This window comes from Cydia fagiglandana, chromosome 16, assembly GCF_963556715.1.
Source record: "Cydia fagiglandana chromosome 16, ilCydFagi1.1, whole genome shotgun sequence".
NCBI lineage: Eukaryota > Metazoa > Arthropoda > Insecta > Lepidoptera > Tortricidae > Cydia > Cydia fagiglandana.
Window position 1 is genome coordinate 6,747,086 of NC_085947.1, and position 144,179 is coordinate 6,891,264.

The window sequence follows — 144,179 nt, forward strand, 5'->3', positions numbered from 1 at the left end:
TTAGATAGATAGATAGATAGATAAATCATTTATTTGACAGCTGCAATGACACACAATATAATTTTAAACACATCATAACAGAAAGAAAAAACAATAATTATTACACTAACAAAGAAAATTGAGTTACAAAGAAAATAGCATAGAAATGAGTAGGTACAAAAGTAAAATTTTATAAAAGTAGGTAGGTACAAACTGTGTGCGTTGCAGCAGGACAAAAGGGTCACGGCTCAGTGGTACGCTTCGCTCTTTCGAGCAAAGCACTGATTTTCTGCCGGAACCCAGGTCACAACAAATATTATATTTATGGAGAAATATTTACGTACGTCGGAAACAATCGTACAGTGTAAGTGTGATATGTGCATGTCGTGTGATAATTTTTTGATAAAATACTTAGTTAGTAGGTAAAATCGACCCGTGTGTACTGTGTAAGTCTCCCAGTTGTGTGACACCAGCCTCACCATGTTATATCCTAAAATCTGCAACCAAATAGCCGAATGGAATCCCAGCGGTTTGTTTTTCAAGGAGAAGTTTTTTAAAGTGGTTTTTAAATGTTTTTTTGGATTTAAGTTGTCTTAAAGGCGGAGGGATATCATTCCAGCATTTGGTCGCGAGATAACGGAAACAACCGGTAAAGGCAATCGTCCTATGAGGGTGTACTTCTAAAATGCAACGTCGAGTAGATCTCGTGGCATGTCGGTTGTGAAAAGAAGAAATATTTATTTTAGAGAATAGATATTCGGGTGACTTGCAATTTATAACGCCAAAGAGAAGACAAGCAAGATGTAAATGTCTACGTGATGCCATATTCAGAGTCGAAGATTTGTTCAAAAACGGTGTGATATGGCTCCTTGGAGGAACTTTGTAGCAATATCGATAACACGCGTTTTGAACTCGTTGTATTAATCGACGAGTCTTTTGTTGCAGACGAGGCCCGTACACCAGATCGCCGTAGTTCAACTTAGACAATACGAGCGATTCGCATAATGTCAAGCGAACTTTTTCATCTAGAAGGTTTCTTACTTGATACAATACTTTCAATCTAAAGAAACATGATTTGGCTAGCTCCGCTATGTGCTTTTCAAACCTTAACTGGTTGTCTATTATTATACCCAGGTTTCTGGCCTCCTCTACTCGCTCTATTAATGAGCCTCTAATATTTAGTTGAGGGCTACCATCTAAGATTCGAGAAATTTGAGTTTTACTACCCAAAATCATAAACTTTGACTTAATAGGGTTTAGCAACAGACTGTTTTGTTCAGCCCAAGCGGAGATACTTTCGAGGTCTTCATTAATTTTATTAATTGAGTCAGGAAAGTCACAAGGACGGGCCGAGTAGTACATCTGAACATCATCCGCATACAAGTGATATTGACAATGCTCAATATTGTTAACGATGTCAGCGCTATATATAATAAACAGTAAGGGCCCGAGAATGGAGCCTTGTGGGACTCCGCGATTTAGGGGTCTAGAGTCAGACACCAACATAGTGCCATCGCTTTTAGCAATTTTAACTGACTGCATACGCCCAGCAAGGTAACTTCTAAACCACGAGAGTGACCCTAAATCTACACCGTAATAGATTAACTTAGATAGAAGCAAGTCAATATTTATGCAGTCGAACGCACGAGAAAAATCCAACAACACTAAGCAAGTACCCTTGCCTGAGTCTAGGCCATAAATAATATTGTCAAGAACGTCAATAAGTGCAGTTACAGTACCCATACCCCTACGAAATCCTGACTGTAATTGAGGTAGGATATTATTGGTTTCTACATACTTATATAACTGCTCATAAACAGCCTTTTCTAATATTTTCGAAAGAAAAGGTAAAATACTTATAGGCCGAAGATCTTTGAGCTCAGTAGGGTTATCCACCTTTGGCAGAGGTGTAACTATGGCAGATTTCCACAATGATGGCACTTCACCAGTCAAAATAGAGTGATTAATTATGGCTGTTAATACTGACAAAGTACGAGGAAGAGTAAGAAGCACCATATCTCTACTGATTCCGTCCACGCCAATTGCATTGGTGGTAACAGACATTATATATTTTCCCACTTGACCCTCTTCGACAGGTTTTAAGCTAAAAACAGAATTACTGAAGCGATTTTGTTCAAATGTCAACATGGTGGACAAAGAAACCCCATCACTACCAGGCACATTCAAAAAACTATCATTAATTACATTTGGATTATTGAAGTGATCAGGAAGCCGGTCACGAGTATTATCTGTCAAAACATTATTTTTAATATTTTTCCAGAGTGTTTTCGGATCTTTGTATTTTGAATTGATATGGTGATTGTAGTAACTTTTTTTTTCATTAAATATACTTTGTTTTACCAATTTCTTTAATTCATTGTAATATCGTTTATGACTTTCCGTTTTAGACTTCCTGTATGCTGAATAAGCCTCGTTACGCTTTCTTATCATAATTTTAATGGTGTCTGTGATCCAGGGCAACGAATGGCTATGCCTAACTGTGACAGATTTAAATGGAGCATGTGAGTCATATAACTGTAACGGTGCGTGTAACGAAGCGTTACACTATCGACCTTCATACTATTTCTGGCACCATACAAATTCTAAATTCCTTTTTGAAATTCAAATCCTATTCCAAATTCCATTCAATGATTTTTATTTTCAGTTCGATCACATACTTTGATCGATAAACATCATTTTATCTAACGGACTGTACTTCCCAAGTTTCTAAACACGACCGTTTAAGTGTGATTTTTATTAGTAAACGTAATAATTCATAAGTGCGTGCAGTTCAGTATAGTGCTCGTTTTGTGGCCCTGCACACCTTCCAGATATATATCTACATCATCACCAAGGCACATATTGTAAGTTATTTGATTTCTAACCTTCTGAATTACGAAAGTATTTTTATACATACCTATCTGTTAACACGTAACCTGTATTGTTACAGGTGCCTTTTTATTTAAATAATAAATACCCCTCATCGCTCTGGATCCTGCCTTTTCATTCCCATCATCCCTGTGAGGCTCCTCTACCTGCCCCCTCACACTGGCGCCATCAACGTGCTCAAACCCGGACCTGACAAGACTTGCACCCAAGTTTATTAAATGTTCTATCCTAAAAAAAATATCACCCTTAGTATATGTCCTACAAGACATGTCCGGCAAAATGCTCGGACGATGGCATATTAGAGACCTTAAACCTCTCCCCAAAATTCTAAAATAAATAATATACTGTTTTTCCTTAATTAGATTCTTATTTGGCTCAAACTTAGCTACTTTTCTCCTAAGCTCCTAACTTGTAAAATATTGTATATAATGTTATACATTTATAATTATATCTCATCCCCATTATACATTTCGAACTCATTACATTTCGTACATACCTACTTAGTACGAATTTATACGTTCATTTATACTATTTAATTTATATAACGTTATATTACGTTCATATAACGTTATTCAAAGCTAACTCTACCAGAGTTAGAACAATACTTATTTATATATTTCTTCCCTTGACATAACGTTCATATTTACGTACTTAGGTACATACGTACCGTACAGTACATTTATTAATTCCATTAAGGAATTATCTTATGATATTTTGTAGTAATCCTACATTCCATACGGCATTACTTTGTTGAATAAATTTCAACAATCGTACTCTTTGTAGGTACACATTATTGTAGATATTATATTTAGATTCATTAATATTCAGCGGGTGGTTACTGATTAATAAGCCTTAATACTAATGGGGAGCGATTTAATGAGTACGTCCTCTACTTAAAGGAGTACTCTATTGAAACTTATTTTGGTTAAACCATTAACCAAAATTTTATAAGATGATGTATGAATGACCTTTGGCATGCATGTTTAAATCGCCTCTCTTGTATGATAAACATTGTATATAACATCCCCACCTTCTAAATTTATCACTCATACCCATATTCATTACATTATATTTACATTACGGAAAAATCCTTTGGCCATAAGCCCCAGGATTTTCCCTTCCAGGGCGACCCCGGTAGTGTAACGGTGCGTGTAACGAAGCGTTACACTATCGACCTTCATACTATTTCTGGCACCATACAAATTCTAAATTCCTTTTTGAAATTCAAATCCTATTCCAAATTCCATTCAATGATTTTTATTTTCAGTTCGATCACATACTTTGATCGATAAACATCATTTTATCTAACGGACTGTACTTCCCAAGTTTCTAAACACGACCGTTTAAGTGTGATTTTTATTAGTAAACGTAATAATTCATAAGTGCGTGCAGTTCAGTATAGTGCTCGTTTTGTGGCCCTGCACACCTTCCAGATATATATCTACATCATCACCAAGGCACATATTGTAAGTTATTTGATTTCTAACCTTCTGAATTACGAAAGTATTTTTATACATACCTATCTGTTAACACGTAACCTGTATTGTTACAGGTGCCTTTTTATTTAAATAATAAATACCCCTCATCGCTCTGGATCCTGCCTTTTCATTCCCATCATCCCTGTGAGGCTCCTCTACCTGCCCCCTCACAATAACGACAACAATAGGATATTAAAAGCCTCAACCATATGTTCAACAGATTCAAATGCCAACACTGACTCCCAATTAATAGCATGCAGATCCCTATTAAATTCCGCCATGTTAATATCCTTAATGGGCCTATAGGTAAACGTCTTAGGCATTATTTTGGGTCGTTTTGTTGGCAAAGTAATTGTTACCATGGCATGACCAAGAGAACCTGTTATATTAGAAACGCATACATCGGTAACAGGTGCGTTGGTACACACAACATCAAGGAGTGTCTCATTGCCTACAGAAAAGTGAGTTGGTACCTTCACCACTTGTTGTAAGCTCAAGTAGTTAAGAAAACAAGTAAATTTTGTGGCATTACTGCTTGTAGTCTCAAGCATGTTGATATTAAAGTCTCCAAGCAAAACAACATAATCGTGTTTAGAGAAAAATGTTATGGATTCTGTTAGGGCATCTAAAAACGTATCTACATTAATCCAGTTAGGACGATACGCCGTACCTATTATATAACTCCTACCGTTAATTGAGACCGATAACCACAATTGTTCAATATTAGCAACAGGGTGGGTAGATCGGCGCGCGCGCACGCTAGTTCTAATGTAGAAACCTACCCCGCCACCGCGGCCTCGGCGCATTCCAGTCGGTCGCGGGGCGTTAATGAATTTATATCCGGGGACGAGCGGTGCGCGTTTTTCCTGGCCCTGTCTGATCCATGATTCATTGATCGCGACAATATCAGCGTCAAATCTATCCATCGCAATTAAAAAATCATCCTGTCCAGTTGCCAGTGAACCCGCGTTAAAAAGACCTAATTTGAGGTATTTAGTTTTAGTGGGCACTATGACTCGTATTATCTAATATTGTTTTGTAAGTTAATTCATGTGGTAATTGACAACGCGGCCGTATAACCTCAAACACTGATGCAAGTTTACTCGTATTACTGAGGAAAGTATTTAAAAGAGTGATGATATATGTGTGTTCAAAAGAAAGAGTGTTATAAAGTGAATTGTATGTGTTGACGTAATAAAAACAAAAGTGTATAGTGTACGGTTTCTGATGTCCCACGATCGTAGCTGCTACAACGCACTCCAGTGTTTTCAAATTCAATAGCAGTCTGTTCTTATAATCAAAACAATAACAGTTATAAATTGAAAAAAATATGTAGAAAACCGACAAAAATAAAAAATAGCAAACGAAATAGCGACGTAGATTGTGTACTTTAAAAGCATTACTTAATGTGAAACAAAGTTTTTTATAGTCTAAAAGGATTAGCACCAAGATAAGTTCATATATACCATCAAATATCAAGTGTACCAAAAACACGGCTCAAATCCAGTTCCGTTCGAATTCGGTGTCGCGGTGATTCCGTACCAGGACGTTGGCGCACGTAAATCCTACCATCGCGGGTCCATACATATCGCCAGCCGTAGTGTTCCTTGAGCTGCCGCGCCTTCTGGAACAGCCGTCGGTTTTGATGACTTTATATGAGGGTTTTTTTATGTATGTCTATATGGGTATCTTGTGAGAAAGTAAAATATTTATTGAATTCCTCATTTCTAAATAAGTGATAAAATTCTTTTAGATCTTGTCATATTTATGAATGTATTGACTTTTTTATGAAGTTAATAATTGGTGTTCTCAGTACCTATATCTGAAGGGGAAGTTATTACTTATTTTATTTGTTTTGAATATTTTAGCTTTTATATTGCATTCAAGTTTTTAATGTATTTTTTTCTTTTTAATGATTTTGAATGTGTAATGCTAAATATATTCCCCTTCCAACTAGCATGTATTAAAAATTTTGAGACGGAGAGTAATAACTTGGTTATCTATGTAAAATTTGTTTTTAAAATTTTTAATATGCTTCTAATTGTTCTAACCACTCAGTTATTTAGTCAGTTATGTTTTCTGTTTATCTCTACAATAATAAACAATTTTGTTTCTAGTGGTATAACAGTTGTTTGTTAATATTGAATAACAATGTAAATTGTTTTCTTAAAATTTTTATTAGGTACTACTAATTAATGTTCACTGTTTGGATGTCAGTCTGGTGTACTTACTTACCATTCCTTCTGTAATTGTGTAATTTTATTTTATTTTATTTTATTTATTAGGAAAACTTACAGCTTGAGTAACAAGTTAGGTAATAACATAGAGACAGTAAGCCAATTACAAGTTTCCACAGGTAATGTGTTAATGTAATTTATGCCTACACCAGCAGGTTTTGAAACATTTAAAACTTTTCTTGTTTTTGCTTTTTACATTTAACTTTTTCTTTTGTTTTAATGTATCATTGGCCAACTGAAAAGTTTGCATTATCTGGTTGCGACAATTGATTATTGTCTTTAAATGTTAAAAATGTATTTTTAACATTCAGTTCATTGCAAGTATGTGCTTAGCCAATGATTTGAATGATAGCAATAGTTTTTGATAGATATAGCTTTTGGTTATGAAAGTTGTCAAGTCTTGTTTTATCTTGAATTTCATTAGCGAAATTTTTATGATAAACATGTTTGTTGTACACTATAATTAGGTAACCAAGGCATTTGAGACTCTTGTATCTACATGTACTCCTATATTTCTTTGTAAAGTGTGAGGGGAAGTGTTGGAAAGTTGGACTGTATGTACACCCTTTAAAGAAAATACACTTATCTATTTAGTCTGTAACATAAACTGACATCTGTCAATGACAAAAATTATACTGTCCTCTGTGTGACCTCTCTCTGTCTCAAGCCGTCCTCATGTAAGCACGTAGGTGTCTTGTAGTTAAAATATTATTAAAAAGTGAGTTCTCCAAATCCGTCTATAATTTAATATCCCATCAACCACTCCGCCGCGCTCTGCGAGGCACAATTTCCAATAGCTACTGACAAAAATAACATGTTTCATACAATTTCCACTTCGGGATAAAACGTTTCAACTAACTAGGTACCTAAATCTTAACATATTACATTGATTTTGATGTCGATCGCTTCAGCATAATATACTCGTATTCTAGGTTTATAGGTTTTGCTTTTAATGAAAAAACAAACAAACTTTTTTGAATTACAATTGATAAAAGGAAAACCTAGTTTTTCATTGTGTCAATAACATACAAAAAAATCATGGCGAATGGAAAATATTTAGAAGTGAAAACGTTTTCTCTTTTTGTATGGACGATCACGTGCTATATTTCCCTCAAGTAGTATGTATCTACTGCCTAGATATACATTAACCCCCTTATTCATAAACGTTTACTAAAGTTGACAAGCCGATAATAATCGTTTGTCCCTTTCCATCATACCAATACGTCGGAAAGGGACAAACGATTATTATCGGCTTGTCAACTTTAGTAAACGTTTATGAATAGGGGGGTAAGTAAATAGCGTTCTGGATCTTTTTATGACTTCTTCGGTTTGCGGTTTTCAATACCTACAATAGTGGGTAGAATCTGAAACAAGCTCAATATGGAAACTAAGACTATACCCGGCATCCGAGTAGACAGCTATAAAGTGTGTATTTAGTTTGAGATCCATTGACATATCGCTCACAGAAAAAAAGTAAACATTTAATTTAACACTGTTACACTAATTGTTACTATCAATTCGATTTCTGAGTCATGTAAAGCGGCAGATGATGAATATTGATCGTCGCCTTAAAATAATCTTATTTATTACCGACCTGCCGGCCTAGCCAAGGTTACAATTGCTATCGCTTCGACAAAGAAAAGCTTTATGTCTCTCTGTCACTCTTCCATATTAGCGCGACAGTGACAGTTGCGTTTCGATCGCTACGAAGCGTAAGCATCTTGGCTACGCGGCCAGCATGTCAAGTTTTCTAAATTTCCTTCGACTTCGAAATTTTTTACAAGATGATTTTTTTATTATTATGAATGGGCTTACTCATGGCCACAGACTAGCCGAGGCGTAGACGTGGCCTACGATGGAGCGAGCTCGCCCAGAAGGTGCCTGTTCACTCTTGATTTGAAGGTTGCCGGGTTATAAGAACACGGAAATATAGACGCCGATAGATGATACATTAAGCTAACCTTAAAGTATGGAATCGCCGTCATAAACCTGTGAAAATAATTATGAGGTCTGTGGTGGTATTTTCATACTTTATTACACATCGGAATCTAAAATTTCCGAGTAACCTAATTACTACAACATCTCGGCGCACACTAGAAATTTGTAGCCTTTGCCGTCGAGACACTAGATCCGTGGGGTAGGGGGCTCGGGGGCTCCACAAGGCGCTCAGCAAACGCCTAAGGGAGGCCACAGGTGACACTCGCACAGGCAGCTTTCTCGCGCAAAGATTGGCCATAGCAATCCAGCGCGGGAACGCTGCCTGCGCGATGGGCACGCTACCAAAGGTGCAAAATTTTGATAGGTATTTATAATTTTTTAGCTTTATTTATCTTAATTACTACATTCGTAGTTGTCAAGCGGACTCCAGGCTCTCATGAGCCGTGGCGAAATGCCGGGAAAACGCGAGGAAGAACTACATTCGTATTATTGTCCATTTTAAGTACAAGTTTACGATTGCGAGACATCTAGTTATTAATTTGTAAACATAGTTTGTAAACCTCTGTTGATATAATAACATGCATGCAATGGTTTCCAATCAAATCATCATCCTTACTGCTTGGAAAACAAGATTCTTTTAGCGTCTGTGCGGAAAGAGAAGAGTCGTGGAATGTAAGGGAGCCCATACATTATACGACTCTTCTCTTTCCTCACAGTTTTTAGTTATAAATAGTGCTGCTCATATGTAAGTATTTTATCCTAGGCTGTTTTGCATACTTACATGACAAATTTTTGTCTTTGAAAAAATATAACCCATCTCACAGGGATCTAAAAACATCAGCATACGTGCTCTTAGGAGGCATAAATAAAACTCTTTAATGCAAGTAATTTTATTAAGCACTACAAAAAAGACTTTACGAGTGAACATTATAGTTAATAACCCGTAAAAGGTTTGTCCTTATTATCTTTCCGAACTGCCAATTGAAAATTTTGCGGATACGGTCCATAGTACACTGTCGGAGCATAGTACGGATCTCTAAACGCGTAGTACGGGAACGTGTATAACCCACCCGAAGGCGAAGGAGCATACGGCCTTCCGACGTAGCCTTGTAAGGAGTAGAACTTGCCGTCATCGTATTTTGGCTGCTTAACATTGACAGGTCTTGAACGATCGCCATACGGGCCAATCACAGGACGCCATGGATATTCCGGGGAACCATCATCTGTTTCACTATCTGTTTTATATCCTTCAATAACAGCCAATAGACAACAAAAGACTAAGAACTGCATTTTTCAACTGCGATTGCAAGACTGAGCTAAAATTTTCTATATTCTGAAATAAGTTTGCGTAAATATAACTCCTAATTAGTGTTATCGGTAGGACAGGTTAGTTGAAGTGTTTTCTTATCGCTCACCTTAATTTTTGTAAAAACCCAGCCTTGGTGTAACGTAAACGTTCTGTTATTGTATTTTTTCCAAGTAAGTATGAACATCCATCCGTGACAAATATTGGTTCAGATAATTATAAATGCCTTGGTAAGCATGCCACTAAAAATGAAAAAAAAAAATTATGTCACTCTGTTCACACATATTAATGTGTGGTACCTAAATAGGTATAAATATGTATACATAGGTGAGTACCTAGCTTTCTTATTAAAACGCATATTTTTTCAACCGAAGGTCGTGGTTTTGATACCTCTTACAAACCAAGTAGGATTATTTCGTTATTTATGCTAGGCTACAGGCCTGTAGGTATTTTACCTATTATTGCATAGTGGGACATATAATTTTAGGGTGATGATTATGAGTGTCGTGGATTGATAGAGTACCACCTTACACACTCTTCTTTTAATAACCGCCTACCTAAGCCTTGTGAGCACAAAATTACGGAGAGCACGAATTGCCTTGACTTCATCCATCTCATTGGTTAACTGGTTAATCCATAGGTACTCTGCCCTGCAAGACACATTCTATCAATCTATCTGCACCTATGTCGCATATATATACATATGCATAATTTTTATCTGATTGCGTCAAGACGCAAGAAGGAACGGATGAATATAGGTATTCGCTCAAAATAGAAGCCAAATCAAGACTACTTAGTTGTAATGCCTGCTATTATGAACGCGCAATATACCTGTTCGTCAGATTGCCAGCATGAGAAATAAGTAGGCAATAAAACATGATAGAAACTATTTGAGAGTATAAAAAGTAAATGTAACGTGGCTTTAACTATCGTACTATCCAACAGACTTAAACAGACCTGTAGAACACCGTAATGTCGTCACACTCGCACTACTAAAGTATCCATACTAGAAAATGTGATATCCACGTCTCACACTATCAGTCTGTCATATTCTCGATTCAAATACAGAACACAGTTCTAACAAGTTCTGTAGCGTACCTAATGATTGGGAGATCTTGGGATGGGATAGGTCATTAATAAGAAACTAAGAATCTCAGCATATGACTCGCTTGCGTTTACTTTAGTCATAATGGCTCTCAATTATTGCCTGGAGTAATTTTATTAATGGTGTCTTTTATTTTATTAGGAATGTTACTGAATGGTTTAGGTTTCTGAGTGGAGATATTTGAGTCTGTTGTACTCGTAGTTCCTGGTTTAGCACTTGACGTAGGTTTTGTAGTCACTTGATCAGTAGTAGTAATAACATCAGCTGTAGTAGTAGTATCTCGTGCAGATTCAGTCTTGACGTCGGCATTATGAGTAGTGGCATGGGATCGCCCGGAATAGTCAGGGCACATATGATGCTTGTGGTGTGATTTGGCGAAAACATGAACTCCGCAAGTTACATATAAAACCATTAGTGGTATCACCTGTAAATAAAGAAAATGTAAAGGAGATACTTCAGAAAAATACACTCCAATGATTCACGGTGAAAATTTTACAGCGCCTAGTAGAAATTTTGAAATTATTATTATCATTTCCAGCACTTAGGGTAAAATAAGGTACCTATCGCAACAATAATTAAAGAGATAAGGCATAAAATAATTTATTTCAATAACACTTTTCATATCATTAACCCTGAATCCTATGACCGTACGGGAATCATGTGTAATATCAAGATCCTGTTCTCATTTTCCTTTATTCTTTCTTTTCCGGTTCTTTGTCTTTTTCTTTCTTTCCGGGAATCCAATTGGAGATGACATTCAAGAAGCCCTGGAAGTCAGCGATGTTAAAGGGGACGCTGGGAGTAGCCGGTTTATCATCTGCGCGACGGGTGCGGTTGTGGTCGGGGGCTTGGAGGGTCAGGGATACACAGCAAATCACCAAGAGGCATATTGTCAACTGGAATACAAAGTACATAAGGTAGAATAGAAGTGCTAGTGCTCGACGCTGCACTAGTATTCGATATTGGCACTTTATGTCAAAGTGACAAGGATTCAATTTGAATACAGAAAAATCTTCGCCGTTCAAATTTAACCTATATTACTTTGACATAAAGTGCCCTAGTACTTCTACCTTACTATTTATACCCTTTTTTAAACAAATTATAAGTAACTACTTGGAGAATATTATAGTTATTGATTTGAGTTATTCGAATACATAGTTATTAGATCCACTTTATAATGTATTATTCTTTATTTTTAATTATTAATTTTCTGATACTTATAAACTAAGTCTAATTTTGTAAATTAGCTGCTCGGCATTTATTCATCAAATGGCTAAGAAGTTATTAAGTACAAACTATAACGTAACCATAAACTTGGTGTGTACCTACTTATCTTTTTTAATGCATTCAATTAAAATATTAATAATACGATCTTCAATATTAAAAGGCTAATGCACATGCTGAGTAGGTACCCATTTACTAAGTTTTCCAATAGGGTAGGAAGCAATTTTCCCTTCAATGAGGAAGTCATCTAGATTCTAGGTACAGGTGCATCGTGAATTGTTAATATGCATGGAGGCTACATGGGGTCGAAAAGTGCTCGAGTGGAGACCACGGACTAGCAAGCGCAGCGTAGGACGTCCACCGTCAAGATGAACAGACGACCTTGTTAAGGTCGCCGGAAGACGCTGGATGCGGGTCGCTTCCAACCGGCACGTATGGAGATCCAAGGGGGAGGCCTATGTTCAGCAGTGGACGTCTTATGGCTGAGATGATGATGGAGGCTAAGCCAATACAAATTAAGGGGCTCGAGGTTTTCATCGATTTTTGACATGTTTTGAATCGTATCTCCTTTTTTTGCACTACAGATATAATTATAAGACAAACGGTCATCGGTTTTTTAATCTTTTGTCTCCGGGTTTGTCCACCGGATTTGAAAGAAATGTATACTTATTTTTATGAATTCTTGTCTAAAAAAACACTTTTTTCGTATCTAGTTTGCAGTGAAGTGCAGTGATTGTACGAAATCTACATATTTGGGTTCGTCTTTGACGTCTCGAAAAACGTGTCCAGGGTTTTAATTTTAAATTAATTCACATAAAAGTTAGGGCCAGTAAACCAGTTTGTTAGCCTAAAATTGTTCAATTTGATGCCAAATGTCTCGAAGACAATTAACTTTGAAGTAAATATGGTAAATAAAATATAATATGCTAAATATAGTATCGAGTAACAGCAACGGCTATAAGCTATTGCTTATATGATAAGCTACAAAAAACATTAGAAAACTAAGGGATTCAGATCAGGTCATTGGCGTGGGGTAGCCCCTTAAGAGTCGGAAACGACGGAAAATGAGAGCAGTATCTAAGAATATAAATATTTAACGTTTTACGTAAGGCGCGCCCAATTCCGTCATAGGGACCATTCCGTACACGAGCGTATACATATTTCTTTATATTTGTACTGTAAGAAAAAAGGCCATCTGTTTTTAATTGCTGAAACTAAAAGCAATCGCTGGTTTGTCGTTGAAATTACCAATAGGAGCATTACTGAGGGGCTACCGCGAAAACCGAAATTCGCAAATTGCGGGGATCTTTCTCTTTTCCTCCAATGAAGGCTTAATTGGAGTGACAGAGAAAAATGCCCGCAATTTGCGAACATCGATTTTCGTGGTTATAGCCCTGAAATGTTCCGCCGCCAGAGTGCAGCACTAATCTAGCTAGTAAACTATAGAGTAACTTATATATTCTGTGCCTTAAACTGTTTTTTTACCAAGTTTTCACAGACAATGAAATATGACATTGATGCATCAAGGTGGTTTGTTAACAAGGGCCTACCGTTAAACGCGAAAACCGAAATTTAGTTATGGGTGTGCCTCTATATCGCTCGAATTGCAAGAGTAATATGTATAAAATTTTCTTGTTTCGCGGTAGACCCCCTAGATAGTAGTGGTAGCAGCGCCCAATACGCAGAGTTTCGCGTAATATTCCATATTGTGTACTATTGTTTGAAAAAATAAGGTTTGTGTACGATTATTTTACGGATGATTGGATCATGTCATGATTATTATGTTTCGTATGGATTTCAAGTAGATATGACGGTAACCGACAAGTTGCCGACAATAAAGATCAAATGTCTTTAAAACATTCGTCATGCAAATGTAATTTAAGTATCCTGTATGTCGCATTTCTTTGTAAAAACAATGAACGTGTGTGTGTGTTATTTTTGTATCGTGGTGCAGTAGCACGGTCGCATTTTTATCGCTCGTCACCATGCCTGTCACGTTCTAACAAGTATGGAAGTGCGAAAGTGACGGACATAGTGCCAGGCGATAAAAATGGAACCATGCTGCACCCGCTGTATTTAGTAATAATCTAAATTGAAATATCATTTTTGGGTCAAGCACCACAGGCAAAAAGAAGCCCTTATAGCTTCGCCAAGTCATCCGTCGGTAGCCTGACCTGTCTCATGTACAATAAAGTACCGGGTGTGGCTTGTAATATGAGCAAAAAATTTAACTGTAGGCTGTACTCCTCATACTGACCAACATTTGTTCAGCGACTTTTAAAAATAACTTGTGGTTTGATTTTTAATACACTTTAAAGTTCCAAGACGCAATGTATTGCGAATTTTGTTATGTTTAAGGCGTGACAAGCAACGTCACTCAAAATGATATGGCGTGGCAATGGCGTCCATTGAAAATAATGTTTATTTTGTATGAAAAATAGGGAGTCTAAATACTTCATATTTTTTTTAAAGTTGTTGAACAAAAGTGTCACCGTTTGAGGAGTCCAATCTATGTTTTCATTATTTGCTAATGTTACAGGCCACACCCGGTATATCTTAGGGTCCCTCTGTACTAAGATAAAAATGCAGTTAAAAGGAAAATGATTTTTCTTGAGTAATTAGACGTTTTCGAATTGCCATCGATTGAACTCTAGAAACTAGGTATACTTAGATTAATTTCACATTGAATATTAGAGTTAATTATCATGTACTTAGGTATACCGGGTGTGGCCTATAATATGAGCAAAAAATTTTACTGTAGGCTGTACTCCTCGGACTGACCAACATTTGTTCAGCGACTTTTAAAAATAACTTGTGGTTTGATTTTTAATACAGTTTAAAGTTTATTCTAAGATGCAATGTATTGCGAATTTCAAGCAACGTCAATCACAATGATATGGCGTTGCGATGGCGTCCATTGAAGATAATATTTATTTTGTATGAAAAATAGGGAGTCTAAATACTTCATAATTTTTAAAACTTGTTGAACAAAAGTGTCACCGTTTGAGGAGTACAATCTATGTTTTAATTATTTGCTCGTGTTACAGGCCACACCCGGTATATATTTCACTACGTGAGAAATCTAGTGTTTATGTCTCCTCTACACGATGGGCCAGCGCCGGCCACTCCAAGGGGCGCAGCCATGCGGTAGAATGATATAGCAATACAGTGGAACCTCGATAATTGCAATCTCAAGGGACTGGCCAGTTTTTGTCAATTAACCAGGTTTTTCATTTAAGCAGGTCGTGTCAATTAACGAGGTTCAAGAAATCGTTGTGTCAATTATAGAGGTTTTCGTTAATAGAGGTTGCGTTCTGACAAATTTCTTTTAATGGAGGTGCAAATAACCATTTAAAGTAGATTTACACGCTTACGTCCTGGGTTTCTGGTCTATATATTGCTTCTGTCTATACTTGCACTTTTACACTACATTAATTATCACTTTATTTTCTTATTTGAGTTTAAAAAATTTCCTTGAATTGTAGAGGAAAGTTTTATTAGAATGTAAAAAGCATACTTTGTTTTTTATTGATCAAAACTATTTCACCTACTACAGGCTGTGATAGATACCCAATAAATAAATTGAATTCTGGATGGAGATATAAATAAAATGATCATTGCTATTAAAATATTGTTTCTGCTGTCTACAACTACATTATTTCAATTACAGAGGTAATAAGTAAGACTCGTTTCAATAATAGAGGTAAAAACAAGAGCAAAAATAACGGATTTTTTAGCACAGTGTCAATTATAGAGGTCTTCAGTTGCGATGTGGTCAATTACAGAGGCAAAATTACGAAAAGCACTAAAATCTAAATTGCAATTATAGAGGTTCCAAAATTTCAATTATAGAGGCCTTTTGGTCTCAAGGGACCGGGACCGGACTTTTGGTTGCAATTATAGAGGTTTTCCATTTATCCAGGTGCCAATTAACCAGGTTTCACTGTATCATTTGCTCCCTCTAACGCATAAATGCGTCCCTTGGAGTGGCCGGCGTTGGCCCATCGTGTAGAGGAGCCATTACTCGAGAGCAAAGTTTCTCCTCGTTGATTCCTAGTGCCTAGCAACGCTGAAGTTTCCACTTTTCGACGCACTCGCTACGTATTTGAGTATCAATTTTATCTATAGATGTTTAATAACAACTTTGTTCCCTAGTAAAACAAATAATAACTATTATACATTTTTGAACGTACCTTGGAAACCATTTTCTTGTTGAGTCGTTGACAGTTCTGCCGCAGTGAAAAGTGATTCCGTTTTTATATGGACGCCATGGTTTTGCGACGCCAATTAGTGAAAATGATTACGAATAATGTATCCGTTCGTGAAACTGATAAACTGACGAAAATAGTATCAGTTTCCTTTACCTTTTATTAGACCTTCAAGTATTATTTAGATTTCGTAAAGTAATATTAAGGTGCTAATAAAATTATTGGTGGTTCAGCTTTTAAGTAGGTACCTAAGGTGGTGGTACTTACTGGTGCTCGACGCGGCCCCAGTACATGTTACCTTGAAACCATTTGAAACTTATGTCATTGTCAATCTCTATTGACAATGACTTAGGTTTCAAGATGACATGCTGAGATGCTGTCACCTCTGACATGGGCATTAGCATGTCGAGCACTAGTACCACCACCTTACCTAATGATACTATAAGATCGCAGTCCAAAATCGATGGTGAACAAATATTGCAGCCTTTGACAAAATTAAACCTTTCTACGAAAATATTGTTTGTTTATTACTTTATTGAAATATGGCATGTTCAATTGTTTACATTGCGTTGTTTACTGTTATTAAGCGCAATGCAATAAAGTCATTCTCGTTACGGTCATTACCACCGATTACCGTGCTCAGATGCGTTTATACACGTTAAAGTAAAAAACTCGAAAGTTAATAAGAAATGCGTAAATAAGTACTTCATAGGTCAAACTTTAAACACTTAGGCCCACTTGCACCATTCCACTAACCCGGGGTTAACCGGTTAAACCGTTAACTAAGTGTCAAATTGTACTGGTAACCATGGTAACTCCTGGTTTAACCGGTTAACCCCGAGCTAGTGAATGGTGCAAGTGGGCCTTAAAGATTACATTTACATTTTCAGAAAGCTTTGATGATGTTTTAAAGATTAACCTTAAGTGACCTAACATGGTGCGCGGAGTGACCATTTTATTAATTCTGGTAAGAAAGTCAATTTATTCGTCTTCTAACACTTCCACACGATAATTTAGTTCATTGTATAAACAGTAGAGATGCACCGGATATCCGGTTACTATCCGGTATCCGGCCTGTCCGGCCAATATTTTACTATCCGGCCGGATACCGGATAGTAACATTGCTTGATTTCGGAGTAAACAAATTGGATTTAAGAAACAGACACGGTCATAATCGTACTTGTTTATTATTTTAAAACAATTTAATTATTCCATTGACTTGCACGCGCACTCATTTCGAACCTAGAAATGAGTCCGCGCGAACGTTCACTAGGAAACAGGTCAAACTTGCAGAATGCGCACCTGAAAAACCGAAATCTAGGTTTAGTTCCGTTGGCCGAATATCCGGCGGCTGGACTCCGGATATTCGGCTGATGGTCAGGCCGAATATCCGGTATCCGGTATCCGGCCAAACAACTATCCGTTGCATCTCTAATAAACAGGGTTAGGTATGTTCTCGTATCAATATCGCCGTATATTAAGTAGGTTAGTATTAAGTAAATTAATGGAGGTAAATACCTAAATTGATAGTATACTTAATCCGAATTTTTCTACTTTTCTCTTGGTAGGTTTCAGTTTGCTGGTTTATAAAAACTGAAATAATTGTTTATTGGCCAAAATGTGTTCCAAACTATACCCGTGGCCCGTGGCTGCAATATTCGCCTAGGTCCTAGTCCTGTCTCGTGGAGTTAGTTCCAACGTTGAAGTATTGGTTTTGTAATAAATAAGTTCTTAATAAAATATACTTTACCGAACAACTTTTTTCAGAATCTATTCAGTAAAACATTATCTAAATCAGTCTTCGATAAGTTCTCTACACCAGATAGAGGTATAAATAAAATACTGATGTACTTGAGGGGAAAATTGAAGCCTGAAAGAACCACCACCGTCAAAGTGACCACTGAACAATATGGTTATACTCCATCTCCTGATGCCCTTAAGATTAAGGTTAGTGGTAATAGCCAGTAAAAAAAATTGGGTCAATCCACTTTTTACTTTTGCTGGCTCAACAGAAAACCAGCGCCAATTACAACGCTAAGTGGCCGACTGCGCCACATTGCTAAGTGTAGACCCATGGTATAATAATATACTCCGCCTGGTACTCTCTTCCGAGCACGTGCCTGACACAAGCCTACGTCATCATGCGACAGCGCTATATAATAATATGCAATAGCGCTATATAAAGAGGCAATGTTATTGTGACGTAGGCTTGTGTCACTCTGGGAAGAGAAGACCATGTTTTATTATTTAGACTATATGGTGGAGACCATTTCAGCCTCTTCCTTTCTTTTCTTTTCTTTTTCTTTTCTTTTTTCTTTTCTTTTTCTTTGTTGTTGTTGTTTGTTTATATACTGTTTGTTGTGAATTCTTCTTCTTACAATTTTTTGTTAATATGTTTTTGTAACATATAAAAAAAGCGTTTGTGGTCCAGCGGTAAGAGCGTGCGTACTTTCAATTCGCGGGTTCAAACCCCGGCTCGTACAGTCAGCCAAGAAAGTGGTTTACCACTTTTCGACTCTATAATCTGATTGATAGAGTCGAAAAGTGGTAGACCATTTTCTTGGCTGACCGTACCAATGAGTTTTTCGGAATTTATGTACGAAACTGACGAAATATCATTTGATATTTACCAGTTGCTTTTCGGTGAAGGAAAACATCGTGAGGAAACCGGACTAATCCCAATAAGGCCTAGTTTCCCCTCTGGGTTGGAAGGTCAGATGGCAGTCGCTTTCGTAAAAACAAGTGCCTACGTCAATATTGGGATTAGTTGTCAAGCGGACCCCAGGCTCCCATGAGCCGTGGCAAAATGCCAGGATAACGCGAGGAAGAAGATGTTTTTGTTATATAGATAAATATTATACCATTATAGGTATTCTTTTTTGGTAGGAAAAGGACAATAGATTTTAAAACAAGTGCCTATTTTGTTTATGTCTTTCAAAACGGTCCACTGTTTATCAGTATTCATTTATTTCTTCTTTCCATGGTACATTTTTAAGTAAATAGTGCTTACACATTTCTTATGGTATCACATGGTATCACATGGATGGTATCAAATACAAATAAGTTAACTATTCAAAGTTATGTACGTAACATAGTACAGTGGCTTTTCTAACTTTACTAACTCTAAATGTATTTATATAACAATTTATGATAATGGTTATAATTTCTTTCCTTCCATAAAATACAAAATGTATTTAATTTAAGAATAGTTAATTTGAGTTCAAAATCGAGTGTGTACCTTAGAATATGTATATAAAATTAAAAAATACTTATTTAGCAAACACATACAACTTTTTCACTGAGATTGAAGGAGCGATTTTCCTACTGGTTATAATTTTCCAGCAATTATGGGATGGCACGGCCGTTTCGTGGAGAAAGGCGGCTGCTGATACTCAGCCTACAATTCAGCAACCTCAGGTAAGTGATAGCAAGAGTTTCAAACTTAAGCCAGACCGCGAGGTGTTACTCATACTCATACTCATATATTTTATTGCGTTTCATGTGTACAGAGGATCTTATAATATAAATACAGTCTCAACATGAACCCTGCAAGGGTATAGCAACATAAACTAACTTTACTCATACCTACTCAGGTAGCTCATGCAGAATAAATGTATTTTATGATGGATTGTCTTAAACATCTATTTTGCAGAAAGAGAGTGACAGTGACACTAGTTTTTGGCGCAGTCAGCATCCACCGAAGAATTCACACCACTCACAATTAGTTCAAGAGGATCATGGACTAGTTCAACTTAAATATAATGCAACTAAGGGGTTCGGAGTAAGTACCTAAAACCTTTTTTGGGTGTTCTGTCTTTTCACCGAAGTTTTATTGTCCGAATGTCACTTGCCAACCAACATTTCGCAGATAATTTACTTTAGCAACCAACATTCGGCAAATTTTTACGTTACGTTACGTTTTACTTGGTAGAAATATTGTTAAGCAGATTATTATTAGGTACGATTAGGAATACATTTGACTCGCCAAATAATTTAATTAGCCAAATCGTTATTAATACAATAACGCCTAGTCATTTGACGGAGTGAAAATAGGTGCGACGACGAGCGAAGTGAGGAGGAGCGTGTTAGCATAACTTGGTCATTTGGTCACCAAACATTTATTTGCATCGTGCTATTTCATAGACTTACGAAGTCCTTTTGCTACCTATAACGTTGCGTTTTAAAAAGTGTCCTTTTAAAGTTATTGGCCAAGCTTACAGTTGCTAACTGTTAGGTTGGGAAATTAAAAGAATTAAGTTTTTTCATCGCGTGCCTATTTATTTGGATTTTAGGAATTTTAATACGAGATTCTGTTTTTTTTCTTACAGGAGTGGGAGGATATTCCTGACAATGTCATAAAATTTTGGGAGTGCGTGAAATACAAATTGTTTAAATCCTTTGATAAGGTAAAAGGTGACATCTGCGGGAAGTTGGGTTTAACCATCTGAAGAAACTCCAAAATCAATTTATTGACCCAAAAAAAACAACATAAGTAATAATAACAGCAATGTACCTTCAGATCCACAGCGCAGGCTTCGTCATCATACAGATAGCTCATCCACCTCAGGTTTCGTCAAAATAAAATGTATATTTTCACATATATCATCCGCAACACGCATCGTCAAATTTAAAAGGAAATTGGTCATCACAAAACACATAATAATCTATCTATATATATAAATGCAAGTGTCCTGACTGACTGACTGACTGACTGACTGACTGACTGACTGATTCATCAACGCAGAGCCGAAACTACAAAAGCCAGAAAGTTGAAATTTGCACACCAGATTGCATTTATAAAGTGTACAAGAGATAAGAAGCGATTTTGAGAAATTCAACCCCTAAGGGGGTTAAAAAGGGGATGAAAGTTAGTATGGGGTTAAAGTTTTTTTTAAGCTAGGAATTTGAAACGTCGTAAAAAGATATATTATTAAAATACAAGAAAACTAATTTCAGCGTTTTTGAAAATTCATCCCCTGAGGTGGTGAAAAAGGGGTTGAAAGTTTGTATGGATATCAAAATTTTTTCCGAGTGGTGGACTTGAATCTTTGTATTTAGGGATTTTATTAGAAAACAGGAAAAGTAATTTCAGCGTTTTGTAAAATTCATACCCTAACAGGGTTAAAAAGGGGTTGAAATTTTAATCCATTACAAATGCTTTGAAACTTCGTAGAAAGGCATAATAGCCGATAAGAAAAAAAAGTGATTGCAACGTTTTTGGAAATTCAACCCCTAAGGGGGTTAAAAAGGGGATGAAAGTTCGTCTTCGGGTGCAAATTTTATTTTAAGCTAGGAACTTGAAACTTTGTAAAAACGTATAAAATTCAAAAACAAGAAAACTAATTTCAGCGTTTTAGAAAATTCATCCCCCAAGGTGGTGAAAAAGGGGTTGAAAGTTTGTATGGATATCAAAATTTTTTTCGAACGCGGGACTTGAATCTTTGTATTTGGGGATATTATTAAAAGACAATAAAAGTAATTTCAGCGTTTTGTAAAATTCATCCCCTAACAGGGTTAAAAAGGGGATGAAAGTTTGTATGGGGTTAAAGTTTTCTTTTGAGCTAGGAATTTGAAACTTCGTTAAAAGATATATTATTAAAATACAAGAAAACTAATTTCAGCGTTTTTGAAAATTCATCCCCTAAGGTGGTGAAAAAGGGGTTGAAAGTTTGTATGGATATTAAACATTTTTTCGAGTGTGGGACTTGAATCTTTGTATTTAGGGATATTATTAGAAGACAGGAAAAGTAATTATAGCGTTTTGTAAATTTCATCCCCTAACATGGTTAAAAAGGGGTTAAAAGTTTGAATCCATTACAAATGGTTTTCAAACTTCTTAGAAAGGCATAATAGCCGATTACAAAAAAAAGTAATTGCAACGTTTTTGGAATTTCAACCCCTGAGGGGGCTTAGCAAAGGGGATGAAAGTTCGTCTGCGGGTGCAAATTTTATTTTAAGCAAGGAACTTGAAACTTTGTAAAAACGTTTTAAATTAAAATGCAAGAAAACTAATAGCGTTTTTGAAAATTCATCCCCTATGGTGGTGAAAACGGGGTTGAAAGTTTGTATGGAGATCAGATATTTTGTGAGTGCCGAATTTGAATCTTTGTATAAGGGCATAGGTACCTATTATGAGAATACAAAAAAAGTAATGTCAGCAACCAACATCAAAAACCACTTGACTTAAAACTTCATACACCTTGCTAAAAAAGAAAAGTACTTAATTTCAACATTGCTTGGATATGAAAATTATAGGTACTAAAGATGTAAAATGTTGAAGATAAGATTCCACGCGGACGAAGTCGCGGGCAACAGCTAGTAAGCCATAAACCTGAAGTGAAGTTAGATCCTATCATATGACTGTATACTCGTAATGTCTGAAGATAATTATGTATATTGTATTATACAACTTATAGTACCTACCTGCCCAATGTACATCTACAGTGACTATCCTCGTAAAACCCACCATACCTATACAGTTTTCGAATTTTTAATTTGAACCTTATTCAATAAGTAAATTACAACGAATTTCGTTTGTTTTAAAAAGCAATGAAACAAATGAAATGCAACTTATGTACATTGTAATGTACATGTAGTCCCAGGAGGCTATCAGATGTGTCAGTCCGAGCAAGCTGCTTTGGCGATATTTTAATATCATACATGTAGATCTTACTAGGAATGGGGACACCCGAATCACCATACAAATTTTCCTCTCTGGATATTGATTTACATAATTGGATGTGTATTAATCATAGCTATGCGTTTGACTTGCGCGAAAAACAGATTTCAAAAAAAAAATTAAATGGCCCTAAGTCTTATATTACATATAATAATTATAAATTCGAACGCACTGGCATAGCTATGGTTGATATACAACTAAATTGTTTGAAAATATTTTCAATAATGTTTTCTATAATCTAAGGATATTCCAGAGAAGAAAATGAGGACTAACGTACGTTTGAATAAAAAAAAGAATAAAAATTAAAAAAATAAAAGGCTATTTCGCGCGGGTTTTCCACTTTAGTCTTAACAAAAGAGACGTTTTGGATATTTGCGTTTAGAAATTAAAGTTTTAATTGCCCAGTCAGCTGATTGAAATGTTCAAGTACTGGTATGGTCATCAATATAATGTTGTCAAGTGGGCAGATTCATTGTCTGATGCTTACAGGTTGGAGTGCGGGGTGAGGCAGGGGGGGCTCACGTCACCTAAGCTCTTCAGCTTGTATATAGATCGCCTGATTGGTGAGCTCAGCAATGCCATGGTCGGATGCTCAGTGGGCGGTAAATTTATAAATAACATAAGCTACGCAGACGACATGGTGTTGCTGAGTCCATCAATCAGTGGCATACAAGACCTGTTGACGATATGTGAGCGGTATGCGGATTCTCATGGCCTCAGGTACAATGCCTCGAAGAGTGAGTTGTTAGTTTTTAAAGCGGGTACTAAGAGCTACCCGCGTACCCCTCAGGTTAAACTTGGCAACACTCCTCTCAAGATAGTCGAAGAATTTAAATACCTGGGGCACTGGGTTACGTCATCCCTCACAGACAACATGGACATCGAAAGGGAACGCAGGGCGCTGGCGGTGAGGAGTAACATGTTGATCCGTAGATTTGCTAGGTGTAACAGAAACGTTAAAATTACCCTATTTAGGGCATACTGTCAGTCATTTTACACTTGCAGTCTATGGATCAACTATACTCAAAAAACCTACAACGCCCTGCGCGTCCAATATAACAACGCTTTCAGGATGCTGTTGGGGCTCCCGCGGCATTGCAGTGCGTCAGGCATGTTCGCGGAGGCGCGCACGGATGGCTTTCACGCGATAATGCGAAAACGTGTCGCGTCCCTGCTGAGACGTATCGCCGGTAGCCCCAACAGTCTCCTGGAAACAGTGGCAGGACGGGAAGATAGTCCCTTCCATTACTCCTGGAACAAGATGCACTACATGTGGTCCACCTAGTTTTTAAGTGTAGTTTGTAAATGTATTGATGTATATAGAGTTTAAGTTTTATTTAAGTGTACTTATATGGAATAATTTAATTCTGAAATAAATGATATATTATTATTATTTGTATGTCTTTCCATATCTCGGGACCATGGGGTCCCGGACCTTTGGGAGGCATGCGTGGGGCCGAAGCCAACAGCACAGAGGCCCTTTAAGACAAGTTTGATGTTATGTAATACACCAGCTAGAACCCATCCACGGGTACAAATAGATACCCGTAAATCGGTCCCAGCTGGCATAGGAGCTATTGTAAATACAGTGGAGAAGAGTGCCGGTTATGGTGTTGAAGTTTGGCTGGTCAAAAGATTGGGCTATTGCAGAGAGGTCCGGACACCTGCCATAACAATGCTTCTACACGTTATCGAGGCAGGCGGTGACTTGCCACTAACTAGGTGGGCCCCTGAAACTGTCGTCGTAAAGACGACCAGGAGCAACACTGGTGTAGGCGGCTCAGGGGTGTCGAGAGGTGTGCGCCGCTTTCTACCCAGTGGCTGTTACCAGCCACTGTGCCAACTCGCGTCTTATGCATCTTTCACTTCCACCCCTGGAGCATATAGCTCTAGCGACTCCTCTCTGGACGGCCAATGAAGGCAAGCCAGAGCTGAGAGTCCTGCGGGTCTCCTTGGGGTCCACTCCGACCGACGAAGACACGCCGGAGACGGAGACCCTGACCGACTCTCGGGAGCACTCGGGTCCGTGGGGTCGTTACTCCCCAACAGCTCGCCACTTATTATTATTTGTATCTCCTTGGATATCACGGGCCTATAATCCCGGTTTTTTGATAGGCTTGCGTGGGGACACAGATCCAACACGTAGAGGCCCCTTGGAAAGCTTTTATGTCATGTAGAACGCCTGCTGGAACCCGTTCACAGGTGCAACAATAGACACCCGTGAACCGGTCTCAGCAGGCATTGGGACTATTGTAGAAAAAGAGAACAGTATACCGGTCTATGGATTGAAGTTTGGGTGGACAATGAGACTGGGCTATTGTAAAAGAGGTCCGGACACCTGCCATAACAATGTTAACACCGTCATCGAGGCAGGCGGTGACTCGCCGCTGACTAGATGGGCCCCTGAAACTGCCGTCGTAAAGACGACCAGGAGCAACATCGGTGTGAGCGGCTCAGGGGTGTCGAGAGGTGTGCGCCGCTTTCTACCCAGTGGCTGTTAATTAATAGCCACTGTGCCAACTCGCGTCTTATGCATCTTTCACTTCCACCCCTGGAGCATATAGCTCTAACGACTCCTCTCTGGACGGCCAATTAAGGCAAGCCAGAGCTGAGAGTCCTGCGGGTCCCCTTGGGGTCCACTCCGGCCGACGAAGACACGCCGGAGACGGAGACCCTGACCGACTCTCGGGAGCACTCGGGTCCGTGGGGTCGTTACTCCCCAACAGCTCGCCACAAGCTGCCCTGCATTATTATTATTATTATTAATTTGTTTTTAAATACATTTGTATAAGTATAATGTGGAAGATTATTATTTAACTTGCACTTGAGCACAGTGGAGATTATTGAGTAGGGAAGCGGACCTTAGCGCTAGGCCGGGAAAACACTAGGTTGAAGAAAAATCTGGAAAAAAATATTTGACTTTGTACACTTTTTAAAATATACAGCTGTATTCGAACAATGAGATACGTCAAATACTAGATATTGAAACGATATGGATTAGAATTGACATTTCTTCAAACAACAACGTCACCTTTGACACTTGTTTGACACTGACATATCTAATCCATATCGTTTCAATATCTAGTCTTTGACGTATCTCATTGTTCGAATACGGCTGATAACCTAATGTCGTTATTTCTTTAATTCTACTTTAGGAGGATTCAAAGGGGTGTATGATTTCCAGGGCATACGTTCGTGTGATGAGCACGGATGTTTATTTCTGAGTCATGGGCATTTTCTATTTATTAAAGTATTTTTATATTATATATATCGTTGTCTATAGTTCTTTTTTAGCATTAGAAATAAGGTAAACAATCTTGATGTGTCTTTTAATTGAAAAACACATTTTAAAAATAAGTTACGGCGAATATGTAACAATTATGAATCTAATACGATCATTTATATTCTTCTGCTTTCATAAGTAATAGTTACTGATTTTTAAAAAGCGTTTTTCAATTAAAAGTCATGTCAAGATCGCTTACCTTCTTGCAAGTTCTTTCTAATGCTAAAAAAAACGAACTATAAGTACCCCGCAACGCAAGGCTTATTGAGCTTACTGCGGGACTTAGACAATTTGTGTAAGAATGTCCTATAATATTTACCTATTTGTTTATGTCACTCCTGTCCTGTTTTCTTTTACTGCGTTGTAAAAAAGGAAGTAAATGTGTAATGTTATTCACTTATTCATTCAAGCATTCTTGGCTAGGTCATAACAACGTTCAGTCATAACTGTCATAAGTCATTGAGTCTCGTCGGCTGGGGGACGAGCCAGTGCAAGTCAATTACCTTGATTGAATTAGGTATTTGGTCGACTAGAGCTATTCTCTTTTCTTATCGAGTTCATCGTCAGTGATAACCAATATACGTGTGTTCTCAGGATCCGTAACATCTGTGGATAATTTTAGGTCACGCGGAAACTGGTCCGAGTAAGTCGTTTTACAGAATAAAAAGTGAAGGTCTGTTCAACTCCAGACAACATTATCCAGGGGCCCCTTTACCTTTTTCTTATACACCTACTTAAAAATAATGTTGTGTTCTATTTTAATGACAATCGTAAATATTTGATAGACGAAATACATGGCATTTGTTTTCTGCACGATTAAAAAAAAACAGCGCGATCCGTTTATAGGGGAAGAGTGGCATGAATGAGCCAGGAAGGAAGAAAGAGCCAGTTGCGTTATTTTGGTAGTTTTGGAACGAATTTTGTACTAACTTTTATTATTTTAATGAGAATATTACGCTATACTCGTTGTATTCCGACAACAACAAACATTTAACAAAATTCGCCCGAATACTACCAAAATAATGCCAATGGCTCTTTCAAAACCTGGCTCCTTCATGCCACTTCTCCTCTACATATTATTAATTAAGCGCTAAACTTTAACGTCAAACTTTTAACCAATTCTCATTAGACGGTTCCTGTATCTGTTTAAATAGACTTATTCCTCCTGTCTTATTACCTTATTACTCTTATTAATGTTGTGCAAGAAATAGTGATTCTAAAACAGTTATTTTTATATCTACGCGATGTGCCATCCGTCTTTATCGTCAGCTAGTTTCCGAAACAAACATTAGGTGCAGGACAAATAATGTGTATTGCGAAGTCACCGTAACGATCGACTTCCTCTGATTTCCCCCATGATGGCCACAAGTCAATCTGCCTCGCCCACACCACGATAATCAGGTGTGTCGTGTGGCAAACTGTTTCGTGCGTAGCCAATGTTGCGTAGTGATGGATGAACATGACCGGTTTATGCCACACTGTCCATTTAAACTAACTCAAACTTTAGACTTGAATCGATATAGTTGCACCAATAAAAGCCTGCAGCGGATTTGATAGCCCACCCAGCGTAAGTGTTGTTTATCCGTCATAATTTCATAGAAGTTTGACGTTTAAAATGACACTTGCACTGCGTGGGCTATCAAAATCGCTGAAGACTTTTTACGGTCTAACACTAAATCTATTCGTATTTATTTGATCTGTTACATATACAATTATACATGAGTACCTATCTGAAGGATTACATTTACATTTGCAGCTTCCAATACATATTAAAGATAGACATGGTGCGCGGAATGACCGTTTTATTAATTCTGGTAAGCAAGTCAATTTGTTTGTCTTCTAAATCCACACGACCGTTTACTTCATTGTATAAACCGGGTTATGTTCTTCTATCAATGTCGCCGTATATTAAATAGGTTAGTATTAAGTAAATTAAGTACTTTTTAATTATACTTAAATTGATTGTATATTTAATCCGAAATAATTGTTTATTTGCCAAAATATGTTCCAGACTGTAACTGTGGCTGCAACACTAGCCTAGGTCCTAGTCTTGTGTCTGGAGTTAGTTGCAACGTTTGGATTGGTTTTGTAATAAATAGGTTCTTAATAAAATATACTTTACCAACCTACCTTTTTTCAGAATGTATTCAGTCAATCATTATCAGAATCAGTCTTCGATAAGTTCTCTATACCAGACAAAATGGATAAAAATAAAATGCTTATGTATTTGAGGGGAAAATTGAAGTCTGAAAGTACCATCGACGCCAAAGTGACCACTGACCAATACGGTTATACTCCATCTCCTGATTCCATTAAGATTAAGGTTAGCGCTGTTAAAAGCCAGTAGAGTCGGACCAAGAAAAGTCTGCAGCGGATTTGATAATCCACGCAGTGCCAGTGTTATTTATACGTAATAATTTCATAGAAGTTTGGCGTTTAAAATAACAGTTGCACTGCGTGGGCTCTCAAATCCGCCGCAAACTTTTATTGGTCTGACTTTATAAAAGAATGGGTCACTCCACTTTTTACTCTTTGTTTTTAACAAAAATAATTTATTTATACTGGAGTCAGTTATGTAACGCTGCCATACATGACCCAAAAAAATTTTATTAAGCTATGAGCTTCATCACATCTGATATTTGAGTAATTCTAAGCATTTCTAGCGTGAAGTGGGGGGGAGGGTGGGGTACAAAGACGGCCGCCATCCGTCATCTTTAAAAAAAAACTACTCTGATCCTGGTGGGTACTAGGGCAAGTTTGGTATCATTTTCGTATAAACCAAAGACGTAGAATTCATTGCTGATATTTGTTTTTTCAATTTCATAGTAATTTTACAAGAAAAACGTAAAAAGGTGAAAAATTTGGTTGGAGATTTTTGCTACGCGGAGCCGAAACTACAAAAGATAGAAAGTTGAAATTTGCACACTAGATTACATTTATAAAGTGTACAAGAGATAAGAAGCGATTTTGAGAAATTCAACCCCTAAGGGGGTTAAAAAGGGGATGAAAGTTTGTATGGGGTTCAAGTTTTATTTTAAGCTAGGAATTTGAAACTTCGTAAAACGATATATTATTAAAATACAAGAAAACTAATTTCAGCGTTTTTGAAAATTCATCCCCTAAGGTGGTGAAAAAGGAGTTGAAAGTTTGTATGGATATCAAAAAAATTTTCGAACGCGGGACTTGAATCTTTGTATTTGGGGATATTATTAAAAGACAGGAAAAGTAATTTCAGCGTTTTGTAAAATTCATCCCCTAACAGGGTTAAAAAGGGGTTGAAAGTTTGAATCCATTACAAATCCGAGTAGACACACATTTCTTATTGGCTCCCAGGCTTGAAATGCTTAGAATTACTCAAGGAACATATGTGATGAAGCTCATAGCTTAATAAAAAATTTTTGGGTCAACTTTATAACTGCTTCCGCTATTATACAAAAGGTTAATGATATACACCAGACCCAGAAAAGTCTGCAGCGATTTTGATAGCCCACGCAGTGCAAATGTTATTTATACGTCATAATTTGATGGGTGGAAAGGCACGACGATCCTTCCCGGAAGTTTTAGGTCGTTTAAGTGATACAGAGCAGATTGGTAATGGTAAGAATCGTTCATTGATTAAAAAATAAAAATACCAAATTTTCTACTTTTTAACTGTGGTGATAACCCTGTAGCATGTGCACATGACGGCTAGGTTAAGGATCTCCGTCGGGAAAGCTCGGGACTTTACGCTTTTTTCCGATCGTTGACAGAATCGCAATGATGTATGAATGACGCATAAATGACAAATAAATCAAATGAATGCAAAAATATTACAAACAATTTTATTACTTTCTTAGATAATTACATTAATTACTTTTTGCCAATATTTAACACTATCTTCTCTCACATACGGTTTTCAAATGCACCTCCGTGTCTTATAATGTACGCCGCAGCCCGCACCCGAGCCCGCGCACATTGCCCATGCGATAGTGTATGCTCTTCGTCATTTTTCCTCCGCAGATTGTCAAAAGCAGCAATTAGCCTTTAATGTCTCATTTCGTCCACAGTTTCACATTCAGTTTGGTACACCATATATTTTACACAGCCTGACAAATTTAAATAACGACGAGCATCTAACAACGGCATTATTATTTGAAGAATATGACATTACATAATTAAAATTAAATGACAATTTAATTTCAAACATCAGACGTCTTGTCTTTTTCCTACCACGTAAGAAGGTTTGTTAGTTAGGTACCTATTTAAAAAAGTATTTATCCTTGATTTATTCTTAGTATTTCATTTTTGCAAGTTCATTTGGTGCATTAAACAGAACATACTTGTATTTTTTTATTATTTTAGATAGTTTCCAATTATTCGAAAATAATTTTGTGAAACGTGTTAAGAAACTAAAACCTTTTTTATGTCAAGGAAACCAGAGATATTTATAAGAGGATTGCGTACTTTTGAGTGGTTGTCAATGTCACAATTTGATCTGTCGTTGTAAACAATGTTGTGGTTAGTATAATTAATATTAAGGAATAACATAACTACTTCATTCAAGTATTGAACAAGTGGAACCACTAAGAAAGCGAAAATCCTGCAACGATTCTTACCGTGTTGTAAGCAGACCTAAGAATAGTTGGATGGCAACAACTTAGTACAATTTCCTGTCGTATACTGATTGTTTACAAGTAAGTTAATTGACCCGGTCATCTGTTAGGGTTAGAACAAAGTAGTTTTTTGCATGGATGTTTAAAAGGCCATAATTTCGAAACGGTTGCCCATATTAACATAGTTTCTATGGAGAAAATATAGAGCTTAGGCTAAACAATCCGCCTTTTGCAGAAAGGATCGTCGTGCCTTTCCACCCTGTATAAAATCATACAAAAATAACTTAAATATATCTAAATATTATAATCTAAAAGATCTCCGCTAGTTGTAACGGGTGCAACGGTGCCCATCATACCTGCCGCCTTACTTTAATTTGCTGGCTCAACAGAAAACCTGCGCCGTTGACAACGCTATAGTCTATATCTTTAGGTATCTAAAAAAAAAAACTACCCTCAAATGGCTCCTCAGATCGTTCAGTGACAGATCCAGGAACTTTTGTATTTGGTTGGTTGGTATCGTCTTGGGTCGTCCCATTCGTTTTTCGTCAAGTTCTTAAATTAGTCCTATTCTGCTTTCGTCACTCATTCTACATTGAAAGCCACCGACGATTGTGACGAATGTAGCTTGAGTGACGAAAGCAGAATAGGACTAATTTAAGAACTTGACGAAAAACGAATGGGACGACCCAAGACGATACCGGTTGGTTAACCAATAAATGTTATAACTACTCGAAAATGTACAAATTGTTTGTTTACTTTTATTTAAGTAAGACCAATCCAGCCTCACATCTTTATTATATTGTTTGTTGTGAATTCTTCTTCTTTCAAATTGTTAATATGTTTTTGTAATACCTATAGGTACTTAGCGATATGCCTATCAGTTTGTTTTTATTTCTTACTTCCATCCATGGTAGGTTTATTTTAAAGTAGTAGTTACACACTTCTTATGGTATTACATGGACCCTGGGTGGGGTACAGCAAATACAAATAAGTTAACTAGGTAGGTATTCAAAGTTACTTAACATACCTACGATGGCTTTTCAAACTTTACTAACTTGAAATGTACCTATTTATAACAATTTATGATAATATTTATAACAATTTATGATAATATTTATAATTTCTTTCCTTCCATATAATACTAAATGTATTTAATTAGAATTGATAAAATAAAAAAGCTAAAAAAATAAGCTTTCTCACTAAGTGTGAAGGAGCGATTTTCCTATTTGTTATTATTTTCCAGCAATTATGGGAAGGCAAGGCTTTGCCAGACCGGAGTGATAAGTCCAAAATGTTGGCGTACCTTAGAGGGATGCCCGCTCCTTACAGCATTAATGTCTACGAGGATCCTCAGCACCAAGGCGGGGTAGTTGAGACCCAAAATACAGAGAATAAACAAAACACTGCCGATACTAAGAACCCCGAGATCGATTCGAACTTGAAGACCCAGGTCCCGCAAGTTTCGTGGGGAAATGCGGCTGCTGTTACTCAGCCTACAATTCTGCATCCTCAGGTAAGTGACAGCTATAGAGTTTCAAACTTAAGCCAGACCGCGAGGTGATGAGTAGGTAGTTCATGCAGAATAAGTGTGTAATATACACGGTGTAACATGAGGAAACCGAATAATTTTAACCACGCATTTCTGAGGTCAAAAGAAGGAAAAAAAATAATATAAGTTTAGGTCAATTTTGACAAAAAAAAATTTTTTGGTTTGTTTTTTCAATTTTTTGAACGTATTTGTACATAAGAAATAAATGTCATTGGTAAAATTATTGCTTAAAATTGATCTTTACATTTTTTTTCGTAAAACCTACATTTTGCAAAGTGTTACTTGTAACTTTTTGACATCTATCAATAAGGATATTTAGACTATGCAGCAACAAAACTATCAGAAAAGCCTTTTACACTATGTAACAATAAAAACTGTTTTTTTTTTAATTAAGTAGGCGAAGTTCAAAAAAGTTTATAGGACATTTTTGTCTCTAAATATGATCAGGAATACGCTGTTAAAATTATTCGATTTCCTCATGTTAGACCGTGTATATAGTCACCTAGTACGCATAGTACAAGCTTTGTGTAGGGGAGACCGAGGTGAGTTGTGACAGAGGAGAGTTGTGACATTGTCGATTTTTGGGAATCTAATGACTGTTAGCGAGCTCGCAACAGTGTGCGCTTGTTAGCTCGTAACTTGAACTAACAAACGCGCGCTATGCGACCTTGTTTTTAGTTAACAGATTCCAAAAAATCAACGATGTCACAACTCTCCTCCGTCACAACTCACGTCGGTCTCCCCTACACAAAGCTTGTACTTTGGAGCTAAGCTGATCCGCGTAAGGTTACCCTCAAATATTTATAAATCATATCTATGGGCAAACACAGATTATATCGATTTTGAGGTTTTTTAATCCCATGGTGAAAGCACTTCGCAGAGTGACGATCATATCAGATCAAAGGCTGTAAAAACCACCTGCGGCCTCGCCCACAAATCTTACCAGCACAATTTACAAGTGGCAAGTTACACATAATATATTTTGTATAATTTACATTTGGGCATATCATAAAATTTACAAGTGGCTAAATTGTAATGACAAATTTATACAAATATCTGAATTGTCACAAAACAATTACGCGTGTTACAAAATATAATAAAATAAAAGTGTATTTCTGGAAAAAAATTACTACTTTGTGCTTGGTTTTGATTTTTGTAACGCTTTACAGTTGTAAAATACGTTTCACTCGGTAGCAAAGTTTGACTAACCCCCGTGATTCTAACCCTCAAGATTTCGTTTTTCGAACCACTCCTCGCTAAGGTCGTGTATTAGGACGACTATGATTCCTTATAAAATAAATAATATTTCCGTGTCGACGGCATAACGATTTATGGCGCCGCGATGTTCTGTTTGATCGTCTGGTTTTGACTTAGAGTATATTTAGTAACTGGAGACGCCATGTCTGTTATTTTCTGTACAAAACTTTCTGTTGATTTTTGCAGGGGAAGGGCACGTCAAATATATGGCTATTTGTACAAATAGCCATGTCAGATAAACGTCAGTCCATACAAAAGTTTGCACAATTTTATTGTGCAAGTTTTTTGGCAGAGGGGTAAGCTCTTAAAGGCGACTCCGGTTAATAAATGCTCAAAGTCAAAACCGAAAGAGTTTTGAGATCGGCAATAACATGATGGGCTGTATTTTAAGATGGATTGTCCCAAAATTTTAATACCTCTTTTGCAGAAAGAGAGTGACAGCGACACTTGTTTTTGGCGAGGTCAGCAGGCACCGGAGAATGCATACAGTGCACAAATGGTTCAAGGAGATCCTGGGCAAGTTCAACTTAGAGATAATACGGCGGATATTAAGACTAACGTAAGTATCTAAAACTATTTTTGGGTGTTCCGCCTTTTCGCCGAAGTTTTGTTGTCCGAATTTCACTTGCCAACCAATTTCGCAGATGACTTACTTATAGCAACCGATAGTAAGCAATTTTTTACGTTACGTTACGTTTTATTTGGTAGAAAAATTGTTAAGAGTTATTCTTTTGTCGGTGGAGTATCTCCCAGCTTTCCTTCTCTTGCTCCAGCTCTTTGACTTTTTGATACGACACGACCCCCACTCTTTCTTTCACTTACTCCAAAACGCTGCGTCTGGGTTTTCCTCTTCCCCACTTGTGTCCTATCCGCCCCTCCAGGATTATTACGTACGATTAGGAAGACATTTGATTCGCCAAATAATTCAATTAGCTAAATCTGTATTAATATAATAACGCCTAGTCATGTGACGGAGTGAAAATAGGTGCGACAACGAGCGAAGCGAGGAGGAGTTTGCTAGGATAACAACTTGGTCATTTGGTCACCAAACATTTATTTGCATCGTGCTACTTCGTAGACTTACGACTTACGAAGTCCTTCTGCTACCTAAAACGTTGCGTTTTAAAAAGTGTCCTTTTAAATTTGTTGGCCAAACGCACAGTTGCTAATTGTTAGGTTGGGAAATTAAACGAATTAAGTTTTTCCATCGCGTGCCTATTTATTTGCATTTTAGGAACGTAATTCTGTATTTTTTTTCTTACAGGAATTCGAGAATGTAGGAGAAAATGTCATAAAATTTTGGGAGTGCGTGAAATACAAATTATTAAAATCATTTGATAAGTTAAAAGCGAAAGTCTGCGGGATGTTTAGTTAAACCACCTGAAGTGAAGTTAGATCGTATCATATGTTTTATGTCTCAAGCTCAAGACATATTGTAATATACAACTTGTAGTACCCGCATATGTATCTACAGTGACTATCAGATGTGTCAGGGCAAGCAACCTGCTTTGGCAATATTTTAACATCATAACATATACATCTTACTAGGAAAGGGGACAGCCGAATAAACATACTAATACATATTCCTCTCTGGGTATTGATGTAAAGGAAAATATTTTTGTATTAATCATAGCCATGCGTTTGACTTGCGCGAAAAACAGATTTCGTAAAAAAAAATACAATGGTACTAAGTCTTATATTATAATAATTATAAATTCTACAAATTCAACGCAGGGGCATAGCTGTGGTTGATATACAACAAATTGTTTTAAATTATTCTCAATAATGTTTTCAATAATCTCAGGATATTCCAGAGAGGAAAAGTTGTTTGAGTACTGCTACGGGTGTGGATTTGGCAAGACTCCGGTCGGTGTCAAAGGTAGAAGCGGGAGCGTGGTTACAGGCTTTGCCTTCCCCTCATCTGGGAACACTCCTCGACAGTGACTCAATGCGTGTGGCTGTAGCTCTCCGCCTGGGCTGCGATGTTTGTATACCTCACAAATGCATCTGCGGCTCCACGGTGGAAGCTAATGGCCATCACGCTTTGAGTTGCTGTCGCTGTTCAGGGAGATTACCCAGACACCACGCGCTTAACGTCATCGTCCGGAGGGCCCTAATATCCGCGAACATACCGTGTGTTCTTGAACCACCTGGCCTCTGTCGCACCGATGGCAAACGGCCGGACGGGTTAACTTTGGTACCGTGGCAGAAAGGAATGTGCCTACTGTGGGACACTTTCGCCGCCTCACACCTTAACCGGACGGTGCAGACAGCAGGCGCTGCGGCAGAGCTGGCAGCGTTAAGAAAGCACATAATATACTCCGACCTTGAGGAGAATTATTATTTTGTGCCACTCGCCTTCGAGGTAACGGGGTGTTGGGGGTCTGATGCCATAGCTTTTATAAGGGAGGTGGGAGGTAGAATCAGGGAGAGAACCTCTGATGCTCGCGCGCTCGTACCCGGTGCAAAGGCTGGCCATCGCTATTCAACGTGGTAACGCGGCAAGTATCATGGGCACCTTTGCACCCGGTACAGCCCGCGGAGGTCTTTTAGATTAAAATATTTTAATATTTAGATATATTTAAGTTACTTTTGTATGATTACCATTAACCTTTTGTATAATAAATAAATATATTTTTTGTCTTTAGAAGCATTCAAAGGGGTGTATAATTTCCAGGTAAGGGCATTTTGTTAGTGTGGTGAGCACGGAAGTTTGTTCCTGAGTCATGGGTATTTTTTATTTATTTAAGTATTTTTATATTATATATATATCGTTGGAAGCCCTATATGGAAGTGAATCGTGGACAATGACCCTAAGAGATAGAAAGAGAATGGAAGCATTTAAAATGTGGTGCTGGAGGCGTATGGAAGGCATTAGTTGGAGAGACAAGATAACGAATGAGGAGGTGCTAAGAAGAGTGAATGAAAGGAGAGCTATCCTGAACACCATCGAAAATAGACGCGGAAAAATGATTGGACACTTAATACGACACGACCACTTCTTTAAAACTATCCTGGAGGGGCGGATAGGACACAAGCGGGGACGAGGAAAACCCAGACGCAGCTTTTTGGAGCAAGTGAAAGAAAAAGTGGGGGTCGTGTCGTACCAAAAAGTCAAAGACCTGGCGCAGGATAGGGAAAGCTGGAAGATACTCCACCGACAAGAGAATACCTCTTAAGTTAATGATGATGATGATGATATATATCGTTGTCTAAGTACCCCGCAACGCAAGGCTTAATTGAGCTTACTGTGGGGCTTAGTCAATTTGTGTAAGTATGACATTTACCTACGGCATGGCATGTACAGGTTAAGACACTTACGGCTCGATTTGGAAAATGAATCAGATTTCTACTAGACTTTAACAAGTTACGATATGGATAATTTAAAGATATTTGTAAGATAGATATGTCAAATTTGACGTTTCCGCGATTCTGGAGGTCCTCTTGAACGATTTTGACAAGTTATGACTTTGATATCCAAGTCAAATCTAGTCGATATCTAATGTAGATCTAGTTGATCTCTAAATCGTCTCTAGATGTTGTGATTATCTCGAAATCCGAATAGGCCTGTTATGGAAGATATTTGAAAAAAAAAAATTGGCTGGGGATACTTAGAATCGATAACAGAACACGTTCCAAAAGTTTTTTGAATTTTTGTCTGTTTATTTGAACGCGCATCACGTGAAAACGGCTGAACGGATTTTGATGAAAACTTTACTAATCTATCGAGATAATCCCCGGCCAGGGGATTATAAAAATTCAACCTTTAAAAGGGGGGGTAGCCACAACACTCGATAAGTGTTCTTAAACCCACTTAAGTTTGCCCCTGAATCTTATGGCGCTACTTAGGAAGGAGGGGCAAACTTTTTTCAAATATGTGCTACCACAATTGAGTACCCTGGTAAACTAACAGATGGCGCTGAATTTAATACGTTGTGACATGAATAAGCCACTGAGGAAAGATTTTGCCAAATTAACTCTAAGTTTAGAAGATAGTCCCTGGTGTTCACTTAATTATACGGCAAATGATGATGATGGAATTTCCTTTTGCAGAGTTGCTCCTTTTGACTCACAGATTGATTTACGAAGGGGAGCCAATCGAATTTTTGATGCAAAATGTTGGCTTAAGGGAGGGGTGCCCCCCTGAAAATTGTAAAAAATAAAGTTTTGCTATGTGGTCAAGTTTGGTATCATTTTCGTGTAACTTAAGGATGCTAAATTCGTTCATGATATTTAATTTATACGGTTTCATATCAGTAATTTGAAAAAAACAAAAAAAAAATATTTTATTCCGAATAAAAGCCTATATTTTGTTTATTTTAATATACACACAAAAAATAAAAATTTCATGAAAAAGCCCTAGGGTCATTCCAGCGAAACCGACAGCATAGTCATAAAAAATAAATAACTTAATTTATATCATTTTTTTTGCATTTTATCGCGTCTGAACGTACCCCTAGCGCCAGTTGTATATGGTAGCCTATTTTTACTCTAAGTTGGCAGCACTGTTTCGCGCCTTTTCTGAACATTACGGAGAAAGTGACACGTGTGAAAGAAAATATATTTAACGCAGTTTAAACCAGTGGTAAGTAATTATAAATAAAGTTTCATGGTTAGGATTTATTGGACTTCTACAAAATGCTTAACTCATGTCCCGCCCGTCACAGTAAAACAATGTTTTTTCTTGTTTAACCTGAAAATATCTAACCTCTTGTTGTCTTACTTTGTGAAAGTAACAATTAGGTTGAGGGCGATTATTTTAGCTAAAAAATGTGTTGCATTTTTAAATAAAAATCGATTTTAACACTTTTCAAAGTATGTCCCACCCGTCACAGTGACGGGTGAGCAAAATGGGTTATCTGATAAAACTGACTTAGTGAGTATAAAATCGTTGTTTTAACTTTATTTAAACGTAGCTGGGTTATACTAAAGCAAATAATATGTGTTATATTGCTTAATTTGGTGGTAATATTCCTTTTTAGAACACAATTAATGCTACGGAAAGGAAACTGAGGAAGATGTCTCTTTCATTAAAACTAGTCAAATTTTAGACATTTTACCTGAACCGCTGATAAAAGTATGTGGTAATAGACTGTATTATCAATTTTCCCAACCTGTAAACATTGAAAAGAAAAAATTTTTTTTTTGGCTTATTGCTCTAAGAAAACTACTGAATTGATTACTTGTAACATTAAATAATTAATTAAAGACCTGATTTAAAGTAAATACAAAAGAACTGTGTTTATATTTTTCATACATTTGTATGCCCAAATGTTCCTCGTCCCACCCGTCACAAAGTACTGTCCCACCCGTCACAAGCATTGAGAAGCAAAATTATTTTTGTTTTTCGAGTTATTTGCGTAAATTATACTAATACCTAATCTATACAATATCAGGATCTATATAAAAATAGGTTGTTGAACAAAAGTTTCATAGTTTCTTACCAATTGCGAATGGTGTAAGCCAACTCGAAGAGGAGAGGCACTTTGAAGTCCCACCCGTCACACTTCTTATACCATCAATTTCTCACAATAATAATGACATTTTCATACTTTTTTCGATGGTACAGTATGCAATGACTATTCAAGTATGTGATAATGTCATATTCAATACGTAAATCGTTGCCGTTTGGCAGAAATAAAGCAAAGTGTAGGCAAAAAAGAGTATAAATGTCCCACCACCATGTGTCACCCGTCACAATGGAATGACCCCCTACTATTTCTCATTATAAAAAGTATACATATGTCATATTTATTTTCAATTAATGTGAACAAAAAAATTAAATATATACTTTCGACTAATCATTAAACAAGATACAACGATGTAGGCTACAGCTAAGCAGTTTACGGCGCTTGATGATGAGATCCCTTTTTATTATACATAGTGAGTCCTTAGAACCCTTAGATCATTTTAGGAAGGAGATAAACCTTGATTTTTGATACGGTCGGGATGAAAGGTGGGGTGATTTGTCCCATACAATCATAAGTTAATGCAAGCACCTATTTAGGTTCCTGCAATAAGTTTGGTGGCATTTTCGAATAAATCAAAAGACAGACAATCAGAGTACAAAATAATAATGTAAATATTGACTAGTATTTAAATTATTTTCCTCCGTATAGCTACGTCCCTTAAATCAGATTACGTTGTGCGCCGAGCATAAGCAATGTTAAAGAGTGTTTACAAATATATGTGAAATGAAATGAAAAGAAAAGAAAAAAAAATGAAAATGATTTATTTCGTTCTTATCATTTACAAAATAAGAGTCAAGGTTGGAATTTCCTAGTAACAATATGAAATACTTGTGGCAGGAAATCCCGCTCCTCTAAAATTAGCATTGTCACTATATTACTATAATACAGGAAACATGCAAATTCAATAAAATTAAATAATATTACATTAAAATTCATATAAAAGCATCTAGATTAATGTAGCACAAAAAAATTAAATTAGATCATATCATATGTATAGGTAGTAAATTCTTTAAAATATGAAATAATGTAACGTTTCTCTATTTTTTCGTTTAATTTACTCGATAATGACACCAAACTTAATGCAGAAACCTAAACAGATGCTTTCATAAATTTATGATTGTATGAGACAAATCATCCCCACCCTTTCAACCACACCGCACCGAAAATCAAGGTGGCTCCCGTTCCTAAAATGATCTAAGGGTTCTAAGGACTCACTCAGCTAAAGGGTATCTCATTATCATCAAACGCCGTAACTCTTATAGCTGCAACTCATATCTTTGTATACTATTCAGTGAGCTGGTGGTCGAAAGTAGGTCTACATTTCATTTTTAGGGTTCCGTACCCAAAGGGTAAAACGGGACCCTATTACTAAGACTTCGCTGTCCGTCCGTCCGTCTGTCACCAGGCTGTATCTCACGAACCGTGATAGCTAGACAGTTGAAATTTTCACAGATGATAAAGATAAAGATAAAGATAAAAAATAGTTTATTCAAGTAGGCATATTACAATGCTCTTATGAACGTCAAATAAACCTTTACCGGCTCCAACCGTACACCTCTGCCCCGAGAAGATTTAAATCCCCCCTCAATTGGAGGAGGGTATCCCAATATGGGACCGGCAACAAACTCGGCGGGACACATCTTTTCAAAACATTATTACATCTTATAATTAACATGCATTACGAGTAATTAAGAAAATACAATTTAAATTACTATAGAATTCATGCAATTATACTCAGTGAGTACATAACTTTATAGAATTTGATATAAAAAATAAACATATATGTACATGAAATGATGATGTATTTCTGTTGCCGCTATAACAACAAATACTAAAAACAGAATAAAATAAAGATTTAAATGGGGCTCCCATACAACAAACGTGATTTTTTACCAAAGTTAAGCAACGTCGGGAGTGGTCAGTACTTGGATGGGTGACCGTTTTTTTTTTGTTTTTTTTTTGCATTATGGTACGGAACCCTTTGTGCGCGAGTCCGACTCGCACTTGCCCGGTTTTTTTTCTCTCTATATTTTTAAACATAAATCTGCAATATGTATACTTTTTATAACGAGGAATAGTAGGGCTTTTTCATGACATTTTAATTTTTTGTGTATATTTAAAAATAAGAAAAATTTTGGCATTCATTCGGAAAAAAATGGAATAGAAATATTATATATATATATTTTTATAATTTATATGAAACCGTTTAAATTATGTGCAATGTCCATTATAGGGGGCCCATTACTGGATCCACGTCCATTACTGGGGGCCCATTACTGGAGCTTTGGTGTCCATGACTGGAGAAAAAAAAACATAGTTTGAATTTGTTAAGTATGTGGAAACTTATTGCAGTGTCTTTGATACAACACGCCTAAAACATGAAAGACGGATATGAATTTCATCTTTTAACACGTTAAGCGGTAGACCATTTACATGTATAAGGGATATATCATAAATACTCCAAATTTCCTCTAAAATGTCCCATAACTGGTGCTGTTACCATATGTACATTACAGTCGTGTGTCGATAGATGGCAGTAAATTTATTTTGACTGCAAAATTTACTATGACAGGATCCCTCTATACCATCTATTCTTTTTGCTGTTACGGAACCCTTCATGGGCGAGTCCGACTCGCACTTGGCCGCTTTTTCTTAATACACCTACCTAAAAATAATGTTGTGGTCTCCCAAACTTACATATTAGGTGCAGGACAAATAATGTGTATTGCGAAGTCACCGTAACGATCGACTTCCTCTGATTTCCTCCATGATGGCCACAAGTCAATCTGCCTCGCCCACACCACGTTAATCAGGTGTGTCGTGTGGCAAACTGCTTCGTGCGTAGCCAATGTGGAATAGTGATGTATGAACATGACCGGTTTATGCCACACTGACCATTTGTTTATTTATTCTAGTCTTAATCAAACTCATTGAGCTAGCGTGGGGACTATAGCCCAAGCCCTCTCGCGCATGAGAGGAGGCCTGTGCTCAGCAGTGGGACGTATATAGGCTGAAATGATGAATCAAACTCGAACTCTAGACTGGCATCGATGAATCTATTCGTATTTATTTGATCTGTCACATATACTATTATGCACTTAACATAATTATCGCCACATTTTCAATAATCAAACTCATAATTTACTTACACGAGGAAATTACCAAAAGCATTCATATTTACGGTTCCTAGACTTGGCACTAAATACCCGCCATATGGGATGTTGTTTCGACGATCATTTTCCCGATCACGCCAGTGCGGGTTGGAACCTCTGTGGTTCCTACAATTAGTTGTTTCAGCGAATGGTCTCATTGGAAAGAGCTTGAGAGACTCTCGCTATGTGGCTGGCCCAAGGGTCAGATGCAGGCGGTATTAGTCTTGGATACGGCGAAGATAGTCCCTCGGTTCCTCTCTCTGCGGCCCTAACTACAGCCGTCTCGTCCGCCTGCGGTCGTTTTTGTATGTGTTTTTATATTTAACTTAACCTTAGAAATAAAAAGAATAAAGAGAATAACACTACGATGAGTTCGGCCCCGTGTACCTACGCCTTTGAAATGTCCGGAACACCATTGTTCCGCGTGCGGGAAAGATAGTTCTAACAATATTATGTTAAACACTAATGTTTGTATAAAATGAACGGAGTCGGTAGTAACACGTAGTAATGTCCATTGCTGGATTACCGTACCATCATAAATAAAAAAATTACAACCGTTTAAATTGATTTCGTAATAACTTTTCCACTTAAAATTCAATTAAAGGTCTTTTAATGTTCATGGAATAGGTCTGGTGTGGTTGCATCATGAAAGTGTGCACCCTCTTGTGCATGAAATAAAGTATATGCCCAGCATATATTATACGGGCTTATAATTATTTTATTTTTAATGATAAGGATCGGGATTCAAGTAGGTACCTACTTTAACAGTTTACTTGTTACCTAAGTATTTAGAGTCAATAATCGATTTCAAATCAGCTTCTTCCCCGTACAAAGCCAAGTTACATAACTAGCAGACTTTTACTACTGGTTTGGCTCCGATGATAGACTAAGAATGCGTAATGGTTTGCTGGAATCTTCTTAGCAGTCCCAATACTAGTTATGAAGTTGTTATGAACCGGGAACAAGCCTTAATGTGACGTTCGGATACCAACTGCAGCAGCGTTACTGTTGCGGTGTCGTTGTTGCCGCCGCTGACAATTCCATTGATACGATTAGTGACGGAATGAACGTCATAATCGCGGCAGTAATGTGGCGGCGAACGTCACTCATTTAGTCAAGGAAATTGGTAGCAATGGCGCTGCAACAGTAATACAGCTGCAGTTTACATCAGAACGTCATCTTTATCTTCTTCTTCCTCGCGTTATCCCGGCATTTTGCCACGGCTCATGAGAGCCTGGGGTCCGCTTGACAACTAATCCCATGATTTGACGTAGGCACTAGTTTTTACGAAAGCGACTGCTATCTGACCTTCCAACCCAGAGGGTAAACTAGGCCTTATTGGGATTAGCCCGGTTTCCTCACGATGTTTTCCTTCACCGAAAAGCGACTGGTAAATATCAAATGATGATTCGTACATAAGAACGTCATCTTTATATCGTATCGATTTCGATGAGATGATATATCGAGTAAGATGCGTGTGCCCATCACTGGTTGTTTTGCTCCAGCCCCGTCCATTGTCCTGCAATTTCGTCGGCTGATTACTATGACACACGTGCGTGATACGAGCAAAATCGGAGCATCCTGTTGATCCATTGTATCCAGAACCAGTAGCGACTAAAACTTCGGGCCTGCTGTACATAAAAGAGGACACTGTCGAGCATTCTTTTGTTTTGACTGAATTGCCTGTGTTTAAGGATATCTTCGACCATGGATTACCGATTAACAATCTTGGTGTGCATTGTAAGTGTTCCTTTAAATACCGTAGAATTATCCAACTATAGTTCAGAAGCTCCCAACTATGGTCCAAACATAACTAATATCTTCGTTCAGGCGTGAATTTTATTTGAATGTCGCAACTTTGAGATAAAATATTTTCATGAAAGGAAGAAAAATGGTATAAAAGATTTCTTTTTTATTAAGGGGGTTTGAAATTGATACTTAATTACGTGTTGAACTTTTAGACCATAGTGGCAGTAGGTACTGGACTAAAGTCTGTGTATCTTATATATATCTGTGTTAAAATTAAATAGATATTTATTTAATTTCTGGGAAACAAGTTGTACTACAAAATGGTTTTATTTATGCAATTATATCTGAGATGACTCATATCCTTGACGTGTTATTTGTTTCGGTAATTTTCACTTCGGAAGAATTTTCGTCCGATTCATATGCCAAATTTTCATTTGACCGAAAGAGCTGGCGGCTACCTCGCACAACGTATCAGTATTGCGATACAGCGGGGAAATGCCGCCAGCATCCTTGGTACAATGCCTCAGGGGCCTATTTTAGATTTAAGCTAGTTATTAATTTCGTTTAGTTGTACCACTGTATATGTATTTTTTGACCGAAATAGTTCTTTTTTTAAAACCTCGTAGTTCCCCGAAATAACAGAATATAGGCTAACATACGTTAAATGGCTTCTGCACGATCATTTTGAAACGCTTAAAAAATGCATTCGGACTTATGAAATTTCGGCAAACGCAACATCGAACAAAAATTCTACGAAACAGTTATCGAGCATGAATTACCTACTCATAAAACATGCTAATTATTCAATTTAACACAGACTAGTGCTAGGCCCTTTAGGGTAACATTCCATTTCTAACCGCAGCTGCATTACTAGTACTGAACGAGTCGCTGTTATTGTCAATTTCCATAGTAAAATTAACAGTATTGCAGCTGTCGTTGGAAATGGACTGTCACCTTTACTGGACACTCGCACATGCAGATCTTAATAATACTACTTAAATAAAATTACCGATGCATGTAGATGTAGTGCATAATTGTTTCCCATCGTATTTTCTCGGAAACGTTCGTATTTGTCATGTTAGTTCAGTCAATATCAGTACTATTTGTACAGTCGACGTCAAAGATATGTTTACACTTTTCGCCTTATTACAAAGGAGTAAGGTGCAAAAGTGAAAACATATCTTTGATATCGACTGTACCGAGGCTAGGGCTAGGTTTAGTTCATTTTAATGAGTTTAGCTGAAAGAGAAATCACAGGAATAAACTCGCGTTAGTACTTTCTTTTGCTTATTACATTATACTTACATGAACAATTAATTCCATATTAAAATGTACCTAGTAGTAGTAGTAAAGTATTGTACAAAAAGACATATTAATAATGTATTTAACAGGTCTTCTTCGCTCTCGTGTCGGCCTCGCCCGTCCGAGAGAAGCGCGACATCATGGAGTCGATGAAAGGCGCTTGGAACGACATGGTGAAGACGCTGAGCGACGCTAGCGACGCCGTCGTGCACGTCTTCAAGCCCACCGAACGCAGCATTGTCAACAAAATGGCCGACGGGATGAAAGATCTTACCAACTGACGACTTTCTATATGCTTAAGTTAAAAGGTTTTTTACATGTTAATTTAAAACGCAAAAGTATCTTGTAATTTTGTCGCCACATTTATAAAATGTCTATTGTTTTTGAAAACGAGATTTCCACTTGCTTGAAATTTTATCGAGAGCCGATTTTAGTGCTCAATATTTTTCTTCACTTTAACTGTAGGTTTATAATATTCAGTTAAATGTATTTATTTTTTATAAATGATAAACAGTTTTTTTACGCTTGCGGTTGTATTTTTCACGGGAAACTTTTCGTTTGCTGGCTTCCCTCGCAGTGTGACCGCAGCCTTACACTGTTACATCAAATGTGATGTCCCACGGAAAAAGGTACGTTATGGCGGTTGGCGCTTACGCTATTATTAACGCCGCTCCAATATTATCGCGGCGCTATGCGACGTAAGCGCCAGCCGCCATAAGGTACCTTTTTTCGTGGAACGTCACAAATGCCGTTATTACGCATTTTTCCTGTTCTACGGGCCTCCAACATCTGTTACATATATCGTTATGAGTACCTAATACATTTATATAAAGGTTTAAATATACATACGAGTATAAGAAATTTATTTTTTATTAAAGGAGTTAAATAGACATTGGTTATGTTTATTTAAAATTTATTTGCAAGTCTTTGCAATCGTGTGAAAATATATTATTTTGCTTAAATACAGGGGTTATATTTAAATGTAAGGTGAAATATAAAATGAGAACATTTTGTATTTGGTTTTAATATTATAAAAAATCTCTATAAAATTAAAAATATTAGCCTTAGTATCAACTTTGTTACGTGATAATTCATACAATTTATTAATTCCTATTTTATATATTAGTATTTATATTTAAGTATACGTAATACGTATATATGTATTTTTCCTCTGCAGCATACAGAGAGTTCAAATTAGGTGCACGTTAGGTAATTATACTCAATAATCTCGACATGCAACCATGAAATATGTGTTTAATATGAACTTACAACATTTTGTCACTGGCTACATATTACACAATGGCAATTAAACATCAGCAGCATGGCTTCATTCATCGGCTCAATTAAAACGTCCAAGTACTTTTGTGTGCTTTTGTATAAAGATTCGCACAATAATAATGCATTATTTAAATGCACCACCATATTAGTAGGAGAGTATGTTATCAAAATAATTATTATGAACCAAGAACTTCGTTTGTTTGCCCGTCTATTTGCCTCTCCGTCGCTCTTGCGTATTCGAGCGATAGAGGCAGATAGCAAAATTTCGATTTTAATGGGAACTGTAGAGATTTCACTGGTTCTTACGAAGAGATATGTGACGTTTTCTAAAAAGATGGAAACGTGGTAACATTGTCGGTTGTCGATAATGTTGATTTTATATTGAAGTTATATGAAAATAGCGCTTTATTGACAACCGACAAGTAGTCTTTTGGTTGAAAATGGCACTATGCTACATAATAATACCTAAACATCACTAATATAAGTCGCATTAGAGCCTATCTCAAGCGTGCCGTCCTTATAAAAGTCATCTTTCTCACCGTCGTTTAACAATTCCACTAGCTTCTCCGTACTTAGTTGTAAAGGCACTGGACTCTCCGGATAATCTGGCCTTTTGTCGTAACCATCTTTATCTTCCTTCTCCTTTTCCTTATGCTTATGCCGCGACGGAAGAATAAATACACCAGCTACCATCCCACTCCCACTCTTCTTCTCTTCTGTCGTCTCGCAAGCTTCAAGCTCTGATAGTATCGTATTCCTCTTTATTATATCCGAAATGTTGTAATGATGCTCGTCCTTATGCCGTTCCCTTACGAACATGCAGTAAGCAAACCAGACGACCATAAAAGCGGCCTGCAATCGAAACAAAAGTCACCAAACTGGTTTGATATCGAGTTAAACCGAATCTAAAAAGCATATTCTTATAAAACTTATAATGGCAGTTACGCCTTTTCAACTAAAGTAGCACGCCATAACATTACGTTTATCGACGAATTATTGGTTAAATGCAAAAGGCATTCGTCGTTTAGGTTTTGAGTGTTAAATAGACGTCAAATATTAGTTAAGATTATGTAAACTCACCAGGACTAGCGCAAAGATCAAGCCAGCGATGTACTGGGTCATGTTTTGTCAATATCAACAAGAGTTTTAAATATATTTTACTGCTTGAGGCGAGTGTCGCAAGCGGAGTCGTATAGAAACAGCCGCCTCGAGCAGACCTCGTCGCATCCAATTAAAGTTAGTTGGTCTCCTTTAGTGCGTGATGTCACCGAGAATATTGAAGATGCTCCATTGATCACAAAACTGATTGTTAATAGTACTATCAAATAAAATATATCTCGCAAACGCGAAAGACTGACTGTTTGTCAACATAACTGCGCGGTTACCTCCTCCGCTCGTGTCGCAACTAAGGCTGTTACCTCTAAAAAACGGCACGTCACTGCATCGATGTCTCTGTTATTGTTAAAGTATTGGAGAGAGACGAACTGATCGCCTTTCAAACCGTTTAGAGGCACGCCGATTAATAAGAATGACTGTGGATTAGTATAACGAGGCTTGTTTAGAAGTTAAAACGTATTATTAGTATAGTGTTTTACTTGAGGCCGGCTACTGAATTGGCTGTAAATATTTGTGCTAATAGGGTTCTGCATCGTTTTTTGTTTTATACTCTACTAATAGCTAAAACAGGTTTATTTTAGGAGTATCTCATAAACTCCATGAAAATAGGTAAGGTCATGTGGCTAATTCCGTCATAGGGGCGATTCCGTTCACGAGCGTATACATATTTCTTTGATTTTCAATCGTAGGAAAAAACATCTGCTTTTGATTGCTAAAACTAAAAGCAATCGCAACTTTGTCGATGAAATTATCAATTTTGTTAATTGTTCCAGAAAAAAGCTAGTGTCTAGGTATTCCGTCTGGAATAGTCCTATGACGGAATAAGCCACATTGGCTTACTGGTAAGATTTTGATAATTAAGGTATCATGTCAAAACCTATTCAAAATTACCTGTAGTCAAGTAAAGCTTGTCAGGTTTTCAAAAGTTTTACCTGTTTTTTTACCCAGGAAAGGGTACAAAGACCGTATAGGTACGGTCGAGTTATTTACGATGAGGTTATTATCCAATTTGTCCACGGATGCCGATCGGTCTTGACCTCATTGCCCAACTCGGCAGGTCAATAGGTAGTACATACAATGTTCAATATATCATACAATATAATGCTGGGTATGTGATACAGGGTCACGTGTTTATATTTGGAAGCTGTGGCATGGGATCATATCTCATCGCATAATGATTGATTGTCATAATGTAGGTAATGTTACGCATAAATCTCTTTTCGCATATTTTTTCTCCAGCTGAAACAGAAAGTATTTTCGAAAATATTTTGCATAGGTTGTGTAGAATAGGGTAGGTTAGGTTTCAGAAACGTTAATATTTCCAGCACAGTAACAATTATGTGAAATGAGTTTTATGCGTAACATTACATCAGGACAATCAATTATTATGCGACCCAATATGGACCCCTGTGGGATCCGTGATTAAGATTGAACTATAATATTATGGTATCCTGAACCTGAAACGTTTAAAGACATCTTCTCACCTTGTTGTCTTGTTTACGTATTTATAGTGATCCACAAACTAGACCGATATATCTTTGATAAATTGCTGATTTTGATTGATCGATTCAATGCCTTGCAGTAGCCGACTATGTATTCAAAATCGCATGTAATTATTGACGTCTTTAGAGCTCACAACACACACTCACACAACTCAACTCTCAACGCAACTCTTACAACTGGTTAGAAGTTGTACTTTGTAACTCATTTCTACATTCAAGGGCAATTGATATGTCATATATATGTGCAGTGCATATTAATTTTGTTTGACATTCTTTAGCATATAAATGTGACGTTCCACGGGAAAAGGTAACTTATGGCGGCTGGCGCTTACGTTGCATAGCGCCGCAATAATATTGGAGCGGCGTTAATAATAGCGTAAGCGCCAACCGCCATAAGGTACCTTTTCCCGTGGGACGTCACAAATATAAATACTTACATACTAAAACACGATGTACCTACACTTGATCAATAAACGTCTGACAACTCAGTTACAACAAAATGAACGGCATTGTACAGTACAGCGTCATCTACTTCAGCGGTCATATTTGCCGTAACATTTTAAACATTTTTTGCGCCTTTCAACACACCGTCAAACAAAATACGTTGTTATACTTATGATATTCACTCACTTGAAAATTAAAAAGGATAGTAAATAATATATAATGACATTATTTATTATTCCTGAACTCCATGCATTACACGAAGCCAAAATAATATTAATAACGCTATTATATACAGTTCTAAAACATTTAATCACGTAAGTTAAGTAGCGTTTGTATTAATTAATTAAGCATGTGTTATTTTATTTAAAGTTTTCTATCAGAATAGAGGTAGTAGTTCTTCCATTCAAAGTCAGTTGCCTCCACCTCTTGCTCCGTTCGGAGGTCCTGAAATTAATATACCTATTGAATATTTTGACATGGACGTTAATTTTCATGGGATAAATATTAAAAACATACCTACTTAGTCTACTTCGCCGTCAAAGTAATTGAATCCAAATCCAAATGGGAGATGCCGTGGCAGTAAGGAATCAGTTCGACAGACGAGTACCTAAGTACCGTCTTAAGTCCCAATGTGCCATTGAAATTGCACACTGTTTCAGTATAATTAAAACCTTTAATAAACTAAATAAAGTAGGATTTCTTTTAAAGTTTATTGATAAGGTTATAAATGGAAAAAATTAAGGTTAAAAATAGAAAAATTAGCGGCTGCCTTACGAGATTATACTCAGGATTGGGCCTTAAATGGGGAAAAACACATTAGAAATTAAGAAATTTAACGATATATTTAGTAGGTAAGTACTGTAACGTACCTGCTGGCTTGTCCACGACATTAACTGTAAAAAAGAAAAATAAGTAAGTATGTATTACTACTTTTAATGGCGACTGAAAATACTAACAGTTAAAAAAATACTTAGTAGAAGTTGATTGTGTTGGTATCTCCATATATATGTAAACGTAATGCCAACTAGATACCAAAACGACTTGACAGATGATTTATACATATTTTTTACACTTTTAGGTGTTCTGAATAAAGTCTGGGTGAACCCAGTAATTTTGATGATGACTCGCGATATAATGTGATGTAAGAAATATGTGTATATCAATAGAAAGATAACGGCAAGTAACATACGTTTATGTACAGTGCTATTATGTTGCCGTAGGCACTAGGCTGTTGTTACCAGCTTATCAGCCGGCGTATTATGGATTGCTTTATCCATCTTTATCCGCGTGATAAAATAACTGTCACTTTTTAACAACAACGTGGGATAGAAAGTGAAGGACACAGTTTTATCACGCTGTCACGTAGACAAGAACGACCATCATATCCGGTACTGGTCCATATTTGGATCAGTTCCTACAGACGCGTGATTTTTACATAAGGTTCCCTCCTTCTGCACATATTTATCCGTAATAAATAAATTTTTACTATAGTAGGTGTAGGTAGGTTTGTTACCTTGATGTTCTCCGTCTACTACATGTACGTAGCCTGTAAAAGAAAAAAACCATTTTAAAATAATTTATATACCTAACAGTAGTATTTTACTCATTATATTCAATTTAATCTTTAGAAAGATGTATGTCTGTGTGTATGTATCATATTACCTGGGTTGTTATCAACGACGCTCACTGAAACAAAGACGTTTATTATTACATTTTGAATAGGTGTTTAATTAAAACATACGAGTCCAAAACGTCTACTATATGGCTTTCAACAGAAATAGTAAATAAAGTGTGGTAGATATATGTAAGTACTTCTGGTGCATTGTTATATCCGCTAATAGTGCAATTGACTGTGCCTGCACGTGTTAAATGGATCTGTGTACGTACCTACCTAATTATAGTGCTAAAAAAAAATTGTGACGTCCCACGGGTAAAGGTACCTTATGGTGGTTGGCGCTTACGTTATTATTAACGCCGCTCCAATATTATTGCGGCGCTATACGACGTAAACGCCAGCCGCCATAAGGTACCTTTTGCCGTGGAACGTCACATTTTAGGTCCCGGGTTCGAATGCTGGTAAGGGCATTTATTTGTGTGTTCATCACAAATATTAGCTCCGTGGACTATCATAATCGCTGCAGACGTTTCTTGGTCTTACTCTATTTACCTCCACCGCCTCCCGCCTGATCAACTACGTTCACTCCTGCAACAATAAACAATAAGTCGTATTGTAATAGTTGTATAAGTAGTATGTAATATGTGTGTTTGTGTTTAATAGTCTCCATATTTCACTCCGTGCACTACCTGTTGACTTTTGTTTGAGTTACACATTTCCTGCTACCCAAAGGTTGTCTGGAAGAGATCGCTTTTTAGCGATAAGACCGCCTGTTGTTACCGGGTTCTATTGTAACACTAAAATTTCTTTGTAATTTTACATGTATGTAAGATGTATGGTTATTGGTGCAATAAAGAATATTTACTTACTTACTTACTTACTAAGTCGTGAAGTATATTATTTATTTACTCGTTTATCCTTTATAATATCTTATACTTCGTTTTTTTAGCATTAGAAATTAGGTAAACAATCTTGATGTGACTTTTAATTGAAAAACACATTTAAAATAAGTTACGGCAAATAATTATGTAACAATTATGAGTCTAATACGATCATTTATATTTTTCTGCTTTCATAAGTAATAGTAATAGTTTTTGATTTTTAAAGCGTTTTTCAATTAAAAGACCTGCCAAGTTCGCTTACCTTCTTGCAAGTTCTTTCTAATGCTAAAAAAACGAACTATAGGTACTTACTGTTAATAATGTGAGATATGTATAGTTGAAAGGTAAATCGCAAAAAAATTCACGGCCTGATTCGAACTTTAAGTTACGTCAAAATTTGCTAAAGATACGACATGGATCGGGTATGTCAGTGTCAAAAGTGATGGTTTTTTTTTCAAACAAAAACGTATTGAAGATATTGTAAGTATTTTTTACCTTTATATATTTTATATGCAGATTTAAGACCGCGCAATTATTTCTGACTTATATTTTTGATTAAAACCTACCTACATCAATTGCGATGTCTTTGGAGGTAAAAACAATTAATATAATTGAATATAAAAGCTTACTACTCAGCTTGCTAAGAATAATTTATTTTTATTCATTCCTTTTTATTTTTAAATTTATTTGTGACGTTCCACCGAAAAAGGTACCTTATGGCGGTTGGCGCTTACGTCGCATAGCGCCGCAATAATATTGGAGCGGCGTAAATAATAGCGTAAGCGCCAACCGCCATAAGGTACCTTTACCCGTGGGACGTCGCATTTTATTTTGAAATTATGTAATTACTATTGCCTGAATAAAGAAACATTCATTCATTCATTCATAAATATTTTGTATTGGATTATTAATAATATAATTTACCTTGAGGATGCGCCTTCGTAATCGCGAACAAAGCGACCAGCAGCAAAACGAACTGGAAACAAATAATTACAGGTTAATTAAGAGGTATTCAATGTATAAAAAACTAACCCCCTTATTCATAAATTGTTACTAAAATGAACAAGCCGACAATCGTTTGTCCCTTTCCGATGTATTAGTATGATGGAACGGGACAAACGATTATTATCGGCTTGTCAACTTTGGTAAACGTTTATGAATACGAGGGTAAATCTTTTGCTAATACGTTAAAACCCACACAAAAAACAACAAATTAAATGACAATTTAAAACATAATCTAGGTCAAAAACTGGGTTTTTAATGGTAGAAATTTTGATGTGCAGACGCGGCGGCGGGGGACTTGTTTTATTTATAAGGTGTAGTGATAATGATGATCTTCTAAGTCACGCAAGATTTTCACTTTAGTTCGCATTTTAGTGGTCATATTCATCTGTGTATACGTACCGTACATATACTTATCGTAAAAAAAATTCATTGGCAATAAACTACTAATAACCGTACCTACTTAAAAAATCTGTACTTTGCAATACTTATACACATTATTTTGATGAATTTGCTATGTTCATCATCGACGTAATGAAAATATAATTATGGTCATTTAATCACCTTTATTAAATGTACAATAATTACCGGGTACGGATAATATTCTGAGATCACTGTATTGTTTAGTCAAAGTATAGTTTATTAAAAAATAAAAAGCCTTAAAATAGAAAATACAAATTAAAATTAAAAACTAAGCTTAAAAAAATTATATAAAATATATAAAATTCTATCAATCATCAACCCCTGCCCGCTGCATGGTTACCTTATACCTACATACTGCCGTATTCGAACTTCAAGATATTCACAAGAGACGACACGTACTAGATCCATTCTAGATACGTTATAGTTTAGATATCAACTAGTTCTCTTTTGCAACGCAATTCGGGCAACCAATGTCACTCTTACGTTAGATAGCGTAAGATATCTATTAGATGTGAATTGGATCTCTAAGTCATATCCTGAGGAAATCGTTCAAGAGTATCTCCAGAATCGCGCAAATGTCAAATTTGACAGGTTAGATCTTAAACATATCGTTATCGTATCTTGGTGATGTCTAAAAGATATCTAATAGATTTCAAAATTCGAATCGGGCCCATATTCAAATTTATTTAAAAAAAAGTACTTACATTAATTTTGTTCATGGCTATAATTGCGTCTTGCTCGAACACAAATATTGATCTGTGACTACAGAGGTTCAACAAATCTTTTATAACGAGATAATAGTCAATATTAACTTATTTAAACATACGGATAACCCCTGACCACATGCCGCTCTCACGGCTCGGCCACGACATCGAGCGACTGGCGACGGCGGAAGCGATAACCATAGGTTGGAGCGAAAGGTCCGATCATTGTGTCACGCTCCAACATATGGTTATCGCTCCCGCCGTCGCAAGTCGCTCAATGTCGTGGCCGAGCCGTTAGATTACGTCTTGAAGCTGTCTACGAGTATTAGGTACGTTAGATATACACGGTGTAACATGAGGAAACCGAATAATTTTAACCACGCATTTCTGAGGTCAAAAGAAGGAAAAAATGTAATATGAGTTTAGGTCAATTTCGCCAAAAAAAATATATTTTTGTTTTGTTTTTTCAGTTTTTTGAATGTATTTGTACATAAAAAATAAATGTTATTGGTAAAGTTGTCACTTAAAATTGATTTTTACATTTTTTTTTCGTAAAACCTTGTCAGTTTTTGACATCTATCAATAAGGATATTTAGACTACGTCCCATAGCAGCAACATCACCATCAAAAAGGCCTTTTACATTATGTAACAACAAAAACTTGTTTATTTTTAAATTAATATTATCTCTGAAACTAGGCGTTTTTTTTTAAGTTTATAAGACATTTTTGTCTCTAAATATGATCAGGAATACGCTGTTAAAATTATTCGGTTTACTCATGTTACACCGTGTATATATTATAAAGGAAATAGCATGGGTAAGTACGTACTTACCTTCTTGTAGGTACAGGTACAGTGGAAACTCGATAGCACGAATTTCAAGGGAAACGCAAAAAACTTCGTGCTAACGAGGTTTTGTTTTATAGAGGGCATAGACTTAGAGAGATCCTCATGGGTTTTTGTTCGTGTTGGGAAGGGAATATGATATGGCACTTTATTTCGTGTGAAAGAGAATTTCGCCTTATCGAGGTTCGATTTATCGAGGTTCCACTGTATTTAAATTATAGAAAACGTGTGTGTCAGTGCCGATCGAGAGAAATTGGTGGAAATCAATATAGTTAAAAAGTGCAAAGTTAGGTACTTAAACATTTAACATTTCCCTTCTAATAATTAATATATTTTTTGTATTTTTTGTAGATCTAACATAAATACATATCAATTATAAATTATTCATAAGTATTTTTTGGTTCTCCAGAATTCAATGTTCCGGTGTTATATTTTTTTTTTAATTCATCTTACGTAACATGTTTACTATGTATCGCGCATAAGTAAGCTATACTACTTGATGAGTGATCACTTAAATATCGCTGTCAAAACAAACACAATACGAATTTGGGGAATCGTTTTAGGTACTTGATAATGATAAATAATGGCCGTGAGATTTGTTTGGAAACTGGCGAAGAACCTTGATGATCAATAAGAATAATTCTTTTCCTCCTAATCACCAATGTTTACTGTTATTGTATTTGTAAGGTAGGTGTCTAATATACTAAATAATCGCTGATAAAACTTCTTTTTTATATTTTGATAAGTAGATAGGTACATTTAAAAGTAATCAAATCATTATTTTCACCGTGGTCGGAATAGGAACCTACATTTAATAAAAAAAACCGGACAAATGTAAGTCGGATTTGTCCACCGAGTACCTAGTACTTATTTGTTGTTATAGCAGCAACAGGAATATATCATCTGTGAAAATGTTAACTGACTAGCTATCACGGTTCATGAGATACTGCTTGGACAGACAGACGAACAGTGAGTCTTAGTAATAGGGTCCCGTTTTTACCCTTTGAGTACGGAAGCCTAAAAACCGACCAATTCGGTTTCGGCCTCGCGCTCCAAGGGTTTTGGTTCTGGCTACTTATCAGACATCGTAAACTTAGTATCGGGTTCCGATGGCCACCCTACGGGTATGGAACCCTACTAAACTGTTTGCTACAGAACTCTAACAACCTTTAAGAAGTGTCACAAAATATATATCAATTATCACGTCGGTGCAAATGCAAACCTTGCAGATTTGCGTCCGTATCGGCACTTGACACGTACCATAACATAACTTTGCCGATATCCCGCGTCAGCATCTGATAATGGAACATTACCTTATTTACCCACGTTCCGTTTGCCGATCAATTTAGTTCGCCAGGTATTTACTTGAGTGCTTGATATATAAGGTTCCAAGTAGGTTGTTGGGTCAGTAGTGCTATAGAACAGGGAGCTGACAGGTCAGGATTCAATCAATTACTGGTACGTAAATTTTAATTTTTAAGTTGGTATGATGTTGTTTTTTTAATGATAATAGTATTATATATAATATTTTTGGGTTACTTAGATTCAGAATCACGAGTACTTTTGAACGAGACAAAGAAAAAAAGAGTCCCTAGTTTTTCATAAAAATTTTGGGTGTCAGTTTTGTAACGGTCCATACAAAATGTATGTGAAAATGCGTTATAAAACTGACATTTTTTGGGACACATTTATTTTCTCTTTCAATTGATAGTCCTCATGATTATGTGATGGATATTCGAAAAAAATAAATTGCATACTTTTAAGTGAAAATGCCCAGGAAATTGAAAATGTACAACCTAGAAATCGAATGCGTAAGTACCTGACTACATTTTATTTTTCAGAATAATCATGAAGGTAGTACTAATGTTGTGCATACTGGCGCTGGCAGCGGCGCGCCCTGACGAGGGTTACAGCACTCGATATGACAACTTCGATGCACAAGAGCTGGTCGATAACGTGCGTCTACTGAAGAGCTACGGCAACTGCTTCTTAGACAAGGGGCCCTGCACGGCTGAGGGGAGCGACTTCAAGAGTAAGCTACTTATCTACATATAACTACTATATCTAGATCCGAGGCGTCCGACATGTAATTTTCCAAGTGTAGGTTTCCATAGAAAACGAAGCACCCGAAGCTCCGGCTTGGCCCCGGCGCGGTCTAGCGTGAGTCGTCCTTAACCTGGTGGGTAATCTTTTTTATTGTTTAAAGGATTTGACCAGAGTCTCATGCGGTCTAGGGTGGAGCATGCTTACATAAGAGATGTCTCTTCACTGCTGATTTTAAAAGGTCTAAGTCCAAAGGTCATAATAGGTGTTTAACGGCTCGATTCGGGAAATGAATTAGACATTCACTAAATATGAAATAGTAACGATATGTGACGTTCCACGGCAAAAGGTACCTTATGGCCGCAATAATATTGGAGCGGCGTTAATAGCGTAAGCGCCAACCACCATAGGGTATCTTTTGCCGTGGAACGTCACATATCGTTACTATTTCATATCTAGTGAATGTCTAATTCATTTCCCGAATCGCGCCGTAAGGCTCTGCATCTGCAGCTTCTGCCAATCCCGTATCTTCAATAAGCTTTCCAGCCTATTTGTCAATAGAACCTAAGGCGGCTAGCGGACATTAGGCCAGTACTGCAAAATATTGTGACCTACATTTGTTGAACACTTTCAAATTATTGATTTCTTGTATAAGTTTCATTTAACATTGTGCTTTGACTTGTAGATCTTCGAAGAACAACTGATTCTGAGTGCAATGAGATTGTTTAGATTTGACAGAACTGACAGTAAATACCTGCTACGTGACTTACTATTCCTTATTTCTACAGAACTCATCCCTGAAGCCCTAAAGACGAGCTGCGCAAAATGCTCGCCGAAGCAACGCCACCTCATCCGCATTGTGACCAAGGGTTTCCAGGAAAAGCTGCCTGAGCTGTGGAAGGAACTGGCCGCCAAGGAAGACCCCAACAACGAGTACCATGACGCCTTCAACAAATTCCTCAACGAATCTGACTAGAGCCAAAGCAGACAATCAGATGTAGGTATCGCATAGTTGTTTACCGTCGTATTTTATCGGAAACGTTTATATTTGTCATGCTACTTCGGTCAACCTCAGTCAATACTTTTTGTACTGACTGAAATAGCAAGACACGTTCGTACGTTTTCGTGATTAAAATATGATGGAAAATAATTATGCACTATGTACATCTGTACCTATATACTCGTATTACCTATACATTCCTGACAGCATAAAAAGAATAAGTTGACAACACAGCAGATATACTACTGCATGGAGTACTGATTCTGTTTGCCACGTCAATAGGGGCTTAGACTTTGATCCCCTGTTGACGTAGAATGCTGCGAATAGAGGTGCAGCTACTATCTCACCAAATATTTATTAGAAAAATACGTACAGAAATGCAAAGTAGGTATATTGTGCCAAACGTACTGATATAAGGGGAAACCGAGGCGTTAAAAACATTTCGCCCGCGTTTTAAGTTTATTTTTTTAACTTAGTATGGAAACTTTGTTATAAGAGAAAAGTAATTCTACTAGGAACATCACAGGTATTTTTTTAAGTTATTAAATTATTTTTGTTTATTTATTTTGGAGGTGTGTTTTTTATGTTTTCAATTTGAAATAAATGAATATTTTGCAAGTGATGTATTTTATTTATATTTAAAGACACACAACATAACAAGTGAAGCGTGAAGTTATAATGCTTAATTTGCTTAACTATAGCTTTTACCTACTTTTTACCCGTCTACGGCAACGCAAAAGGAGGGTTATGATGTCAATAAGACTTTCAGTTGCATATGTCAGATGTAAATAAGAATATCAAGATCCATTGCGCCAATATTTTTGAGGAAATAAATAAGCCAAACTGTTTTGTTAAGGAAATTATTTAATTAGATCATAAGGCGGGACGAAAACAAGAGTATTATAAATCAAGGCCACTTGCTCGCACCTACAATATAGTATCTGCCGTATTCTGCTAATAATATCTGCCGTATTCGAACTTCAAGATATTCACAAGAGACGACACGTAATAGATTCATTCTAGATACGTTATAGTTTAGATATCAACTAGTTCTCTTTTGCAGCGCAATTCGGGCAACCAATGTCACTTTTACGTTAGATAGCGTAAGATATCTATTAGATGTGAATTGGATCTCTAAGTCATATCCTGAGGAACTCAAGAATATCTCCAGGAATACCTGACTCAAGAATACCTGACAGGTTACATCTTAAACATATCGTTATCGTATCTTGGTGATGTCTAAAAAAAACCTAATAGATATTTATTTCAAAATCCGAATCGCGGCGTAAGTTACTCTTCGAAGGCCGCAAAAATATGTGACGTGACGTGACGTGGCAGACTCTTATGGCTCTACAAATAAGATCGTGTCAGATATTTTTGCGGCGTTCGTTGTGTAACATATTAATGCAAGTGACTGTACTTATATACTTATATAGGTTGTTCCAGCAAGTTTGTTTAAGTCCTATAATAATATCTATACATATAATAAAGCTGAAGACGGTCGAAACTCTGTACATGGAAGATATTTGAAAAAAAGTTGGCTGGGGATACTTAGAATCGATAACAGAACACGTTCCAAAAGTTTTTAGAATTTTTGTCTGTTTGTCTGTTTATCTGTTTATCTGTTTGTCTGTTTATTTGAACGCGCATCACGTGAAAACGGCTGAACGTATTTTGATGAAAACTTTACTAATCTGTCGAGAAAATCCCCGGCCAGGTTTTAGGCTATAAAAATTCAACCCCTAAAAGGGGGGGTAGCCAAAACCCTCGATTGACTTAAGTTTGCCCCTGAATCTTATGGCGCTACTTAGGAAGGAGGGGCAAACTTTATTCAAATATGTGCTACCACTATAGAGTACCCTGGTAAACTAACAGATGGCGCTGAATTTAATACGTGTTGACATGAATAAGCCACCGAGGAAGGATTTTGCCAAATTAACTCTAAGTTTAGAAGAGAGGGTACGTATATCAAAAAAAATTATGGAATAATTATGTTGATTTAATGATACAACAAAATTAAACGAGTAGCGCTTTCGAGTGAAGCCAAAGAGCGAGCAGTAGAAGAGACGTGATTACATGCATAGATTCGATTTCAAGCCACTCTTTTGCAGTTCGGCGTTAGGTCTTATGCGAGGCCTTCTACCTTACGGCAAAGTTGATCTTCTGCTTTAATTACACTTGGGCGTGGATCCAAATCCAAGCTTTCCTCTTTCGCAGCTGGGCCTTCTGCCTTGCTCACACTTCGCCAATTCAATTCACTTGGTCAATTCCAAGCTCTGCTTTCTTGCATCTTTTCACCTCTCTTGCATCAAACAACCTCGCTGAGACCCTTAAATATCGAGCCCTATGCGAAGCTAGGCTGATAAAAAACTGTCCCATCCCTTCTCTGTATGAAATCCTGGATTCGCGCCTGGTTGGAACTAAAAGTAAAAATGTACAACTGTCTATCAAATTGTGTTTTTTATATCGAAAAATTTTCGCGCTCGCTTCGCTCGCGTATTAATAACTTTCTAAGGTCTGATAAAGGTGACATTCGGGTGGCGAATGCAGCAGCATTACTCTGTTGCAACGTTACTGCTGCAGCACTGTAAATTTTCATGATAAAATGATGTAAATGATTTCCATACTAAAAGTAAAAATCTACAACTGTCTATAAAATTGCGTTTTTTATCGAAACATTTTCGCGCTCGCTTCGCTCGCGTTTTCAATCACTTTCTAAGATATGGTAAAGGCGACATTCAGGTGGTGACTGCAGCAGCATTATTCTGTTGCAACGTTACTACTGCAGCACTGTAAATTTTTGTGATAAAATGATATAACTGATTTCCATACTAAAAGTAAAAATCTACAACTGTCTATCAAATTGCATTTTTTTTATCGAAAAATTTTCGCGCTCGCTTCGCTTGCGTTTTCAATCACTTTCTAACATATGATAAAGGTGACATTCAGGTGGCGACTGCAGCAGCATTACTTTGTTGCAACGTTACTGCTGCAGCACTGTCAATTTTAATGATAAAATGATGTAACTGATTTCCATACTAAAAGTAAAAATGTACAACTGTCTATCAAATTGCGTTTTTTATATCGAAATTATTTCGCGCTCGCTTCGCTCGCGTTTTCAATTACTTTCTAAGGTATAATAAAGGTGACATTCGGGTGGCGACTGCAGCAGCATTATTCTCTTGCAACGTTACTGCTGCAGCACTGTCAATTTTCGTGATAGAATGATGTGTTTGATTTCCATACTAAAAGTAAAAATGTACATCTGTCTATCAAATTGCGTTTTTTATATCGAAAAATTTTCGCGCTCGCTTCGCTCACGTTTTCTATTACTTCCTGAGATATTACAAAAGTGACATTCGGATGGCGACTGCAGCAGCATTACTCTGTTACTACGTTACTGCTGCTTCGCTCGCGTTTTCAATTACATTCTAAGATATGGCGACTACAGCAGCATTAGGTTTTCTGTTGCAACGTTACTGCTGCAGCACTGTCAATTTTCGTGAAAAAATGATATGACTGATTTCCATTCTCAGCTGTAATGCGGCAATGAACGTCACTCAATTTACCAAAAAATTTCAATGTAATCTTGATGACCCTAGGGAGAGGGGGCACCATGGTCTAGAAATGCTTAGGGCATCAAAATATCTTAAAATATTTTATCTGGACTACAGTCCTCTAGCATATCCATCTGTCAACTTTACTTCAAGTTCCGCCTCCAGGGGAGAGGGAGAGAAATTAGGATTAGAAATTAGCCGCTTACTGACACAGACCGAATTCCACGCGGGCGAAGCCGCGGGCACAGCTAGTTATAAATATATTATATTTTTATGAATAAAACAACTTCACAAACAAATTTAAAATGACATGATTTTATATGCTTTATCAGCATTTCTACAGCAAATGCACGAATTAGCATTAAAAGTAGCAAAATTACAATAGGGGTGCCTATAGTAGGTACTTGAAGTGTTCCCTTGATCTACTTAACTATACGTTTGAGCCCAAATGATTTACAGGGTGTCTAATTTACCCGAATGCCCCTTACCTGCTATTAATTAAATACCTACCTATACCTATACCTACGTATTACCTATACCGGGTGTGGCCGCTAACATGAGCAAATAATTAAAACATAGATTGTACTACTCAAACGGTGACACTTTTGTTCAACAACTTTTAAAAATTATGAAGTATTCAGACTTCCTATTTTTCATACAAAATAAATATTATCTTCAATGGACGCCATCGCCACGCCATATCATTGTGATTGACGTTGCTTGTCACGCCTTAAACATAATAAAATTCGCAATACATTGCGTCTTAGAATAAACTTTAAAGTGTATTAAAAATCAAACCACAAGCTATTTTTAAAAGTCGCTGAACAAATGTTGGTCTGTATGAGGAGTACAGCCTACAGTTTAGTTTTTTGCTCATATTACAGGCCATACCCGGTATACCTATAGACCGACCGCTTAAATGAGTCCTCGCCTGCGCGGGACGGGGGCGACGAGGGCGGCCCGGCCCCGCACCTTCCCCGCCACCCTTAGTCGTCCCGCCCCGTCGCCCCCGTACCGCGCAGGCGAGAACTCATTTAAGCGGTCGGTCTATCTATACATATTAAGTTGAAACTTAATACATATTTCTGCGTAACTGGCGATAACGCAATGGTAGGTTAGGTATCTACTGCTAAGCTGTATTGACGATGAAGACCGAAGGTAAAAAAAACCTCATTGGGTTTTTAATAACGATTTCTTGAGATGACTCTTGACTTTCAAAAGTACAGTCGGTGCTAAATCAACAAAATATATTGTTTTTGCTCTGCTATAAACGATGAGATAATATAATGTCCATGACATTTCACCTCAATTGTTTTCAGAATTTCTAAATGTAGGTTTTACCTATACATAAGCAATGCTGAGTAAAACCTTACTTGTCACTTTTACGTAATGGCAATCGTACTGTGTATGAATTCGGGTTATGTAGATACCTAGAATGCAAATTTTATATTCCGACTATGTAACTAATGTAACCTCACTCAAGTCTTACAGTCATCTTTACTGACTATACAGTATTTTTGCTAGTTGACTAGGTAAACCCTTAAAAGTGAACTAGCGAAAATATAATATTTATAACGTCGGAAATGCATGTACAGGTTGTCCCAGAATTGGACGTCAAGCCGTAAACGGATGATAGATTAATTATTCAAGATTACACAATAATAAAAAAATTAGAATAAATTATGGAATTTGTGGTAACCAGAGTTAAAGAACCATTTACAGGGTGTGGATTTTTTTGTGAATTATTAAAGAGACCATAATTTTTAAACATGAGTTGGTTTTTTTTTTGTATTTTTATGATAACTGTTATGACTTGGTCTATCATCCGTTTACGGCTTGACGTCGATTTCTGGGACACCCTGTATGTATTTTCATTATTTTAGTTTTTTGCAAATAAGCTAAACTTAATGTCTTAACACATTCTTAAAATGTACTTTGTATATACACGTCAGTCATAACAGAAATAATTCTAACATAAAGTAATAAATCACTCATAATTATGTATGAGGATCTTTTAACCGCAAACACAATAGCCTGGATCTATAAGAGCTTCACTGTAAATCACTGTGGGCCCGATTCGGATTTTGAAATAGATATCTATTAGATATCTTTTAGATATCACCAAGATACGATAACGATATGTTTAAGATCTAACCTGTCAAATTTGACATTTGCGCGATTCTGGAGAACTTGGACGATTTCCACAGGATATGACTTAGAGATCCAATTCACATCTAATAGATATCTTACTCTATCTAACGTAAAAGTGACATTGGTTGCCCAAATTGCGCTGCAAAAGAGAACTAGTTGATATCTAAACTATAACGTATCTAGAATGGATCTAGTACGTGTCGTCTCTTGTGAATATCTTGAAGTTCGAATACGGCAGCTTATGTCCGTCAAAAATAATAACATTTTATTATACGAGATTATACCTACGTCATTGTTTGTCCCTGTTAAACGACATTGTACTATCGAACATCGTACGTGTCATAGGTACCTACTCGTAGAGGATACAAAAAACGCCCAAAAATACACTTTGGTTTCTTCTGTTTCTGTTCTGCAATACTTCGAAAATGCGCATTTTACTGGTAACACCGATTAAAACTCAACTTTATTTACTTGAATTTAAAGATTAAATTTGAAGCATGCAAATGAGAATATTTGAGTTTTTGATGGTTATCTTTCGATTAATCATTAACTTTAGTTTTTTTAGTGTCAGTCAAGGTATGTTCATTATGTTTTGATGTGTTCGGCTGCTCATATGAACTCGGCTCAAGGATCAAGACTTAAGCGAGAAATATATAAAGCTTATACAAACAATTGGATAAACAGTTTAACTTGTACATTTGAGGCGACAGTTCTAAGTGGGTAAGTGTTAAAATTATATTAATAATTATCATATATTTGAGACATATAATACAGTTTTGTACTCATCTCTACCAATTATATTATTGGAATTAGGTGGCCAGTGGACCTTATGCCCCCATGGAATGCAAGTGAAAAACTTATGAAAGTTCAGAAGGACAACATAATTTAACTACCTATCGGTAATCTAACAGATGTTTGGAATAGTTTTGATAGATTTATATGTAGCTATAGTTTGTACAAGATACGCTAATCATTTACAAGAACACTCTTAATCTATTTTACATTCCCTTGGAGTCAAAATAGTGTTACATCTAGTTCCAGAAAATAAACCTATTAAATACTGAAGCCATAAAATGATTAAAATAATCTTAATGCCTTCACTACTTGATCCAGGACTCACCTTCTAGGATTCATTGCTTTATAAGGTGCTATACATACCTACATAATGCATGGTGTTTAATTGAAACTGCTAGGTTGTAATATATAGCAACAGTGTAGTTTTACCTACCATACCTGTATTATTTTTTGGCTGCTCATTAGAAATACCTACCTAATATTTTTTTAATGGCTGCCAGAATAAACGAGCTCATTACAATTCAAGATGTCTTGCATTTCGTTATTACTTCACTCCGTACCCAAGTACCTACATATAAAAAGAAGTTCATTTAAAATTGTAAAGATACTCGCATGCGAGTTCTCGTATCGTCTAAATGAGCCTAAAATAGCATCGATCGCAGGCGTTTCTGCTTGATACAAAATTAATTAAGTGCTTATTTTCCAGTACCTAAACATGCAGCTGTTCGTAGTCCTCTCCGTGATAGCGGCGGTGGCGTTCGCGCGTCCTGATGGCGATTACTACGACTCCAAATACGACAACTTTGACGTGCAGACGTTGACTGGGAACCAACGCCTGATGAAGGCGTATACGATGTGTCTGCTCAGCAAGGGCAGCTGCACCGCCGAAGGAGCCAGTTTTAAGAGTAACTTACCTTTAATTATTTTTATTATGAAAGGTTCTCGAGTGGCGACCACGTACCAGAAGGCGCAGCGTGGGTAGACCCCCACAAGGTGGACTGACGACCTGGTAAAGGTCGCGGGAGTCCGCTGGAAGCAGGTGTCGCAAGAACGGTCCCACAATGAGGGACCGTTCTCACTCTCACTCTTTGGGGGAGGCCTATGTCCAACAGTGGACGTCCTCTGGCTGATTTGAAGATGATGATGGATTATATTATGACGAGCAGTCGACGACGATAAATCTAGGTCGTCTTAAGTATAGGTGGGCGGATCGAGTGAAGGCAATCGTCGGGAGCTCGGCGTCAGTGAAAACTGGCGTGAATCCGCGCAGGACCGAGTAAAATGGCGTGCTCTTGTATTGGAGGCCAAGACTCATTTTGGGTCATCGCGTCAAACTAGTAAGTAACTAAGTAAGACGATAAACCACCTAACTCGCCCGCTAAAGACCTCTTCTTGTTCAGAAATTGACGAAACCAATGATGATATATGTCGGTTGCACCAAACCGCATGTCTACATTAAATCGATTATAAAATTTTATTACATTTTAATGTATAGAACAGGCCACTGACGAGCCTTCCAAATGGATGCCGTTACAATGGATTCATTGAAATGGACGGCATCCTAATATTAAACATTGTACGTTTATGACATTCACAGACCGATTTTAGATTGCAGCCACGCTATTTGGACTGTTGGAAGGCTCGTCAGTGGCCACCTTAGGAAGTTTTAATACTTCATTTCTGAGTACTTAATGTTGATTATTCCTCTAACAGTGGTTAGTGTAACTTGCCCTAATTCTTATTTAAAGTGACATTCCATTTCCAACTGCAGCTGCAATACTGTTCATTTTACTATGGAAACGCTTTGCTGTCATTGTCAATTTCCATAGTAAAATGAACAGTATTGCAGCTGCAGTTGGAAATGGAATGTCACTCTTAGACTAAGTGCAGGTTGTTCTGTACCAGTCAATTTATAACTGCATTTATTTTAATTTTTAACCTCTACCCTTCACATGTATTCATGAAATTATAAGGGGTTTGAATTTTTTGATTCTTTCAAGGTTATATTAATAAGTTACTATTACAACATGTCCAACATGTTTCTCTTTCTAATCATCAGAGATCCTCCCCGAGGCCGTAGCGACGACCTGCGGCAAGTGCACCCCCAAGCAGCGCCAGATCGTCCGCACCGTCATCAGAGCCCTCCAGAAGCAGCTGCCCAACGAGTGGGAGCAGCTGGTCCAGCTCCATGACCCTGAGGGCAAGTACAAAGAGTCCTTTGGCAAGTTCCTGGCTTCAACAGACTAGAACAGCTGGTGTTTTAGGACCATTCCACGGGCTGTCCCGTACCTACAAACGCATTTTAGGGCTGATTTAGACGGACGATCAAAACCCGCAATGTAATGACACTGATGGCATGCGAGTTTTCGCGTTGTCTATTTTGTGTATTAGAATTATATTTTGGTGATTTTTTTTCTGGGCTTATTTTTGACTATTTGTCATAAAAAAGAGAACTTCTATCCTATAGTACTTGAAAATTTTGAGAAAATTTGCGTTTGTACGGGACAACTTTAGACAATTTCGCGGAATTTCGTGATTATTAACGATGTGAAGAATCAAAGCGTTACTGTGATTTAATGTTTTGTAAATAAATTACTTTAAAGTTAAGAGGTTTTGTTTTATTTTATACTGACAAAATAATGATAAATATAAGCGTATTTATATACCTGTTAAATGGTGGTGTATGGTTTGTGCTGTTCCGGGAAGTACCATCAGCAGGGTGAAAGTCTAATATATATTATTTTATATGTTCCTATGGTCAATGGTCATGTCTGCCGAATGCTGGACGACTTGTGGGCCAAGTTAACCACAGAGTGGGAGCCCCACGAGTCTAACCGCGGAGCCGGCAGGCCTCGTCGGCGATGGCGGGATAACTTGGACTTCTTCTTGAGAGGCTGGCCAGATATTGCACTAAATAGAGACGAGTGGAGAAAGAGGGGGGAGGCCTTTGCCCAGCAGTGGGACACAGTGGGCTCTGAATAATAAATAATAATAATAATATGTTCCTAGTTACTGGTCTAAACAATGTAGACCGCTTTGCCGTTAGCTCAACACCATGAGTAAATAGGTAATGCCTTATGCCATTTTGTGAGAGTCGCGTAAGAATTAAAATGTGGAAAACGGTTGTAAGGTGTACTGTAATTAAATAATTTGTGGCCGCTTTCGGATGAAAGAAGCGCTTGGCCGTGGCGTCCATTGGCTTGGCTCGTTGGGTGGATGACATTCGGAAAAACGCGGGGCACTTGAATGAGATTAGCCCAAGACCGGGATAAGTGGCGTACTCGAAGCCTATGCCCAGCAGTGGGCGCTGGAGGCTATTAGAATGATGATGAAGATGATGAATTACTGTAATTAATAATTATATATAGCGAATTGTAACACAAATAGCCGTACGTACAGTTCCTTGCTATAGTGCAAAAGTAACACAGTGATTCTATTATAGACAATGAACCAAAGGAAAATTGAAAATTGTAACAATTATAAGAAGCAAATACGCGCCTGATTTATTTGATTGTAAGTTGTACCTTAGTCACTGCTAGGAGGAATATTGCTGTAAAGTTTTTTCGATTTTTCTACTCGAAATGTTAACTGACTGCCTTTAGATTAGATCATCTCGTTGACATACCAAAGTAGGTGTACAATGCATGTAAGTATTTATTAAAACTATTTTCCACGGTAAAACTATGTACAGTTGCAAAAGATAGACAAGCATTCGAACAATTAACATAAAATATAATTTAACTAGGTCAGTCTTTTATATAGTAGGTCAGTTTTTTTATAGTTGTTCAAAAAGTTCTGTATTTTAATGTGCACAGAAAAAAAACACAATTTCAAGTGTAAATTTAGCATAAACTTAATATGATAGGGTCGACAAATTCACAGCTGTTACGCTAACAAAAAGGCACATTGACAAACCAAAAAAAAAAAAACCCTTGAAAATAAAAGGTGAAGGCACATATTTTCAAGACAGCAGGCAAAATTTGGCACATTGAAAGATGCTGCAGTAGCGGTTTATATGGAATAAGTTCCGATACACACTCGCGGCCCCAATATGAGGGTCGGTCAACATAGTGATAGGCGCTTGGCAGCGCAATCAGCGCTTTATTAAGAAAATACTAACACTAAAAGAATAAAATAAGTCAATCTATCTTAACCATACGTACATATGATGTATAATGTTCAATTAGTTATTCCTTCTAATTGTTTACAATGCGCCACAATAGTTACATTGTGCTTTCCAAGTATATAACATTAGAAAATACCTAAATAACTGTAGGCAACTATTTAAGGAGTTCTGTCCATTTCTCATGGATCTTATTGTCAGACCCTACCTTGGCAACAATGTAAACCATTGTAAAGTATACACGGTAGGTATATGTACCTATACCTTTAAAATACGTTCCGTAAGTAGCTCTTACCCGGCTCTGTAAATATTTGTTTTGTTTTTAGATATTACATAGTATAGAGTCTGTCCGGAAAGAAAAGAGTCATAGAATTTATTGATTCCCATACCTTTTACGACTCTTCTCTTTCCGCACAGACACTATTTACACGAATATTCGGGCAAATTGGGTAATGCGAATAGACACCAATATACACCGTGTTTTTATTGAATTCCGTTAACTTCGGGGTATGGTTAAGTATGTTTAAAAGAACTAAATGGCATAGTTAATTAAAAAAAAATTTTTTTTGCTTTTTTTGAAAAAATAAATTAAGTTTAAAAAGTAAATAAATGTAGCATATAGCGTTGTTAATCAGCGCCGGCGCCGGAAGACGCTGGATGCGGGTCGCTTCCAACCGGCACGTATGGAGGTCCAAGGGGGAGGCCTATGTTCAGCAGTGGACGTCTTATGGCTGAGATGATGATGATGATGATAGCGTTGTTGTAACACGGGCATTACATTTAACTCAACCAAACAATTGAAATCTGTGACATATCAATGTCATTTCGATCATCGATCGACCGAGATTGTACTTAAGCTTAGTAGCAAATGCATGAACTCATTCTAAACACTAATCAATATGTACCGGCCCTAAGGCAAGTGTACACGGTTGTAGAGGCCTTATAGGAAAAAAAATTGATTATCTCCGAAATGGAGTTAATTAGATATCGGTGTCTTTGAAAAAAGTTACTTGATTTAAGCTCAGGAATGCACCCCTGAAATTAACGGAAATCAAAAAAACACGGTGTATAACATTAGATGATATTTATATTAAACTTTATTACAAGCGGATTTCTTTAAAATAATCAGCCATAAGTGGCCATAACCCTTTAAACTCTAGAGTCATGAGATTACCTGCACTAAAATGAGATGACCATTTCAGATTAGATTTTTTCCTTAAACGTGTGTAGGATTGTTATCATGCTTAATAAGTTAACACGTGTAAGAGTAGGTAATATGTAGATTTGTATAAGGAAAATTAATCCTCTTCATGGTTCCGTACATTTTTATAAATCAGTTCTGGAAAACGACCTAAAGGATTGAATAATAAGTTTCTTTGAAGTAACTCTGTCTATCTGATACTTCTTCACGCTTAAACCGTTGAACTGATTTGAAATTTGGTATGGAGATAGTTTAAAGCCCGAGGTAGGACATAGGATAGGACTTTTTTTAATCATCATTATCAACATCTCACGTAGGCGAAATAGCGGGCAGTAACTAGTATAAGTATATTTACTGTATTTTAATGTCTATTCTATAGGATCCGACTAAAATTAAATGTCTGAGCAGCACCTTCACACTAACTTGATTATTCCCTTGTCTAAACTAACTTTGTTAAATTAAGAACAAGTAACTAATTGCCGTATTCCAACTTCAAGATATTCACAAGAGACGACACGTACTAGATCCATTCTAGATACGTTATAGTTTAGATATCAACTAGTTCTCTTTTGAAGCGCAATTCGGGCAACCAATGTCACTTTTACGTTAGATAGAGTAAGATATCTATTAGATGTGAATTGGATCTCTAAGTCATATCCTGTGGAAATCGTTCAAGAGTATCTCCAGAATCGCGCAAATGTCAAATTTGACAGGTTAGAACTTAAACATATCGTTATCGTATCTTGGTGTTGTCTAAAAGATGTCTATTTCAAAATCCGAATCGGGCCCTAAGATCTGTTTCTCGTTGTATAAGAAAAATCACTTACTCATTCTGGTCACGACTGAACGCTTCAATTTATATTCTTATCTTTCAGATGCAGGTTAAAAGAAAAAAATACATTTACTTTATAAAAACTTACAATAACCTTGGGTAAAGTCATTGTCAAGTATTAAATCACATATAAAAAGGTTGGGGGAAGCAAGAACTTCATTCTTCTTATGGTGTTGCAGGTGAGATGAGGCTTTATTTTTTATAATCAGCATAAATGCAATTTATTGAAATACTAAAGTTTATTAAATATAATCAGGTTGGTGCAAGAGCTGTCAAAATTAACTGTAAATTATTAATTTTGATATATCAGTGAAAATATAGGGTGGCTAAAAAATTACTGCATTCTCGTTGCCAGGGAGGTTTTGGGATTATACTGAGCAACTTTTACTATTTGTCCAACCCCAATAGGTACACGAAAAAAATTTGGCTGTTTCATACATTTTGGCTGGTTTATTTTCTATGGGAGGATTTTTTTTTTCGCTATTTCGGCATGGGTACCATAGTCAAAATTGCTCAGTACAATTGCAAAACCTCCCTGGCAATGGGAATGCTGTTATTTTTTAGCCACCCTGTTATGTTAATACTGCAATATTTGTCTGATATAAGGATGACAACTAAATAATGTTTATTGGATTTAAATCTGCGGCCTTATCTTTTGTCAAGCGAAGTGATTTATTTACAATAATAATTAACTTAGCAACAATATTGCTTATTTAGTTAACGAGGAAGATAATAAAGTCAAAGTTCATCACTTTCGCCTATCGGTAATGCAGTATTGTTACTTAGTCGTCTTTTAGTGTTGGTCGAGACACTAACCTCACTTCAACTTATATACATACTATCTAAAAAAGGTTAGATATTTTAATGTCTGTGTGTGTTGTAAAAAAAACTTATTCATATATTAGTGCAAGTGGCAGCAGTGACTTTATTGACGATTAGATACATTTTATATTTATTTTAACCAATTATCGAGAAATCAGATAAAGTTTCGGTACTTTTCTGGAGAATATTGTGTAAAAATTTGAGTATTGTTTGACCCTATTAAGCAATGTGACCCAAAGTAATTATAATTATGTATACCGTACCAACCTCCCAACTATAGTCCAATACTGCAATACGCAAGTAAGTAAAATAACGACTTTTTCCCACAGCTATACAGAATGAAACTCTTCATCGCCCTCGCTACCCTGGTGGTGCTTGCCGCAGGCCAGGAAACCTACACGCCGGAGAATGACGACCTGGACATCGATGCGCTGGTCAGCAATCCAGAGTCGCTGAAGGCCTGGTTCAATTGTTTCGTGGAAAAGGGCCAGTGTGACAAGGTCCAGACCAGCTTTAAAGGTAAGTTAGGATGCACAGCATCCAAAGTAGCGTATCAGACTACGCACTATACATAGAGGTAGAACAATCAAACTGTTGCAGATCTATACACTTGAACGCCAATATATGTATATCCCTAATTGGAAAAGTAATCGAGGGTGCCAGATACTTTAAGCGCGTTGTTTCATACGCTACTAACGATGGTAATTGTACAGTAATGACCAAAACATTTTAGTCTTGAAGAGCAATCTCCAATCATTTTAGCCTTTTTCTAAACTTATTTAATGGCGCAGTGACCCAAATGCCCTACAATAAGTCTTGGTCTCCGACACGAGTACACGCCAGTTGTCTCGAACCTGTGCCCACCAGTTATCTCCTTGGAGATCGCGCAAGTCCGCTTCAACAGCATGGCCCCAGCGATACCTAAATTATCTACAGGTGCATCCAAGTCTGATAAATGCGCCTTATATCTTTTCGTGCACGTTAGATTACATTGTAACAATTTTTGGGTACATCAGGGGTTCTGCTCTGTTTTGAGTGGAAAATCATTTCCGCTTTGTTTTTATATTTGTAGTGTTTAGAGTATTTAGTATAGAAACATAAGTTCATTGAATGCAATGTATGGATACCACAACTAAAGGGTTCGAAGCGCGGTCATCACATTACCACCATGACAGTTGCAAGAGTCGATACCATCAGGAGTAGTGTAGGCTAGTTTGCTACCATCATGGCATAAAACGGGTGTCATTCTGATTCCCTAAGAACGTTTGTCCTAAAGTCACTTGCCCTAACTGGTTTGTCCTAATGGGCACATGCCCTAACGATCAATTGTCATAACGATTATTTTCCATAATGTAAGGTTCTAAACAAAAATTAGGGTTTTTAGTGTTAGGACAACTGATCATTATGACAGACAATATTAGGGAATGCAAAGATAGGAGAATAGACTTTAGGGATTCAGATATAGATCTGCATAAAAGAATAACGAAATTGTTTTTTTTTTCAGTTGACCTGCCCGAAGCCATACAGCAAGCGTGTACTAAATGCACAGCTGCACAGAAGGTGATCCTGAAGAAATTCATCGCTGGTCTAAAGGAAAAGGCCCCTGCCGACTACGAAGTCTTCAGGCAGAAGTTCGACCCTGAAAACAAGTATTTTGGACCGTTGGATAAGGCTATTGCATAAATGTTGGCACTCGATATGCGCCAATAATGTTACAGGCGTAATAAACGCATATGATTTTTAATGATCTTGTTGAATTAAACGCTGTTTGTTATTTAATAAATCATCTTTTATAACTCTGTCATAACCCTTCTTATTTTAACGTTTCTCCCCGTTGATGGTGTAGTACGCAAAATGACTAGTGTGTTGTTTTGCCTAAATCGCAATTAGTCTACATCCCAAACGGTCTAGAACGCAAAATGCCCGAATTATTTTTTCTGATTTATTTTAACTTTATAGCGATGTCGACGGAGCCCCTATTCTTTGCTGTTTAGCCTTCGGCCATTTGAAGATACCTAACGAACCTAACCTACCTCTATGTAAAATGTGGTGATATAAAAAGTGGGCATTTTGCGTTCTAGACCGTTTGCGATATAGACTAATTGCGATTTAGGCAAAACAACACACTAGTCATTTTGCGTTTTAGAGCATCTGCGGATAACCCGTTGCATCCCATCGGACCTGACGATCTGCCCGGCTAACTACAAAGAAAGATTGTAGAAAGGAAGAAGGCAGCAGGCGTATTATGAATGCCTATATCCACGTGATAAAATAACTGTCACTGTTTAACACCGCGGGATAGAAAGTGACGGATATCGTTTTATCGTGCTGTCATATAGACAAAAACGACCATCATATCCGTGCAGGTATTAGCTATACTCTGTATCTTTAGGTATTTAAATAAAAGTAAACAAAATCTACCCTTAAATTGCTCCTTAAGCCAGTTGAGGGTAGAAAAAACATTACACGATAGGTTAAAGTCAGGTCGTTCAGTGACTGATCCAGGCAATTTTGTAATTGGTCGGTTAACCAATAAATGTCACAGATTTGTCCAAACGGCTTGTTGAGGTCTCTGGGGACAAAAGAGCTGGCAGCTTCCTCGCTCAACGCATAAGCGTTGCGATCCAGCGAGGAAATGCTGCCAGCATTCTTGGCACTATGCCCCAGGGACCCTCTCTAGATATAGATTTTTAGGTTTAGTTTTAGTTTTGTAGGTAGTTTTAATTTTAGGTTATTTTAATTGTAGTTAGTTTTAGATTTATATTCCTGATTATTTTATTATATTATAATATATTGACTTTAGATTTTAATAAATGTTATAACTACCCGAAAATATAAAAATTGTTTATTTACTTTTATTTAAATACCTATAGATACAGAATTTAAGACCTGTGGCTTGTTTTTATGAGAAAAATAACTTATTCATTCTGGTCGCGACTGAACGCTTCAATTTATATGCATATCTTTCAAATGCCGATTAAAAAATGGAAAAATATCAATTTTTTAATCTGCACCTTATAAAAACTAACCTTGGGTAACGAGATTGTCAAGAATTAAATCACATATAAAAAGCTTGGAGGAAGCAAAATACTTCAATCTTCTTTTGCTGTTGCAGGTGAGATGTTTTATTTTTTAAATTCCGCTGCTCGATGCTTGATGTATCTGAAAATGATTTTGATACCAAAACTGATATATAGAGCACTCTATACATCATATTTCTCTATTATTAATATATTTAATTCAAGCAACATGGCTCATTAAGGCTGAGAAACATATAAAATAAAATTTAAATAAAAACTAGCTTAATTTAAAATATTACTCTAATATAATTGATTTAAGGGAAACATATCATAGAAATAAAATAATGAAAATACGAGTAATAACAATTAAGATATAATTAAACAATGATAACGAGATAACCGCCATGTTGATTCGACGATCATTGTCCCGATAGTCGTTTCAGTGAACGGTTTAATAGCGAAGAGTCTCGACCAACATCTCGAGAGACTCTCGCTATGTGGTTGGATCAAGGGACAGATGCAGAAGGCAGTGATCTTGGATACGGCGCGGATAGTACGTCGGTTCCTCTCTCTGCAGCCCTGACCACCGGTAGCTTGGGCCGTGCCCCGCTGCTGGCGGCACCCTAGGTTAGGTTTTTTATAATGTGTTTATATGTATTTTTTATTGTTTTGTAAGTGTTTTTATATTTTACTTTTATATTCATATTATAAAAACCCTAGCCTAAGAAAAATGATGAATAAAAATAATTAAACTAATGTAAATAATGTCAAAAATACATTTCACCCCACCAACCCGAAGCAAATATTAAATAGAAAATATCAAACAAAATAAAACCAAATCAAGTTCAAATGACTGTTATCTATTAAATTTATTATCCAAAATCATCAGTTAAAAGTCAATTCTACCAGAAAACATAAGAAAACAACTCAAAATTTTCATTTTAATGCCTTTGTCTCACATGTGAATTACTGATAGCAAAGTGCAACTTTGCTATCCGTTTTTGAAGTGCAAAGTAAGCCTTTCCGAGCTGGTGTGGTGAAAAATATACGAGTACATATTAACATGTCTCCTGATAAATCAACTATTACTCGTAAACACCTACTTATTATTTATCCCATTTTTGAGACGCTGGTGCATGATAGTGGTGTATGACAGAATGAAACTCTTCATCGCTCTTGCTACCCTGGTGGTGTTGGTCGCGGGCCAGGACACCTACAAGTTGGAGAAAGAGGAACTGGACATCGATGAGGTGGTCAGCAACCCGGAGTTGCTGAATTCCTGGTTCAGCTGCTTTGTGGACCAGGGCCCGTGTAACCAGCTCCAGGCCAGATTAAAGGGTAAGTGCAACATTCCATTTCTGACCGCAGCTGCACTACTAGTACGAACGCGTCGGTGTTATCGTCAATTTCCACAGTAAAATGAATGGTAGTGCTGCTGTCGTTGGAAATGGACTGTCACCTTAAGTTAGGTTGTACAGCCAGCATGCAAAGAAGCGTAACAGACTACTCGTCAAAAGTATACACCAAAAGTCTCTCTCAAGTCAAGTCATGTGTCAAGTATCTCTGATAGCTGAATAAAAAGATAGACACTCATAGAACACCTTTAGTCATTCCTAAAACGACCATTAAATTGTTATTTTTCAGTTGACCTGCCCGAAGGGATACAGCAAGCGTGTGCTAAATGCACAGCTCCACAAAAGGTGATCTTTAAGACATTCTTCACTGGTCTACAGGAAAAGGCCCCTGCCGACTTTGAAGTCTTCAGACAGAAGTTCGACCCAGAAAACAAGTATTTTGGACCGTTGGCTAAGGCTGTTGCATAAATGCTGACACTCGATACATCCCAATAACGTTACAGACGTGTATAATTGTTAATGATCTTGTTCAATTAAACCCTGTTTGTTATTTACTAAGGAATTATCTTTTATATCTCTGTCCTAAGCAGCAGTGTTGGGCAAAAAGTAATTGAATTACTAATTAACAATTGCAATTACAAAATGTAATTCCAACAAATAATTTCCATTACATGTGGAAAGTAATTAAAATTTTAATTACTAATTACAATTGCAAAATGTAATTAGTAATTAAATTATTAATTACATTTAGTAATTAAAATTTGTAATTTAATTACTTTTTTGAATTACAATTACTTTTATAGAATGCAAGTTTTTGATCATCTTTATTTCCAAAATCAGATGAACATTTTGAATGGTTTTAAATTTGACTAAGCAACATTGTCAATGTTAACTTTGGTTGGACTGTAGCAAAGGGAGGGCTGGGACTTAGAATTTTTTTCTGATTAAGTGGTGTCATTAATAATTAAGATACTATTTTTAAATGATTGTAATGTGTAGATCACGTCAAAATAAGCATCTTTTACTGAAAAAGCTTTTCTCTAAAATAAAAAATGGCTGAGTTAGACGCCTCCAAAGATTGATGTTTTTAAAGGGAGCTGGGACTTAGAAAATTTTCATCGCGAGTGGTGTCATTATGACATATATTTTAAATGATTGTAACGTATAGAACACGTTAAAATAGGCTACTTTTACTTGAAAAACTTTTTTCTAAAATTGAAAATAGCGGACTGTAACAAAGGGGGGCCGTTTCTGGGACTTGGTTTTTTTTTTGAGAAAATTAAAAAAACAGGGGTTTTAAAACAGTTCTTAATAAAGTTTTAGAAAAAAGTTTTTCAAGTAAAAGTAGCTTATTTTGACGTGTTCTATAAGTTACAATCAATTAAAATATATGTCATAATGATACCACTCGCGATGAAAATTTTCTAAGTCCCAGCTCCCTTTAAAAAATCAATCTTTGGAGGCGTCTAACTCAGCCATTTTTTATTTTAGAGAAAAGTTTTTTCAGTAAAAGATGCTTATTTTGACGTGATCTACACATTACAATCATTTAAAAATAGTGTCATAATGACACCACTTTGTCAAAAAAAATTCTAAGTCCCAGCCCCCCTTTGCTACAGTCCAACCCGAAAGGCACCTTAGGTTGGCGCTTACGTCATTATTAGCGGCGCCCCAATACTAATGCGGTGCTACGCGACGTAAGCGCCGACCGCCATATTCAACGTGGTTTGTCACATAGTACCCTGTAAAGGTATGATTCCAGGGACAAAAAATATGTTATAACGTTATCCAGCGTATAATGGAATTCATAAAAGTTTTTCTTTATAATTACTCCAAGTAAATTTGTTCATATTTGCATATTATTAAAAAGGTAAATGAAAAGTAATTGAGTAATTTAATTACTAATTAATGTAATTACAATTGCAAATTACACAGAAAATTTAATTACATGTAATTAAATTTTATGTAATTCAATTACATTGTAATTCAATTACATGTAATTCAATTAGTAATTAAATTACACGAGTAATTAATTACGCCCAACACTGCTAAGCAGTTATTTTAATGCGTTTCCCGGTAGCATCCCACCGGACCTCACGGTTTGCCCGACAAACTAGTACAATGAAAGAAAGGCTGACGACTGCTTGTAGTACATATTTAATTAAAAACTATGCAGATTATACCAATACATACGGACCGACTAACCACAAACGTCGATGTGAACGTCTTCAAAACGCGAGAGTTTAAAATATTGTAGACCAGATGACCTCAGTGGGTCTTTTTTTTGACCAATTTTTTTGTATTTACTTCACATTTTGCGGACGCATGCGTTCTGTTTTCCCATTGGCTGGACATTATACAGTGAGCCAATAAGATCACGCGAAGAATACTCCTGTATCAACGCATAAACAGTAAGGAAGTTTCAAACCTCAGTCTCAACCATCTTTGTGTTGATATCAACAAAGACTGTTTAGTTCTACTAGATATATTTACACATCGCTTCCTCATTTTGTGATTGAAGGCTGAATCCGTACGTGAAGCATCACTTTATTTATCATGCATTAAATATGAGATGAGTTGGTTATATATAGAAGTAATTCCAAACGTTACGTCATTAGGATCAGGTCGAGCATTGCGAAATCAATTTTGCATCTGCAACGGTTTACGAAATAATAAGGATAATTTCGGCAAGTGATATAACTTTAAATGGATTGAGACAATGAGAGTGTTTTTGTTTTGCTTCCTCGTTTGTTCAGTTGCATCTGACGATTATTATAATAGAAGATACGACTATTTCGACGTCGATACGTTGGTTGAGAATCCCAGGCTTCTGCAGAAATATATGGATTGCTTCTTGGATAAAGGGCCTTGCACTCCAGTGGGAAGAGTGTTCAAACGTAAGTACCTAAGATCCTAACCTATCCTATCATACTAATGTAACGTATAAACATAATTTGGGAGAAAATATTATTTGCAATATTATTAACCGCTCTTCGAAATCTAAACAGGCAAAACATCGAACGTAAATTTAGGACCGTATTCAAGTACGACTTAAAAAAGGAAAAAGTTACTTATAAAGTTTTTATGAATAGATTAGTACCTACTATATAGTTCGTTTTTTTTAGCATTAGAAAGAACTCCGCAGAAGTAAGCGTGCAGTTTTTATCAGGCTCGTTAATTGTTAATAATTATTGAATTATCTAATGTAGCATGGTCAATACATATAATTTACTTCAAATTGGTACTGCTAAAAATGCCAGATTTAGAACCACAAGCAAACTTCTGCGAAGTTCTTTCTAATGCTAAAAAAAACGGACTATAGTTTTCGTCAAAAATTCCTTTCGTAACTTGTGTGTAGGTACGTACCGTGCGTCATGAGATTAGCTTAATAAGATACCGGTTAATAGTTCGAATTTACCTAATTTGCAATATTTGCATTAAATAGACAAAATACATGTGCCGTGTGAAGCTAAGTAGGTAAAGCACGTGTAAAATACCCTAATTAAACTGTAGTAGTTAGATTTGCGAACATGAGCATGATTTATTTGCAGGCTGAGGCTTGCATGAGTACTAATTTTGTAGCACGTCACCTAAACCACTTATTTCAAAGATTAAAGATTGATTAGATATTGACGACTACTTCTATCGTCGTAGTAAAAAAATACTAAAATTGACACTGTAATTTCCACTGCATAGTTTAGGTCGAATAATAGGACAAAACAGCCATCAAACGTTCATTGAATACATTGAGACAAAATTGTTTTGAAGTTACTGGTAGAACCAGTTTTTAATTGGACACTGATTTCATATCTTTAATTAAAAAAAAACATTTCAAAGTCGCTTGGCGCTTGTCCTCCTTGACGGAGAGAAAATAAGTAATTTATTTTAATCAGTTGCCATCTGCCTTTTGAGTACAAACATTATAATAATAAATAGATAATTCGATAACGTGTAAAACATTGTTATGGCAAGTGTCCGACTTCGGCGACTTCTCTACAATAGCCCAGTCTCATTGTTCACCCAAACTTCATTTTAGGTATAAACCGGTATACTGTTCACTTTTTCTACAATAGTCCTAATGCCTGCTGAGACCGGTTCATGGCATTACATGACATGGCATGGTTATGGCATGGCATTCTACATCATGACATTGAAGCTCTCCAAGGGGCCTCTATGTGTTGGATTTATATCCCCACGAAAGCCTATCAAAAGACGAAGGATATGTAGGCCCTTAAAATCTAAGGGGATAGATAATTATAATAATAATAATAACAAAGCAATTTAATTTTACTGACGCTGTTTAGGTTTTCTTATTAATCTAATAACCAACCGCTTTTGTTTGCCCAATTCATAAGCGAGTAATAATAGACATGTTAAGTAGCATAATCTGATGATTTTTGGTGATCCAAAGTGACGTGTGTATCATCATACACCTTGAAGTGGTTCAAATTTAAGTTACAAGATATGAAGCACATAAGCAACTTAAAAAACACATACATAATTACATATACACATACGCGGTGAAGCTAAATTAAAGTGTGTAGGTAACAAAACACGGATCCTCGTAAGTTCCGGTGTACTTGTTGGTTGATTTAAACTCTTACAGAAATGAAAGAAATCCCCAAATCCTTCTTACGAATTCTAACGAGGTTAAAACAAATTTTTAGCAAGACGAAAACACTCACAAGCTATATTTTCAGGGGTCCTGCCAGAATTAGTGGCCACAGGCTGCGCGAAGTGCACGCCGTCGCAACGACGCTTCGCCAAGCGCACCTTCGCGGCGTTCAAACGAGACCTCCCTGAGAGCCACGCCGAGCTGAAGAAGAAGATAGATCCTACTAACCAGAACTACGATAACTTTGAAAGGAAAATAGCTGATGCTTAAAGAAGTTTAGCCTTGGAGGTTTTCGAAATAGGTAGGTATTGAACTGTATTAGGGCATTTACATTTTAACTTGTAGTTTAAAGCGCGACTTAACTCTTTTAACATCTTACCGTCACATTCCTGACAAAATGTATGGGGTTTGACATTGACCTTTTTAGGGTTCCGTACCCAAAGGGTAAAACGGGACCCTATTACTAAGACTCTGCTGTCCGTCCGTCCGTCCGTCCGTCTGTCACCAGGCTGTATCTCACGAACCGTGATAGCTAGACAGTTGAAATTTTCACAGATGATGTATTTCTGTTGCCGCTATAACAACAAATACTAAAAACAGAATAAAATAAAGATTTAAGTGGGGCTCCCATACAACAAACGTGATTTTTGACCAAAGTTAAGCAACGTCGGGCGGGGTCAGTACTTGGATGGGTGACCGTTTTTTTTTGCCTTTTTTGCTTTTTTTTTTTTATTTGTACGGAACCCTTCGTGCGCGAGTCTGACTCGCACTTGCCCGGTTTTCATATCTTAATTCAAGTATTAGATCAGTGGTATACGGGAATATTTTTTTCAATCAAATCCGATATCTCCGTACTTTAGTCTTAATCTCAGATAGCGTAAACCCTTAGGCCCACTTGCACCATCCCACTAACCCGGGGTTAAGCGGTTTAACCGTCAACCCAGTGTCAAATTGTACTGGTAACCATGGTAACTCCAGGTTTAACCGATTAACCCCGGGTTAGTGGAATGGTGCAAGTGGGCCTTAGATAGGTATTAGCAGTAGGTAAATGTTTATTAGCAGGAGGTAATAAGTAGTAGATATCGGATAAGACCGCACGAGCATACGAGTTACTCAAGATTAATGGAAACTGATTATACTTATTATCTATAAGGTAATGGAATTTGAAATTTTGATTACAGTGTTCTTAACTTTAATGCTGTAGGTACCAACATTATTTAATTGGATAATCAACATGACCTATTAATAAATTAGTTACGTTAAGGTACTATGTTAAATGCCCTTTATACATAATCAATAGTTCCCTATCTTTTGGTTGGGATTGATAGAAATAAGCGAGGAAATATGTTTTTATTAGGTACATAAATGATACATTTCTAATTAAATTGATGTGCTAACAGTCATAGACACCATCATTCGGTTCGGTAAAAATCTTTCTTGATCAGACTCCATAAAATGAAGACTATTGCTGCTGACATGCATTATTACAGTTGACATATTAAATAATTATAAATGTAGTCCGACTAAATATGGATCTCCAAATATTAACAAACGATTGTTTAACAATATAGAAGTGCTTATCGACGAAGTCTATCCATATAAAAGGTATCTATAAATAGTACACATAGACACAATAGATCGTAAAACAGTACCATCGCCACCATTAAACTGTGTTTTCCTTTCTACGCAAAACCATGAGTTACTCAAGTTTCCTGGTAAGGTGCAGTAATCCACGTATGTTTGGATTATAGGCTCTAAGAGACGGCTGCAAACATGCTCGTTGCAAAGGTCCCAGTGCTTGAATGCGCTGTTCAATTCGCACCCCAAAGTGTACAAGAGAAAAGTTCAAAATCGATTGACATTTTACTAGTCCGGCCGGGCCGTAAGCCGGTGAAGGTAGTGGGTTTATCGTCGACAATATAAAAGCACTGTCGCTTTCTGCTGGGCTAGTCTTTGGGTACGCTATTGAGAGTAAAAGGTGGGTGAACATTTAACGAATCGCCGGTTATATTATCTTACTGAGAAATATTGTGATCCTTGTGAACTAGAGTGGAACACAGCGCAATCTACACAACCTACTTGTCTATTTAGTGAAGGAAATGCCTCGCCACAGGCTTGGCTGTCGTTTTTGTACTTATTTTCCGCGTTCGGTTCCCTTCATTCGTCTTTGGTATCAAATTTGTATCACAAACTAATCAAAATTCAAGACACATGGAGCGTGTATATGTCCATGAGTTCTATTCGAGCAGATTTCATTGTTATTCGGTATTTCAATCGTCTCGCACGCCCTTTAAAAATAGAATTGAGCTGTATTGATTAATCGAACGTTCAATTTGAATTGCAGAATCAATATGAAGAGCTGTATCGTGTTTGCTTGTCTGCTGGTCGCGGTGTTGGCCGCCGACAAATATAACTCCAAATACGACAATTTCGATGTGGAGACGCTGATCACAAACGACAGACTACTGAAGTCGTATATAAATTGCTTCTTGGATAAAGGCCGTTGCACACCTGAAGGCACGGATTTCAAAAGTAAGTAGTTTTTCTTATGATTTTTCAGTTCTATACGTATACACGATGGTACGCTTTTTGCAGCGTTTAATAATATTTTAAGAGACATGAGATGTTAAGTAGTAACAAGTATGTTTTTATATTGACACATATTTAGAGTGAACTGGATTTCTGTCTGGCAATCAAACTTTGATAAGAAGATACAGAATTTATATTTCCTTTTTAAGTTGCATTATCCTAAATTAACACTCCGCCGTTAGGTACTTACTTGTGATAACAAAATAGCCCCTCAAAACGAATATATAAACTTTTTGACAATTTTTTCCTGTTTCCTATTTACGTTTGTCATGATCTCAGAAAAACGCAGAAATCGGGTCAAAATATCGACAAATTGCTAACCAACCTTTACAACTGTACCCGAAAGGCATTTTTTTTACAACATTTACCTACCCAGGTTCAATAACAATGATAACCGAGTTAACCGACTAATGGACAAATTTTACACTACCTAATGTATTTAGGGTACGTTACGTAGGTCCTTTTGTTGGGCCTAAAAGTTGCAGTCACATATGAGTCGCTTAGCTTCAAACTCGGTCATCACAAATCCATCTGTCAGATCATGCGATTTTGGTATTAAGAAAAGGTAATAGGGCAGATATTTCCTAAAAGGGTCGATACATTTACCCGAGTTTGAAGTTAAGCGACCCATATGTAAATCGATTAATTCGTTTAAATCGGATTCGTTTCACCGCCGTATAGTTTTATTTTGCGACTACCTCAACGGGTTAACGTCCAGTTTTGTAGCTTTTTTGTTGCAAGTACGAAACTTGTTTGAGCGATCACAACCTTAACGTATGCTTAACAATAATAAGAGCCAGTCAAGGGTACCAGACGGAAATGTCGAGATATATTTAAACATCTCGTGGAAATTACCTTTATTGACGTAGTTTTATTTTTGAATGCGTTTAACTGACCGTCCTTGCTTTAATAATTACTTTATTATGCTCGTAGTTGTTAAACAGCCGGTTTTTCCAACTGTCATTAATTGTATTTATGTGATATATACACAAACATTTTATGATTACGAAAATAAATTACAGATTTGACTATAATAATTTATCTGATCTGAAAAATTCAGAACTTCCCCTCTCCTTCATATTTATGTATCAAACCATTCATTTGATAGTTCAAGAAAATGTTTATAGCCTCCATACACATTTATATGGTCTATCCTGGAAATCATCGCACAAAGGGATGGAAGTCTTTATAACTAGGTGTCTGTTTTTGATTATACATATTTATTTGTTTAAATGTACATTTAGTTTTAGAAGTCCTAGGTACTCATAGCTCTTAATGTATTAGCATATAATCAAAATAGCCGTTTAATTTATTTTGTATTATTTTTCCAGAGACCCTACCTGAAGCCGTAGAGACCACATGCGCAAAATGCACAGAGAAGCAGAAAGGAAACATCAAGAAGGTGATCAAAGCTATTCAGACGAGACACCCCAGACAGTGGGACGAGCTCGTCAAGAAGAACGACCCGACTGGCAAATACATTGCCAACTTCAACAAGTTCATTGAGAGCTAAACGTAGTTTTTAAAGCTTAGGCTAAGTTAAGGGGCCCACAGATAACCAGTTCGCCGGACGATATCAGCCTGTCAGTAAAGCTCATTTAGACGGTACGAGACCTCGCATGCGAGTTTCATTACATTGCGGTATTTGATTGGTCGTGTAATTGGAAGTAACCAACAGTCCTCAATGTAATAAAATCGCATACGAATTCGCGCGCCATCTAAATCAGGTCTTAATCGCAAAAGGTAACAGTTCCTAACAACTGACAGGCTGATATCGTCCGGCGAACTGGTAATCTGTGGGCTCCTTTAGAATAGGAAGGCTGCTACGATCTCCAAAAACGATTGAATTTAGGCCCTTAGCCCAAATAAATAAAGTTCAACCTAAAATCTCGCATTAGAAGATTGTATGTTGCCTATAACTCATCTGTTGTCGATAGGTACTTTTTAAAATCTTAATGATTTTCTAAAATTGGCAAATGAATTTGTAGCTCTGTGGAAGCATTATTTATTGTATTTTCACAACATAGACTGATTTGTAATAAAAGATATCCGACATATTTTGCTGGTTATTTTCCTGGAAACGTCAATTCCGATAATCGTGCCATGTTTGGTTGCCAAATGGCCTAACATACTGTATTGGCCATTTGCAGGCCTGTGGTGGGATTAAAGCAAGCATTTGCAGCGTGAACCATAGCAAAAATATAAATATTAAGAGAACTACTTCTGATAGTACAACTTTGCTTTAAACCTATGACACTACGAAATGCACTAAGAAAACTGATTTAAGCTTACGGTTAAACATCAAAATAAATTTCACACGCAAACTGCCTTTACCTAATGATTAATATGACTGTTTTGTAGTTTATTACATCTAAGTGAGACAGTACAGTCGGCTCAATATATTATTATCAAAGATGACTATATAAGTTTACTGATTGTTTTAGCTGCCTCCCATATTTATTAAATTTTACCAAATATAGGTATTATTTGTATATACCTACTTAAGTATACTTCTAATGTGAAGTACCTAGTTATTTGGATATTAATTTGAACCTTTCAAATTTTTAATTACTTTTTATTATTACAAAATATATTCCTTCGAATAGGATTATCCTGAAAAGTTCAGTAATACATTACAAGCTTTATTAAGTGTATACATTTTACATATTTACTTACAAATTATGCGCCCCGCTAATACTTATTTCAACCCAAATACTTGAAAGGCTTAAATATTTTTTGATGCTTCATCATACAAAATATGACAATAATAAACAAGTGACTGTATAGTTAGTCTAAAATCCAAGCTGACTGTACGCAGTAATTGTAATTGGTGCGATTGCGTGTCGATTTGTGTGTCAAGCGTTGCGCAGACGCAGACGCGAATGACGTAACGGTTTCATTGGTCGGTTGTATAATGCCGAGCCATAATCTTTGACACCGCAATCTTTCTGCATCATATGTCACCATACCTTTGTTTGTTTACATCTGGAATGATCTTAAAGGTAAGAGGCTAGTAAAGAAAATAGATGAATAAAATGGCGACCAAGATCACAGGCACTGCAACACATGACAAGTGTAGGTACCTATATTAAAATACTAGGAGCCCTAGCCAAAATAACAACCGTTTGCAGAACACGAAACGAAACGCCAAGATAAACGTAAAGAATGTATAGAAATGATAGCATTTAGTTTCGTCCCGTGGGCACCTAGCCTAAATTATATTACCACGATTTTTAAATTTATAAACATAAGTCATGAAGAGGAGGCAATTTGATGACTAATAACTTTAACGTCACAAATTGTTTTTACCTAACAAACATCATAGCAGAAACTTGTTTTAAAAGGTTTTAAAACAAATTACAAAGTTGACATGTTTAAAGATGGTTAAAAGTAGGTAGATAAACATCTTCTTTGTGCCCTTATCCATCCATTATTAACACGTTTTTCTCTTCTATTCTCCTCTATCTTCGTCACCTCAGCACTCACTCCTATTCCTATCTTTCTCATATCCTCTTTCACACAGTGCATCCGTCGTTTTTTGGGTCTAACATCCGCTTTCCGTCCATCAATATTCATCCCTAAAGGGGGCCACTGAGTATCTGGGTATCGGCTTGTCAGTTAGAACAAATTTTTGACAGTTTCGAACAACTGACAGGCCGATACCGTCCGACGGACTGTTAATTAGTTAACAGTCCGTCGCCTTCCCTTAACATTCTTTTGCGTATATGGTATTCATTCCTCCTCATTACATGCCTATACCACGCTAGACAAACATATGATTATTGATTAAATAGGTAAATAATTTGTCATTGCATAACACGGTGTTTGTCAGTGTAGCCTGTTTACAAGTAATAATCAAGTTGAAGTGAGAAGTTTGTGTGTTTGTTCATCCATTAGCAATATCCTTTAGGTGTTGAAGTCAAACTGGTTGGTTGGATAAATAGACGCGTACTTGGTAACTATTTGGTAGATGTAACTTTAAAGTCAGATAACAGTAATAATCATTGTAGTAATCATTACTTCTTGAAGTGTATTGTTGCTAACAACTCTGCTGTTGCTAAGGCTATTAAGCTATACAGCGCACCGCGATATAGTTTGTAGACTTGTACTGAAATCGCCCTTAGATAGAGGTACTGTCGCGGTACACTCGTGCTAAGCTTCCTGTGTAGACAAGTTTTTATCGTATTCATATACCTTTCATCTAGTTTACAAACGTTTAAAAAGTTTAAACAAGACACGTGTAGTAGTGTAAAGTAATATTAATTATCTAATTATCTAGTAATGCAAGAGGCCACAAAAAATACATATAGCTAGTAACCTACTTAATTATACAAATATAACAAAAACCGGCCCAAAACGGCAATACTTTTTATTGCATAGTTTTCACGTGTTGTACTTTAGGGGGGGCCTAGCCCCCTAAATCGCGTCAAACCCATTGACATAGATATATATATATATATATATACGTTAATGGTCAAACCAGAAATATTGGCACAAACATTTTAAGTACCAAAGACGCGTAAAATTGTGACATATATATGTACTTATGTATAGCTATAGCACCGTACGAAATAGATGTTAGAGTTGACAGAAATTCAGAGGAAAATCGAACCGGTTTTTCCACTACTAAGAGGATAATTGCCCATTAAATACGCAATATTCAAAGGAACTTCAACAAATGGCTGTCGTAACCTACTTAGCATCTCGTAATAAATATTTAAATGTAAGTAACCGAATTATAACCAGTATCAAGGTCAAAGTCGCGAACTAAGAGTGACATTCCATTTCCAACTGCAGCTGCAATACTGTTCATTTTACTATGGAAACGCGTCGCTGTCATTGTCAATTTCCATAGGAAATGAACAGTATTGCAGCTGCAGTTGGAAATGGAATGTCACTTTAACAGTTATATAACAGCGCCGGAGATGGTCAGTGTGTATGAACGCAGAATATACAATGCATAACCTCTAGCCGCCCAGAGACCTATAAAAAGGTCTCTTGTTCCATTTTAATTTAAACTTTGTGTTGACAAAATAAAGTTTCATTTTGCTTGGCAAGGTTTGACGTATGGGCGGCTAGAGGTTAATGAAATTAGTAAGTAAGCAATAGGGTGACTGCTATAGTTATTGGCCACTCCTAATTTATTTAATCGTATGGCAAGATTCGAGTCGCTTAAAGTATTAGAAAGTTATAAAGAATTAAAGAACAAGAAGCCACTCCTAATAATTCAGAAAGAAACTAGCCAATTGAAACCTTATTGTTAAGAGTGGCCAATTGCTATGTAGTGGCCCATAACTGTAGCAGTGACCCTACATGATGATAGAGGGTGTGCCATTTTGATTATTAAATTTAACTTTTTTTATCAAGCAGATACGTATGCGAGCGATACTACAATTTTTATACCTATTAAAAGAAAAACCGACCAAGTGCGAGTCGGACTCGCGTTCCAAGGGTTCCGTACATTACACAATTTCTAACAATGTATTTTTTTATGTGAAACGTAAGTGAAATATCAAAAAAATCCGTAGGGGTCGGATCAAAAACTAAGTAATTAAGTCCGACTCACGATTGACTGTACATTTCTAATAGGTTTTCCTGTCATCTATAGGTAATCACGCGTATTCGGGAATAGAGATAATCACAAGATCTAGAGACGATATAGAGATCAACTAGATTTACATTAGATATCGACTAGATGTGACTGGGATATCTAAGTCATAACTTGTCGAAATCGTTCAAGAGGACCTCCAGAATCGCGGAAACGTCAAATTTGACATATCTATCTTACAAATATCTTTAAATTATCCATATCGTAACTTGTTGAGGTCTAGTAGAGATCTAATTCATTTTCAGAATCGAGCCGATAGACCTAATATTTTATGTATTTTTTTCAAAATTTTAGACCCAGTAGTTTCGGAGATAAATGGTCATTTTTGTCTATTTTCTTGAATTACTTCTAAACTGTTTATTCGAAAATTATATAAAATATATATTTGAAATCCTTACAGTAAGCTCTTTCATTTGATTTCCAGCATGATATAGTTTGAAAAACTTTATTTCTTAATTTTCTCATTTACCCCCCCAAAAGTGGCCCCCATGTTTAAAACGAACTCGAACTTGCGACTCAGTTGCTTGTAGCTCAGTTGGTTAAGACTAGAGCGATTGGACCGGTGGTGTTCCAAATGGTTCTAAGTTCGAGTCTTACCGGATGCGCTGATTTTTTTTTATATAAAAACCCACAATTTGTCACAAACAGTAGAAATCGGTGTAGTTCTACCACTTCTAGCCCCGTCATCCTCCTGCTATTCATAACTTTTAGATTTTTTGTAAGGTTTACGGTATTTTGTTGTACCATGAAATTATTTTAGACGATTTTTCTATGAAATTATGTTTAACCGCTTAATGTTTAGGAAAAGATTTTGGTGATAGACTATCACTCATGTTTTGCGCCTTTTGTACTTTAATATTAAAGCACACATATAATAATAGGTAAGTACTTACCTATTTCTGCAAAATACGCCAAGTGGGTCTTATTTTTTATTTAATTATTATTAAGGATATATATTTTACTTTAAAACAAGGTTAAAATTAATAAAACGTAAACGTTATGCTTAAAAAATTTATTGCAAACATCACCATTCATAATCGTCATTAATTAAGTAATACTTCATTATTATCACCAATATGCTTTAGCTCCACATTAGATCACGCGAAGGTAAGTTAAAAAGGTAACGTAGTCCGATGGAATAGCAGAAGTCGTTTTCTGTTCACTTTTAGCATTTTGTAAAGTGACCAGGATCTTTGGGATTGAAATACGCATGTCTGCCTCTTCCTTGACATAGGCATCATGCACGCTGATTGAATTCTATTAAAGTAAATGTACTAGTGCTCGACATGCTAATGTCCAATAGATGACACCTTGCTATCACTTCTATTGACAATGACTTAAGTTTCAAGATGACATGTACTGGGACCGCATAGAGCACCAGTACGTTTACCTTATATCTATCGTACCGTCAGACGGAGGTACGATCCGGAGCTCTTGTAATGTAGTTATTTAGTGGACAGAAATGCATGATATTTTAGATCATCTAATTGTAGCGCTTAACCTCTAGCCGCCCATACGTCTAACCTTGCCAAGTAAAATGTAAAATTTTATTTTGTCAATACAAAGTTCAAATTAGAATGGAACAGGAGACCTTTTTATAGGTCTATGGGCGGCTAGAGGTTAACGTAGCTCAAACTTACATTGCCGACCATTTAGCCTACATTCATTTAAAGAGCTCTGACTGTAGTCACAGGATTTTCAAGAGCCATAGTCTTTACAGGGTTCTTAAGGAAGATAGCAGACGGTGCATTATTGTTTTGAGTTTACTTGGTCTCCATTATAAAAGCGGCGAATTTATGTTCATATTCTCCTTTAGGGTCGTACTTCGCCCTGAATTCCGCGAAGTCGGTCGGTTTCCTCTCCTGCAGAGCCTTGACTGACTTCCTCATGTTCGCCTTCTGAAGATCTGTGCATTTCTCACAGGCAGTTGCGACTACTTCAGGAAGCAGCTCTGGAAATTATATGAAATAATAAAAAATGGTTCGAGAGAGATGTGGATTCCTGTGTACCTAGTTAATTTTATACCTTTTATTAAAGAAGAAACTTTTGTAGAGTCACCTGGAATAATATGTTACACAACGAAGGCCGCAAAAATATCTGACATGATCGTATTTATAGAGCCATAAGAGCGTGTCACATTATTGCGAGCCTCGAAAAGATTATTAAATTATTGCAGGTGACTGTACCTATAGATAAGGTAAAGGCACCTATTACCGTGGTAGTTAAGGAACTTTTCAAAAGAGATCCATAAATTAAGGGTATCAATGCTGTCTAACAGCCAGGAATATTTTTTTTACATCAGAGCATTTAATGAACTTTCCGTTTCACACGTTTTTGGATTCATTTTGGCTTATTATATGTATTAAAATATTTTTTGAAGCCAAAATGACCCGCTCTTCTATTACCGTGGCAAGGGACAGGCTGTGATTCTATTATCGCGAATTGAGCTTTCATTACCGAGGGTACAATTGGCGTGATTTTTCTGCACTCGTTAATAGAAACCAAACTCAAAATTCGAAACCTAATACCGAGGGTTAAAACAATAATAATGACGTGGGTTCTGTATATTATGTTTGTGCCATTAAGTTTAATAATGACACAAAAATAAAAAATAAAACTATAGGAGTATGTTTAAAAATACCAAAAATACAATACCAAATAGTCACTCGGTAATAGATAACTCTTTAAGAGCCTATTACCGACCCATTCGATATTTGTCTGGGTCGGTAATAGATTTCTATACATTCTATCACCGAGGGTAATCTGATCATACCATCGGTAATAGGCTTAATTTGGAGTTTGATTAAACCTAATTCCGACCCATAAAAAGAATAAAACACAGATGGTTCTTCAAATAAAATCAAACACGTATATTACAAGCTTCTTGTAAAGAGAAAATCACATAACCGGCAAGTAAATTTTAGGTTTTATCTCAAAATAAAAAAAAGTTGACAGATTAAGGGTTCCCATAGAAACAAGGAAATCGGTGCTGAAGTTTTTGTTAAAAATTAAGGGTTAGTTGAATACTTTCCATACCACGGAAATAGCTCTTTAATAGCGTGAATAGATCAATATTGGAATAAATACAAGAAATTATAAAACTGATAATTTGTACCAAAACTAAAGAGTAAATAACAAAACTACCACTTTTTCTATTACCGTGGCATACCACGGAATTACTTACCACAGAAGTAATTGGCGCCTATCACCGCTGTATTTTATTTTCCATTTTAAACGTATTTCCCGGTCAAAAACTAAGTTAAAAGTAATTCAAAATCGTGTAGAAAACAATACACAACCTCTTAAAAGGCATTGCACTAGTTTATTTGCCATAACTATTACGTAAAACACTAAGTAAGATTGGAGTGCACTTAACTGTGGCGTCACGCGTCTGTATGGAATAACCGGCTCTTGCGCCGCCGTCGCACAAACTGACGAATCGCGAGTTTTTTGTTACCCTCACATAAATGCACACTAATGGGCACGATAGACCAATGAATGAGCTTGTTTTGTGTATGCTTTATTTCTTAGGGAATAAATCTGTTTGCTTGCAAAATGCGTATTTCTAAACACCGCGGTGTTAGACGTCGATTTTGATACCCGCGTTAATAGCCGCCGTTACCTTATATTCTCTATGAATCTATACCTACCACAGTTTCTCGTTTACTATATGTACAGTCGCCGTCAGATGTATCGGAGCTGCCGAGGTGCTCAAAAATATTTGAACATGACAATAGAGGCGTGTTCAGATATTTGTTAGCACCTTGGTAGTTCTGATATATCTGATGGCGACTGGGTACAAAATACATGTCGATTATAGTGGCACGACGACAACAGTGACAGCTAGAGGAGACGAAACACAATTTTGAAACTTACTTCGGAAATCAGCGGAGTGTTCCACCGTGCACGGTCCCTTGTCAAGCATGCAGTTGACGTAGGCGGTGAACTGAGCCTCGTCAGCCAGCACCTTGTCCACGTCGATGGAGTCGTATTTGGTGTCGTAGCAGAGCACCAGCGGGGAGAACAGCGCGATCAACACGAGGAGTTTCATAGCGAGGATGTTTGATACCTACATAGGGATAAGTACAGTACTTAGTAATAGCAATCACTTTATTGTACACAACACAGGTTTACAGTAATGGAAATACAAAGGCTCAACTTATCCCTATAAGAGATCTGTTCCAGCTAACCTTCGAGTAGATGAGAGGAAAACTTCAGTCAGGTCAGATAGACAAACTTACGGGATCTACAATATTTAAAATAATACAGAACAAATAAGAATAGTACAGATAAATTAACCCCCTTATTCATAAAACTTTACAGACCTCAGTTGGTTAATTTGTGTTTTATCCCTTTTCTACAAATACATAAGTCAAAATGTTAACCGGGTTAACCTAAATTAACCCCTCAAGAAAGAGGTGTGAATAATACTGCTCAAAAGAAAACAGAGGCTACTAAATTTTTTGAACGTAATGTGAAAAGTACAACGTGAAAACAGGGTATCAATTTGGTGCCTCGTTTGCCAAATTGAAATAACAGTTAGGTTACGTTAACTATCTTTGCGGACCACTAAAAAAAAATCTGAACATCTTGGACTTTTTAGTGGCCTTTGTTTTCTTTTGATTAGTAATACTATATGCATGAGACAATTATAAAATAATTAATTTTCGAATATTCTTACCAATATTTTGAACTTCCAGCAAGGAGAGTTTAGATGAAAGACAAATTCTGCCAACGATTTGGGTTATTTATATCAAAATACGGCGGAAATTCATTATTTATCCAAATTTTATTAAATTGCCTTGTTCGTAGCGTAATCGTGAAATAATGGTTTGGTTTTGCCATTTAAATTGCTGAAACATTACCTACAGGTGACCTTGAGGAATTGGTTGGTACAAAAACATATATGTATATATTTACATGGAATTTTTCTCTTATCTGGTATTAAAATCGTTACAAGTTTCCCACGTGTAGGTTTTGGTGGTTATAAATTATGTATTTTACCTACAGATGCTATCATACATGAAGCCCAAGTAGATACCTACATATAAGTAGGTAGGTATAGCTGACGCTATCATGATGAATGAATTTTAATTTTAGGCAAGTGTTCATGTGCTTGTATGATAAACATCCCAGTGTTTGACATGTTCAATAGTTGACACCCTGTTGTCAACTCTTTTGATAATGACATAGGCAAGTTTAAAGATAATAGAGTTAAACCAAGAAAAGTCTGCAACGATTTTGATAGCACTCGCAGTGCAAGTTTTATTTTAAACGTCAAACTTCAATGAAATAATGACTCATAAATAACACTTGCACTGTGTATGCTATATATCAAAATTGTTGCAGACTGTTCTTGGTCTAACTCCACGACGTACTGGGCATTACCGACCACTCGGACACCTTTTTTAAAGAGGGGAAATGCTTTACGCATACCACCCGGCGCGGGGTCGGGCCAGAATGGTTATGTGGGACTCCCTGTTGTGGGCTAATGCGTGAGACCCCAGGTTTACCCACTAAAACCCCTCTGTTGCCGCCTCGCTGCTTGACGGCGAGGTCCCAGGAACGCCGAAGTACTCTTCCGCAACACCACTCGGACACCTGGCTTAATTATTAAGAGGAAAGGGCACGGTTTTCCATACAAACCTAGTCCCCTTTTTCCTGAAAGATGAATTTCAGATATTTTTTATTTAGTGTTCCGTACAAAACTTTGTTCACGGAACACTTATTTAAAAGCTGTACACTAAATTTGGTAAAATTTTGTCTATAATGTCAATGAATGAAAATAGGGACTACTTTTGTATGGAGAATAGACGTCCACAACTAGACGAATTTCTTAGCTTTTACCAAATCATATTTAGGTCATCATCATCATCATCATCTCAGCCATAAGACGTCCACTGCTGAACATAGGCCTCCCCCTTGGACCTCCATACGTGCCGGTTGGAAGCGACCCGCATCCAGCGTCTTCCGGCGACCTTAACAAGATCGTCTGTCCATCTTGTGGGTGGACGTCCTACGCTGCGCTTGCTAGTCCGTGGTCTCCACTCGAGCACTTTTCGACCCCATCGGCCATCTTCTCTGCGTGCAATGTGGCCTGCCCATTGCCACTTCAGATTGCTAATCCGGTGGGCTATGTCGGTGACTTTAGTTCGTCTACGGATCTCCTCATTTCTGATTCGATCACGTAGAGAAACTCCGAGCATAGCCCTCTCCATAGCTCGTTGAGCGTGAAAGACCACGTTTCGGAGCCGTAAGTCATCACTGGTAACACACATTGATTAAAGACTTTCGTCTTGAGGCACTGAGGTATGTCGGACGAAAAGACATTACGTAGTTTCCCGAACGCTGCCCAACCGAGTTGGATTCGGCGGTTGACCTCTTTCTCGAAGTTGGACCTACCCAATTGGACTACTTGTCCTAGGTAGATGTACGAGTCAACAACTTCGAGTACCGAGTTCCCAACAGAGACTGGGATGGGCACAACATTGGCATTTGACATAAGTTTCATCTTGTCCATGTTCATTTTCAAGCCCACCCGTTGTGAAACTCGGTTGAGGTCATCGAGCATCATGCTGAGTTCCTCCATCGACTTTGCCATGACTACGATATCGTCGGCAAACCGAAGGTGAGTGATGTATTCGCCGTTCATGTTGATGCCAAGTCCTTCCCATTCCAGGAGCTTGAAGGCGTCTTCCATTACGGCAGTAAACAGTTTCGGAGAGATAACGTCTCCCTGCCTTACGCCTCTTCGCAATGGAATCGCCCTCGTGCTCTGCTCCTGTACTCGGACCGACATGGTGGCGTTACTATACAAACACTTCAACACTTCGATGTACCGATAGTCAATATGGCATCGCTGAAGAGACTCAAGCACCGCCCATGTTTCCACCGAATCGAAGGCTTTCTCATAGTCCACAAACGCTAAGCATAATGGCAAGTTATACTCTTCGGTCTTCTGTATAACTTGCCGCAGCGTATGGATGTGGTCTATGGTACTATAGCCTTTTCGGAAACCGGCTTGTTCGGGAGGCTGGAAGTCATCAAGTCTGTGTTCGAGACGGTTCGTGATGACCCTTGAAAACAGCTTATAGACATGGCTCAGAAGCATGATGGGTCTGTAGTTCTTCAATAGGTTGTTATCACCTTTTTTGAAGAACAGCACCACCTCGCCTCTATTCCATGTTTCAGGCGTTATGCCCTCGGACAAGACGGAATTAAAGAGCTTCTGGAGGACTTTAAGTACCGGTGTTCCACCCGCTCTCAGAAGCTCTGAAGTGATTCCGTCTTTGCCCGGCGCCTTGTTGTTCTTAAGCTGCTTCAGGGCCATCCTAATCTCGTACAGACTGATGTCCGGGATATCTTCGGTATAATGTCGGGACAGCTTGGCTCTTGGATCTCCTACCAAGCTGTCAACGGGCTTTGCGATCGAAGTGTATAACTGTCCATAGAACCTCTCGATCTCACCTAAAACCTCCGCTTTGCTCGACGCTATGTTGCCATCTTCCCGTTTCAGCTTTGTCAGCTGGCTTTGCCCAATAGACTTGTCCTTTGCGAACACTTTGGAGCCTTTCGCTCAATAGTCTCTTTAATACGGTTAGTATTAAAGAGACGCAGATCATGTCGCAAGGACTTAGATATACGTCTATTGAGCTGCCTATATGACTCCGCGTCATCGGGAGACTGCAACTGTAGCGAGCGTCGTTCAGCCATGAGGTTTAAGGTTTGCTCGGTCAATTTCTGAGGTCTATCTTTACGGCGGGGTCTAAAAAACTTACACCCTACTGTGTGGACAGTTTCCACTAGCCCGTCGTTGATTTCGTCCACTGAAGCCAAGTTCTCTAGGCAAGCAAAGCGGTTAGAGAGCTCGAGTTGAAAGCTTTCGGGGTTTTGAACATGGGCTCGAGTAGGTCGGAGCGTAGACTTCATCAGACTGGACCTTTCAAGTTTAATATTGATATTCAGTGTGCCTCTTACGATTCGGTGATCACTACCGGTCTTTACCCTGTTGATCACAGAGACATCACTGAATATCCGTTTCTTGTCGGTCATGATGAAGTCTATCTCGTTTCTCGTGGAACCGTCAGGACTCATCCAGGTCCATTTCCTGTGAGGCGGCTTCTGGAAGAAAGAGTTCATCATGAAGAGTTCCTCTCTCTCCAGAAAGTCGGCCAGCCTCTGACCCCTAGGGTTCCGTTGCCCATACCCAAATTGCCCCACTCTCAACTCATCCCCGCTTCTCTTGCCCAACTTTGCGTTGAAGTCCCCCATAACAACAGTAAAGTAGGTTTTAGAAGTATGTATGGCCCTACTTACGTCCTCATACATAGCTTCTACTTCATCATCGGAGTGTGACGAGGTCGGTGCGTATACCTGAATGACCTTCAGCGAATATCTTTTGGATATTCTGAGTATTAGGTATACCACCCTGCTCGACACACTGTCGATGGTTATTATGTTGTTTACGAGGGACTTGTGAACGAGAAACCCGACACCACCTTGGGACTGTTGGTCGCCCTCCCGGTGGTAGAGCAAGTTACCAGACTTCAGGGTTGTCGTGTCCTCCCCCTCTCTACGGACTTCGCATAACCCTACAATGTCCCAGTGTAACCTGCTCAGTTCCTCTTCCAGCTCGCAGATCTTTTCGTCAGTCCTCATAGTGCGTATGTTGTGTGTTACCAGGGCCAGTCGTCGTCGGGGCGGGTAGCCGAATCTTTGCCGGAGATTCTTAGCACCCCTGACCCCGCTAATGCCCTGACCGCTACCATAGCCAGAGCACCGGGGGTCGCCGGAACCTCGGGGCCGTGGTTTTATTGTGCTCATCATGATGGGGGGTGAATGCCATAATCGCCACGCTTGGCAGGCGGGTTGGCGATCGCAGTCGAGTACACCGAATTTGAGGGACGCTGCTGCCCGTCCACCGGTGGTCTTGGACGTAGTTTAAGGACATACCCGGGTCCTTAGGTACCTATCAGTAAAAAAAACGTCATTCTGTATTGACGATAATACTCGTGTTGCATCTCTTTTCTTATTACCTAATTACCTAAAGAAAAACCAAAACACATAAACATATTTATTTGCGCAAATAAAGATGACAGTCGTAAGGCGACTTCAGAAGCGTTACCGCTGCAGAATGAAATGAAAAATTTGCCTGTCAATTTCTTTGATTAACTGCGTCACTGTCGTTATAAGTCACATTACTGACGCGATTAAAATATTGAAATGGCCAGTGACAAGTACTATTTCTCGGTGTCGTAACGCTACATTAGTAACGCGTCTGCAGCAGCAGACGCCACCAGAATGTCACCTTTACACCTTCGAGAAGGCAAATAGTTAACATCGCTAACGGGCTGATTTAGACGGCACGCGAGCTCGCATGCGATTTTAGTTACATTGCGGACTGTTGGTTAAGTCCAATTCAACCGACCGATCAAAAACCGCAATGTAATGAAACTCACATGCGAGTTCTCGCATAGACTTGAGCCCTTAAGTATACAATGGAAATTCGAGGAGATTAGCAGTGAAACAAGTGCCTAACATTATGTTGATAGCAATAAGCCCGAGAAATATTTTTTATTCTTAAGTATAATGAATTCTGCACGGCGTTCCAAGCGTACCCTTTACACGGTAAAATCAGCACCTTATTTCAGCATACCTACCCTACATATTCATGAATTCATACAGGGTGATTCATGAGACGTGAGCAGGACTAATCCTGCACACTCAGTTACTGATAATTGATCGATCACCGTCGTATTTAGGTGAAACAACCACACTTTTTCCTATTTTTTTATTTTTTGGTGAGGGAAAATTTAAATCTCTACAATCATAGTCACCCTACAAGACTTAATTAATAAACATAAAACCTCTTTAAACGTAATGACAGCATTTTGATTACGAAGAAAATAAACTGTCAAGTTTGAGTGAGATACGACTTTTCAAAAGTAACCAGACCGTGATGACATTTAATTTGACACAGAATATCGGTAGTTTAGTATTCTAATTTTAGGGTGACCATGCATGTCGTAAATAAATTAATAACTTTTTTTTTTCAACGCGACTAGATAATTCACGTTAACCTCACTAATACTGATACGAAGCAGTTGCTTAAAATTTACGAAATGCGCAGTGTTAATCCTGCTCATGTCTCCTGAATCACCCTGTATGTGTTCAAAGTATACAAAAACAAGTGAAGGATAAATAAAAAAGCTTTGGATTTAAAAGAGAATATTCCTTGATAAAAGGAGTCCTTTTTAATAAGGACTAATGGGAAGAGAAGAAAACGTATTTATGTTAAGGCACCGTAGTCGCTTTTTAGTTTCTATGTAACCCATTTTTATTGGTCTTGGGTATAGTAGTTCACTAATTAATGAGTGACACATGCGTGTCATACCTACGAGTATTGATGTACCCTTCTTAGTGTAGAGTAGGTATTTCATTCCATAACAATATTTTTTAATTTCCTAGGTAGGTAGCCGTGCGTTACGAAAATGATGCAATTACTGTAATGACGGTAGGTACAATAAAGCAACATTTTAACTTTATGTTCATAACATGCCTCAGTTTATATGCTGCCTACAATTATGTATTAAATCAATTCTACTTAGGCATTTGTTGTGTTAGGTTTAAACCTAAGCGCATGAAGTAATGTTAGGTATAGGTATGGTATATTATGCAGCTTATTTATAGCCGCCATTTTGTAGTTACCTAGTTAAAATATTTTGCATTTTACTAGAGCTAACAGATCAATTGATAAATACCTCAGTCATTCAAATATATTCAGTACTTTCAGAAAATTTAAACTAGGAAAAAAATACAAAAAAAAACTCAGCAAAAAAAGTATGTAGGTAAATAATATTAACACGGACACCGACTCAGTAAAAAAAAACACAGTATTTGATCAACTAATGGCAGGCCTATGGAACTCTCCGCGCGAGCTCGGATTTATACCTACGAATCTGCTCCCGTTCACGGTAGAAAAGCAAGCCAGTTGGTTGCCACACGCGCTTACCGCACGTCACCGCGCGCCGCACTGTCAATTTTTACGATAGTTACAAGCTACGTACCTACCTACTATTGAATTTCTTTAATTAAACATGTAATGTTTATTATGTATGACAAATGTATAGTTTTAGATATCTATCTATTTGAAATAGGTAGCAAATTTTTAATTTATTTTGGTAAATGTTTATTTTAACGACAGTAAGTTAACTTTACACCGGAAAGTGCCTACTCATTTTTGCTCTGGTTAACTTATAATTAATTACCTGTATTCATTCATGGGGTTCCTATTATTTTTCTTTAATGTGTAACATTAAACTAATTCTTGCTGGGATTATTGCGCGGTTTATAAAACGGCGTAAACACTGCGCTTACTGCAGGGACATATGACCTTTTAAAATGACTATTTCGCAAACACGTCATAATTGGAATATTAGGTATAATTAAAGATTTAGCTTTCCTTTTATTTCACTCCGCTGTTTAATTAGGTATTTATTTATCATTTCTAAGTGTCAGCAACCCTAGTGTTGTGCCGGTGCGCGCGGTGCGGGGAGCGGAGCATTGAAGGTCACTCCATTGTATTTTTGTGTAGGTATCAAAACGGTAGGTATTTGCGTTTTGTTTGAGAGATAAGTATCTGTTCGTAAGAACTATTATATAATCTGTGCTAATGGTTTCGTTTATTCATTTTGCTTTTTCTTTTGAGTACTTAGATAACAGATCCTCAATTTCATCTGACGGCTTACCCGTTCAATATTAAATTACCATCATTAAGAAATGAATAGAATTAGTTTGTCTATTAATCTCATTAGTTACTTATAATGTCTATAGGGTATCAAGTAATGAGCCATGGTATAATGTCACTGCGTCAATAGATTAAGTGCTATAATCGTGCCATCAGCAAGTTATAGTTAAATTAAATGTTTCTACTTTAATTGTTCTAATATATGTATATATTTTTTTGTATTTGTAAGTACGCAGTCGAATAATGTATTCAGCATGGAGTTGGAGTGACAAAGCTCAACCATCTTCATTTATAAACGGTTTTGCGGGTTACATGGATGCCACTTATTGTGTATTTGACACGTGTTTGTAGTGCCAGTGACTGTAAATTTTAAGGAAATAAAATGTAAGTGTACAATCTTTACTACCACAAAAAAAATGCCTGTGTTTACATTAAGTAAACAAAAGAGGAACATCTATTCTCACTTGATGCTCTCATCGGAATATCAGCGCTGAAAGTCGTCAGCAATATGTTGTGATGAGGCCATTTCATGGCACTTTCTTCTTTGTAAGCTTTTCTTATATATAGGTACATTCGTAGTCATATTACAGAGGAGTAAGTGCAAAAGTGTAAACATATCTTTGACGTCGACTGTACTTTGTTTCGTTTCTGATTGTGTTTACGAATACAAAAATGTGTATGTTTATAAAACAGTAACATTTATGTACATCATCAGATATATCGAAAAGAAAAAGTATATTTAACTTTTGGTTACCTATGTTTGCAAGTCAATATTTTATATGTATAATAAGCTTATAGATAGGTATATATAAGTTTCTGGTTAAGCAAGGAAGCAAGGATTAAAATATATTTTTTGAAGCAGTGTCTTTCGTTTTGTGGAATATTGAGTGTAGTTATAACTTCGTAGTAATAGTATTAAAGTATAACTTTGTAGTTATACTTTGGTACAATGTTTGCTAAAAATAACTATGATACAAGCGTGTATTTTAATGAATTTGCTGATATAGCAATTATTTTCCCATATTTAAACGAGGGACTTGCTTTAGGTAGAAATCCAAAAATAACTAAGTATTCGTAATAATTTACTCCGATGCAAACTTTTGTTTAAACACTACCAAATAGTACCTATAGGTAATACCTACCTACTTATTATTATGTATTGCTTGTGTACCTTACATATATCATGTTATTTTTCATAACAAGCATTTAAACTTTAAAGATGTTGCAAAGGGCAGAGGCTAACTACTAATTAATATAATAATTCCATTGTTTACAGAATCATTTAAAATGCAATTCTCGGTAATTCTACTCGTCTGTACTGGAGCCCATCTCGCTTACTCCTACGACGAGAAATACGACAGGATAGAGATAGAGAACATAGTGGCCAATGAAGACATTCATAAAGCTGTAAACGACTGTATTCTGGGAAGGAGGGATTGCGGCCCATATTGGGACGAAGTGAGAGGTAACGTTACTTGTACTAACTTTACTTACAGTCTGTATCTTTAAAAAAAATAAAAAATAATCAAACAATTTTTACATTTTCAGGTAGTCACTGAACGACCTGACTTTAACCTACATTATTTGATCGTGTAATGTTTTCATCTACCCTCAACTGGCTTAAGGAGACATTTGAGGGTAGATATTGTTTACTTTTATTTAAATACCTAAAGATACAGAGACATAACTCTTAAAATTCGTGCTAGGTCAATATCATGAGTGATTCGACAGCCTATTTGCCTATGTGCGGCGCATCATCGTGAACCTAATAGTTGCTTATCATGAACGACTGTTCAACTCAATATGAAATGCTATTGCATTTAATATTTTATATTTTACTGGTAAGATTTAAAATCCAATAGCATTTCATTTTGTTTTGTGCCCATATTCATTCATTCATGATATAATAAGCAACGTCTTGTCGGAATCCATAAAGATTAATATTAGGCTGTAGCTGCACGCGTCAGTTAACGTTTTTCGTGGTCAAAGAGTTAAAACTGTTGATTTTTTGATAGATAGGTATTGAAGATCTCTTCCAAACCAGAAATATTCCCAATATGTCAAAAACACTTCATCAAAAATCTATTGTTTTCAGAGCTAGCAGCGGAAATCGCTGTGGACCGCTGCGCGCACTGCACCGAGCGCCAGAAGGTGGTGGTCAGCACATACATCAGTGCCACCAAGAGCAAATACCCCGACACCTGGCGGCAGATACACCAAATGTTCAAGAAGAAACAGAAATTATAATTAACTTATTTATTTTCTGAACTCTCAGGGCGCACTGTTACTCAAATGGCTAACTGAAGTTCTCGCTGCTAAGAATTTACGAGTATTTTGCGCTAAAAAAATCGGAAATGGAAATTATTATGTATTTTGATAAAGTGTCATTGTATGGAGCATGCTAACTACCTACATATGCACCTAAACAAAAGTCATATTAAATATCTTAAGAACGGGTCACTCACGTATTTTAAGTCGAAAAACGCTCGACATGTTTCACTCCGTACCGAGGAGTGTCATCAGGAGCTTGCGTTTACGGTGACGGACCGGCGCAGACACACACAACAAAAGTCACTAGTAAATTCATCAGTCGGAGACAATTTCAATTTGGCGGTTTGTTTACATAGTTAGCAAGTTCCATAGAATGACACTTTAGTTTTAAAGTTGCAATGATTGTGACTGAACTTTAATTTGATATCACAACCAATTTGTTGGATAAGAAATCAATTATCTAAATAAAATGATTTTTACATTGTTTTTAATTGGGTGGTTACACATCGAATAAACGAAGTTTAAAAGATTGTATCACTACATGTCTAAATTTATTTATAACGAAATCGCGCAAACCAATGCACGTATATGCACCAAGTGTCAGAAGGTGGTTGTGAGCACTTACGAAGACTGCCCAATCTGAATGCCACATGCCCTGTGTATTCTATGTTTAATTCAAAAACGTACTCTATAAATTTAATTCGACGTTTAATCGTTTTTTATTCTTTACCTTTAATGAACAGTAGCAACTTGGAGACCTTGGAATCATGTCAGTCACATTAAAATTAGCGCGCGCGACAAAACACGTGACGCGAATAAAGGTAATATTCGGATGTCAACTGCAGCTGCGTGCGACGTTAAGGTGACAGTCCATTTCCAACGACAGCAGCACTATCATTCATTTTACTATGAAAATTGACACTAACACCGACGCGTTCGAACTAATAATAAGGGTAACATTCCATTTCTGACCGCAGCTGCACTACCGGTACTGAACGCGTCGCTCTCATTGTCAATTCCCATAGTAAAATTGACAGTAGTGCAGGTGTCGTTGGAAATGGAATGTTACTCTTAACGTCATTGTTACCGACGCTGCATCTGGTAATTTCCTCAAATGAGCGACAAAATGAATGTCATAATAGTAGCTGCAGTTGACATCCAAATGTCACCGTTATTATAACCGTAATATTTTAATCCCCGGACCCGGGTATGTCCTTAAACTGCGTCCTGGACCCGGGTATGTCCTTAAACTGCGTCCAGGACCCGGGTATGTCCTTAAACTGCGTCCAGGACCCGGGTATGTCCTTAAACCACGTCCAAGACCACCGGTGTACGGGCAGCAGCGTCCCTCAAATTCGCTGTACTCGACTGCGATCGCCAACCCGCCTGCCAAGCTTGGCGATTATGGCATTCACCCCCCAAAAAAGGGAGAGGCCTATGTTTAGCAGCGGACGTCTTATGGCTGAGATGATGATGATTAATATTTTAATCTAAACGCCACGCGCCAGTATGACTGATGATAGTTTAAATTTGATTATAAACATTACTTTTACTCAGTCTTAAAGCGCATTCAGACTAGCTGTTTTACGGTCTTGATTTCGGTCGGTATCGATTAGAACTTGTAAATTCGTAGGGAGCGCATCTGATACTCTGAAGTAAACCTAACTACTTATACTACTTATACCACAGAATAAATAATACTACTATTAGGTACAGAAGACTCACTCTCTAACAAAACGCGTCTGTTACGATCAGCACAGATATGGCCGCTAGGTGGCGACAGCGCCACGCGCGGCTTATAGTTTTCCCCAAAATTGGGGCGGAACGGATGTACCTTTAGCTACCTGTAGCAAAGCGACGAAATCGCGGAGGGAGCCACACCTGCTTATACATAATTATTATAATTTTGCTACCATTAACATAATTATTATAACTTTGCTACCATTAACTATAAAAATATATTTTAACTAAGCAGAGACGCTTCTAGTAAAATTATATTTTTTTAATTGAACGAATAGATCGAGTAAAAAAACAATTAGGAATTAAGGTCCACCGCAAAAATCGGAAATCGTAATTTACAACGATCGACGAACGAAGTGGTTCCCGTTAGGCCCTCAGGATTGCTCCTGTGGTACATGCATGCATCGTAAGCCGTATTTAGAAGCATTGTCACGTTTATATGCTCGTATAAATCCTCCTGTCATATAAGCCTAACCACCACACCGCGATGAAGCACGATCCAATAGTACAAGCTTAGAAAAATATCGATCTGAAACCGCTCTTACAATTGTAGGGGTACCTACTGATAATTATTTGAATTAAAAGGTATCACAATGGTGTTCGTGAGACGGGAATATTTCCTCATTCTCATTAGATGAGCTAACGTCCCGCACTTATATAAGCTAGACAATGCCTATCAATCTAGTATTACCCTGAAGACTTTGTTAGGCACTATCTATCTTAGATCAGGTAAGTATTTTTTGGATTTAGTCATTTTCTTATTTTCGTTTATTCAAAATATGACAGAAGTAGTTAAACAATAAACTATTATTGTAATTGTGTTATACTTAGTAACTGTTCTAGCTTAATGTTGACCTCATAAATTAAAACCTGACTTTAAGTATCAGTGTAGGTCACTGTAGGTTTGAACAAAGCTACAACGATTGCAATTTGAACCAGTTTTACTCCGGTTAAATTTTATGAAAATATGTATCGTATTTTTTAATACAATTGCTCAAAAAGTTTAGTTTTTGTAGCTGCAAATCGTGCGTAAAGTTTGATTTTTTTACACTAGTGCTAAAAAGTAATCTGGTTGATACTTTTTAAATAAATGAGTATTATTCGAGACCCGCTATAGTATATTACTTGAACAACGCGCGATTGAATGAAGCTGTCGTTCGTACACTGCACTTAAGAATATAAATGTAATTAATTAGATAGTATATCAATATAAAGAGATAAAAAAAGATTTATGTTTTTTTACATAATTATATGTTCTGAAATAATAATACAATTTCTCTTCAATTGCCATAATGCTGACAACAGTGACAACAGAATCCCCATTGAAAAAAAATGGCAATTAAAAGTAAAACTTTTTTATTCTCTTCCCGCCTTTTTAGAGATGGGCGGCGGGTAAATACCCGGGGTAGATATCGGGTATTTATCGGGTATTTACCCAATCTACCCGGTATTTACCTTTTCTACCCAAATGAGTGGGTATAAATAAAAGTTGGAAACGGAGTAGTACATTTAATGGAAATATTGCAAATAACAGTTTTTTTGATGCTCATGTAGTTATATAAAACGTATAATATTTATATTGACTAAGAAAATTGACAAATGCTTAATATCTTAAACATACGTTCTACAATACGTGTGTTTGTCACTCTACTCCTCCTAAACGGCTGGAACGATAACGATAAAATTTTGTGTGTATATTTCAATGGGTTCCTGAAGGGTTGGGAAAAACAATTATACCCGGTAGGTGGCGCTGCTATCGGTATATAGCCAAATTCGATTTTCTGAAACCGATTTGGGTGAAATTTTGTGTATATGACTATTATATATGTATATTTCAACGGGTATCTGGATGGTTTGAAAAACTATTGGACCCGGTAGGTGGCGTTGCTGTCGGTATATCACCTAATATTAAATTACTGACTGAAACCGATTTGGATGAAATTTTGTGTATATATTTCAACCGGTACCTGGATTGTTTGAAAACACTATTGGCTATATATATACCGATAGCAGTGCCACCTACTGGGTCATATTGTGTTTTCATCATCATCATCATCATCATCAGCCTACTCTCGTCCACTGCTGGACATAGGCCTCTCCTATTGCACGCCATTGAGCACGATTTGCGGCAACTTTGATCCAGCTCTTGCTGGCCGCCTTGCGAAGATCATCGCTCCATGTAGTCTGAGGGCGTCCTACTCTACGTTTGCCGATGCGCGGTCTCCACTCGAGAACTCGACTACCCCAACGGTTATCGGTTCTACGGCTAATATGACCGGCCCACTGCCACTTCAGCTTGCTAATCCGGTGGGCTATGTCGACGACTTTAGTTCTCTGACGGATGACTTCATTTCGAATACGATCCCTCAGAGAGACTCCGAGCATAGCCCTTTCCATTGCTCGCTGAGCGACTTTGAATTTATGGACTGACCCTACCGTGAGTGTCCACGTTTCGACTCCGTATGTCATCACGGGTAGGACGCACTGATTGAAGACTTTTGTCTTCAGACTCTGTGGGATTGACGACGTGAAGACTCGACGCAGCTTCCCATAAGCTGCCCAGCCCAGCTGTATCCTTCTATTCGACTCTTTCTCGAAGTTGTTCCTTCCTAACTGCAGTATTTGCCCGAGGTAGACGTATTCCTGAACAACCTCGAGAACAGCCCCTTGTACTGAAATAGGTCCCGGAGCAACACATTTGTTGAACATAACTTTTGTTTTGTCCAAATTCATCCGGAGACCTATGCGTTGAGAAGAATCAGCTAGACCGGTCAGCATATGCTCTAAATCCTGCAACGTCTCAGCCATGGTGACGATGTCGTCCGCAAATCGCAAGTGTGAGATGTATTCGCCATTAATGTTAATACCATGTTCCTTCCAGTCGAGCGTTTTAAACATATCCTCCAATGCATTTGTGAACAATTTGGGGGAAATCACATCCCCTTGTCTCGCACCACGATGCATGGGGATAGGCTTAGTCTGCTGGTTTTGGACTTGGACGGCCATGGTAGCTGCGTTGTACAGACATCTCAACACTTGGATATATCACCAGTCGACTTGGCATCGCTGTAGGGAATCCAGAACAGCCCAGACTTCAATGGAGTCAAAGGCTTTCTCATAGTCCACAAATGCTAAGCACAGGGGCCGATTATACTCTTCAGTCTTCTGTATAATCTGCCGCACTATGAAGATGTGGTCTATGGTGCCGTATCCTCCTCGAAATCCGGCCTGCTCCGGTGGCTGAAATTCGCCGAGTCTTCGTGCTAGGCGCTTCGTGATGACCCTCGAAAACAGCTTGTAGATGTGGCTTAGGAGCGAAATGGGTCGGTAGTTCTTCAATAGGGCCTTATTTCCCTTTTTGAAGAACAGCACGACTACACTCCTACTCCACACCTCTGGAGTTCTCCCATCGAAAAGAGCGGCGTTAAAGATGTTCTGGAGCTCCTTCAGTGCAGGTTTACCTCCCGCTTTCAGAAGCTCGTAACGCCGCCCTCGCCTGGGGCTCTTCCATTTTTAAGCTGCCTGAGGAGCATCTCGATTTCGTCAGTGCTGATTTCTGGCAAGTTTTCGGTAAAGTGGCGGATTAATGTGGCTCTCGAATCCTCATTTTCGGGATCTGGTTGAGATCAAACAATTTAGATACACACAAAATTTCATCCAAACTGGTTATAGTAAATCAAATTTGGCCATATACCTAACGAAAAAATTACTGTATTAAACGATAAATAAAATAAAATGTAGAAATATCAAAACCAAAATATGACAACAATTAAAAAATAGTAGGTATATAGGTATTCAAAAAAATTCACGAAAAAAAATTAATTGTGTACAAAAAAGTTGTGAGATTGTGATTTGTATACTTTATTTTAACTTATTTTCATATTTATACGATAATAATATTGATATATCTTAGTTATATAATGAATTTCTTCAATTATACGAACTAATTTTAAATACCCAACAATTTGGGTACATACGGGTAAATATCGGGTAGATTGGGTAGTTTTGGGTATTTTCCCGGTATTTACCCGTTGGCGCCCATCTCTACGCCTTTTTTTATTCAACATTTAAGTGATTTTTATGTTTGTAATTGCCACAAACGTATCATATTACGTATCAGTTATTAAAGAAAAATGAGTGATTCAGACGATTTTGGAGTGAATTTAACGCGACACTGATAACAAAGCAAAGGTATCCGTTGCAAGTGACAGTATATTACCGGAAAAATCGAAAGTATTAAAAAACGTTGTTCGACACACGTGCGGAAGTGTAATTTTCACTCGTACCGAGTCTTGACCTCGGTACTCGTGCAAAATGACATACTTCTCGCACTTATATCGAAAACTACTATTATATATTCTTATGAGATGAGATGAAGGTACTTTATAATAACATGATGTTTTGGTTTTCTTGTTTAGCCAGAAAAAGTTATCTAAACACCAGACAATTTCACACACACTTTCTGTTCAGCTAACTATATAAATAAACCGGGCAAGTGCGAGTCGGACTCGCGCACGAAGGGTTCCGTACCATGAAGCAAAAAAAAACGGAAAAAAATACAAAAAGAAAACGGTCACCCATCCAAGTACTGACCACGCCCGACGTTGCTTAACTTTGGTCAAAAATCACGTTTGCTGTATGGGAGCCCCACTTAAATCGTTATTTTATTCTGTTTTTAGTATTTGTTGTTATAGCGGCAATAAAAATACATCATCTGTGAAAATTTCAACTGTCTAGCTATCACGGTTCGTGAGATACAGCCTGGTGACAGACAGACGGACAGACGGACGGACAGCGAAGTCTTAGTAATAGGGTCCCGTTTTACCCTTTGGGTACGGAACCCTAAAAAAGGTACCACTTTTTAGCTTTGTTCGAAATCCAATTTACACTAACATACGACGTTACCATTGATTGTACAATTAAACATCATATTTACTGTTCCAACGTGCTTTAACAAAATAATGGTATTTTGCCCCTTCACCTATGAGGGACAAATTCTATTTTAATTGAAGGGATGTTTACTAAAACAACATACTACTCGTAACTAACTACATTGGTTGACACCTGAAACGATTAACAATGTTCTTAAAAAAGTGTCAACCGCTCTAAGCAGTTATGTTGTTTTTGTAAACATCCCTTCAATTGTCTAGAACATGAAAAGCAAGATTGTATGCAGCCGACGCTCCAAAGCTATAGGACAGGCATAAGAGCAAATATATTTATTTTAATTTTAAACTTCTCCAGAATGCGCGTACTCGTCCTGTGTTTCGGATGCTTGTTGGCGACCGTGGCGGCGGTAGAATACGTGGAAATCGACACCGGAATACTCTTGGATGACGAGACCAAGTGGAAGATGCTTTTCAACTGCCTAATGGGCCGCGGCCCCTGTGACGGGTTCGAGGCTATAAAAGGTATGGAATTATGGATACATTGTGGTGGCCGTAGGAGTTCAGAACTAAGCCTTCGGTGCTGTTGACTGACGGTGAACGTCTTTGTCTCATAGACCGTGGCCTTTGTGACAAGTATCAGAATGTAAAAGGTATGGATTTCATGGTTTTGTAGGTCAGAATTAAACTCGCCCTTTGACTGCCCATGGACTGTGGGTCTTGTCAAGAGCAGCACCAGCATGTTAAGTTAAAGGTAGGTATAGGCTTCTTAGCGTGGTGACTGTAGGAGTTCAAGCTTGTGCTCAGCCCGCTAGGTTCAACGGACCTGAGTCTTTTAAAGAGTAGGTACCAGGATGTTAACGGTATTGATTCGTAGACTGATTTCCGAAGGACATCAAAAACGTGCTCAACATCAAACATCAAACATCAACATTTATTCAGCAAATAGGCCACAAGGGCACTTTTACACGTCAACATTGAATTTACATAAAAGCAAAATAATAACATCAACAATTTTATAAAATAAAACTAACAATTCAATCTAACGTATTACAATTACTAAGAGATGTATATGGTCTCTTAATGTCGAATTACATACAAAATACAGATAAAAAAACACACGAAAGAAAATCTATAATATTTAGAGGTGTAAATGTCTCTAGGTGTCAGAACTATAAGATTATATAGTTTATCAAGTTATCCTTAGAGATGTATAGGGTCTCCAAGAGTAAATATCCTGTATAATTAATACATTCATTAAGAGAAAAGAAACATACGAGAACAGAATGAGGCGTCTCACTGTAATTAATTAATAAAAATTAAGTTACTAAGTATAATAGCTCGTGTTAGCTTAAACAGACCAGTCTCCACAAACAGCACCCGTTCACGAGTTTGACGCATATCTCAGCCATCGCCTCCCTCAACCTTCATTCGGGAAAGTGGCAACCCTCAGCCTTAGGGTGGTCGGAGGAGATAGAGAATGCCCTCACCCTCAGCCTTCGCAGTTTCAGTTTTTGACTCTATCCAAGAGTACCTAAATACCTTCTTCTTCCTCGCGTTATCCCGGCATTTTGCCACGGCTCACATAGGAGCCTGGGGTCCGCTTGACAACTAATCCCATGACTTGACGTAGGCACTAGTTTTTACGAAAGCGACTGCCATCTGACCTTCCAACCCAGGGGGGAAACTAGGCCTTATTGGGATTAGTCCGGTTTCCTCGTTTCCTCACGATGTTTTCCTTCACCGAAAAGCGACTGGTAAATATCAAATGATATTTCGTACATAAGTTCAGAAAAACTCATTGGTACGAGCTGGGGTTTGAACCCGCGACCTCCGGATTGCAAGTCGCACGCTCTTACCGCTAGGCCACCAGCGCTTCAAATACCAATATGTTAAAAGTACGCATAGACGGGTAATTTAACATATTTAAACAAAATCTATATCAGATGAGCGTTTCACCAAGTTAAACAAGAGTAGGTAGGTACACCGTAAATATTGCCAATCACAATGTCATGCCAATACGAAATTGACCAGCAGCCGTATTATGGATGGCTTTATCCATCTTTATCCACGTGATAAAATAACTGTCACTTTTTAACACCATGGGATAAAAAGTGACGGACACCGTTTTATCACGCTGTCACGTAGGCAAGAACGACCATCATCCGTACAGGATTAGTTGAAGGCTAGGACAATTAAACCTCTAACAGATACTACCTACAGGTAATAGAACGCCGTCCGAAGAATTCCAGCGTTTATTCTCATCAGTAGACGTTGAAGCTCTGCTAGCAGATGAGGCCGAATGGAAATTCCTTTTTGAATGCCTGATGGACATAAAGCCCTGTGATGAATATGATAATGTTAAAGGTAAGGTAACGGGGCTATCGCATAATTTTCCTTCTAATCGTATTATTTGTAGAGGAAAATCTGAGTGCTGACTAAAATTTTTACGTTTGATGACCCTTCTTACGCATAACATAATTGGAGCTTATAGGTACCTACTCTTATAATAATGGGTTTACTAAAAACATATTGAAGCGTAATAATATAAATTACATCTAAAATATGTATTGTATTAAAAAATCCCAACGGTTAACTCACACAAATTATTAGCCGCTATTTTGGCGGCATGTTTGGTGATATGTAAGTATTGTACAATTTGTACAGTCAGCAGCAGCAGTTGCTAGGCGGGCGAGGTGCTCAAAATTACCTTGACACGCTCTTATTCTCTTAACAATAAAGTTGCATAGAGGTCTTTTTTGAACATCTCGCCCGCTTAGCAACTATTGCTGCTGACTGTACGTCCAAAAATATACAAGGGATACTTCATTGGTAAGCAATTCGCTTTTATTCAAATCCGGTTAATTGTTCTGTTGATGCATGGTCATGAACAATGCTAAAATTTTAAAATATAAGATTAATAGGTACTTTAAAGTTTCTTAAATCTTATAATTCATAAAAACATCTATTACGCTACTAAACTTTGGTTTAATAAATGTTTTTATGACTACAATACAATAGCGGGTCACTTTAATGGTTCATAATGTTTACCTAATAATGTTATTAGATGTAGTAGGTAGGTAGGTACCTATTAACAATATTTTGTGATCACAAAATTCCAACTGATCTTAACCTCTAGCCGCCCATAGAGCTATAAAAAGGTCTCCTGTTCTATTCTAATTTGAACTTTGTGTCGAATGAATCAAAGTTTCATTTTGCTTGGCAAGGTTTGACGTATGGGCGGAAGAGGTAAAACTATAACTATGCATAGATGTACTCGTATATGTAGTATCTAGTGTAGATATGTAGAATTGTATTTAAATCTAATGACTTCGGACTTTATATAGTGTTGGGCGTCTAAGATGTAGTTTCGTAGCTAATATGTTATATGTTTTGAACTTTATGTGCCTGTAAATGCTAAATAATTGGTGTTATATTAATACATACAAATATCGCGTCTCAAAATATACATTGGTACTAACGAATTAGATAAAAATACACATAAGTACTTTCTTACCATTGATTAAATATACCTAAGTAAGGTGTATTCGGGTAATACCGAATGTCGGATAATTCCGAAATTCAGATGAAAATCACCCTAAATTCCATCATAATAAAAGTCTCTTTTCGGAATTATCCGACAGTTTTCGACATTCGGAATTACCCGAGTAAACCCTACCTACATTATTATAGGGTTTTGTTGTGTTGAAAATAGGTTTGTAATAGCAATGTCACCAACGTCCAACGTGTATCGAAAGAAATTGCGCAGGCGTCAACCATTAAAACAAACCGGCCAAGTGCGAGTTGGACTCGCCCACCAAGGGTTCCGTACTTTTTAGTATTAACACTTTTAACAATAATTTATATGTATACCTAACTATTTCGAAAGATTAGTACGTATGTAGGTATTTCAAATATTTATATTTGTTTTATTTAAATATTTATTTTTCCTTACAGATACGCTGCCTAAACTTGTCAAGAGCCAGTGCCAAGGGTGCACCCCTGAACAAAAGGAGAAGTTTGAGAAGACCTTGAAGCAGTTTCTGGAGAGATACCCCGCGGATTATAAGGAGCTTTCCAATAAGTTTCTCCCTAAGCCCTACTAAATGATAAATATAACCTCTAGCCGCCCATAGAGCTATAAAAAGGTCTCCTATTCTATTCTAATTTGAACTTTGTGTCGAATGAATCAAAGTTTCATTTTGCTTGGCAAGGTTTGACGTATGGGCGGCTAGAGGATAAGAGCGGATTCACGCTATCCGATCCGATATCGGATGACATTGGCCAAAAAAAACTGATAGAAAACGCCCTGTTTTAAGTTCTTTTATTTTGTATTGGCGCTTTCTTTTGAACAACAAACAATAATTAACCACTAGCAGCCCACCATACAAGGAAAATTGGCAATCGAATTTGAATCAAATGGACTGAAAATAAAGTTGAATTTGTTTGGGTTGAAAATCGAATGAAAGAAAACAAAAGCAACTCTGTTCCATTTAATTTAGATTTAAATTACGCCGTTGGAGGTGATTTGTAGGTAAGTAAATAGTAGTATTTATTAGGATAGTGAACCCCAAGAGCCAAGAGGTTAAATGTATAAAAAAAATGGCACTTTTTGCTTTTTTTGTACTCGTATCCGACATCTGATATAGGGTCGGGCAGTGTGAAACCCCTCTAATAATGTTTTAGAACTTTATGTTAAAAATGTAGTATTAAATGTAAAAGTTCGACATTGTTAAATTTGTTTTAGTACATACGCCGAGCAAGAAGTTGGCTAATCAATAAAAGGACTTATTCAAGTGTTTTAATAATAATTAACACGTTCGCGGACGCGGATTGCATAGCATCCGTTTTTGTACTCCTCCTGGTGACGCGCCTGCTATTGCATCCGTTATTCTTTTTAAATTTCTTCGTTGAAATGCTTATCAATCCGCTTAACCACAGTATAATATTATTCATCAACTTTTCCTCTACCAGTCACCAGAGTCAAATAATGCGTACTGCCATATTACATAGTTTTATCGAAGTTAAAAATTATCCTGTGACGTCTCCAAATTGGCCCCCCTTTCTGTGACGCGGATGCTATAGCATTCGTCTTTGTATGGCAGCTCCCTTAGTAGCCCGGCAGGTGCGTCTGGGAGTGGACACATGTAATTTGGGTCAATTTCGTGCGCGATAGCGATTTTGACGTATTTTTATAAAATCGTAATTAATGTTTTTCTTACAATTTCTTTAAGTTTTTCATTGTGTTTTAATAAACAAACGTGTTTACTTGCTGTTAATTACGCTACAGTAAAATTTTGATAACGATTAATGTGAAAAAGTGAGGCATGAATGTGTATACCTATTATTGAAATAATTACGTTACTAGTCATAGTTTTGGTCATATAATTGTGAATTATAGCCTGTTGGCGCTCGATGATCACCTCCCACAAGGTAAGCACCTTATGACACGCATTTGTGGTATCATTCTGTGTATATTTCATGCCTTGTATTTGGTGCACATGCATCCGAAAAAGAATATAAAGTTGGGTGAATCATCGCTTGACAGGAAAAGTGGTGGACGCTTTACGTCCAGAACTTAACGCGGCGGTGCGTTACAGTTACAGGGAACTGAAAAAGTGTAATGCGGTACATATTGACACTTTTGAGAAGTAGTGTTGGCGTAAAATGCTGCGTATACCTTGGACAGCTAGAAGAACAAACCTCTCATTTTAAGAGAGCTCAACATTGCAACTCGGCTCTCTACAACATGCTATGAGACCCATGACTGGGCCTTTAGATTAGAGCCGGTCTCCAACGCATAATTTGTAGGTAGTATCACATAATTTGAGGTCGAATGAACAGCGAACGTGCTTGGCATGGGGCATGTATGAGATGGACTCAATATTACAATGATAAGCAAAGAGGGAACAAAACAGAAGAAGAAAATTGTTTGAAGAGGTCAGCAAATGAGTCTTTAGAGCAAAAATCGCGCCCTTAGGAAGTCAGAAGTCTCAGCCATCAAGTCCATCGAGCACGATGTATGAATGCTATAACATGCGATGTCATATAAAATCCCATCTTGACTACGTCATGTGACAGACATACTTATGCATCCGAATTGTATAGCATTTGTTGTCACATAGCGTATAAAAAATATACTTCATATTGACGCGGATTGCATAGCATCCGCCTTGCATAGCATTACGCGTCATATACAAACCTAAAAGATATATTTGTAGTGACAGGAATGCTATAACAGTCCCAATATTTCCATACAAAATTTAGGTGTCCAACTGGTGTGACTGAGCGTCCGCGAACGTGTTAAGTATACAACCTAGCCTACCCAAAAACTACAAAACATCTATCTTCTTCTTCTCTCGTCTCGAGGTACCTCTAAAACCCTAAACCATAGACTAGGAATCCTCTAGACTATATATACTATTTCATGAAACCGATGCTGCCAAAAATACTGGGGTGCGGAGGACGAGGTGAGCGAGTCCCGTGATTGGTCCGTTAAAGACACGGACGTCACACAAAGACACTTTCGAGTCGAAAATGGAGTAAAACTACCCTATATTGTGGCAGAGGGGATAGAGCTACTATGCTCAGTGGAGGATGTTTTGTGTGTGCTCTAAACAGTGGATGCCCAGAAAGCAGCGGTGCTGACAGCATTAAATAAAACATATACTAGTATTTGACATGGACAAATCTGCACATCCTTGTTTCCGCCTAACCTCATAAGGTCAAAACCCTTCTCCAGTTATGGGCACAACCGTTAAACGAATTCGGGTTTTAGTAAGTAATAAAAAAGGATATTGGCACCAAATAACGGTGAAGTATTTCAATACTTCGATAAATTTTGCACACTAGCATCATTTTTAATGTCATGCATATGTGACCTCCCACGGGAAAAGGTACCTTATGGCGGTTGGCGCTTACGCTATTATTAACGCCACTCCAATATTATTGCGGCGCTATGCAACGTAAGCGCCAGCCGCCATAAGGTACCTTTTGCCGTGAAACGTTACATATATTATTTTGTTATAGGCTCATCGAAGAGCGAATGGTAATAAGCTAGATAAATAGATGAAAAAAAAATGGCGATGGCGCGCCGCGCGAAATTTGCGATGGAAATTAGTTGCCATTGCAATAGCAAAGTGGGCTAAATTATTTCAAGGAAACACAAACAAGTAATACCGTAAAATGGGGTGAGTTGGGTGAAATTTGACTTTCAAACCTCGATAAAATTTTATTTTTACATGTGAAAACTGAATAGTGTATAAGTGTATATGATAAGTGGTTCGGACGTTTGTATTTTATTTTGGATAGTTCCATTTCATAACTTTGACGATAAAGAGGAAAACCCACCTCACCCCGTAGTGCCTCGTATTTGGGGTGAGAGGGTTTTTCATACAAAGGTGATTTTGGAAGGTTGTTGCATCGATTTTTTTTATTATGCGTATTACTATAGCCCCTTTTTAAATTGGAATACATTATTTTTGTAGCAGTAGCCTTTAAAATCCCTTCTCACCCCCCTCTCAAACCTTCTCTCCAAATTCATAACCAGAGCTCGGAAGGGGTGAGCCATTTTGACGTCACTTATGTCAAGTGTAGATATTAATATAGATTACACCTTAGAAAAAATATTAAAATAAAACTTTATTAATTAGAATTAAACTAAAATGACAATGCCTTACGTATAAATAAACTTTAATAGTAGCTTATGGATGGATATACATATTATTTGAAGAGGTTTACTGTCTAGCTTGCTATAAAATTCATTTGTTTTAATGGCGACGTAAAGATCGTAGCGGAAAGGCAGCCTAAATAAAATAATTTCTTTAGTTTTTAAATTACACCACATATACCATCGAATTATAAGGCATGTCCATGTTGTGCAAACTCTGAAAACAGCTCACCCCCGCCGAGCTCTGTTCATAACCCATCTCTCCCCGCGAAACCTACTCACCCCGTTTTACGGTAGCTATTTCAGATCAATCATTTTAAAGAAGTCTTGCCTTGCATTAGAACTACTAAAATGAAATCAACAATCCAGTAACGCAACGAGTCAAGGAAAAAGTGACAAGTACGAGTAAATCACTCGTTTTATCGTACATACTACTAAACTGCTTTCTTCTTCGGCACAGAATAGTTAAGACACAGTTAGTCCTCTGTACAACACGCAAACATTTCGGTGGCAAAGATTACGTATCGGTATTCAGTCTTTATTCAGCGAGGCCCAAAAATACCTACCTACATAGGTACCTACATAATTTTTTATGTGCATATTGTTGATTAATAATTTTTACAAATCGTTACGTTTCGGTATGAAAAGAGAATGAATATTTTGAAGATAATGTTTTATTTCTTATAAATAATTGTAGTTCATTTTTATTGATATTTTGTAAAAGACATTTAAAGTACGAGTAAGAAAACTATTCGTACAAAAAAACCGGGCAAGTGCGAGTCGGACTCGCGCACGTAGGGTTCCGTACCATAATGCAAAAAAAAAAAAAAACAAAAAAAAATTGCAAAAAAACGGTCACCCATCCAAGTACTGACCACGCCCGATGTTGCTTAACTTTGGTCAAAAATCACGTTTGTTGTATGGGAGCCCCATTTAAATCTTTATTTTATTCTGTTTTTAGTATTTGTTGTTATAGCGGCAACAGAAATATATCATCTGTGAAAATTTCAACTGTCTATCTATCACGGTTCGTGAGATACAGCCTGGTGACAGACGGACGGACGGACGGACGGACGGACGGACAGCGAAGTCTTAGTAATAGGGTCCCGTTTTACCCTTTGGGTACGGAACCCTAAAAATTGTCAACGTAATTTAGGGCCAGTTTGTACGGTTTAGAGCATTGCACTAGTAAGTATGTAACTACCTACTTAACTAGGTAATCTAGGTATATTTGTAAGGTCAGTAAAAATGAAATCAATTTGGTATCGTATTTTATTTTGTCCCATGGTAGGTACCTACTCATAAACCGTGTTCAGTATGACCGGCTTAATACATTTTTTGACATTCAGTACCACGACTCCAAATTCACCCAGTAGAATTAGTGAGGAGTCTCTTTAACCACGTAAAAAGTGGACAATCTTCGCGTATCTTCTCCTCGCCTGGGGCGTGCTTTGTATGCGTCCCGTTACGTCGACCTCTCAAGACTGGTTTTAGAAATGTGCACCTCCACTCACCGCCACTCGCCGACAGGACTCGATCCCAGTGAGTACTCTCTTATTGACCATTTACACGAAGCCAGTAACTAAAACCATCCACTTAGACATTAGTTCCATCAAAATTAACTGAAATCTTCGATTGATCAATAGGTTTGTTTTTAAGAAGCGGCCAAAGTTGGATTGGCTTAGTTGGATGGGCTCGTGTAAACAAATTGTATTATTTTTTTCGTTTAGAAAGTGATTTGTGGACTGTGAAAGCGTAACAGTAAATGTGTTGACGAAGTTTAATGCCAGTGTGAATATTACAAATAGTGTCGATTTACCCACCATTTTTGAGTGTGTGCATGTATATTTTTTTATGTTTCTTTGCCTCGTAAGCCTAAGCGACTTGCGGAAATAATTGGTGCCGTAAGTCGTAGACTAGTTTCAGGTGTATAAGTTACTAAGTTACATTTCCGTACCTATTAGTCAATCCTTTTGACTGAAAATAAAAATATGATACCCTAAGTTTACGAATAAGTATTTTTGTTATGTGAAATCGAAGTATGTACTTACCAACGAGTCAATTTATAACTTAAGTTGGTAACTTATTAAAGAGTCAGCTTCAAAATTCAATTTAAAGTTTAAGATTTGCTAATTTTTAAATTTCGGTAATGGCAAAATACTACAACGTATGACGACAGACGATATTAAAAAAAAACCCTCAATTAGTACCTACATGACTTTGGAAGCTTTTGCGTTTATCGTATTTTGTTATATTTATAATAATTATAAACAGTCCTTACTTAAAATTGTATTTTAGAATCACTATTTCCAACAATGCTCAGAATGCATTCACAGTGTTACAAGTAGGTATTCTTGTAAGCTCTGTAAAATTTCATAGGAATTATTATTGGGATTTATTGTAAATTCTATAAATAGAAAAAACCGTAGTAAATGCAAAAGTTGTGGTAATTTTAATGATTTTATATAAATACTGACCCGCAAACGAGAAATCAATAAACCAACAAACAACAAATTCCATCTCCAGGTACCAGGCAATCATAAACATGAAGCATTTACTCTTCCTCGTGCTAACGGTGGTGGCGACCTGTTGTGCCCAGCAGCAGTACTACAACCGCTATGACAACGTCAACGCTGACTCCATCGTCCAGAACGAGCGAGTGCTGCTCGCCTACTACAAGTGTGTTATGGACAAAGGACCTTGCACTAAGGATGGAAGAAACTTCAAAAGTAAGTTTTCCTAACTTTTGAATCATGGGTTTAGACCTATAGTTTTAGAACTATGAAAAATATCATGAAAGTAAAGCTTAGTAAATAAATAGTTCCAATGAAAACTTGAGCAAACTGGATCATTTAAGCCGTTTTCGAGCTTTTTCAAATAGTCTACCTTCTTAGTAAAAATAAGTAGGCACAAGTTTTGCGACGATACTCCGGTTTGGATGTTACGTACATGATACCCACTAATAGCCTACGTTCGAGGCAGCTTGTTGTGATGGATGGGTAACTCGGAACCCTACACTGAGTAAAGCCCAAAATGCTCTTAGCCAGTTTTAATTATCCAATATAAGTACATAGTTAAACGGTGGAAGAGATCTAAGATGTGCTTAATTATTAATTAATAAAGTTATGGAAAATAAAGACATGATATTTTTTGTGATTTAGAGAGAACATTCACACTCTTGTTTCTTGATCCATTTTCTGAATGTAGTATCCATTGTTCCAGGAGTGCTCCCCGAGACGCTGTCCACTGCATGCGCGCGCTGCTCACCCAAACAGAAGGTGATCGTGCGCACGCTGCTCCTCGGCATCAGGGCCAAGAGCGAGCCGCGTTTCAACGATCTGCTGGATAAGTACGACCCTGACCGCTCCAACCGGGACGACCTTTATAAGTTCCTGGTCACTGGCAACTAATAAAAGCAATAAAATCTGGTAAAGAACTTGTAACATGGCAAATTCTCTAGAAAATTTTACCAGCAAAAACAAAAGACGAGTGATAAAGGCATACATTTTATCACCGGCCAGTACGCGCGGTGGCTACATCTTGCAACAGGGCTAAGATGGCGGGCTCTTTATCGTTTGTCACCATGTCTGTCACGTTCTAACAAGTATGTAAGTGTGAAAGTGACGCATGACATAACAGGTGATAAAACGCGACCAAGATACCGCTGCAGGTTTGCCATGTTATAAACTGATCAACTCTAAAGTAAAAAGGAACCGCTCTTAACAAAGATCGATTTGGCGCCATTTGCACCATCCCACTAAACCGGGGTTAACCGGCTAAACCATTAACCCAGTGTGAAATTGTACTGTTAACCATAGTAACTCCAGTTTTAAACGGTTAACCCCGGGTTAGTGAATGGTGCAAGTGGGCCTAAGGGGCGCTGTTCAATAATAGTCAGCTATTACTGACATTTTACTTGCCTCCAGTGAAAATGTTATACTGGATAAACTGAACTCTGCACATGTTGGTTCCAATTTTGAATCTTGCTGACATCGTCAGTGGTGTCTTTTACGCGTAGGTAGTATTTTCTATGGTCTCATTGTATGCAAAATTTTACGGATATCCGTCATTCAATGTGAAAGTGGAACAAACTTGTCTTCTTGTTTTTATTCAAGCTGTTTTGGTGCTATTAATATAACGGTATTTTATGTTTGAATATCCGTTAATTCATAGGAACGTAGGTTATTTAATATTTTCCAAACCGAGTAACAGTATTTGTATTTATTGTGTTTTGCTATTATTTTTGCGAAGGTTAAAGTAGGTACATATCATGACAGATTTTTATTTATACAAAGTATATTTATTCTAACTATACGGAATTGGAACTGTTATTATATGTTCTAAGCTCTTTTAGTAGTCTAACTCTGTTCTTGTGGATAAGTTTTGCTAAACAATCAAATTAAAAATAGTATTCATAATAATAAAAGCTACTGAGAGTAGGTAGTCTAATATCTTTACAATTTTTTATACTTTAAATATGTTGAAGCGTATTAAGTTAAGGAATTCATACATGGTAAACAATTAATTGTCAAGAAAAATTAGGTTTACTAAATTTTCAGTAAATTTACTTGTTGTTGAACTTATTTATTGAACTAACATCCTAATAACTCTAGAACTAGTTTAATGTTCCTTTGACTAGATATCATTATTATATTATGTGTAGTTGTTATTGTCATCGACGAGTACTCAATAAAACTTCATTGAAAATTGAATTTAAAATGTTTAAAATGCTTATGGATTATTTTATATGCATTATTTAATGACTGTATAGCTCAGAGTGTGCATTTAATAGTAATTTAAGTCATAATTTATTTATGTTTTAGAAATAAGATTATTGTAAGATAAGATTTTATTAAAAATAAATGATTTTAAATTTTGGATGTGTTTATTAAATAGGGGAGGTAGGGGGTCATTTGACAGTCGGGACCCCTTTGTAATAAGTCCTCACTTACAAGGAGGTACCCGACCCTCCCGACTGCCCAGTGATCCCTTAACAGGTAATGCAGGTTTTATCATTTCTATTACAACCATTACTACTATTACGTTAATAAATAATACAATTCTACATGCGATACCTGGCGGCCGTTTAAATGCCCTCACGTATCCATACGAATGTTTTGTAGTAAGTATAGCATCGCTGAAGAAGAAAAAATCCTACTTGACAATTTAAAATTCAAGATTTAGGAATATTCAAAAATATTATAAGCCGGAGATGCAGATGCTGAGATGAGATGAATTGTGAGGAATTGCTAGTGGGTACATTAGCTATGCATGCATGAGCTATGGAGAGAGTATGCTCGGAGTTTCATCGAATCAGAAATGAGGAGATCCGTAGACGAACTAATGTCACCGACATATCCCACCGCTTTAGCAAGCTGACGTGGCAATGGGCAGGCCACATTGCACGCAGAGATGGCCGATGGGGTCGAAAAATGCTCGAGTGGAGACCACGGACTAGCAAGCGCAGCGTAGGACGTCCACCCACAAGATGGACAGACGACCTTGTTAAGGTCGCCGGAAGACACTGGATGCGGGTCGCTTCCAACCGGCACGTATGGAGGTCCAAGTGGGAGGCCTATGTTCAGCAGTGGACGTCTATAAAAGGCTGAGATGATGATGATGATGATGACATTAGCTAGCTAAATTTCAGAGCCACGTATTAAGGATGACTCAGGCTAGTCATTTTCTATGACGGCTGATCGGTGATCACGTGGTGTTTTCCATAGAAAACGAATCGCCGAAGCTCCGATCCTCACCGGCTCGGTCTAGCGTGAGTCATCCTTTAAGCCATTTTCAGATAACGAATCAAGTCACTTATTTACTCCTAGGTATTGCACTGAAACCTCAAAGCTATATATTGAAATATTGATACTTCAGGATATTAACTACTCTGGAGAAGAGAGAGCAAATCAGGGCAATCAGGCTACTTTACAAATATATATTAAAACAAGTCACTCACGTCACGTCACGTATTTTTAGTCGAAGATAGCTCGACATCTTTCACTCCATAACGACGTTCCGAGGTTCAACGGGTGCTCCCGCATTGACGGCTATATATTTAATATAATATCATAATATCTCTGTTTCACGAAAAAGTTTTTTTTTAAATTACTTGGAAGCAAATTGTTCTAAATTTTAATTCAATTAGTAATTCTAATGTATCAATAGCTTCTTGTCTTCCACATAGCATACTGCGTACTTACTTAAGCATTAAGTACACATTTACAACTCATAACACATAATGCGGTAAAGGAACCGTCGTATACTTACGTACATTAAAATTACATACACGATCCGAACATAATAATTGTTGGGTTGTTTGCTTAATGCCCATTTATGTACAATGACAACAGGCCATATAAATAGAGGATGTGGTACTGCTTCATACAGTCTTCGTATATTAACTTGAAGATTAAGTTTTATCTTGAAATCTAATCATTGCAGTTAGTGTTCAGTTTGTTTTAGAGGATGTTTGTATCGGATCTTTAGAAGGTAAATATATACATTGTTTTTTTAAATTTAGGGGAAAACACCTAATGAAACTCTTAAGGAGCTCTGGATCCACAAGGGCAACACCCAAGTACCTATAAGATTATTAGGGAGTGACTGTCTCACCCATCCTACCCATCTCACCCACTACCTAGTTATATACAGAATGCCAAAGATGGTAAGGACGCCTTGTACTTTCAGGGTTCCATGCCAGAAAGGTAACAATTTAGACCCTGATATTAAGTTTACACTGTCCGTCCGTCTGTATGATAGTGTTGGGAAATAAAGCTTAAATAAACATAGATCTTCATGATATAACGAATAATAATAGTATTTCCTAGTATTTTATACTAATATCGTCAAAATATATCCAATTCATAATATGACCAAGCCTTATAAGACATAATAACAGAACGAAACCCCGGATTGGGTCAATGAGTTTCTTGAAACTAGAATTAAAAAATTGCCAGTGCCTCTGCTTTTGTAAATACCAGTATCTACGCCAATTCTTGAATTCGGTCGGATTTTTTAAGGATACAATTGGAATACACGCTAAAATGAGAAGGCGGGGGAAACAATCGCAATTTTAAAAGACCCCCATAATTATGATCAATAATCATTTCAGCTAAAATGTTGTTATCAAGCTTAATCTTAGTGACTGCGCTGTCGATGGCCACGGCTGACTTCTACAGCTCTAAATACGACGACTTCGACATCCAACCCCTGCTGGAGAATGACAGGATCCTGCTGAGCTACACCAAGTGCTTCCTCGACCAGGGTCCTTGCACTCCCGACGCGAAAGACTTTAAAAGTGAGTTTCACTCATACATTATAGTGACTGCGCATTATGAAGCATATACAAAGAGTTAGAAGACGCCAATTTTACTTTTAAAATATTTTCCGACCACGCAGACACCACTACTCAAGTACTGAGTTGCAAATAGTAGTAGTTGCAGTAGATAACTATTTATTTTGAATCTTTCTAATGAGAAATCAGTGCATTTGTCTTGGCATTTGTTTTCATTTACTATAAAGGTGGCTACATTTGGGTGGCTACAGTTTAATTTAATATTATATTTGTCGAAACCAATGTAAGGAGTAAAATTAACCTAATATGTTCGTAGGAATATCTAAATAATAACTGGATACCCAGAAATCGTTGTTTACTACCACTTAGTACTGAAGGCTTCTAATAAAGAGGCCTGGATCTAGCAAGGAATAATAGGGAATATTTTGCAAAACTCTGATGCATAGGAGGCGCCACTACCACTATCCATCACAATCTACGGTCTACGGCAAAACAAGAAGATCTAAAATTCGTTATCTAACCTCTCTATCACTCTTGCATATTCGAGCGATAAAGAGGCAGATAACTAAATTTCGATTTCGCGTATCTCGGTAGGCCCTTGTTAACAAACCGCCTTGATGCATCAATGTCATATTTTATTGTGTGTGAAAACTTGTCAAAAAACAGTTTTAGGCACAGCATATGTTACTCTATGATTTACTAGCTAGCTTAGTGCTGGACACTGGAGGCAGGACATTGCAGTAGTTAATATATGCAATGCAATGCAATAATATTGAACTTATTTTTCAAATTTCAGAAGTAATCCCCGAAGCCCTTGAGACCATATGCGGCAAATGCACACCAAAACAAAAGCAGCTGATAAGGCAAGTCATCAAAGCCATCATGGAGCGACACCCGGAGTCTTGGAAGGCGCTGACCGCAAAGTTTGATCCGGAAAACAAACACAAGGAAGACTTTGATAAATTTCTGGCTGAAAGTAGAAAATAAATTTTACGAAGCTCATAGTTTGTTTAATTAACTATTGACACCAGTGTGACCAAAGTATTGGTGAAATATGAAAAGGTTTTTATTTATCTTTGTATGGAATTTTCACGACACAGTGTTTTAGAAAACATTCCAATTGACTATGACGTCAACATTATGTACTTATATGTAGGACTGTAGGTATAAGTTTAAGCCTTCAATCGTTCGGCACAATAAATGCTTCAATCATAAACGGATGTTACAATTTCACAATTTAAATAAATACGTCACAAAGATGATTGTCTGTAATAGGGATTAAATAGTAACTAAAGTAAACGTGTTATTAGTTGCATCTGTACGGTAAATTATACGGCTATTGCTGAACCAAAGATTTCCTTTGGTAGGATTGGTCCTTAAGGCCTAAGGATGGATTTAAGAAGTGGAGCCACCGCGATTTTTGATGTTAGTTTTTTGAGGTTTTGGCAGCTTCTGCTCTGGAGGAAAATAGGGTCTCAATCTTTATAGAGGCATTAATTATGCTACTATTCCAAGTTTGGTACCATATTCGTATGACTTAAGGATGCCAAATTCATTTTAGGACTCATATTTGCACGATAAAGATGTTAAACTACGTAAAATAAAATAAAAAAGTAAACATTAGAGTATTTATTTAAAAAAAATCTAACACAAAAAATATAAAAAAATGGCACAATGATTCCTAGCCCTCGTCCTCCAATACCTCTGGATCCAATTCTAATCATCTTCGATGAGTGCTTCGCGGTCCATTACACTGTAAAAAATATAGAACAATGACTACCCAAAAAAGTAGAAACAAACAAGCAAGCAAACTAAAAGCGAAAGTTATTCGAACATAAATATACCTGGAATTATCGCAGTTGCCATTACAGGTCTTGCAGAGTGTGCATGGCATTCCTTCTCGCCTACAAGAACAACGGCCTCTACAGCTGTTCTTACATCCACATTTTACCAGCTCTCGCGCCGCATCCCAGCTACTGTGCTGGGTTGTCCGTATTGGCTGCCATTGTGCTTCCTTTTCAGTCCATCCCCAGTTTGATGGGGAGGGAATGTCGGGTGAGGAGTCAAAAGAGGGTGGTTCACGTTTGTATGGGAAAAATTCAAACTCTAGCTAGAAGAAGCGCCACCCTCTCATTTTGTTACACTTGTTCTGTTGACTAAATATGCCAAGTTTTGTAATCTTATCTCAACTACAAGGGGGTGCTCAAACACTTTGAAATTTTTCAAAGTTGTATGAAATCCAAAAAAATTAAGTTATTATTTTTTTGAGTTTTATGTAAGTAGTAGTTTTCACATTATTTGAAAGTGTGATTTAAAAGTTATTTGGTGAAAAACCATTTTTATTTCTATTTTTTATGATTTTTTTAGGTGAAATTCAAAAAATCTTACTTTTGAAAAATTATAAAAAATTGAAATAAAAATGTTTTTCTACTTAAAAACTTATAAATCACATGTGCAAATAATGTGAAAACAGATACTTAAATAAAATTTTGAATAATAAATACTTGTTTTTTTTGGTTTTCATACAACATACAAAATTTTCAAAGTGGTTGAGCACCCCCTTGTAGTTGAGATAAAATTACGAAACTTGGTGTATTTTATCAGCATAATAAGTGTAACAAAATAAGGGGGTGGCCCGTCGGAAAATAAAAAAAAATGTTTTTTGAACCACCCTATTGTCCCCATATATAACCTGCTTGGTAGGCTGCCCTAAGTGTATGCATTTTAAGAGCATCTCTTGTGGGGGGGATATTCTTATTCTGTAAAGCCTTATTCTTTGCGGCACTGCAAAGCCCAATCAGTGCGAGTGCGAGGCAATGTGGTATATAACTACATACCTAAATAGAATTGCGTATTATTTAAAATTCATATTACAACTAGCTGTTGCCCGCGACTTCGTCCGCGTGGAATGTTATCTTCAACATTTTACATCTTTAGTACCTGGGTCAATTTCAACAGTACTAGTTTTTTGTGTCATTCCGGTGTAATTCTTTATTTACGTTTCATCGATGTTTCTTTTAATGTCAATCGACACCTCAGACTGTTCTTTGATAAGCCTCTTACAGAGCACTTGATATATTAAGCCTTTTGAGATATATCGGAGATCAAAAAAATTGACTCGCACGTGAATGATAAGTATACACAGGAATGATATAACACTCCACCTGAATGAATTTTTTCCACCGCAATGAAAAAAATGACTCGCACGTGAATGATAAGTATGCAAAGGAATGATATAACACTCCACCTGAATGACATTTTTTCCAACGGAATGAAAAAAATAAACACAGGAATGATATCTATACACTAAAATGAGAAAAATGCTAAGGACTGCCTAAATCAGCCAAGTTCAATAATTAACCGAAAATTTATTTCGAATGCCCATGTTCAATCTAGCATATCGAGTATTTCTTTAAAAAGTGCCACTTTTACTAAATTATGGGCACAATTTATGGTACTTCTACTCGAGATTAATTAAATATAAGTCTTTTACAGTGGCATTCAGTAATCTTTTTTTGTTTTTTTACCCCTGCTTTGGTCACAGTATCCTTTTTTCCTGGGCAGATAGTTGAGTTTTCATCATCTTCATAAAATTTCAGAACTATGGATCGAATTTTTTTGTGCTTGTGATCTGTATTACTCTTAATAGGTGAACACGAATCATTTTGAACAAGGGGCATAGTTTTTTGGAGAATGTTTTACTAATTGGCTTAGTCTTTTATACCTTTTTTTATATATTTCATTTTCTTTAGCAATTTTGGCCACCTTCTTCCTCAAATCCGTAACTTGCTTTGACTTCAATCTTTGATATTTTCTTAATTTAGCCTGGAGATCTCGTTTTAATTCTGAAGACGCTATACTACTTATACTTGGCGTGCCACAAGGTGATCTTGGTGCGGAGTGCTGCAGACTGCTTGATCGCAGAAAAAACGTCGGAATTTCAGACTCCACATCGGCGACAGAAACATTTAACCGTATTGACCGTAGAACCCGATCACTTGACATTGATGTATTGATTTGCAAGTCAGGCTGGGATCCGCTTAATTCTTGTTGATCAACTTCACGGTTGAAATGTCTTGTCTGTCCTCTTAGCTGTTGCGTTTCACCATTATCAGAGTTTTCCCTTTCAATTAAATTTTGTGGAGCTAATAGAACGTTATCGTTTGAGGGATCAATACGTTTTGCAGCGGTCTTTGCTTTTTTCTCCTATAATAAGCTTTAGCACTAATTCTGTTTTTGTTTCGTAAAATTTGAAGACTGCGGGGGTCCAGTTTACTTCTTGGAAGCAACCCTTCTCTTTTTCTTCTTGCATATCTCTCCCTTTCTTTCTGCCGGTATCGTTCACTTAATATAGGATCATTTCTTATCTTTTCTTTACGTCTCCTTTCATACTCATTCTTTTTTGTTCTTTGCTCTTCATTCGTGATTTTTTTTATTCGTGGAATTCTAAAAGTAAATAAATCTCACATCAAAGTTGGTCGAAATCGCGAAATTTCAACTACGGACTCTTAAAAAAATTATAATAAATAAATGAAGTAACATTTGAAAAAAAAAGAATGGTACTATAAACATCACTGAAGTGTTTTTCGAAAAATAGTTTTGATTAATAATTACCTACTTTGAGTAATTTTGTCAAAATTTGCCAAAGACAGGTGTTTACCAGTTTACCGAGAAACTCCCAATTAATGTTAATGCCTATTTTGTAACCACAAATTCAGGGGTCTAGCTTTACCCATCATAAAACGACATGAGGTTTAATGGCTTGTAGAAAAAGATGGTACAGCCGGAATCTTATTTTGTCGGACTTGGCGGGGGCATGGCAGTGCCCCCAAATAATACTTAAACACAAAAGTGAAGCTACTTTTGATATCATTCCGGTGTTATTTTCATTCTGGTGGGTATTAAAGCCATTTTACTACACCGAAATCACCGGAATGAAATTGGTGGAATGATAAACCGAGGTGAAATAAAATTATAAAAAAATAACTAAATGCCACATTCTTTAACTATAGCGACATTTAAACTCACAAGTACAAAATACACGATCTGTAAATATTTGAAAAATAACAAATATGAAACAAAAAACATATAGCAAACTCCGGAATGATATTTTTTTTGTCCCCGTAACATCGAAATGACATGATTCACGTGTGTAGCGGTTCTATTCGGCATCACGTCGACGTCTTCTTGCGGTGAGAGCCGCGGCACAACCGACTCTCAAAGTGCGCAGGAGGCGAGGGGGCATACGAAGTCAAACTTAGCCGATAAACGTCGATGAAATTTGTCCGCGGTAATAAGGATTATTTTGCCGGACAAATTTCTTTACGCATAATAAGGGGGTTTATTAAAGAGTTAGTAAGCAAGTGATATTTTAAAGGGTTCTTTATTGATATGGTATTATAATGAACTAAAAACTAATTTGATATCTTGTGTAGTTTTAGAGTTATGCGGCATTAAACAAGAATAACTGGGTTCCGGACAACCCACCTGAATGAAAAATTGGGCCTTTATATATTTTTTTCAATGATTAAATTATTTAATATTTTCATATTATTTATTGCCCAAGGTCGATAGCTAAGAGATGTTTCCAAAAAAAATAGTATATGACTATTTTGACTTTCTGCACCAGCGTTTTCAGTCTTGCCATCAAATTTTATTGCTTGGGATATTCACCCACCTATAATTTTCATATCCAAGCAATGTTGAAATTACTTTTCTTTTTTAGCAAGTTGTATGAAGTTTTAAGTCAAGTGGATTTTGATGTTGGTTGCTGAAATTACTTTTCTTATATTCTAATAATAGGTATGCCCTTATACAAAGATTCAAGTTCCACACTCACAAAATATCTGATCTTCATACAAACTTTCAACCCCTTTCTCACCACCTTAGGGGATGAATTTTCAAAAACGCTGAAATTAGTTTTCTTGTATTTTAATAATATATCTTTTTACGAAGTTTCAAATTCCTAGCTTAAAAGAAAACTTTAACCCCATACAAACTTTCATCCCCTTTTTAACCCCCTTAGGGGTTGAATTTGTCAAAATCGCTTCTTATCTCTTGTACACTTTATAAATGTAATCTGGTGTGCAAATTTCAACTTTCTGGCTTTTGTATATAGTTTCGGCTCTGCGTTGATGAATCAGTCAGTCAGTCAGTCAGGCAGGACACTTGCATTTATATATATAGATTTTTTTTTTTACTATCTATTGACCTAAATATTATTTCAGAACTGACATTTAGACATTCGATTTAATCGAAAATGATACCAAACTTGACTTGTATACCTAAACCCTACGCAGTTATTAACCTCAGACTTTGTTAAGGCTAAAAACCCCCCTCCCCCCACCTGCATGAAAAATTCAGGTGGATCCACTTCGTAAACCTATCTTAGGGATCCAAAGATCAATCCTGCCAAAGGAAATCTTTGGTTCAGCAAAAGCCGTATTCTTCGTTTTTTTGTAGTGTACCATTTCCACTATATGGCATCACTTGGGAATTCCATTTTTACTATTATTAAACCAGTCACTAAAACAAAAACTTCAAAACTAAGGTACAATGACGTTTATTAAAATGTACAAAAAATCGCCACCAAATCAAACGCTCATCAACTTCGTACCTCGAGGACTGTCACCATGACTCAGAAAGATTATATTTACTGCTTGACCTTCTCCAGTTTGTCCTTGTATTTCTCAGAGTACTTGTTGTCAGGATCAAACTTGCCTGACAGTTCCTTCCAAATGTCAGGATGCTTATTGACGAGATTCCTAATGATTTTATCAGATCCCTGCTTTTGCTTCTCAGTGCACTTGGAGCATTCATTCTCTAAGGCGTCAGGAAGGGTTTCCTTCAAGGCTTTGGCGTCTGGAGTACAGCGGCCCCTGTCCATGAGGCAGTCGGTGTAGGCCTTTAGGAGTCGTTGGGACTCCAGGATCTCGTCGACGTTGATGTTGTCCCATTTGCTGGTGTACTTGCCTTGAGGCCGGCCGTAGGCTAGGCCAACGATGCACGCTAGTGCAATCGCTATTAGAAGCTTCATTGTTTCTGGAAATAAAAAGAGCATTCCGATTATTATCAACTTACACATGATTTTACATTTTATTTGACTGATGTCAACGGAAAATTTGGCAAATAGCTACTGGAAAAAAATAAGGGAGAGGATTGAAAGTACTTATGATCATGAATTATATTACTGCAAAATCCAAAATAAAATTGTCCTTTAAGTATATGTAGTACGAGTATGACAGGTCTCATTTCAAAGCCGATTATAAAATTGAACTGGATAACGAAGAGTTAAAGTCACCAAACTGATACCACAATAAATTCGCGATATTCGGAACCACGGAGATTGTTACAGGTGATCAACTATAAAAAACAATCTCTCACATTAAACAATTCATGGGAAGATGGCCGCCGTCTACCGGCAAAAATGAGAATCCTTGTATTATCTCTACGTACGGCTGTATAATAGGTGTTAATGCTTAATGGTGGTGATTGCCTATTGTCCATTGTTCTAGACGGATATAATAAATACTGTATGACTATATATCGTATGTTTAATTACAATGGAGACTGGAAAATGTTATGAATCGCTTGAATGTTTTAAGCTGCTTCAAAAGTATACTAAAACTGACAATATTCTTGATAAAAAATAACTTTGTATGATTCCCGACCAAAGTGCAGTTTTCACCAGATAATTTACTTAAGGCATACCTACTCACTACCTACTCACTATGCACTAGAATGACACATCACTAAGATATATGAATTGGAAACATAGCCTTATACAAGGCCTATAGTGGAAAATCAAAACATGTATCAAGCTATCTTTAAGTATATGATAGTCCTTGCTTTTGCAATATGATCTTTGTCAACATCTAGTCTACTATGTTGTGAACAAGTAGATGATACGTTGCGAACTGTTATTTAGACTCACACGGCTGCATTTTACCAAACCCACCACATATCAATTTGAGAGTTGCTTCGAATGTGAACCTTTATTGTGTGAAAACAAGGTATATAATTGAATGGGTTTTGAAATGCACATACAAGGAAAGCTAGGAATGGTGGTCAAGAGCATAGTGACGTGTAATGACACGTGCTCTGTTAATTAGGTACTGGCCACTGTCAATGAAATGTGGAAACGTAGTTAGATGACGTGTTGTGGATTTCCATACCTACAGTGCACGCTAAGTAACCATTACTATCAAAATATTGAATTTATTCAATGGGGTTGGCCGGTGGAAGTTTTTAGCAGATGGCGCCATCATAGCTTGCCCTGTCAATCCCTAGAATTATGTCAAATTTTTGTTTTTTTTAATACCATGGATGCCAGCCCTTTAATCCAAATCTCATAGAAAAAGGGGCAAGCTATGATGGCGCCATCTATGCAAACCTTTGGCAGTTGCCAACCCCATTGCTTAAACTCCCGATCCTGATTAAATGCATGATGTGTAAATTGTGAAACATTATTAAAGGTAAGCATTATCAAGGGGGAGGCCTATGTTCAGCAGTGGACGTCTTATGACTGAGATGATGATGATGATGATTAAAGGTAAATTAGGTGTTTAACATTATTCCCGAAACGTATGCGTAGAAAGCACCAAACAATTTGGTAAAAAGATATAAAGCTAAACTAGAAGCTTAAGGTATTGCGGTCATAGTCCAATTCAAAAAAAGTTTTGTCAAGACATGACACAAGACATTGAATTAGGTTGTCAAAGTTATCATTAGGTAGAATCATTACTATTTCTCAAAGATTAAAACACTAAGGTTATTTTATCATTAGCTCATTAAAATCACAGGTTAATTAGACAATTATAAAAAATGCAGCTAGTCTTGCGGAAAATGATGAGAATATCTGATCAATGCAAACTTGTTACTGAGTGGGTATTATGCTAGGTACTCGTACTTATCAAGTTATTTTACAATCAATGCATTCTAGAGCTTGTCATACGGCTTTGTTTATTTATATCACACCTCTAAAACTAGTTATAGGGTAACTGCTATAGTGATTGGTCACTTTGAACAATAAGACTTCTATTGGCTTATTTATTAGCCAATTAATATGTACTTAGTGGCCGAAAACTATAGCAGTCACCAACGACAATCAAACCGAAACTGGGCTTTAATTACTGAAAATTAGACAACATTTTAGAATTATCTGTCATGTAAACTTAAACTATACTTAGCAATAAATTAACCTATGCACAATTCATTAAAATATGCCCTAATTCGTTGATTTACTTTACATTTCAACATTTATAAAATTACCCAAAATTATTTTGAATCCATAGGGCTGGTTTAAGGGTAGCTTTCAAAGGGACTTGATCTAAAGTATAACGTTACATAAAAGTCAAAAAGTAGATAAAAAAAGTGCGTAATTGATAGATAAAAATATATACATAGTTATGGAATTGAATTCATTTACCAATTAATTACTTAAGTACATTATAAAATTGCACATTTAAACGACCATTTGTAATTAAGAAATTAATGGAAAATCTAATCACGTACAAACGTTTGAAATTAGCGATTAAATTTAATTATCTAATATAGAGTTGCTAAGTCAACTCACCGTTGGATCTCTCGAACCTTTGTGTTACGACTCGCCGGTGAGTAGCATTTATAGCTAAGGACTAACAGCGTCATTGACGATTGAAGACAGGACATAATAGGTATCGATCAAACAATGATATTGCTGCATACGGAAGATTTCTATTAATTACTTGACGATTTCGACATTCGTTAGCGCTCTTTATGAGCACTATTGCTTAAAATTACCTACACTTTTCTTCCCTGGGATCCATCACTGACTTGATTATTTTCCAATAATTATTGTTAAAGGAAAATACATCTGAAGATTTATTTAAATCAATAACAATGTACAAAAAAAATATTAAAAAGGTGTCGGAACGTCTGATAGGTGTCTCGGGGGACCACAGAGCGGGCCCCTTCTTTGCGCAGAGGTTGAGTCTGGCGGTGTAAAGAGGTAACGCCGCCAGCATTCTGGGGTCTATGCCACAAGCAGGGGATTTGGGGGAGGTATTTTATATTTAGTAGTATTTTAGTTTTAGTCCCTTTAGGTTTTAAGGTTTAGTTTTAAGGTATTCATTTTGTAACTATTTATTTTTTAATATATTGATGTATTTTTTATAATTTCCTGTTATGTAATAAATGACTTTTAAAAGATAACAATGTCAATACTGTAAAATTTTCTTGTTCATTTATTTTACTTTACAGCTTTACAGCAAACGTAACCAGATTAACGCATCTACAAAAATTAGTCCATCAATTGTTTCTCGTCACTCGTGACCTAATAAAAAAAAGACAACACTTTAAGTAAGTAATACTTTAACTCTTCGTATGTGTAAGCACAGATCAGTACGCTTGAATAAAAAAAAACACTGTTTAATAACTATATAGGTTTAAATTCGTTCGCACTAATCAGTTCTTAGACATACGAAGGTTTAAGTATTAATGACGCGCGACGGATAAAAACGAATAAACAATTTTTTTATTATACTTATACTTATAGCCACGGGTCACCTTGGGTCACCCTCCAATGGCATCCATGCATTTTGTTCCCTACAGAATATATTTGCTTCCATTCTCTAAAAATCAAAGATACATCTACTTAATGGGAGAAAAAAAACTGATATTGCGTGACCTTTCGTGGTTTTATGGCTTCTGCCATGCTTTATCTAGCAAACAGAGAGAAAAGTGGAGCTGCGGACTTTAAAAAAATCTTAGGTAAGCCTGTTTGACTAAAATATTGCTATCTCTCTACGCTGCCGCTCAGACGAATTACAGCTCCGTAAAACTTAATTATCTACACAATTTTCACTGATTTTTATCACTCCTAATTAATGTTTTCGGAATTACCCGAATATACCTTACTGCAAGGTGAATGCACGCACCTTTTGTAAGGTGACTTTTTCCTCCTTCAAACATTACCTGAGAGTTATAATAAAACATTAAATTCATTTTACAGGCAATATAAATTAGAAATGGGAATATTTGGTAATTATTTAGTATTCGGCATATTTTTTACATGACTTTTACTTAATTATTAGAAAAAAAAAACTCAAAAAATATCACGTGACTTTAAATAGCCCCCCGTGGCTTTAAATGTCATCCCGATACATTTTTATATTTCAGCTGTCATTTATCTATAAGCGATTGTCAGCTTGGCTACGGCCCTTGCGTCCGATCCTGATTTACCAATTTGTTATGGTTTTGATCTTGCTATGATACGACCTGGACACGACTCACAGTGCATCTCACGCAAGCGCGAGCGATAATGTCTAATAATTAATGATTAATGATACGCCGACTTCCAGCGCATTTCGGTCGCACCAACCAGCGTGAGCTATCGTCAAGGCTCGTATCAAAACAAGAACAAAGCCATTACAAATGGTTGAAACAGAATCACTCTCCTTATCTAGTTGCAATAAAATAGTCCTACGAATTGGGGTACAAATGAGTAACTGTAGGATAATACGAGTAGGTACCTGTATGTAGTACATAATTGTTTTCCTTCGTATTTTTTGGAAAGGTTCGTATTTGTCATGCTACTTCAGTCTACCTCAGTACTTTTTTGTACCGAGACTGACTAAAATAGCAAGACACGTTCGTACGTTTCCGTGAAAATACGAAGGAAAATAATTATTCACTACATCTGTATTTACCATACGGTGCTATAGCGGTTCATATACAATGCTGAAAAGAACAGAAAACATAATGAAAACTTGTATTTTTAATGCAGATTGCATCTTAGGTTTTTCATCTATCTGTACAAACTTGATAACCTAACGCCATTTACACATAATTAATACATATGCATTTTATTACCAGTGAGAAATACATTATTAGAATAATAAAGTAATTAATTTCCACTTGCTTATACTCGTACTAAAGGTATAACAATACATTTGCAATGTAAATAATTAACTATTTCAAGATGATTCCTGGAAGTGTATCTATTATTCTACAATTACTGTTAAATGCTTCCTGCATTTATGTCTGTTTCACAATGTGACCTTGACCCACATGCGACATCAGCTGTTTTATTGCCACCTTTATACCTTTAATAGTCGAGAGTGTAGTTCCTAAAATACGGTGTCGCGTGAACAAAAGATTTCCTTTGGCAGGATTGGTCCTTAGGACCCAAGGATGGATTTAACCTCTTCAATGCCAGAACGTGGATCCGCGCAGTACCTAAGTATTGAATTCTAATTGATTAATAATTAGAGTTCAATACCTACTTACGTGGATCCGCGTTCCTGCATTCCAGAGGAAGTGGAGCCACCAAGATTTTTGATGTAAATTCTTAGGGGGGATTCTCAACTTTATCTTGATATCTGTATCATTTAGGCCCACTTGCACCATTCCGCTAACCCGGGATTAATCAGTTAAACCGTTAACCTAATGTCAAATTGTACTGGTAACCGTGGTAACGCCAGGTTTAACCGGTTAACCCCGGGTTAGTGGAATGGTGCAAGTGGGCCTTAAGCTACTAGACCAAGTTTGGTATCGTTTTCGTATAAATTGAGGATGCCGAATTTATTTATGATATCATAATGACTCCATTCCGAAGTAAAAACCCATTAAATGCCTTAAAAGTGAAAAGGAAGGTGTAAAATTGCATAGAGAATCAATAACTGCTGAACCAATTTAGATGATATATCTACGTCTACATTTTAGATTTAGTTGAATATGATACGTACTAAACTTGAGCTAGAACCTAAACTTAAACAATTATTAACCTCAGACGCCGCCGACGCTTGAAACATGTATACCGAGCCTCATGGGCTCATCTATAATATTAAAATAAGGGAGATACTCAATAGATACTCATCTTTCGAGCTGGTAACAAGGCCCTACCGATTATTGAGCCGGTGACACTCGGCGGTTGTGCCTTGCACAGAGTGTGAAGTTTTAGGGCTGAGTTAGACGGCGCGCGAACTCAAATGCGATTTTAGTTACATTGCGGACTGTTCAGTTAGTTACGTCCGATTCAACGGACCGATCAAAACCCGCAATGTAATAAAACTCGCCAAATAAGCTCTTAGGCTGATTTAGACGGCGCGCGAACTCGCATACGATTTTAGTTACATTGCGGACTGTTGGTTACGTCCAATTCAACCCACCGATCAAAACCCGCAATGTAATGAAACTCGCATGCGAGTTCTCGCATCGTCTAAGTGAGCCCTTTAATACCTGGGGACATGTAATTACTATAGTTTCGGGCTGATATTATGATGACTAAAAAAAGTAATGACGACAACATTATAGCTGCCCTTAGTCATTTTAGCGGAACTATCTGATGAATCTAATTGTTGATATTTCATAAGTGACTTGCAAAACAAGATATTCTAGTATAATTCCGTAAACTACTGTAACTTTATGTTCCTTAGTTCGTCGATTTACATACAATGGCTGCTGTTATATTGTTCAATGATAGACAAAGTACAGGTTAATTATGTTCGTGCTCTTATAATTATTTGAGATTAAAACTCACAACATTATTCATTTATTTTTCCATTACCCTCCTTCCTTCCTATTTTCCTTTGCCTTTTTTTTAGCCTACAACGGCTACAACCCTTAGGCAACCCCCACGCCCTCAGTCCCTTGTGGGAACATTTAATCGGATGCGGTAACCGTCACTAACTTTTAGTATGTTGTGCCGGGAGTCAATGACGCAGATGAACATGTACCGCGACTCTCAGGTAATGCAAAATGGCTGCCACAGTGTTACAAAAAGTCAATATTATACCCAAAGCATGCATTGCACATATTGTACACATGTAGAGTACAGCCATAGCCTACCCTTGGGTGGTTTGCTTGCCAACATCGACGTGGTATTAAAAAAAAACGCACGCAGACTGCGGATTTGATAAAAAAGCAGCGCTGATGGTCTCTTTATATAGACGTTTAACTAGATACAGACTTGTTTTCACTGCTTTTCACTACATTTCTCTGGACCATAAAAAACATTCGAAATTAAGGTTTGGTAGGACTCAGTAAATCAATGCAGTCAATTAGGATCTACAAGCTAGACTCTTGCGCAAGTGCAACTAGGGAAACCTACACCACAACTTAATAAAGCAAGTGCATTTACAAAAAAAATGCCCCTTACATTTCACATCCGTAATTTATTTGAGAATATGATTTACTAGGTAGGTATGTATATTAATTTAGTTTAGTTATGTAGGTATGCCACTTTTAAATGTAATGAATGTGTTTACTTAGCCATCCTTGCGTGCAACAAGCGGCTAATTATGTAAACATACTTTTTTGTATTTAATAATATTAAATTTAATACATCAATTGATAAGATCACACCTATCACCCGCACCTAGCACATATACGGCGGCTATAAAATTTAAATCCCAAGAATTTTTATTCGCGGAAAAAACTTAACAACAATTTAGGTCAATTTCAGCAAAAATATTTTTTTATGTTTTTGGACATAAAAGGTAAATGTTACTGATACACTTGTCACTTAAAATGGTTTTTTAAATCTTTATCATACAAAGGCGAGAGGATAACATGAAACTGGTAGATCTGTGACAATGTATTCTGTCCCTACTTTTTTGTCCTGTCCATTGTATATGGTGAGCGCTACTCGTAATGAATCGAAGCTTAATCACAATTATTTACCGTGGAGGTTTCCTGCGCGGGTTTAGTTCTCATAATAAAACGTCAATGCCTATTATTAATGATACCAGCCAACTGTGTGTTTAGATGTAACACACGTAATGGAGGATTTTCGTAACTTAATGCGTTGTACAAAAACCGGGCAAGTGCAAGTAGGACTCCGCGGGTACAGTCACCTGCAATAATATATTACTCTTTGAAGGCCGCACAAATATGTGACACGCTCTTATGGCTCTACACATAAGGCTCTCTACTAAATAATACTCTTGCGAGCTTCGTTGTGTAACATATTTTTGCAGGTGACTGTACCGCACTTTCTAGTATTTGTTGTTATAGCGGCAACAGAAATACATCTATCACAGTTTATGAGATACAGCCTGGTGACAAAAGGACAGACAGACGGACAGTGGAGTCTTAGTAATAGGTTTTTACCCTTTGGGTACGGTACCCTAAAAAGCAATAAACTGTAAGCAAAAGATCGGCACATCACATAATTTTATATTTTTTCGTTGGAGATAAGTTTAAAAAAATAGTACATAATAATTCTAATTGTAGGTGATACCCGGTTATAAAGTTACTAGAGGAAAAATACATTATTTTTGACTCCTTTTTCCAAAAAATATTTGTAAAGAGTGTTTTAAAGAGTTGAATCAGCAATTTATATTATATTATATATATTATATTATAGGACATTCTTACACAGATTGACTAAGTCCCACAGTAAGTAAGTGGGTACTCAGACAATGATATATGTATATAATATATAAATATGTACTTAAATACATAGAAAACTACCATGACTCAGGAACAAATATCTGTGTCATCACACAATTTTTTTTTATACCTCATCAGTGGCAAACAAGCATACGGCCCGCCTGATGGTAAGCAGTCACCGTAGCCTATGGACGCCTGCAACTCCAGAGGTGTTACATGCGCGTTGCCGACCTTTTAAAAACCTGTACACTCCTTTTTTGAAGAACCCCATACTGTAGACCCTCGGGAAAACCTCGGAAGGGAGCTCATTCCACAGCCGGAGCGTCCGCGGGAGGAAATTCCTCTTAAATCGCACAGTACGCGACCATTTAGGTTCTAGGGTGTGAGGATGAACACCCTGCCGGCGGCGAGCGGTGCGGTGATAGAAAGCGGCCGTTGGCATCATGTCAAATAATTCCTCAGAGCACAGCCCATTGTACAAGCGGTAGAGTAGAACACACACAAGGAGGCAAAGTCTCTCCTTAGACTTAAAGGCTCAATACCGCTTGTGAGTTTGGGATCATCGACGATTCTTACAGCGCGCCTTTGGACTGAGTCGAAGGGTCCAAGCTGGCATCCAGGTGCTCCTGCCCAAAGGTGACAGCAGTACTCCATATGGGGTCTGACCTGCGATTTATACAGCAGCAGTCTTTGCCCCGGAGTAAAGTATCGCCTCGCTTTATTGAGCACACCGAGTTTTTTGGATGCCAGCGCAGCCTTACCTTCCAGGTGGCTATGGAATTGGACGTCACTGGAGATGTCGACACCGAGGATCGCAATACTCCCTGACATGGTAAGGGCTGTGCCTTGGAACTGTGGGACCACAGTAAATGGGGTTTTTTTAGCGGTGAACGCGCAAACTTGTGTCTTGGTGGGGTTGAATCGCACTAAATTGTCCCGACCCCACACCGAAACTCTGGATAGAGTGCTCTCAATGTCCGACACAAGCTTTTCACGACTCTCCAGCACCACAAATGAATGCCCTTACTGGGTTCGAATATTCGAACCCAGGACCATCGGCTTCACAGGCAGGGTCACTACCCACTAGGCCAGACTGGTCCTCAAAACATTACCATTACCAGAAACAGTCACGTGATTTTGCGTAGCATCTGTCATCCCGATACATTTTTTCTTTTAGTTTGGCGTTTGTAGATGTATGAATGACATCGACAAACGCCAAACCAATCCTGATCAGACCCCTGGGTCTTTCCACGCTGTTTTTTCCAGTACTTGAAGGTAACCTTTCTATCCCTGCACACATTACTAAGACACGCCCAACTTTTTGAGTAGCTCTGTTGGGAATGTGAACAGTAACTGTAGAGGACCACACCTAATCCCCAGCGTTAAATTTCACTGAGGCCGATTCAGATTTAACAGCTTGAAATTTTTGTAGCTAGTTTTGATACGACCTTGATAATCGTTTTGGTAGTTGGCGCGCATCTCATTAAAGATAGCTCACGCACCAATCAGCGTGAGCTATCTTCAAGATCGTATCAAAATAAGACCAAAATCGTATCAAGTTGTTAAATCTGGGGCTCTATGTCAACTTCAAGATTTGAAACTCCCAACTATCAGGCTTTGATATAATTAATATCTTAGGGTGGTATTCCATCTGTCCTATCTTAGTCCAATCAAGTCTAATGTCAGTCCGTCTCATTCCCTCATTAAAGCAAAATGTGAGATGCAATACACATTGGATAAAGAAATTGTACAGGTGGAATACCACCCTTACCTACGTAACTGAGCTGCCAATGCTGCCATCTATGTTCTCCCTTCAGAAGCAACACGCTCGGAAGTCTTAAGAATCACGCGCAGCTTTGCGTGAAGATTGTTTTCTCAATATAATCCATTCGTTCAAATGTATCAGACATTCGATAGATGGCACGATAGACGTATTTGAACTTTCAATTAACTAATAGTGAACAACTGATAAGTACTTACTAAAATTAACTAAATATGTATTAACTAGATGCACTCTCGAAAACGTAAAGTATTTAACTTAATTATTCATATCATATGCATTATAAAATACTATACTATACTATTGTATAAAATACTATCAATATGATGATGAAATGAATAGGTATGATATCAAAATTAAATATTTTCACCTTGAACTGCCAAGGAATGGAATTCCCTGCCGGCGTCTATATTTCCGTGTTCTTATAACCCGGCAACCTTCAAATCAAGAGTGAACAGGCACCTTCTGGGCAAGCTCGCTCCATCGTAGGCCACGTCTACGCCTCGGCTAGTCTGTGGCCATGAGTAAGCCTATTCATAATAAAAAAAAAAATTTTTATATAATTACCAATTTTTAATATTTGTATCTACCTTATCAATAAACCTAAGTATTAACAATTGATTTTAAACTTTATTGTACCTAACAAAAGTACAACAGACAGACTCTGCCTTTAGTTTTTTGTATAACCTTTAGTTTTGTTTTCATAAATGATGCGGAACAGTATATTAGTGAGCAAATGACATCAACGCGTTGCAAATCATACTACAAGTAAGTAGATAATAATGTATTTAATACTTATATATTTTTTGATGTCATTATCGTGAAGAAACCAACACAAGAAAAAAAAACAAGCGTGTGTCCCTAATCCGCATGAAGTCAACTCACTACGTAGCTGTTCCCAAACTATAGTTACCATGTGAGTTAGCTTTTCTAGGCTTTTTCCGATAATATATTTTTAAATCTTTACAAAATGAAATAACTGTGTCTAGATACTATTAGTATTCAGAGCTTTCGTAACTAGATATTATATTATTTATTTATTATTCCTTAAAAATGATTCACATTTAGTTACACGTATACATAATTTTTTACAGCTTAAAGTAGTAAGTACATTTCATCATTATCATAAGTTGCAAATATGCTTAATGCTATGCTGATTTTATATAACAATAGTTTACCTAATGTTTACTTAGAGCAACAAATATATTTGATTTATAGTAGGTAGTCAAGATATTTAAATAATTTTAATAACAACATTTAGGAAGTCATGAATTAATAAAACTAAGATTGTAAAATTTAATAAAAAAATAAAATATAATAAAAAAGTATCCCTAATAATAAATTATTTTTGCTCATAAACTATGTAATAAATATAATTAATTTAATAAATGAGCAAAATTGTTGTATAAATTTATTTAAAATCCATTTAAAAAATATTGAAATAATCATATCTATATCACAGTCTTAAAGTTAATCAAAACAAAAAAATTATAATTGTATTATAAAAATAGTCCACATTTTGTTTGTATTGCATTATTAAATTACAAAAAGAAGTTAAAATAAATTGTGAATAATTAAAACGCATTTCATTTCAATAAATTGTAAACTTAAGATTAAAAATCTAAAAAAATTCAAAATAATAATATTTATATTTATGTATAACATGCAGTTTTTTTTTTTAGTTAAAATAGGTTCTAAGGACCTCTTCTCGAGTAAAGGCCTTTTAAATTAAATATTGCTGTTTTGACGATCGGTCTGGCTTAGTGGGTAATGAGTAATGACAATGACCCTGTGAAGCCGATGGTCCTGGGTTTGAATCTCGGTAAGGGCATTTATATGCGTGATGAGCACAGATATTTGTTTCTGGGCCGTGGATGTTTTCTGTGCATTTAAGTATTTCTATAATTTATTGTTGTCTGAGTACCCACAACACAAGCCATCTCGAGCTTACCGTGACTTAGTACATTTTTGTAAGAATGTCCATATTTAACTGTATGCTATGTAATTATACAAATCGCAACCAATACACGCAACGTATATATATCAGGCCTATAAATAAACAGCGATTGTATCGGTCAGTAAGCATATTAATAGCATTCTGTGTTTTTCCCCGTCCAGGCAAACAAATCAGCTGGTACAACGTCAGTGTCGCTTCTGCGTAATCGGAATTACTTAGGCACTGGTCCCACCGCGAGCTAGTAAGCTATGAGCTATCGGCTATAAACACGAACAAAAGATAAGCACTCCCGTGTAAATAAAAGAGACACGGCGATATTTATAGCTCACCGCTGGGCGAGTAACTATAAATATCGCCGTGTCTCTTTTATTTACACGGGAGTGCTTATCTTTTGTTCGTGTTTATAGCCGATAGCTCATAGCTTACTAGCTCGCGGTGGGACCAGTGCCTGTCTTAGGCCTATGTACGAATGTATTTGGTGTTGTATTTTAATAAAAGAGAAAGTAATAAATCCAGTCATATCATAAAACAAAATCCCCCGCT

At 37.1% G+C, this 144,179-nt stretch overlaps 14 protein-coding genes and 1 long non-coding RNA gene across 18 annotated transcripts; 11 read left to right on the forward strand and 4 right to left on the reverse strand.

Moving 5' to 3' along the window:
- The first annotated feature begins 23,461 nt into the window (after window positions 1-23,461).
- LOC134672211 (uncharacterized) lies at window positions 23,462-24,328 on the forward strand. The gene has a single exon (XM_063530112.1). It carries the CDS (start codon window positions 23,462-23,464, stop codon window positions 24,326-24,328), a length of 867 nt encoding a protein of 288 aa, XP_063386182.1.
- Window positions 24,329-38,537: 14,209 nt separating this feature from the next.
- LOC134671863 (ejaculatory bulb-specific protein 3-like) lies at window positions 38,538-85,367 on the forward strand. Of its 3 annotated transcripts, none has more exons than XM_063529720.1 (3): window positions 38,538-38,543; window positions 83,066-83,253; window positions 84,642-85,367. In XM_063529720.1, the coding sequence occupies exons 2-3, from the start codon at window positions 83,073-83,075 to the stop codon at window positions 84,821-84,823; spliced, it is 363 nt and encodes a 120-aa protein (XP_063385790.1). In that variant the 5' UTR covers window positions 38,538-38,543; window positions 83,066-83,072; the 3' UTR covers window positions 84,824-85,367. The 3 variants fall into 3 exon arrangements, with proteins under 3 accessions (XP_063385790.1, XP_063385791.1, XP_063385789.1); XM_063529721.1 differs by lacking the exon at window positions 38,538-38,543 and adding an exon at window positions 48,712-48,716; XM_063529719.1 differs by lacking the exon at window positions 38,538-38,543 and adding an exon at window positions 82,562-82,699.
- Window positions 42,976-45,924, forward strand: LOC134671871 (uncharacterized). Of its 2 annotated transcripts, none has more exons than XM_063529729.1 (3): window positions 42,976-43,095; window positions 43,853-44,087; window positions 45,488-45,924. In XM_063529729.1, the coding sequence occupies exons 2-3, from the start codon at window positions 44,055-44,057 to the stop codon at window positions 45,677-45,679; spliced, it is 225 nt and encodes a 74-aa protein (XP_063385799.1). In that variant the 5' UTR covers window positions 42,976-43,095; window positions 43,853-44,054; the 3' UTR covers window positions 45,680-45,924. The 2 variants fall into 2 exon arrangements, with proteins under 2 accessions (XP_063385799.1, XP_063385800.1); XM_063529730.1 differs by having other exon boundaries at window positions 43,082-43,099.
- Window positions 46,295-48,108, reverse strand: LOC134671856 (uncharacterized). The gene is made up of 2 exons (XM_063529710.1): window positions 47,757-48,108; window positions 46,295-47,528 (listed from the first exon to the last, which is right to left on the reverse strand). The coding sequence occupies exons 1-2, from the start codon at window positions 47,796-47,798 to the stop codon at window positions 47,142-47,144; spliced, it is 429 nt and encodes a 142-aa protein (XP_063385780.1). The 5' UTR covers window positions 47,799-48,108; the 3' UTR covers window positions 46,295-47,141.
- Window positions 50,032-54,434, reverse strand: LOC134671881 (uncharacterized). Its single transcript, XR_010099280.1, has 7 exons — window positions 54,364-54,434; window positions 53,159-53,210; window positions 51,906-51,941; window positions 51,401-51,424; window positions 51,252-51,284; window positions 50,608-50,631; window positions 50,032-50,182 (listed from the first exon to the last, which is right to left on the reverse strand). It is a non-coding gene; the product is annotated as an uncharacterized LOC134671881 (long non-coding RNA).
- Window positions 57,049-67,360, forward strand: LOC134672212 (uncharacterized). The gene is made up of 4 exons (XM_063530113.1): window positions 57,049-57,239; window positions 58,039-58,223; window positions 65,460-65,658; window positions 66,813-67,360. Exons 1-4 carry the CDS (start codon window positions 57,056-57,058, stop codon window positions 66,998-67,000), a joined length of 756 nt encoding a protein of 251 aa, XP_063386183.1. The 5' UTR covers window positions 57,049-57,055; the 3' UTR covers window positions 67,001-67,360.
- Window positions 72,070-73,932, forward strand: LOC134672213 (ejaculatory bulb-specific protein 3-like). The gene is made up of 3 exons (XM_063530114.1): window positions 72,070-72,250; window positions 73,236-73,380; window positions 73,878-73,932. The coding sequence occupies exons 1-3, from the start codon at window positions 72,070-72,072 to the stop codon at window positions 73,930-73,932; spliced, it is 381 nt and encodes a 126-aa protein (XP_063386184.1).
- LOC134671866 (ejaculatory bulb-specific protein 3-like) lies at window positions 75,909-76,594 on the forward strand. Its single transcript, XM_063529724.1, has 2 exons — window positions 75,909-76,089; window positions 76,396-76,594. The coding sequence occupies exons 1-2, from the start codon at window positions 75,909-75,911 to the stop codon at window positions 76,572-76,574; spliced, it is 360 nt and encodes a 119-aa protein (XP_063385794.1). The 3' UTR covers window positions 76,575-76,594.
- LOC134671864 (ejaculatory bulb-specific protein 3-like) lies at window positions 78,621-81,022 on the forward strand. The gene is made up of 2 exons (XM_063529722.1): window positions 78,621-79,003; window positions 80,807-81,022. Exons 1-2 carry the CDS (start codon window positions 78,826-78,828, stop codon window positions 80,989-80,991), a joined length of 363 nt encoding a protein of 120 aa, XP_063385792.1. The 5' UTR covers window positions 78,621-78,825; the 3' UTR covers window positions 80,992-81,022.
- A 5,261-nt stretch (window positions 85,368-90,628) lies between the features above and the next one.
- On the reverse strand, window positions 90,629-92,987 carry LOC134671865 (ejaculatory bulb-specific protein 3-like). Its single transcript, XM_063529723.1, has 2 exons — window positions 92,795-92,987; window positions 90,629-90,869 (listed from the first exon to the last, which is right to left on the reverse strand). Exons 1-2 carry the CDS (start codon window positions 92,967-92,969, stop codon window positions 90,682-90,684), a joined length of 363 nt encoding a protein of 120 aa, XP_063385793.1. The 5' UTR covers window positions 92,970-92,987; the 3' UTR covers window positions 90,629-90,681.
- A 7,889-nt stretch (window positions 92,988-100,876) lies between these two features.
- On the forward strand, window positions 100,877-102,948 carry LOC134671869 (allergen Tha p 1-like). The gene is made up of 3 exons (XM_063529726.1): window positions 100,877-101,048; window positions 101,941-102,129; window positions 102,760-102,948. The coding sequence occupies exons 2-3, from the start codon at window positions 101,952-101,954 to the stop codon at window positions 102,909-102,911; spliced, it is 330 nt and encodes a 109-aa protein (XP_063385796.1). The 5' UTR covers window positions 100,877-101,048; window positions 101,941-101,951; the 3' UTR covers window positions 102,912-102,948.
- Window positions 102,949-105,278: 2,330 nt separating this feature from the next.
- LOC134671870 (allergen Tha p 1-like) lies at window positions 105,279-114,357 on the forward strand. The gene is made up of 3 exons (XM_063529727.1): window positions 105,279-105,404; window positions 109,920-110,086; window positions 113,519-114,357. Exons 2-3 carry the CDS (start codon window positions 109,921-109,923, stop codon window positions 113,665-113,667), a joined length of 315 nt encoding a protein of 104 aa, XP_063385797.1. The 5' UTR covers window positions 105,279-105,404; window position 109,920; the 3' UTR covers window positions 113,668-114,357.
- A 4,242-nt stretch (window positions 114,358-118,599) lies between these two features.
- Window positions 118,600-122,106, forward strand: LOC134671862 (ejaculatory bulb-specific protein 3-like). Its single transcript, XM_063529718.1, has 3 exons — window positions 118,600-118,772; window positions 119,757-119,959; window positions 120,453-122,106. The coding sequence occupies exons 2-3, from the start codon at window positions 119,776-119,778 to the stop codon at window positions 120,638-120,640; spliced, it is 372 nt and encodes a 123-aa protein (XP_063385788.1). The 5' UTR covers window positions 118,600-118,772; window positions 119,757-119,775; the 3' UTR covers window positions 120,641-122,106.
- Window positions 122,107-123,588: 1,482 nt separating this feature from the next.
- LOC134671861 (ejaculatory bulb-specific protein 3-like) lies at window positions 123,589-125,529 on the forward strand. Its single transcript, XM_063529717.1, has 3 exons — window positions 123,589-123,722; window positions 124,345-124,530; window positions 125,324-125,529. Exons 2-3 carry the CDS (start codon window positions 124,350-124,352, stop codon window positions 125,512-125,514), a joined length of 372 nt encoding a protein of 123 aa, XP_063385787.1. The 5' UTR covers window positions 123,589-123,722; window positions 124,345-124,349; the 3' UTR covers window positions 125,515-125,529.
- A 5,546-nt stretch (window positions 125,530-131,075) lies between these two features.
- LOC134671855 (allergen Tha p 1-like) lies at window positions 131,076-131,593 on the reverse strand. The gene has a single exon (XM_063529709.1). The coding sequence runs from the start codon at window positions 131,585-131,587 to the stop codon at window positions 131,180-131,182; it is 408 nt and encodes a 135-aa protein (XP_063385779.1). The 5' UTR covers window positions 131,588-131,593; the 3' UTR covers window positions 131,076-131,179.
- Between the last annotated feature and the right edge of the window lie 12,586 nt (window positions 131,594-144,179).

What these genes read in the sequence shown, in the direction of transcription:
- LOC134672211 (XM_063530112.1), top strand. Translation starts at nt 23,462, where the DNA reads ATGTTCAAGTACTGGTATGGTCATCAATATAATGTTGTCAAGTGGGCA.
- LOC134671871 (XM_063529729.1), top strand. Translation starts at nt 44,055, where the DNA reads ATGGATTACCGATTAACAATCTTGGTGTGCATT. An exon ending in TAACAATCTTGGTGTGCATT is followed by an intron (nt 44,088 to 45,487) that starts GTAAGTGTTCCT and finishes TGTATTTAACAG; the next exon opens with GTCTTCTTCGCTCTCGTGTC.
- LOC134671856 (XM_063529710.1), bottom strand. Translation starts at nt 47,798, where the DNA reads ATGACCCAGTACATCGCTGGCTTGATCTTTGCGCTAGTCCTG. An exon ending in TGATCTTTGCGCTAGTCCTG is followed by an intron (nt 47,529 to 47,756) that starts GTGAGTTTACAT and finishes TTTCGATTGCAG; the next exon opens with GCCGCTTTTATGGTCGTCTG.
- LOC134672212 (XM_063530113.1), top strand. Translation starts at nt 57,056, where the DNA reads ATGAAGGTAGTACTAATGTTGTGCATACTGGCGCTGGCAGCGGCGCGC. An exon ending in TGAGGGGAGCGACTTCAAGA is followed by an intron (nt 57,240 to 58,038) that starts GTAAGCTACTTA and finishes TTATTTCTACAG; the next exon opens with AACTCATCCCTGAAGCCCTA. An exon ending in CGAAGGAGCCAGTTTTAAGA is followed by an intron (nt 65,659 to 66,812) that starts GTAACTTACCTT and finishes TCTAATCATCAG; the next exon opens with AGATCCTCCCCGAGGCCGTA.
- LOC134672213 (XM_063530114.1), top strand. Translation starts at nt 72,070, where the DNA reads ATGAAACTCTTCATCGCCCTCGCTACCCTGGTGGTGCTTGCCGCAGGC. An exon ending in GGTCCAGACCAGCTTTAAAG is followed by an intron (nt 72,251 to 73,235) that starts GTAAGTTAGGAT and finishes TTTTTTTTTCAG; the next exon opens with TTGACCTGCCCGAAGCCATA. An exon ending in AAGTTCGACCCTGAAAACAA is followed by an intron (nt 73,381 to 73,877) that starts GTATTTTGGACC and finishes TTTGCGTTTTAG; the next exon opens with AGCATCTGCGGATAACCCGT.
- LOC134671866 (XM_063529724.1), top strand. Translation starts at nt 75,909, where the DNA reads ATGAAACTCTTCATCGCTCTTGCTACCCTGGTGGTGTTGGTCGCGGGC. An exon ending in GCTCCAGGCCAGATTAAAGG is followed by an intron (nt 76,090 to 76,395) that starts GTAAGTGCAACA and finishes GTTATTTTTCAG; the next exon opens with TTGACCTGCCCGAAGGGATA.
- LOC134671864 (XM_063529722.1), top strand. Translation starts at nt 78,826, where the DNA reads ATGAGAGTGTTTTTGTTTTGCTTCCTCGTTTGTTCAGTTGCATCTGAC. An exon ending in AGTGGGAAGAGTGTTCAAAC is followed by an intron (nt 79,004 to 80,806) that starts GTAAGTACCTAA and finishes CTATATTTTCAG; the next exon opens with GGGTCCTGCCAGAATTAGTG.
- LOC134671863 (XM_063529720.1), top strand. Translation starts at nt 83,073, where the DNA reads ATGAAGAGCTGTATCGTGTTTGCTTGTCTGCTGGTCGCGGTGTTGGCC. An exon ending in TGAAGGCACGGATTTCAAAA is followed by an intron (nt 83,254 to 84,641) that starts GTAAGTAGTTTT and finishes TTATTTTTCCAG; the next exon opens with AGACCCTACCTGAAGCCGTA.
- LOC134671865 (XM_063529723.1), bottom strand. Translation starts at nt 92,969, where the DNA reads ATGAAACTCCTCGTGTTGATCGCGCTGTTCTCCCCGCTGGTGCTCTGC. An exon ending in ACACTCCGCTGATTTCCGAA is followed by an intron (nt 90,870 to 92,794) that starts GTAAGTTTCAAA and finishes TATAATTTCCAG; the next exon opens with AGCTGCTTCCTGAAGTAGTC.
- LOC134671869 (XM_063529726.1), top strand. Translation starts at nt 101,952, where the DNA reads ATGCAATTCTCGGTAATTCTACTCGTCTGTACTGGAGCCCATCTCGCT. An exon ending in ATATTGGGACGAAGTGAGAG is followed by an intron (nt 102,130 to 102,759) that starts GTAACGTTACTT and finishes TATTGTTTTCAG; the next exon opens with AGCTAGCAGCGGAAATCGCT.
- LOC134671870 (XM_063529727.1), top strand. Translation starts at nt 109,921, where the DNA reads ATGCGCGTACTCGTCCTGTGTTTCGGATGCTTGTTGGCGACCGTGGCG. An exon ending in CGGGTTCGAGGCTATAAAAG is followed by an intron (nt 110,087 to 113,518) that starts GTATGGAATTAT and finishes TTTTCCTTACAG; the next exon opens with ATACGCTGCCTAAACTTGTC.
- LOC134671862 (XM_063529718.1), top strand. Translation starts at nt 119,776, where the DNA reads ATGAAGCATTTACTCTTCCTCGTGCTAACGGTGGTGGCGACCTGTTGT. An exon ending in GGATGGAAGAAACTTCAAAA is followed by an intron (nt 119,960 to 120,452) that starts GTAAGTTTTCCT and finishes CCATTGTTCCAG; the next exon opens with GAGTGCTCCCCGAGACGCTG.
- LOC134671861 (XM_063529717.1), top strand. Translation starts at nt 124,350, where the DNA reads ATGTTGTTATCAAGCTTAATCTTAGTGACTGCGCTGTCGATGGCCACG. An exon ending in CGACGCGAAAGACTTTAAAA is followed by an intron (nt 124,531 to 125,323) that starts GTGAGTTTCACT and finishes TTCAAATTTCAG; the next exon opens with AAGTAATCCCCGAAGCCCTT.
- LOC134671855 (XM_063529709.1), bottom strand. Translation starts at nt 131,587, where the DNA reads ATGCTCTTTTTATTTCCAGAAACAATGAAGCTTCTAATAGCGATTGCA.